Source organism: Anomaloglossus baeobatrachus, chromosome 11 (genome assembly GCF_048569485.1).
Source record: "Anomaloglossus baeobatrachus isolate aAnoBae1 chromosome 11, aAnoBae1.hap1, whole genome shotgun sequence".
Taxonomy (NCBI): domain Eukaryota; kingdom Metazoa; phylum Chordata; class Amphibia; order Anura; family Aromobatidae; genus Anomaloglossus; species Anomaloglossus baeobatrachus.
This window is the reverse complement of record NC_134363.1, coordinates 7,486,364-7,630,542: the sequence shown is the minus strand read 5'-3', so window position 1 is coordinate 7,630,542 and position 144,179 is coordinate 7,486,364. Positions and strand designations below refer to the sequence as shown.

The window sequence follows — 144,179 nt, the reverse complement described above, 5'->3', positions numbered from 1 at the left end:
TCTCAGTGTTCTGTAACATCTCTGTAATTTTCCGTTATCTTAAAGGAAGAGAGAACTGAAATACAGCGGTGTGATCGCCATGCGGTGCGCCTCGCCTCCCTGCGCGCAGCCATTTGTCGTCCTGCCTGTAATGATTTACCTCGCCCGCGCTCTATAAATGTCAGACGCAGGACTCTGGAGATATGGGCCTCGCACTCCGCTTTATGGCTCAGATAATAGCTCACATCGCGGTCTGACCTTTGGAGATGACATTGAGGAGCTCTGCACATCTCTGCTCTCATTGTTTAAAGGGGTTTTCCATCCATTTGTGCTTCAGAGCTTCTTATCTAACTATAAACATGAGAAAAGTTCCATTATCAGCCATTTTGGAGGCTGTGAAGAGCTGTCTTCAGTCACCGAGTCACCCGTCCATCCCTCGCTCCTCCATTCCTCGCTCCTCCATTCCTCGCTCCTCCATTCCTCGCTCCTCCATTCCTCGCTCCTCCATTCCTCGCTCCTCCATTCCTCGGTCCTCCATTCCTCGCTCCTCCATTCCTCGCTCCTCCATGCCTCGCTCCTCCATGCCTCGCTCCTCCATTCCTCGCTCCTCCATTCCTCGCTCCTCCATTCCTCGCTCCTCCATTCCTCGCTCCTCCATTCCTCTCTCGTCCATTCCTCGCTCCTCCATTCCTCGCTCGTCCATTCTTCGCTCGTCCATTCCTCGCTCGTCCATTCCTCGCTCGTCCATTCCTCGCTCGTCCATTCCTCTCTCGTCCATTCCTAGCTCCTCCATTCCTCTCTCGTCCATTCCTCGCTCGTCCATTCCTCGCTCGTCCATTCCTCGCTCATCCATTCCTCTCTCGTCCATTCCTCGCTCGTCCATTCCTCGCTCGTCCATTCCTCGCTCGTCCATTCCTCGCTCGTCCATTCCTTGCCCCTCCATTCCTCGCTCGTCCATTCCTCGCTCGTCCATTCCTCGCTCGTCCATTCCTCTCTCGTCCATTCCTAGCTCCTCCATTCCTCTCTCGTCCATTCCTCGCTCGTCCATTCCTCGCTCGTCCATTCCTCGCTCGTCCATTCCTCGCTCGTCCATTCCTCGCTCGTCCATTCCTCGCTCGTCCATTCCTCTCTCGTCCATTCCTAGCTCCTCCATTCCTCTCTCGTCCATTCCTCGCTCGTCCATTCCTCGCTCATCCATTCCTCGCTCGTCCATTCCTCGCTCGTCCATTCCTCGCTCGTCCATTCCTCGCTCCTCCATTCCTCGCTCCTCCATTCCTCGCTCCTCCATTCCTCGCTCGTCCATTCCTCGCTCGTCCATTCCTCTCTCGTCCATTCCTAGCTCCTCCATTCCTCTCTCGTCCATTCCTCGCTCGTCCATTCCTCGCTCCTCCATGCCTCGCTCCTCCATTCCTCGCTCGTCCATTCCTCGCTCGTTCATTCCTCGCTCGTCCATTCCTCGCTTGTCCATTCCTCGCTCGTCCATTCCTTGCCCCTCCATTCCTCGCTCGTCCATTCCTCGCTCGTCCATTCCTTGCCCCTCCATTCCTCGCTCGTCCATTCCTCGCTCCTCCATTCCTCGCTCGTCCATTCCTCGCTCCTCCATTCCTCGCTCCTCCATTCCTCGCTCCTCCATTCCTCGCTCGTCCATTCCTTGCCCCTCCATTCCTCGCTCGTCCAATCCTTGCCCCTCCATTCCTCGCTCGTCCATTCCTCGCTCGTCCATTCCTTGCTTGTCCATTCCTCGCTCGTCCATTCCTCGCTCGTCCATTCCTCGCTCGTCCATTCCTTGCTCGTCCATTCCTTGCTCGTCCATTCCTTGCTCGTCCATTCCTCGACCATTCCTCGTCCACATACATACGGGAAGTCCATGGCTATATCATATGTCAGACATGGAATTTTAATAAAAGATGTTGGCAGCGCCTCCCGAGAAGACGACCGACAGCCCACGTCCCATCACATCCCTCGGCGCAGCGAGACGACGCTTTCTGATTAATTCACTGATTTTTTTTTTTCTATTCATTATCAGAATATTTCAGGGAAAATACATCAGAGGAATCGTCGGCGAGAGACACGAGACGCTTCCAAAGGCAATTATTTCCAAGTTGTTTTCAAGTCTGTAATTCCCCTGAAGTGTTCTTAGCGGGCGGATCTTCTTGAAAGGATTCATTATGGCGGGATCCTGGGCTCAGGATACGGTAATGATGGCGGCGCAGGTGTATCGTCAACTCGGGACATTGACGACGACCTTGGTGAGATGGAAATGGGTTATGCTACGACTCGGGAGAACTCTGAAGGCTGTGACCCCCAACAAAATATCTGAAGGCCTCTCATCTGGAGCGGAGTGCTGGTGGAGCAGCTCACCTGTGTATGCAGAAATATGTGACCTTGGTGATAGAACGACAGAAGGGGAACCATGGACATGGCACCCAGGAGAATGGATGTGGCCACCAATGCTGAGGGCTTCCCCTTCGATTGCCCAGGAGAACTCTGAAGGCTGTGACCCCCAACAAAATATCTGAAGCCCTCTCATCCGGAGCGGAGAGCCAGTGGAGCAGCTCATCTGTGTATGCAGAAATATGTGACCTTGGTGATAGCACCACAGAAGGGGAACCATAGACATGGCACCCAGGAGAATGGATGTGGCCACCAATGCTGAGGGCTTCCCCTTCGATTGCCCAGGAGAACTCTGAAGGCTGTGACCCCCAACAAAATATCTGAAGCCCTCTCATCCAGAGCGGAGTGCCAGTGGAGCAGCTCATCTGTGTATGCAGAAATATGTGACCTTGGTGATAGCACCACAGAAGGGGAACCATAGACATGGCACCCAGGAGAATGGATGTGGCCACCAATGCTGAGGGCTTCCCCTTCGATTGCCCAGGAGAACTTTGAAGGCTGTGACCCCAACAAAATTTCTGAAGCCCTCTCATCTGGAGTGGCGTGCCAGTGGAGCAGCTCATCTGTGTATGCAGAAATATGTGACGTTGGTGATAGCACCACAGAAGGGGAACCATAGACATGGCACCCAGGAGAATGGATGTGGCCACCAATGCTGAGGGCTTCCCCTTCGATTGCCCAGGAGAACTCTGAAGGCTGTGACCCCCAACAAAATATCTGAAGCCCTCTCATCCGGAGCGGAGAGCCAGTGGAGCAGCTCATCTGTATATGCAGAAATATGTGACCCTGGCGATGGCACCACAGAAGAGACATGGCCACCAGTAGACTGGAGACAATTCTCACCATCGCTATGGATGTGGCCACCAATGCTGAGGGCTCCCCTGCAGACATTGGGTTTTTCGATGACCTGAATTCAGGTGCGTCCGGTCTGTATTTGCTCATCTTGGCTGCCATTGTTGCATGGCCCATCTCATACACGAAACCTACGCCCAGATTGGGAACTACAATGTCAATACCCTTCTGATGCAAGGAGAACAAGGAGTGCACAGTGCAAGCGTTATTTTGAGTACTGTTATTTTGGGTATCTTCGTATAATCATGTCCATAACAGACGGGCCAGGGAGCCCATAGACATCATAGAATGTTTATAGTATCCATTTTATCAAGGGCCCCAAGGTGTTCACTGAAGTGCCCCAAAGGACAAAAGTCAATGTCAATCACAGTTGTCTTTTAAGGTCTTTTGAAGGAGCATTAGCCCTAAAATACAATCTAGTCAGTGCAATTTTTTCTGATACTTTGAAATAAGAAAAATGCTCCAGTCACATTCAGAGCAGCATTCAGAATTCTGCATCTTACTGTCCAATATGTGAGCTGAAAGCAAAGCTTTGATTAAGTCACTTTGATCGGAGCTCCCACTATGCCTCGCTGCCTGATGGAGGGAGGTCAGCACTCTGATTGGAGCTCTCACAATGCCCCGCTGCCTGATGGAGGAGGTCGGCACTCTGATTGGAGCTCTCACAATGCCCCGCTGCCTGATGGAGGAGGTCGGCACTCTGATTGTAGCTCTCACAATGCCCCGCTGCCTGATGGAGGAGGTCGGCACTCTGATTGTAGCTCTCACAATGCCCCGCTGCCTGGTGGAGGAGGTCGGCACTCTGATCGGAGCTTCTACAATGCCCCGCTGCCTGATGGAGGAGGTCGGCACTCTGATCGGAGCTTCTACAATGCCCCGCTGCCTGATGGAAGGAGGTCGGCACTCTGATTGGAGCTCTCACAATGCCCCGTTGCCTGATGGAGGGAGGTCGGCACTCTGATCGGAGCTTCTACAATGCCCCGCTGCCTGATGGAGGGAGGTCGGCACTCTGATTGGAGCTCTCACAATGCCCCCCTGCCTGATGGAAGGAGGTCGGTACTCTGATCGGAGCTTCTACAATGCCCCGTTGCCTGATGGAGGGAGGTCGGCACTCTGATTGGAGCTCTCACAATGCCCCGCTGCCTGATGGAGGAGGTCGGCACTCTGATTGGAGCTCTCACAATGCCCCGCTGCCTGATGGAGGAGGTCGGCACTCTGATTGTAGCTCTCACAATGCCCCGCTGCCTGATGGAGGAGGTCGGCACTCTGATCGGAGCTTCTACAATGCCCCGCTGCCTGATGGAAGGAGGCCGGCACTCTGATCGGAGCTCCCACTATGCCCCGCTGCCTGATGGAGGAGGTCAGCACTCTGATCGGAGCTGCTACAATGCTCCGCTTCCTGATGGAAGGAGGTCAGCACTCTGATCGGAGCTCCTACAATGCCCCGCTGCCTGATGGAAGGAGGTCGGCACTCTGATCGCAGCTCCTACAATGCCCTACTGTCTGATGGAAGGAGGTCGGCACTCTGATCGGAGCTCCTACAATGCCCCGCTGCCTGATGGAGAGAGGTCTGCACTCTGATCGGAGCTCCTACAATGCCCCAATGCCTGATGGAAGGAGGTCAGCACTCTGATCGGAGCTCCTACAATGCCCCCCTGCCTGATGAAAGGAGGTCGGCACTCTGATCGCAGCTCCTACAATGCCCCGCTGCCTGATGGAGGGAGGTCTGCACTCTGATCGGAGCTCCTACAATGCATCCCTGCCTGATGGAAGGTCAGCACTCTGATTGGAGCTCCTACAATGCCCCCCTGCCTGATGGAAGGAGGTCAGCACTCTGATTGGAGCTCCTACAATGCCCCCCTGCCTGATGGAAGGAGGTCGGCACTCTGATCGGAGCTCCTACAATGCCCCGCTGCCTGATGGAAAGAGGTCGGCACTCTGATCGGATCTCCTACAATGCCCCCTGCCTGATGGAAGGAGGTCAGCACTCTGATTGGAGCTCCTACAATGCCCCGCTGCCTGATGGAAGGAGGTCAGCACTCTGATTGGAGCTCCTACAATGCCCCTCTGCCTGATGGATGGAGGTCAGCACTCTGATTGGAGCTCCTACAATGCCCCGCTGCCTGATGGAAGGAGGTCGGCTCTCTGATTGGAGCTCCTACAATGCCCCGCTGCCTGATGGAAGGAGGTCGGCACTCTGATTGGAGCTCCTACAATGCCCCGCTGCCTGATGGAAGGAGGTCAGCACTCTTATTGGAGCTCCTACAATGCCCCCCTGCCTGATGGAAGGAGGTCAGCACTCTGATTGGAGCTCCTACAATGCCCCTCTGCCTGATGGATGGAGGTCAGCACTCTGATTGGAGCTCCTACAATGCCCCGCTGCCTGATGGAAGGAGGTCGGCACTCTGATTGGAGCTCCTACAATGCCCCGCTGCCTGATGGAAGGAGGTCGGCACTCTGATTGGAGCTCCTACAATGCCCCGCTGCCTGATGGAAGGAGGTTGGTACTCTGATTGGAGCTCATACAATGCCCCGCTGCCTGATGGAAGGAGGTCGGCACTCTGATCGGATCTCCTACAATGCCCCCTGCCTGATGGAAGGAGGTCGGCACTCTGATCGCAGCTCCTACAATGCCCCGCTGCCTGATGGAAGGAGGTCGGCACTCTGATCGGAGCTCCCACAATGCCCCACTGCCTGATGGAAGGAGGTCGGCACTCTGATTGGAGCTCCCACAATGCCCTGCTGCCTGATGGAAGGAGGTCAGCACTCTGATCTTTGCTCCTACAATGCCCTGCTGCCTGATGGAAGGAGGTCGGCACTCTGATTGGAGCTCCCACTATGCCCCGCTGCCTGATGGAGGAGGTCAGCACTCTGATCGGAGCTGCTACAATGCCCCGCTTCCTGATGGAAGGAGGTCGGCACTCTGATCGCAGCTCCTACAATGCCCTGCTGCCTGATGGAAGGAGGTCAGCACTCTGATCTTTGCTCCTACAATGCCCTGCTGCCTGATGGAAGGAGGTCGGCACTCTGATCGGAGCTGTTACAATGCCCCGCTGCAGTGTGTCGGGGAGGCTGTGGTCTGCAGGGGGTGCTGTGCACAGATCAGTGTGGCGCGGAGGCTGTGGTCTGCAGGGGGCGCTGTGCACAGATCAGTGTGGCGGGGAGTCTGTGGTCTGCAGGGGGCGCTGTGCACAGATCAGTGTGGCGGGGAGGCTGTGGTCTGTAGGAGGCGCTGTGCACAGATCAGTGTGGCGGGGAGGCTGTAGTCTGCAAGGGGCGCTGTGCACAGATCAGTGTGGCGGGGAGTCAGTGGTCTGCAGGGGGCGCTGTGCACAGCTCAGTGTGGCGGGGAGGCTGTGGTCTGTAGGGGGCGCTGTGCACAGATCAGTGTGGCGGGGAGGCTGTGGTCTGTAGGGGGCGCTGTGCACAGATCAGTGTGTCAGGGAGTCAGTGGTCTGCAGGGGGCGCTGTGCACAGATCAGTGTGGCGGGGAGGCTGGGGTCTGTAGGGGACGCTGTGCACAGATCAGTGTGGCGGGGAGGCTGTAGTCTGCAGGGGGTGCTGTGCACAGATCTGTGTGGCGGGGAGGCTGTAGTCTGCAGGGGGCGCTGTGCACAGATCAGTGTGGCGGGGAGGCTGTAGTCTGCAGGGGGCGCTGTGCACAGATCAGTGTGGCGGGGAGGCTGTAGTCTGCAGGGGGTGCTGTGCACAGATCAGTGTGGCGGGGAGGCTGTAGTCTGCAGGGGGCGCTGTGCACAGATCAGTGTGGCGGGGAGTCTGTGGTCTGCAGGGGGTGCTGTGCACAGATCAGTGTGGCGGGGAGGCTGTGGTCTGCAGGGCGCCTGTGCACAGATCAGTGTGGCGGGGAGGCTGTAGTCTGCAGGGGGCGCTGTGCACAGATCTGTGTGGCGTGGAGGCTGTAGTCTGCAGGGGGCGCTGTGCACAGATCAGTGTGGCGGGGAGGCTGTAGTCTGCAGGGGGCGCTGTGCACAGATCTGTGTGGCGGGGAGGCTGTAGTCTGCAGGGGGCGCTGTGCACAGATCAGTGTGGCGGGGAGGCTGTAGTCTGCAGGGGGCGCTGTGCACAGATCCGTGTGGCGGGGAGGCTGTAGTCTGCAGGGGGCGCTGTGCACAGATCAGTGTGGCGGGGAGGCTGGGGTCTGCAGGGGGCGCTGTGCACAGATCAGTGTTGCGGGGAGGCTGTAGTCTGCAGGGGGCGCTGTGCACAGATCAGTGTGGCGGGGAGGCTGGGGTCTGCAGGGGGCGCTGTGCACAGATCAGTGTGGCGGGGAGGCTGTAGTCTGCAGGGGGCGCTGTGCACAGATCAGTGTGGCGGGGAGGCTGTAGTCTGCAGGGGGTGCTGTGCACAGATCTGTGTGGCGGGGAGGCTGTAGTCTGCAGGGGGCACTGTGCACAGATCAGTGTGGCAGGGAGGCTGGGGTCTGCAGGGGGCGCTGTGCACAGATCAGTGTGGCGGGGAGGCTGGAGTCTGCAGGGGGCGCTGTGCACAGATCAGTGTGGCGGGGAGGCTGTAGTCTGCAGGGGGCGCTGTGCACAGATCAGTGTGGCGGGGAGCCTGTAGTCTGCAGGAGGCGCTGTGCACAGATCCGTGTTGCGGGGAGGCTGTAGTCTGCAGGGGGTGCTGTGCACAGATCAGTGTGGCGGGGAGGCTGTGGTCTGCAGGGCGCCTGTGCACAGATCAGTGTGGCGGGGAGGCTGTAGTCTGCAGGGGGCGCTGTGCACAGATCTGTGTGGCGTGGAGGCTGTAGTCTGCAGGGGGCGCTGTGCACAGATCAGTGTGGCGGGGAGGCTGTAGTCTGCAGGGGGCGCTGTGCACAGATCTGTGTGGCGGGGAGGCTGTAGTCTGCAGGGGGCGCTGTGCACAGATCAGTGTGGCGGGGAGGCTGTAGTCTGCAGGGGGCGCTGTGCACAGATCCGTGTGGCGGGGAGGCTGTAGTCTGCAGGGGGCGCTGTGCACAGATCAGTGTGGCGGGGAGGCTGGGGTCTGCAGGGGGCGCTGTGCACAGATCAGTGTTGCGGGGAGGCTGTAGTCTGCAGGGGGCGCTGTGCACAGATCAGTGTGGCGGGGAGGCTGGGGTCTGCAGGGGGCGCTGTGCACAGATCAGTGTGGCGGGGAGGCTGTAGTCTGCAGGGGGCGCTGTGCACAGATCAGTGTGGCGGGGAGGCTGTAGTCTGCAGGGGGTGCTGTGCACAGATCTGTGTGGCGGGGAGGCTGTAGTCTGCAGGGGGCGCTGTGCACAGATCAGTGTGGCAGGGAGGCTGGGGTCTGCAGGGGGCGCTGTGCACAGATCAGTGTGGCGGGGAGGCTGGAGTCTGCAGGGGGCGCTGTGCACAGATCAGTGTGGCGGGGAGGCTGTAGTCTGCAGGGGGCGCTGTGCACAGATCAGTGTGGCGGGGAGCCTGTAGTCTGCAGGAGGCGCTGTGCACAGATCCGTGTTGCGGGGAGGCTGTAGTCTGCAGGGGGCGCTGTGCACAGATCAGTGTGGCGGGGAGGCTGTAGTCTGCAGGGGGCGCTGTGCACAGATCAGTGTGGCGGGGAGGCTGTAGTCTGCAGGGGGCGCTGTGCACAGATCAGTGTGGCGGGGAGGTTGGGGTCTGCAGGGGGCGCTGTGCACAGATCAGTGTGGCGGGGAGGCTGTAGTCTGCAGGGGGCGCTGTGCACAGATCAGTGTGGCGGGGAGGCTGTAGTCTGCAGGGGGCGCTGTGCACAGATCAGTGTGGCGGGGAGGTTGGGGTCTGCAGGGGGCGCTGTGCACAGATCAGTGTGGCGGGGAGGTGCTGCTGCTTTGTACTCAGTCTTATTTTTACTCTTCCTTTTCCAGAGCTGTAATCAGGCTCCTTGTACTTCACTGGTTGTTCTCAGGGAGCGCAGTTATATGGGGGAATAAAGCTACGCTGTAGGAGCGCGGCGCAGAGCAGCACACAGATCGCAGAATGAAAAGCATCTGCTGCAATTTTCTTGTTTTTCTTTATGAACACCCCCAAATTCTGAGCCAAAAATAGTTCTCCGCGGCCTCAGCTGCCATTCACCGACGCTCCTCACAGAGGAGAACAGAGGGGCTTTGTGATTACTCACGTGTCTCGGGGGCACACGCGGACCAGATTCCAAGGAGGACATTCATAGTATCTGCTGGGGTTTGGGGTGCGGAAGGAAATCAAAGAAAATGGGGAGAACATATTCACTCCATGATGTGTTATTGGTTTAATTTGAACCCAGGAGATAATCACTGAACCGCGGCAGAACTGTACTAAGGCCAGCGAGGGAAAGGGAAGCTGCTCTAGGGCCACCACCAGGGACATCACTACCCTAAAGCCAGCGGGAAAAGGGAAGGAGGGAAAGGGAAGCTGCTCTAGGGCCACCACCAGGGACACCACTACCCTAAAGCCAGCCGGAAAAGGGAAGGAGGGAAAGGGAAGCTGCTCGAGGGCCACCACCAGGGGCGCATCTACACTAAGGTCAGCGGAGAAAGGGAAGGAGGGAAAGGGAAGCTGCTCGAGGGCCACCACCAGGGACACCACTACCCTAAAGCCAGCGGGGAAAGGGAAGGAGGGAAAGGGAAGCTGCTTGAGGGCTACCACCAGGGGCACAACTACACTAAGGCCAGCGAAGAAAGGGAAGGAGGAAAAGGGAAGCTGCCCGAGGGCCACCACCAGGGGCGCAACTACACTAAGGCCAGCGGAGAAAGGGAAGCTGCTCGAGGGCTGCCACCAGGGGTACAACTACACTAAGGAAAGCGGGGAAAGGGAAGCTGCTCGAGGGCCACCACCAGGGGCGCAACTACACTAAGGCCAACGAAGAAAGGGAAGCTGCTTGAGGGCCACCACCAGGGGTACAACTACACTAAGGAAAGCGGGGAAATGGAAGGAAAGACAGGGAAGCTGCCCGAGGGCCACCACTAGGGGAACAAGTACACTAAGGCCAGCGGAAAAAGGGAAGGCGGAAAAGGGAAGCTGCCAGAGGGCCACCACCAGGGGCACAACTACACTAAGGACAGTGGGGAAAGGGAAGGAGGGAAAGGGAAGCCACCTGAGGGCCACCACCAGGGCCGCAACTACACTAAAGCAAGCGGAGAAAGGGAAGCTGCCCGAGGGCCACCACCATGGGCGCAACTACACTAAGGACAGCCGGAAAAAGGAAGGGAAGCCACCCGAGGGCCATCACCAGGGGTGCAACTACACTAAGACCAGCGTAGAAAGGGAAGGAGGAAAAAGGAAGCTGCCAGAGGGCCACCACCAGGGGCGCAACTACACTAAGGACAGCAGGGAAAGGGAAGCTGCTCGAGGGCCACCACCAGGGTCGCAACTACACTAAGTCCAGCGGAGAAAGGGAAGGAGGAAAATGGAAGCTGCCAGAGGGCCACCACCAGGGGCGCAACTACACTAAGGCCAGCGGGGAAAGGGAAGGAGGTAAAAGGAAGCTGCTTGAGGGCCACCACCAGGGGCGCAACTACACTAAAGCCAGCGGGGAAAGGTAAGGAGGGAAAGGGAAGCTACTCGAGGGCCACCACCAGGGGTGCAACTACACTAAGGCCAGCGGAGAAAGGGAAGGAGGAAAATGGAAGCTGTCAGAGGGCCACCCCCAGGGGCGCAACTACACTACGGCTAGCGGGGAAAGGGAAGGAGGGAAAAGGAAGCTGCTCGAGGGCCACCACCAGGGGCACAACTACACTAAAGCCAGCGGGGAAAGGTAAGGAGGGAAAGGGAATCTACTCGAGGGCCACTACCAGGGGCGCAACTACACTAAGGCCAGCGTGGAAAAGGAAGGAGGGAAAGGGAAGCTACTCGAGGGCCACTACCAGGGGCCTAACTACACTAAAGCCAGCTGGGAAAACGAAGGAGGGAAAGGGAAGCTGCGCAAGGGCCACCACCACGGGCCTAACTGCACTAAAGCCAGCGGGTAAAGGGAAGGAGGGAAAGGGAAGCTGCCCGAGGGCTACCACCAGGGGCGCAACTACACTAAAGCCAGCGGAGAAAAGGAAGAAGGGAAAGAGAAGCTGTTGAAGGCCACCACCAGGAGCGCAACTACACTAAGGCCAGCGGGGAGTATTATGAGTATTGTATGGCAGTATTATTTGAGCATTGCATGGCAGTATTATATGGACATTGTATGGCAGTATTATATGGAGATTGTATGGTAGTATTATATGGGCATTGTATGGCAGTATTATATGGGCATTGTATGGCAGTATTACATGGGCATTGTATGACAGTATTATATGAGTATTGCATGTCCTTACTATAGGAGCATTGTATGGCAGTTTTTTATGGCAGTACTATTGTGTGGACACCTTTACGAAAAAAAAAGCAGAAATACACCACGGTCTTTTCGTATATGAGAACATGACCTGACATGTGCAGCTTGTAGTTAGCAGGGTGAAGACATTGGGGCGGTAATTAGGGCTTCAGGCGGCAGTAATGAGCGGCTGCACACCTGGACATCCGCACTGAACAGCTAATGACAGCCTGGCGCGCCCACAGAGCGAGGGGCTGCAGCGCGGAGCCTGAACCCGTGCACAGCGCCGATCACAGTAATTCAGGCTGAACATAAAAGGGGATAATGTGCAGGTTGTTAGTCAAAAAGCCGAGGAGGCGTTCTGCAGCGTGCACCGTGAATTCTACCTTCAACCGTCACATCTCCGAGATACGGCAGTGGGAGGGGGGGTGGGAAGCTGCAGAATTCCCAGAGTCATCCCCACCTGTCAAACTGCCAAATGTTCTTGAGCTCGCACCGCTGCTTCCGTGATTCCCACCAGTCTTTGTTTATTTACTTGGAAAGATATTACACCGTAAATCCATGCGATTGTTGGATCCAATCATGTGCGCCGCAAGTCAGAAGCACAATCACATATGTCCCATCTTGTGGTGCGGCACCGCATCCCGTCCGGAGCGTAAGAGCACGGCAGGGAGCACCGGATATCGGTGCCGGAGTAATGGGCTGCACAAAATTCCACATTCACCGACTTCGGCAGTCTCCGGATTATTCACCCCTCCAAAAAACAATATCCTTAGTATTTAGAAGATCCTCTCTGGCTGTTATAACCTACTGCAGATATCATGCATTGCAAGACACCGGCTTGAGTAATCTGAACCCAGTACTCATGGGCAGGCAAGAAATGGGCTGAGATTCCTTAGGAGTTGCCACAAGCTGATGTCTGCCCATGCATCATGTCTGCAGCAGGTTATAATAGCCAGAGGAGCTCTACTAATTACTAAAGGCGCTGGTCATGAAAGGGTGAATAATGCTGGCACAAAGCACTAATAGGGGGGTGAATACTTCTGATTCCACTCCCTGTAGATTGGAGGGTGCTGCATACTCTGGGCTTGGCCTGGCTGCTTCTTCTGCACCCCCTATGCTTGTCTGGGCTGAGGTTTCTTGCTCCGGGCTCGGCCTGGCTGCTTCTTCTGCTCCCCCTATGCTTGTCTGAGGTCTCTTGCTCTGGGCTCGGCCTGGCTGCTTCTTCTGCACCCCCTATGCTTGTCTGAGGTTTCTTGCTCTGGGCTTGGCCTGGCTGCTTCTTCTGCTCCCCCTATGCTTGTCTGAGGTTTCTTGCTCCGGGCTCGGCCTGGCTGCTTCTTCTGCTCCCCTATGCTTGTCTGAGCTTTCTTGCTCCGGGCTTGGCCTGGCTGCTTCTTCTGCTCCCCCTATGCTTGTCTGAGGTTTCTTGCTCCGGGCTCGGCCTGGCTGCTTCTTCTGCTCCCCCTATGCTTGTCTGAGGTCTCTTCCTCCGGGCTCGGCCTGGCTGCTTCTTCTGCTCCCCCTATGCTTGTCTGAGGTCTCTTCCTCCGGGCTCGGCCTGGCTGCTTCTTCTGCTCCCCCTATGCTTGTCTGAGGTTTCTTGCTCCGGGCTCGGCCTGGCTGCTTCTTCTGCTCCCCCTATGCTTGTCTGAGGTTTCTTGCTCCGGGCTCAGCCTGGCTGCTTCTTCTGCTCCCCCTATGCTTGTCTGAGGTCTCTTGCTCCAGGCTTGGCCTGGCTGCTTCTTCTGCACACCCTATGCTTGTCTGAGGTTTCTTGCTCCGGGCTTGGCCTGGCTGCTTCTTCTGCTCCCCCTATGCTTGTCTGAGGTTTCTTGCTCTGGGTTTGGCCTGGCTGCTTCTTCTGCACCCCCTATCCTTGTCTGAGGTTTCTTGCTCCGGGCTCGGCCTGGCTGCTTCTTCTGCTCCCCCTATGCTTGTCTGAGGTCTCTTGCTCCGGGCTCGGCCTGGCTGTTTCTTCTGCACCCCCTATGCTTGTCTGAGGTTCCTTGCTCGGGCTCGGCCTGGCTGCTTCTTCTGCTCCCCCTATGCTTGTCTGAGGTTTCTTGCTCCGGGCTTGGCCTGGCTGCTTCTTCTGCTCCCCCTATGCTTGTCTGAGGTTTCTTGCTCCGGGCTTGGCCTGGCTGCTTCTTCTGCACCCCCTATGCTTGTCTGAGGTTTCTTGCTCCGGGCTTGGCCTGGCTGCTTCTTCTGCTCCCCCCATGCTTGTCTGAGGTTTCTTGCTCTGGGCTTGGCCTGGCTGCTTCTTCTGCTCCCCCTATGCTTGTCTGAGGTTTCTTGCTCCGGGCTCGGCCTGGCTGCTTCTTCTGCTCCCCCTATGCTTGTCTGAGGTTTCTTGCTCCGGGCTCGGCCTGGCTGCTTCTTCTGCTCCCCCTATGCTTGTCTGAGGTTTCTTGCTCCGGGCTCGGCCTGGCTGCTTCTTCTGCACTCCCTATGCTTGTCTGAGGTTTCTTGCTCCGGGCTTGGCCTGGCTGCTTCTTCTGCTCCCCCTATGCTTGTCTGAGGTCTCTTGCTCCGGGCTTGGCCTGGCTGCTTCTTCTGCTCCCCCTATGCTTGTCTGAGGTCTCTTGCTCCGGGCTTGGCCTGGCTGCTTCTTCTGCTCCCCCTATGCTTGTCTGAGGTTTCTTGCTCCGGGCTTGGCCTGGCTGCTTCTTCTGCACCCCCTATGCGTGTCTGAGGTTTCTTGCTCCGGGCTCGGCCTGGCTGCTTCTTCTGCTCCCCCTATGCTTGTCTGAGGTTTCTTGCTCCGGGCTTGGCCTGGCTGCTTCTTCTGCTCCCCCTATGCTTGTCTGAGGTTTCTTGCTCCGGGCTCGGCCTGGCTGCTTCTTCTGCTCCCCCTATGCTTGTCTGAGGTCTCTTGCTCCGGGCTCGGCCTGGCTGCTTCTTCTGCTCCCCCTATGCTTGTCTGAGGTTTCTTCCTCCGGGCTCGGCCTGGCTGCTTCTTCTGCTCCCCCTATGCTTGTGTGAGGTTTCTTGCTCCGGGCTCGGCCTGGCTGCTTCTTCTGCTCCCCCTATGCTTGTCTGAGGTTTCTTGCTCCGGGCTCGGCCTGGCTGCTTCTTCTGCACCCCCTATGCTTGTCTGAGGTCTCTTGCTCTGGGCTTGGCCTGGCTGCTTCTTCTGCACACCCTATGCTTGTCTGAGGTTTCTTGCTCTGGGCTTGGCCTGGCTGCTTCTTCTGCACACCCTATGCTTGTCTGAGGTTTCTTGCTCTGGGCTTGGCCTGGCTGCTTCTTCTGCACACCCTATGCTTGTCTGAGGTCTCTTGCTCTGGGCTTGGCCTGGCTGCTTCTTCTGCACACCCTATGCTTGTCTGAGGTTTCTTGCTCTGGGCTCGGCCTGGCTGCTTCTTCTGCACCCCCTATGCTTGTCTGAGGTTTCTTGCTCTGGGCTTGGCCGGGCTGCTTCTTCTGCTCCCCCTATGCTTGTCTGAGGTTTCTTGCTCTGGGCTTGGCCTGGTTGCTTCTTCTGCTCCCCCTATGCTTGTCTGAGGTTTCTTGCCCGGGCTCGGCCTGGCTGCTTCTTCTGCACCCCCTATGCTTGTCTGAGGTTTCTTGCTCCGGGCTTGGCCTGGCTGCTTCTTCTGCTCCCCCTATGCTTGTCTGAGGTTTCTTGCTCTGGGTTTGGCCTGGCTGCTTCTTCTGCTCCCCCTATGCTTGTCTGAGGTTTCTTGCTCTGGGTTTGGCCTGGCTGCTTCTTCTGCTCCCCCTATGCTTGTCTGAGGTTTCTTGCTCCGGGCTTGGCCTGGCTGCCTCTTCTGCTCCCCCTATGCTTATCTGAGGTTTCTTGCTCTGGGTTTGGCCTGGCTGCTTCTTCTGCTCCCCCTATGCTTGTCTGAGGTTTCTTGCTCTGGGTTTGGCCTGGCTGCTTCTTCTGCTCCCCCTATGCTTGTCTGAGGTCTCTTGCTCCGGGCTCGGCCTGGCTGCTTCTTCTGCTCCCCCTATGCTTGTCTGAGGTTTCTTGCTCCGGGCTCGGCCTGGCTGCTACTTCTGCTCCCCCTATGCTTGTCTGAGGTCTCTTGCTCCGGGCTTGGCCTGGCTGCTTCTTCTGCTCCCCCTATGCTTGTCTGAGGTTTCTTGCTCCGGGCTCGGCCTGGCTGCTTCTTCTGCACCCCCTATCCCCCTATGCTTTTCCGGGCTGAGGTCTCTTGCTCCGAGCTTGGCCTGGCTGCTTCTTCTGCTCCCCCTATGCTTGTCTGAGGTTTCTTGCTCCGGGCTCGGCCTGGCTGCTTCTTCTGCTCCCCCTATGCTTGTCTGAGGTTTCTTGCTCTGGGCTTGGCCTGGCTGCTTCTTCTGCACCCCCTATGCTTGTCTGAGGTTTCTTACTCGGGCTCGGCCTGGCTGCTTCTTCTGCTCCCCCTATGCTTGTCTGAGGTTTCTTGCCCTGGGCTTGGCCTGGCTGCTTCTTCTGCACCCCCTATGCTTGTCTGAGGTTTCTTGCTCTGGGCTTGGCCTGGCTGCTTCTTCTGCACCCCCTATGCTTGTCTGAGGTTTCTTGCTCCGGGCTCGGCCTGGCTGCTTCTTCTGCTCCCCCTATGCTTGTCTGAGGTCTCTTGCTCCGGGCTCGGCCTGGCTGCTGCTTCTTCTGCTCCCCCTATGCTTGTCTGAGGTCTCTTGCTCCGGGCTCGGCCTGGCTGCTTCTTCTGCTCCCCCTATGCTTGTCTGAGGTTTCTTGCTCTGGGTTTTGCCTGGCTGCTTCTTCTGCTCCCCCCATGCTTGTCTGAGGTTTCTTGCTCTGGGCTTGGCCTGGCTGCTTCTTCTGCTCCCCCTATGCTTGTCTGAGGTTTCTTGCTCCGGGCTCGGCCTGGCTGCTTCTTCTGCTCCCCCTATGCTTGTCTGAGGTTTCTTGCTCCGAGCTCGGCCTGGCTGCTTCTTCTTCTCCCCCTATGCTTGTCTGAGGTTTCTTGCTCCGGGCTCGGCCTGGCTGCTTCTTCTGCACCCCCTATGCTTGTCTGAGGTTTCTTGCTCCGGGCTTGGCCTGGCTGCTTCTTCTGCACCCCCTATGCTTGTCTGAGGTCTCTTGCTCCGGGCTTGGCCTGGCTGCTTCTTCTGCTCCCCCTATGCTTGTCTGAGGTCTCTTGCTCCGGGCTTGGCCTGGCTGCTTCTTCTGCTCCCCCTATGCTTGTCTGAGGTTTCTTGCTCTGGGCTTGGCCTGGCTGCTTCTTCTGCACCCCCTATGCTTGTCTGAGGTTTCTTGCTCCGGGCTCGGCCTGGCTGCTTCTTCTGCTCCCCCTATGCTTGTCTGAGGTCTCTTGCTCCGGGCTCGGCCTGGCTGCTTCTTCTGCTCCCCCTATGCTTGTCTGAGGTTTCTTCCTCCGGGCTCGGCCTGGCTGCTTCTTCTGCTCCCCCTATGCTTGTGTGAGGTTTCTTGCTCCGGGCTCGGCCTGGCTGCTTCTTCTGCTCCCCCTATGCTTGTCTGAGGTTTCTTGCTCCGGGCTCGGCCTGGCTGCTTCTTCTGCTCCCCCTATGCTTGTCTGAGGTTTCTTGCTCCGGGCTCGGCCTGGTTACTTCTTCTGCACCCCCTATGCTTGTCTGAGGTCTCTTGCTCCGGGCTCGGCGTGGCAGCCTCTTCTGCACCCCCTATGCTTGTCTGAGGTTTCTTGCTCTGGGCTCGGCCTGGCTGCTTCTTCTGCACCCCCTATGCTTGTCTGAGGTTCCTTGCTCCGGGCTTGGCCGGGCTGCTTCTTCTGCTCCCCCTATGCTTGTCTGAGGTTTCTTGCTCTGGGCTTGGCCTGGTTGCTTCTTCTGCTCCCCCTATGCTTGTCTGAGGTTTCTTGCTCCGGGCTCGGCCTGGCTGCTTCTTCTGCTCCCCCTATGCTTGTCTGAGGTTTCTTGCTCTGGGTTTGGCCTGGCTGCTTCTTCTGCTCCCCCTATGCTTGTCTGAGGTTTCTTGCTCTGGGTTTGGCCTGGCTGCTTCTTCTGCTCCCCCTATGCTTGTCTGAGGTTTCTTGCTCCGGGCTTGGCCTGGCTGCTTCTTCTGCTCCCCCTATGCTTGTCTGAGGTCTCTTGCTCCGGGCTCGGCCTGGCTGCTTCTTCTGCTCCCCCTATGCTTGTCTGAGGTTTCTTGCTCCGGGCTCGGCCTGGCTGCTTCTTCTGCTCCCCCTATGCATGTCTGAGGTCTCTTGCTCCTGGCTTGGCCTGGCTGCTTCTTCTGCTCCCCCTATGCTTGTCTGAGGTTTCTTGCTCCGGGCTCGGCCTGGCTGCTTCTTCTGCACCCCCTATACCCCTATGCTTTTCCGGGTTGAGGTCTCTTGCTCCGGGCTTGGCCTGGCTGCTTCTTCTGCTCCCCCTATGCTTGTCTGAGGTTTCTTGCTCCGGGCTCGGCCTGGCTGCTTCTTCTGCTCCCCCTATGCTTGTCTGAGGTTTCTTGCTCTGGGCTTGGCCTGGCTGCTTCTTCTGCACCCCCTATGCTTGTCTGAGGTTTCTTGCTCGGGCTCGGCCTGGCTGCTTCTTCTGCTCCCCCTATGCTTGTCTGAGGTTTCTTGCTCTGGGCTTGGCCTGGCTGCTTCTTCTGCACACCCTATGCTTGTCTGAGGTCTCTTCCTCCGGGCTCGGCCTGGCTGCTTCTTCTGCTCCCCCTATGCTTGTCTGAGGTTTCTTGCTCCGGGCTCGGCCTGGCTGCTTCTTCTGCTCCCCCTATGCTTGTCTGAGGTCTCTTGCTCCGGGCTTGGCCTGGCTGCTTCTTCTGCACACCCTATGCTTGTCTGAGGTTTCTTGCTCCGGGCTTGGCCTGGCTGCTTCTTCTGCTCCCCCTATGCTTGTCTGAGGTTTCTTGCTCTGGGTTTGGCCTGGCTGCTTCTTCTGCACCCCCTATCCTTGTCTGAGGTTTCTTGCTCCGGGCTCGGCCTGGCTGCTTCTTCTGCTCCCCCTATGCTTGTCTGAGGTCTCTTGCTCCGGGCTCGGCCTGGCTGCTTCTTCTGCTCCCCCTATGCTTGTCTGAGGTCTCTTACTCCGGGCTTGGCCTGGCTGCTTCTTCTGCTCCCCCCATGCTTGTCTGAGGTTTCTTGCTCTGGGCTTGGCCTGGCTGCTTCTTCTGCTCCCCCTATGCTTGTCTGAGGTTTCTTGCTCCGGGCTCGGCCTGGCTGCTTCTTCTGCTCCCCCTATGCTTGTCTGAGGTTTCTTGCTCCGGGCTCGGCCTGGCTGCTTCTTCTGCTCCCCCTATGCTTGTCTGAGGTTTCTTGCTCCGGGCTCGGCCTGACTGCTTCTTCTGCACTCCCTATGCTTGTCTGAGGTTTCTTGCTCCGGGCTTGGCCTGGCTGCTTCTTCTGCTCCCCCTATGCTTGTCTGATGTCTCTTGCTCCGGGCTTGGCCTGGCTGCTTCTTCTGCTCCCCCTATGCTTGTCTGAGGTCTCTTGCTCCGGGCTTGGCCTGGCTGCTTCTTCTGCTCCCCCTATGCTTGTCTGAGGTTTCTTGCTCCGGGCTTGGCCTGGCTGCTTCTTCTGCACCCCCTATGCGTGTCTGAGGTTTCTTGCTCCGGGCTCGGCCTGGCTGCTTCTTCTGCTCCCCCTATGCTTGTCTGAGGTTTCTTGCTCCGGGCTTGGCCTGGCTGCTTCTTCTGCTCCCCCTATGCTTGTCTGAGGTTTCTTGCTCCGGGCTCGGCCTGGCTGCTTCTTCTGCTCCCCCTATGCTTGTCTGAGGTCTCTTGCTCCGGGCTCAGCCTGGCTGCTTCTTCTGCTCCCCCCATGCTTGTCTGAGGTTTCTTCCTCCGGGCTCGGCCTGGCTGCTTCTTCTGCTCCCCCTATGCTTGTGTGAGGTTTCTTGCTCCGGGCTCGGCCTGGCTGCTTCTTCTGCTCCCACTATGCTTGTCTGAGGTTTCTTGCTCCGGGCTCGGCCTGGCTGCTTCTTCTGCACCCCCTATGCTTGTCTGAGGTCTCTTGCTCTGGGCTTGGCCTGGCTGCTTCTTCTGCACACCCTATGCTTGTCTGAGGTTTCTTGCTCTGGGCTTGGCCTGGCTGCTTCTTCTGCACACCCTATGCTTGTCTGAGGTCTCTTGCTCTGGGCTTGGCCTGGCTGCTTCTTCTGCACCCCCTATGCTTGTCTGAGGTTTCTTGCTCTGGGCTTGGCCTGTCTGCTTCTTCTGCACCCCCTATGCTTGTCTGAGGTTCCTTGCTCCGGGCTTGGCCGGGCTGCTTCTTCTGCTCCCCCTATGCTTGTCTGATCTTGCTCTGGGCTTGGCCTGGTTGCTTCTTCTGCTCTCCCTATGCTTGTCTGAGGTTTCTTGCCCGGGCTCGGCCTGGCTGCTTCTTCTGCACCCCCTATGCTTGTCTGAGGTTTCTTGCTCCGGGCTTGGCCTGGCTGCTTCTTCTGCTTCCCCTATGCTTGTCTGAGGTTTCTTGCTCTGGGTTTGGCCTGGCTGCTTCTTCTGCTCCCCCTATGCTTGTCTGAGGTTTCTTGCTCTGGGTTTGGCCTGGCTGCTTCTTCTGCTCCCCCTATGCTTGTCTGAGGTTTCTTGCTCCGGGCTTGGCCTGGCTGCCTCTTCTGCTCCCCCTATGCTTATCTGAGGTTTCTTGCTCTGGGTTTGGCCTGGCTGCTTCTTCTGCTCCCCCTATGCTTGTCTGAGGTTTCTTGCTCTGGGTTTGGCCTGGCTGCTTCTTCTGCTCCCCCTATGCTTGTCTGAGGTCTCTTGCTCCGGGCTCGGCCTGGCTGCTTCTTCTGCTCCCCCTATGCTTGTCTGAGGTTTCTTGCTCCGGGCTCGGCCTGGCTGCTTCTTCTGCTCCCCCTATGCTTGTCTGAGGTCTCTTGCTCCGGGCTTGGCCTGGCTGCTTCTTCTGCTCCCCCTATGCTTGTCTGAGGTTTCTTGCTCCGGGCTCGGCCTGGCTGCTTCTTCTGCACCCCTTATCCCCCTATGCTTTTCCGGGCTGAGGTCTCTTGCTCCGGGCTTGGCCTGGCTGCTTCTTCTGCACCCCCTATGCTTGTCTGAGGTTTCTTGCTCGGGCTCGGCCTGGCTGCTTCTTCTGCTCCCCCTATGCTTGTCTGAGGTTTCTTGCTCTCGGCTTGGCCTGGCTGCTTCTTCTGCACCCCCTATGCTTGTCTGAGGTTTCTTGCTCTGGGCTTGGCCTGGCTGCTTCTTCTGCACCCCCTATGCTTGTCTGAGGTTTCTTGCTCCGGGCTCGGCCTGGCTGCTTCTTCTGCACCCCCTATGCTTGTCTGAGGTTTCTTGCTCCGGGCTTGGCCTGGCTGCTTCTTCTGCTCCCCCTATGCTTGTCTGAGGTTTCTTGCTCCGGGCTTGGCCTGGCTGCTTCTTCTGCTCCCCCTATGCTTGTCTGAGGTTTTTTGCTCTGGGCTTGGCCTGGCTGCTTCTTCTGCACAACCTATGCTTGTCTGAGGTTTCTTGCTCCGGGCTCGGCCTGGCTGCTTCTTCTGCTCCCCTTATGCTTGTCTGAGGTTTCTTGCTCCGGGCTCGGCCTGGCTGCTTCTTCTGCTCCCCCTATGCTTGTCTGAGGTTTCTTGCTCCGGGCTCGGCCTGGCTGCTTCTTCTGCTCCCCCTATGCTTGTCTGAGGTCTCTTGCTCCGGGCTCGGCCTGGCAGCCTCTTCTGCACCCCCTATGCTTGTCTGAGGTTTCTTGCACTGGGCTCGGCCTGGCTGCTTCTTCTGCACCCCCTATGCTTGTCTGAGGTTTCTTGCTCCGGGCTTGGCCGGGCTGCTTCTTCTGCTCCCCCTATGCTTGTCTGAGGTTTCTTGCTCTGGGCTTGGCCTGGCTGTTTCTTCTGCTCCCCCTATGCTTGTCTGAGGTTTCTTGCCCGGGCTCGGCCTGACTGCTGCTTCTGCTCCCCCTATGCTTGTCTGAGGTTTCTTGCCCGGGCTCGGCCTGGCTGCTTCTTCTGCACCCCCTATGCTTGTCTGAGGTTTCTTGCTCCGGGCTTGGCCTGGCTGCTTCTTCTGCTCCCCCTATGCTTGTCTGAGGTTTCTTGCTCTGGGTTTGGCCTGGCTGCTTCTTCTGCTCCCCCTATGCTTGTCTGAGGTTTCTTGCTCTGGGTTTGGCCTGGCTGCTTCTTCTGCTCCCCCTATGCTTGTCTGAGGTTTCTTGCTCCGGGCTCGGCCTGGCTGCTTCTTCTGCACCCCCTATGCTTTTCCGGGCTGAGGTCTCTTGCTCCGGGCTTGGCCTGGCTGCTTCTTCTGCTCCCCCTATGCTTGTCTGAGGTTTCTTGCTCCGGGCTCGGCCTGGCTGCTTCTTCTGCTCCCCCTATGCTTGTCTGAGGTTTCTTGCTCCGGGCTCGGCCTGGCTGCTTCTTCTGCTCCCCCTATGCTTGTCTGAGGTTTCTTGCTCTGGGCTTGGCCTGGCTGCTTCTTCTGCTCCCCCTATGCTTGTCTGAGGTTTCTTGCTCCGGGCTTGGCCTGGCTGCTTCTTCTGCACACCCTATGCTTGTCTGAGGTTTCTTGCTCGGGCTCGGCCTGGCTGCTTCTTCTGCTCCCCCTATGCTTGTCTGAGGTTTCTTGCTCGGGCTCGGCCTGGCTGCTTCTTCTGCTCCCCCTATGCTTGTCTGAGGTCTCTTGCTCTGGGTTTGGCCTGGCTGCTTCTTCTGCTCCCCCTATGCTTGTCTGACGTTTCTTGCTCCGGGCTTGGCCGGGCTGCTTCTTCTGCTCCCCCTATGCTTGTCTGAGGTTTCTTGCTCTGGGCTTGGCCTGGCTGCTTCTTCTGCACCCCCTATGCTTGTCTGAGGTCTCTTGCTCCGGGCTCGGCCTGGCTGCTTCTTCTGCTCCCCCTATGCTTGTCTGAGGTCTCTTGCTCCGGGCTCGGCCTGGCTGCTTCTTCTGCTCCCCCTATGCTTGTCTGAGGTCTCTTGCTCTGGGCTCGGCCTGGCTGCTTCTTCTGCTCTCCCTATGCTTGTCTGAGGTTTCTTGCTCCGGGCTCGGCCTGGCTGCTTCTTCTGCTCCCCCTATGCTTGTCTGAGGTTTCTTGCTCTGGGCTTGGCCTGGCTGCTTCTTCTGCTCCCCCTATGCTTGTCTGACGTTTCTTGCTTTGGGCTTGGCCGAGCTGCTTCTTCTGCTCCCCCTATGCTTGTCTGAGGTCTCTTTCTCTGGGCTTGGCCTGGCTGCTTCTTCTGCACCCCCTATGCTTGTCTGAGGTCTCTTGCTCCGGGCTCGGCCTGGCTGCTTCTTCTGCTTCCCCTATGCTTGTCTGAGGTCTTTTGCTCCGGGCTCGGCCTGGCTGCTTCTTCTGCTCCCCCTATGCTTGTCTGAGGTCTCTTGCTCTGGGCTTGGCCTGGCTGCTTCTTCTGCTCCCCCTATGCTTGTCTGAGGTTTCTTGCTCAGGGCTCGGCCTGGCTGCTTCTTCTGCTCCCCCTATGCTTGTCTGAGGTTTCTTGCTCTGGGCTTGGCCTGGCTGCTTCTTCTGCTCCCCCTATGCTTGTCTGACGTTTCTTGCTCAGGGCTTGGCCGGGCTGCTTCTTCTGCTCCCCCTATGCTTGTCTGAGGTCTCTTGCTCTGGGCTTGGTCTGGTTGCTTCTTCTGCACCCCCTATGCTTGTCTGAGGTCTCTTGCTCCGGGCTCGGCCTGGCTGCTTCTTCTGCTCCCCCTATGCTTGTCTGAGGTCTCTTGCTCCGGGCTCGGCCTGGCTGCTTCTTCTGCTCCCCCTTATGCTTGTCTGAGGTCTCTTGCTCCGGGCTCGTCCTGGCTGCTTCGTCTGCTCCCCCTATGCTTGTCTGAGGTTTCTTGCTCTGGGCTTGGCCTGGCTGCTTCTTCTGCACTCCCTATGCTTGTCTGAGGTTTCTTGCCCCGGGCTCGGCCTGGCTGCTTCTTCTGCTCCCCCTATGCTTGTCTGAGGTCTCTTGCTCCGGGCTCGGCCTGGCTGCTTCTTCTGCTCCCCCTATGCTTGTCTGAGGTTTCTTGCCCCGGGCTCGGCCTGGCTGCTTCTTCTGCTCCCCCTATGCTTGTCTGAGGTCTCTTGCTCCGGGCTCGGCCTGGCTGCTTCTTCTGGTCCCCCTATGCTTGTCTGAGGTTTCTTGCCCCGGGCTCGGCCTGGCTGCTTCTTCTGCTCCCCCTATGCTTGTCTGAGGTCTCTTGCTCCGGGCTCGGCCTGGCTGCTTCTTCTGCTCCCCCTATGCTTGTCTGAGGTTTCTTGCTCTGGGCTCGGCCTGGCTGCTTCTTCTGCTCCCCCTATGCTTGTCTGAGGTTTCTTTCTCCGGGCTTGGCCTGGCTGCTTCTTCTGCTCCCCCTATGCTTGTCTGAGGTTTCTTGCTCTGGGCTGGGCCTGGCTGCTTCTTCTGCTCCCCCAATGCTTGTCTGACGTCTCTTGTTCCGGGCTCGGCCTGGCTGCTTCTTCTGCTCCCGCTATGCTTGTCTGAGGTTTCTTGCCCCGGGCTCGGCCTGGCTGCTTCTTCTTCTCCCCCTATGCTTTTCTGAGGTCTCTTGCTCCGGGCTCGGCCTGGCTGCTTCTTCTGCTCCCCCTATGCTTGTCTGAGGTTTCTTGCTCTGGGCTCGGCCTGGCTGCTTCTTCTGCTCCCCTATGCTTGTCTGAGGTCTCTTGCTCTGGGCTCGGCCTGGCTGCTTCTTCTGCTCCCCTATGCTTGTCTGAGGTCTCTTGCTCTGGGCTCGGCCTGGCTGCTTCTTCTGCTCCCCTATGCTTGTCTGAGGTCTCTTGCTCTGGGCTCGGCCTGGCTGCTTCTTCTGCTCCCCTTTGCTTGTCTGAGGTCTCTTGCTCTGGGCTCGGCCTGGCTGCTTCTTCTGCTCCCCCTATGCTTGTCTGATGTTTCTTGCTCTGGGCTCGGCCTGGCTGCTTCTTCTGCTCCCCTATGCTTGTCTGAGGCCTCTTGCTCTGGGCTCGACCTGGCTGCTTCTTCTGCACCCCTTATGCTTGTCTGAGGTCTCTTGCTCCGGGCTCGGCCTGGCTGCCTCTTCTGCACCCCCTATGCTTGCCTGAGGTTTATTTCGCGGCGCCTCTTCTGTGTGAGCTCATGATTGACACATCAGGGAGTTTTCCAGCCGCAGATCTCGGGCGCTGGTGACGGATCCGGGAGCCTCAGTTCCGCATGATGGATAGAGAAGGAGACAAGATCAGGCAGAGCGCGGCGCACGGCGGGGAAAGAAGACATGTAAACGGCGACCGCGGGGAATATTATCCATCATCGCTGCGTATTAAAATATGCGAAGGCTTTTTACTCTGCATTTTATATTTTCTGAATTACCCCCTAACACTGGTAGGAAAAAGCCCATAGGGGCTAATAGCAAGAGCTGCAGGGCATGGATATAACACTGATAACGAGTCTATAAGATAATGAACCCTGTGATGATCATCAGTAATGATTTATAGCGGCTCCTGGGTGTGATAGTCTGCAGGGGAAAGCTGCGCCGGTCTGTGCCGGTGTCACCGGAACAATAGACGTGACTCCAGCCGCCCTCCGCTCACACAGACAATTATTCCTTACAGAATAGATGAACGATCCGTTCCCACAGATATTATTCTTAATATTGATCCGTAAATTACCGAGATCTCGGCACCAGACACAAAGGAGCTCATCATCGTCCGCACAATGAGGCTTTATGTCCTTCGTAATCGTCAGCAAATGTCACATCGTCAAAGCTGGAACGGACGGGACGCGACCTACCCGGAATTAGAGAACGAAGATGGACGCAATCCGGACAAGAACATTGGGTCTAATATTCTGGTAACCGAAGACGCAGTGTCGCCTTTATTCTCCACCTAAGATTGTCCGCCCCTGTCCTGAAGAACAGCACAGTCAGTGATGGAGTCTTCTCGATAAGACTAGAAGCAGCGCCGATCCATGTCACCAAGTCTACGCACCAACAACAGATGCCGGGGAGGAGGACGGTGAACCAGTCTACCATCAAGTCAACAAGACGCCAAAACAAGACTTACTCATGGGAGAGTTGAATGCCAAAGTGGCCACGGCAAACATGGAACCGTTCTTGGAAACTTTGGACTTGGTGAACAAAACGAGACCGGATGACGATTCATTGACAACTCAACTGTCCTTCAAAAACACCTTCTTCCAAAACCACAAATGGAGACTTTACACATGGCCATCACCAAATGGGGCCTAGAAGAATCAGATTGACTACATGTGTCTGCCAAAGATGGAGGTCGTCGATCATTACCGTGAAAACAGGGCCAGAAGACGACACTGGAACAGGATCATGAATTTTTGACAACAAAGATTAGAATCAACAAGCAAATAAGGGGTCGTATCCAACTTAAATTTGAACAACATACGTGATGTCATGATTCCTCTGTGTAGAGCATCTTGCCTTTCGAGATGCTCTACTGCGCTTTTCCTGAGTTACTGAGCTAGCAGCTTGATACAGCGCAGGATTCCTTGTTGATGCTGATTACTCAGGTGTTCCACCTTCCTGGTAATTGGTCAGGCTTCTTACTGAGCATGCTTACGCACAACATCGCCAGTTGTATTCTCTGGTTCTGCAGTTGTGCTGTTGGTCTGTATCTTTGTTCTGATCTTTGTTCTCCGACCCCGGATTGTTATTTGACTGGTCTCTGCCCGCTCCCTGTTCATATTGTGACCTCCTGCCTTTTTGACCTCAGACAGTTACCTGACCACGTCTCTGTTTTCTCCCTGAACTTTACATGCTCTCCTGGATGTCTAACCCTTTGATATTTTCCTGAATACGCCTCTGTTTTCTCCTTGTGCTCATTCCTGTCCTGTTATCATACCTTGGCTTTCCTGACTACTCTTCCATCCATACTTGCCGTAAGTAGTGGCTAGCGTCACATCTGACGTATTTTGGAACGGTTTGGACAACCGATTTATATATCTGGAAACGGAGGAAAGAAAACCTGAGGAATCATGGACACATAAGGACTATTGTTACTGAATAAGCTAGAAAGACAATAAACAAAGGCAGAAGAGACCCCCACAAAGCCATGGGTAACATAAGAGATCCTAAAGATCATCAAAGAGCGAAGAATGGCAAAAGGTAACAAGCAGGACGCAGACAACATCAGTAAAAGACCTAAGAGAGTCATTCGAGCATGCAAAGAACTGTAGAGAGCTAGAAAACAAACATCTGAAGAGCAAGAGCAGGAAGGCACCAAAAGATCAAAGCGAGACGACGAACGTTTCAACCAAGAGCGGGAATGTTAAAAGACGCCAACGGGAACAAACTAAGTGATCAAGAACAGATCAAGGAAAGAGATCAAGGAGAATCTCTACAAGAACGACTCAGTGATACGGGAAGAAATGAAGACTGGGAATGATAGAGCCGAATATCCTGACGACAAAGTCATTGCTGCGATAAAGCACAAGAACAAAAGCACAAGAACAAAAGCACCTGGTTGTGACAATATTTCAATAGAGTTGATCAAGTCAGAAGCCTCCGTAGATGTCATCACTCGCCTGTGTCACCAGAAATGGACAACTGGTAAATGGCCCAAGGACAAGATCAGTGTTTATTCCGATTCCAAAGAATTATATGAAGTTTGCTGGTGCCATCTGCTGAAAAACAGCCGCACACCACGATGTTCCCACCTCCACACTTCACTGTTGGCATTTTGGGGGTACTTTACCTTTTGACCTCCAAACATGGTTGTATTTTGGCCTCCAAAGAGTTCAATTTTGATCTCACCTGACCAGACTCTATTCTCCAGTATTTCACAGAGTTGTCTAAATGTTGTCGCTCAAATTTTAAACACTTTTGAACCTTTTTGTTCAGCAGTGGAGTCCTGCATGGTGAGCGTGCATACAGGAGCGTGCATACAGGAGCGTGCATACAGGAGCGTGCATACAGGCCATGGAGGGGGGAGTGCATTACTTATTGTTTTCTGTAATACAATTGGCCCTACTGACTCCAGGTATTTCTGTAGCTCTTCACAGGTTGTTCTTGGCTCTTGGACAACTCTTCTGATAATTCTTTTCACTCCTCTATGTGAAATCACCTGCTCATGGCCGGTTATCGTGAAATGATTACCTTTCCTCTTCGAGATTGTGCCCCCAACAGAGCTCACTGGAACCTTCAGGGGTTTAGATCTTGTTCTGTCACTAATGCCATCAGTATATTCTGCAACAATAAGATTGTGAAGACAGCTCATTGGTTTTACCCATCATTAGATGTTTCTTGTGTGGCACCTTGGTAATGAGACACCTTTTTTATATTCCTTCAATTGAACCAGCTGATATTATTTTTTAATAAGTGGCCAGATTGCCTTCTAATTACTGATAGATTTCAGCTGGTGTCAGGACTTTCCACGGCTTTTTCACCCGTCTTTCTTCATGTGTTCAATACTTTTTCCCTTTGTTATTTCACATTATTACACATAAATTAATTTATAGACACTTGTGGTTTTATTTCTTTAGCTGTGTGGGTTGGATGGGTTGTTACCAACATCTAATGAGAAATTCACGTCAATATCAGCTTTAGAAATATATTTACATAGGAAATTGATGTGTTAAATACTTATTTCACTTGCTGTATATTCTTGTACATAGGGGGCAGTATTATAGTAGTTATATTCTTGTACATAGGGGGCAGTATTATAGCAGTTATATTCTTGTACATAGGGGCAGTATTATAGCAGTTATATTCTTGTACATAGGGGCAGTATTATAGTAGTTATATTCTTGTATATAGGGGCAGTATTATAGTAGTTATATTCTTGTACATAGTGGCAGTATTATAGTAGATATATTCTTGTACATAGGGGCAGTATTATAGTAGTTATACTCCTGTACATAGGGGCAGTATTATAGTAGTTATATTCTTGTACATAGTGGGCAGTATTATAGTAGTTATATTCTTGTATATAGGGGGCAGTATTATAGCAGTTATATTCTTGTACATAGGGGGCAGTATTATAGTAGTTATATTCTTGTACATAGGGGGCAGTATTATAGTAGTTTTATTCTTGTACATAGGGCCAGTATTATAGTAGTTATATTCTTGTATATAGGGGCAGTATTATAGTAGTTATATTCTTGTACATAGGGGGCAGTATTATAGTAGTTATATTCTTGTACATAGGGAGCAGTATTATAGTAGTTATATTCTTGTACATAGGGGCAGTATTATAGTAGTTATATTCTTGTACATAGGGGGCAGTATTATAGTAGTTATATTCTTGTATATAGAGGGCAGTATTATAGCAGTTATATTCTTGTACATAGGGGGCAGTATTATAGTAGTTATATTCTTGTACATAGGGGGCAGTATTATAGTAGTTATATTCTTGTATATAGGGGGCAGTATTATAGCAGTTATATTCTTGTACATAGGGGGCAGTATTATAGTAGTTATATTCTTGTACATAGGGGCAGTATTATAGTAGTTATATTCTTGTATATAGGGGGCAGTATTATAGTAGTTATATTCCTGTACATAGTGGGCAGTATTATAGCAGTTATATTCTTGTATATAGGGGAAGTATTATAGTAGTTATATTCTTGCACATTGGAGCAGTATTATAGTAGTTTTATTCCTGTATACAGGGGCAGTATTATAGCATATTATAGCAGTTGTATTCCTGTATACAGGGGCAGTATTATAGCATATTATAGCAGTTGTATTCCTGTATACAGGGGCGGTATGTGTTGTGTCTTTTCCTGGCAGCGCTCTGTTCTTTGTACTGTTATTACACATTCGCCTTTGTCCTCCTTGTCCTCTTTTCTCTTTCCTCGCTCTCCCCTGTGTTTTATATGATGTAACCTTCCTTCTTCCGCTATTTGCAGGCGGTTTTTATTGTTATGGAGCTAAATGTGGATATCACTTATACCCTGTGTTGTGCTGTTGTTAGATCTCCGGATTCTGCACCTTTCTCCTCGTCTCTGTCTTTATCTATGTACAGTGGGAAATGTCGGGTTTTCTCATCAGCCAATCAGATCCTTTTTAACATTCTGTCCTTTACAGTTGAAAATGAGACCTGGAATGTGATTGGTCCCTCTCAGATCTTATGTTAATGGTGTAAAATTTGGGGTTTTAGACTTTTTAATGAAATGTCATTTCCTTGTGTTTTTCTTGTTAGTATTTATCTGGTGTTGTCTCTTGTCTTACCCTCTGGAGAGTCTTGTCACCCCCGGAGGGAGCGGCCATCGCTTTACTCATTTATACACCACGTTTATTGTTTTTAATATTTTCAAATTTTCTCATCATTTCTCTGGTTGTCAAGAAAGTTAGAAAATCTGGAGAAGTCGCCGAAAGCAAAGAATGCGCTGAAAGCATGAAGCCGGGAAGTGATTGATGGCGGCATCTGCTCCCTTGTTGTTCCCAAGCCAGATTTATAAACCCCTCTCCGTTCTGTGCTGGCCTCTCTGTTCTGTGCTGCCCTCTCCATGCCGCCCTCCCCATTCCGCCCACTACGTGCCGCCCTTTCCATGCCGCCATCTCCGTGCCGCCCTCTCCGTGCCGCCCTCCCCATTTCTCCCTCTCCGTGCCGCCCTCTCCATGCCGCCCTTTCCATGCTGCCCTCTCCGTGCCGCCCTCTCCGTGCTGCCCTCTCCGTGCTGCTCTCTCCATGCCGCCCTCTCCATGCTGCCCTCTCCATGCCGCCCTCTCCATGCCGCCCTCTCTGTGCCGCCCTCTCCGTGCCGCCCTCTCCATGCCGTCCTCTCCGTGCCGCCCTCTCCATGCTGCCCTCTCCATGCTGCCCTCTTCGTGCCACCCTCTCCATGCCGCCCTCTCCGTGCCGCCCTCTCCGTGCTGCCCTATCCATGCCGCTCTCTCCATGCCTGCCCTCTCCATGCTGCCCTCTCCATGCTGCCCTCTCCGTGCCACCCTCTCCATGCCGCCCTCTCCATGCTGCCCTCTCCATGCTGCCCTCTCCGTGCCACCCTCTCCATGCCGCCCTCTCCGTGCCGCCCTCTCCGTGCTGCCCTATCCATGCTGCCCTCTCCGTGCCATCCTCTCCATGCCTGCCCTCTCCATGCTGCCCTCTCCATGCTGCCCTCTCCGTGCCACCCTCTCCATGCCGCCCTCTCCGTGCCGCCCTCTCCGTGCTGCCCTATCCATGCCGCTCTCTCCATGCCTGCCCTCTCCATGCTGACCTCTCCGTGCCGCCCTCTCCGTGCCGCCCTCTCCGTGCCGCCCTCTCCATGCCGCCCTCTCCATATCGCTCTCTCCATACCGCCCTCTCCATACTGCCCTCTCCATGCCGCCCTCTCCATACTGCCCTCTCCATACTGCCCTCTCCGTGCTGCCCTCTCCGTGCCGCCCTCTTCGTGCCGCCCTCTCCATCCTGCCCTCTCCGTGCCGCCCTCTCCATGCCGCCCTCTCCATACTGCCCTCTCTATGCCGCCCTCTCCATACTGCCCTCTCTATGCCGCCCTCTCCATGCCGCCCTCTCCATGCCGCTCTCTCCGTGCCCCTCTCTCTGTGCCGCCCTCTCTGTGCCGCCCTCTCCATGCCGCCCTCTCCATGCCGCCCTCTCCATGCCGCTCTCTCCGTGCCCCTCTCTCTGTGCCGCCCTCTCTGTGCCGCCCTCTCCATGCTGCCCTCTCCATGCCGCCCTCTTCATGCTGTTCTCTCCATGCTGCCCTCTCCGTGCTGCTTTCTCCATGCCGCTCTCTCCGTGCCCCTCTCTCCGTGCCGCCCTCTCCATACTGCCCTCTCTATGCCACCCTCTCCATACTGCCCTCTCTATGCCGCCCTCTCCATGCCGCCCTCTCCATGCCGCCCTCTCCGTGCTGCTTTCTCCATGCCGCTCTCTCCGTGCCCCTCTCTCCGTGCCGCCCTCTTCATGCTGTTCTCTCCATGCCGCTCTCTCCATACTGCCCTCTTCATGCTGTTCTCTCCATGCCGCTCTCTCCGTGCCCCTCTCTCCGTGCCGCCCTCTTCATGCTGTTCTCTCCATGCCGCTCTCTCCATACTGCCCTCTTCATGCTGTTCTCTCCATGCCGCTCTCTCCATACTGCCCTCTCCATGCCACCCTCCTTTCTCTATCTCTCCCACTTGTTGGGCACATAACACTGGTGCAGACCATACAATCTGCTGTATCAGGTATAATGGCGTCGCCCGCTTTTGCATTTTGTACAAGTCGGCAGGAGGAGTGGGGGAAGGGAAGTGACAACTTTTCTGAGCAGATTTGTGGCTCCTAGGTTGTCACAACTCCCACCATGTGCACAGCTGATCAGCGGCAGCCTCCATTGCTCGTGTGTTGGGATCGACGCTCGCTCCTCATGACATTTTCTTTCTTTTCTTCACCAGGTCTGAACCAGGAGCCAAGATGCCGGGGCTGATGAATCGGTTCACGGGCGCCCCCTTACCCCTGACCTCAGCTGAGATAAGCGCCTGCGTCAGTGGCTACGCCCTGGGGATGACGGCCTCGCTCACCTACAGCAACCCCGAGGCCCAGCCTGTGGAAGGTGAATAATGTGTCTGACGTACACTCCAAAAGTCAGTACACCCCTCACATTTCTGCACTGCAGATCTGACCCTGTGATACAATGTGCAGTGTCACGACGTGGCAGATACGCACGGCCCAATGACTGTCTGCCACACGGAAAAATATACAGGGATGGTAAAGGAGAGGGGGCAGTAACGTTAGGGAGTGGGGGATGGGCTACCTCCTGATACTAACTTGTGTCTGGTCCCTATACGAGTCCTTCCCCTCATCGCCATCACGTGCCTGGTCCCCTAATGTCCCTCCACTCACCCTGAATAATGACAAGGATGGTCAAACGTCACCACTACAAGTAACAACACAAACAGGGGGACGTAGACAAAAGGATATACAAATAAACTTCACTGCTGCAGCCAAACACCAAGGCTGCAGCCAACTAGACTCCAAAATGTGGCACTGCAACAGCTACGCTCCAGAAGCAGCAGAACCTCCACGGTGGTCAGAAACAGAATGAGAGTCTATTACCGGCATCAGGTGCTGCATCATGTGACTATTTAAAGGAGATGGCAGTGTCACAGACAGGCTGCACATTGTATACAAGCTGCACACTGACACTGCACATTGTATCACAGGGTCAGGTCTGCTTCCCCATGAAAGGATATAAGCACACAGGTCAGAGAATGCAGCAATCCTGCAGGTGGGAGGTGGTATTACACGGTGGGCCTGGGTAGTATCGGCAGTGACTGTCCTCCATTTCCCCGCAGCTCTCTTCGTGTTTCCCCTCAATGAGCACACGGTGGTCGTCGGTTTCGAGGCCGTTATCTGCAGGAGAATCGTTACCGTCCAGATCAAAGACAAAGCGAAAATGGACGAATCCTACTATGATTACTGCAGCCTGTCCAGCGGGAGACTGCCCGACGGGAACGGTGAGAGCGCCTGCACCACACCGCCATAGTGTGCACCTCATCCCGTGTGTGATACTGTCTGCTGAGCCACGTATCTAATCCTATCCTGTGTGATACTGTCTGCTGAGCCATGTATCTAATCCGCTCCTGTGTGATACTGTCTGCTGAGCCTTGTATCTAATCCTCTCCTGTGTGATACTGTCTGCTGAGCTGTGTATCTAATCCTGTCCTGTGTGATACTGTCTGCTGAGCCATGTATCTAATCCGCTCCTGTGTGATACTGTCTGCTGAGCCGTGTATCTAATTCTCTCCTGTGTGATACTGTCTGCTAAGCTGCATATCTAATCCTCTACTGTGTGATACTGTCTGCTAAGCTGTGTATCTAATCCTCTCCTGTGTGATACTGTCTGCTGAGCCATGTATCTAATCCTCTCCTGTGTGATACTGTCTGCTGAGCTGTGTATCTAATCCTCTCCTGTGTGATACTGTCTGCTGAGCTGTGTATCTAATCCTCTCCTGTGTGATACTGTATGCTGAGCCGTGTATTTAATCCTCTCCTGTGTGATACTGTCTGCTGAGCTGTGTATCTAATCCTATCCTGTGTGATACTGTCTGCTGAGCTGTGTATCTAATCCTCTCCTGTGTGATACTGTGTGCTGAGCCGTGTATCTAATTCTCTCCTGTGTGATACTGTCTGCTGAGCTGTGTATCTAATCCTATCCTGTGTGATACTGTCTGCTGAGCTGTGTATCTAATCCTCTCCTGTGTGATACTGTGTGCTGAGCCGTGTATCTAATTCTCTCCTGTGTGATACTGTCTGCTGAGCTGTATATCTAATCCTCTCCTGTGTGATACTGTCTGCTGAGCCATGTATTTAATCCTCTCCTGTGTGATACTGTCTGCTGAGCTGTGTATCTAATCCTATCCTGTGTGATACTGTCTGCTGAGCTGTGTATCTAATCCTCTCCTGTGTGATACTGTGTGCTGAGCCGTGTATCTAATTCTCTCCTGTGTGATACTGTCTGCTGAGCTGTGTATCTAATCCTATCCTGTGTGATACTGTCTGCTGAGCCATGCATCTAATCCTCTCCTGTGTGATACTGTCTGCTGAGCTGTGTGTCTAATCCTCTCCTGTGTGATACTGTCTGCTGAGCTGTGTATCTAATCCTCTCCTGTGTGATACTTTCTGCTGAGCCATGTATCTAATCCTATCTTGTGTGATACCGTCTACTGAGCTGTGTACCTAATTCTCTCCTGTGTGATACTGTCTGCTGAACCATGTATCTAATCCTATCTTCTGTGATACTGTCTGCTGAGCTGTGTATCTAATCCTCTCCTGTGTGATACTGTCTGCTGAGCTTTGTATCTAATCCTCTCCTGTGTGATACTGTCTTCTGAGCTGTGTATCTAATCCTCTCTTGTGTGATACTGTCTGCTGAGCTTTGTATCTAATCCTCTCCTGTGTGATACTGTCTGCTGAGCTGTGTATCTAATCCTCTCCTGTGTGATACTGTCTGCTGAGGTGTGTATCTAATCCTCTCCTGTGTGATACTGTCTGCTGAGCCGAGTATCTAATCCTCTCCTGTGTGATACTGTCTGCTGAGCCGTGTATCTAATCCTCTCCTGTGTGATACTGTCTGCTGAGCCATGTATCTAATCCTCTCCTGTGTGATACTGTCTGCTGAGCCGTGTATCTAATCCTCTCCTGTGTGATTCTGTCTGCTGAGCTGTGAATCTAATCCTCTCCTGTGTGATACTGTCTGCTGAGCTGTGTATCTAATCCTCTCCTGTGTGATACTGTCTGCTGAGCCGTGTATCTAATCCTCTCCTGTGTGATACTGTCTGCTGAGCCGTGTATCTAATCCTCTCCTGTGTGATACTGTCTGCTGAGCTGTGTATCTAATCCTCTCCTGTGTGATACTGTCTGCTGAGCCGTGTATCTAATACTCTCCTGTGTGATACTGTCTGCTGAGCCGTGTATCTAATCCTCTCCTGTGTGATACTGTCTGCTGAGCTGTGTATCTAATCTTCTCCTGTGTGATACTGTCTGCTGAGCTGTGTATCTAATCCTCTCCTGTGTGATACTGTCTGCTGAGCCGTGTATCTAATCCTCTCCTGTGTGATTCTGTCTGCTGAGCTGTGAATCTAATCCTCTCCTGTGTGATACTGTCTGCTGAGCTGTGTATCTAATCCTCTCCTGTGTGATACTGTCTGCTGAGCCGTGTATCTAATCCTCTCCTGTGTGATACTGTCTGCTGAGCCGTGTATCTAATCCTCTCCTGTGTGATACTGTCTGCTGAGCTGTGTATCTAATCCTCTCCTGTGTGATACTGTCTGCTGAGCCGTGTATCTAATACTCTCCTGTGTGATACTGTCTGCTGAGCCGTGTATCTAATCCTCTCCTGTGTGATACTGTCTGCTGAGCCGTGTATCTAATCCTCTCTGTGTGATACTGTCTGCTGAGCTGTGTATCTAATCCTCTCCTGTGTGATACTGTCTGCAGAGCTGTGTATCTAATCCTCTCCTGTGTGATACTGTCTGCTGAGCTGTGTATCTAATCCTCTCCTGTGTGATACTGTCTGCTGAGCCGTGTATCTAATCCTCTCCTGTGTGATACTGTCTGCTGAGCCGTGTATCTAATCCTCTCCTGTGTGATACTGTCTGCTGAGCTGTGTATCTAATCCTCTCCTGTGTGATACTGTCTGCTGAGCCGTGTATCTAATACTCTCCTGTGTGATACTGTCTGCTGAGCCGTGTATCTAATCCTCTCCTGTGTGATACTGTCTGCTGAGCTGTGTATCTAATCTTCTCCTGTGTGATACTGTCTGCTGAGCTGTGCATCTACTTCACACTCCTTGACATTCCATCACTTATGAAGTAGCACATTGTCATTGTTTTCTGTATATCATCTCCTAGAAGAAGAGGTGAGTGATGGAGACGTCACTGATCTGTAAAGGATGAGAAATGGAGACAAAGTATTTATGTCTGGAGCCTGAGCCTTGTGCAGAAATCCTGGCACCTCCAGCCTCGGCTGCTGTCACTGAGGTGTTTAATGGTCGTCTGAGGAAGGTTCTGCTGTTGAATGTGCAAATCATAAAGATCCTCTGCTGGCAGCTCCTGTGCAATCACCAACCAATGACATCCAGATGTGATTAACGGAGACAAGTCTGGAGATGCTGCAGCCAGGGGATTCAAGTCTGGAGATACTGCAGCCAGGGGAGACAAGTCTGGAGATGCTGCAGCCATGGGAGACAAGTCCGGAGATGCTGCAGCCATGGGAGACGAGTCCGAAGATGCTGCAGCCAGGGGAGACAAGTCTGGAGATGCTGCAGCCATGGGAGACGAGTCTGGAGATGCTGCAGCCAGAGGAGACAAGTCCGGAGATGCTGCAGCCAGGGGAGACAAGTCTGGAGATGCTGCAGCCATGGGAGACAAGTCTGGTGATGCTGCAGCCATGGGAGACAAGTCTGGAGATGCTGCAGCCAGGGGAGACAAGTCCGGAGATGCTGCAGCCAGGGGAGACAAGTCTGGAGATGCTGCAGCCATGGGAGACAAGTCTGGAGATGCTGCAGCCAGGGGAGACGAGTCCGGAGATGCTGCAGCCAGGGGAGACAAGTCCGGAGATGCTGCAGCCAGGGGAGACAAGTCTGGAGATGCTGCAGCCAGGGGAGACAAGTCCGGAGATGTTGCAGCCAGGGGAGACGAGTCCGGAGATGCTGCAGCCAGGGGAGACGAGTCTGGAGATGCGGCAGCCATGGGAGACGAGTCTGGAGATGCTGCAGCCATGAGAGACGAGTCTGGAGATGCTGCAGCCAGGGGAGACAAGTCTGGAGATGCTGCAGCCAGGGGAGACAAGTCTGGAGATGCTGCAGCCAGGGGAGACGAGTCCGGAGACGCTTCAGCCAGGGGAGATGAGTCCGGAGACGCTGCAGCCATTGGGAGACAAGTCCGCAGATGCTGCAGCCAGGGGAGACGAGTCCGCAGATGCTGCAGCCAGGGGAGACGAGTCCGGAGATGCTCCAGCCAGGGGAGACGAGTCTGGAGATGCTCCAGCCAGGGGAGACGAGTCTGGAGATGCTGCAGCCAGGGGAGATGAGTCCGGAGATGCTGCAGCTAGGGGAGACGAGTCCGGAGATGCTGCAGCCAGGGGAGACGAGTCCGGAGATGCTGCAGCCAGGGGAGACGAGTCCGGAGATGCTGCAGCCATAGAAGACAAGTCTGGAGATGCTGCAGCCAGGGGAGACGAGTCTGGGGATGCTCCAGCCAGGGGAGACGAGTCTGGAGATGCTGCAGCCAGGGGAGACGAGTCTGGGGATGCTCCAGCCAGGGGAGACAAGTCTGGAGATGCTGCAGCCAGGGGAGACGAGTCTGGAGATGCTGCAGCCAAGGGAGACGAGTCTGGAAATGCTGCAGCCGCAGGAGACAAGTCTGGAGATGCTGAGGCCACGGAAGACGAGTCTGAAGACGCTGCAGCCACGGGAGACGAGACCGGAGACGCTGCAGCCACAGGAGAGAAGTCTGGAGACACTGCAGCCAGGGGAGGCCACAGCAAATCACTGTAACTCTGAGCTGTCAGTGACCGGGAATGAAGACTGGAGGGATCCGGCTGCCGCAGATCAGACTCCCCACCCTATAATCCCTGCAGTAGGACCAGGGTTGCGTGCTCTCGTGAAGCCTCTTCATGGCGCTGCCCACGTGGTCTCCAGACCAGTCTCCAGTTATCACTGCACTCAAGACAAAAGCCGGACTCCTCACTGAAGAGGACGGGCCTCCATTCCAGCCTCCATCTGAAACCCACGTGAGATAGAAAGAGGCCGCCCCATGGCACATCCCCCGCTCCGGCTCCCAGGACTATGGTGCGGGGCGATGTCCTGCGATCCAGCAGCCTCCTCCGTCCTCACATCCCGGCCTCTACCTGCGAGGTGGTGACTGGATAATCCGCTGCAATTGTGGAAATCGCACCCCCGTGACATGCACATTTTTAACCCCTCGGTGCCCGGCTTTACACTTTTTTCATTGATTCTGGTTAATTTGGGGATTGTGGATACATTTGGAGATCAGACAGCAAGAATGCTGTGGGTGCAGTACCCAGCCATGGCCAGCAGGTGTCAGCAGGGACTGATGTGTGCAGCCGAACAGACCAGCAAGGCAGCGAGCAGGCTGATACCAGAGAGCAGCAGAGTCCTGTCTGTTCACTCAGGATAGGATTAGATACACAGCTCAGCAGACAGGATCACACAGGAGAGGATTAGATACACAGCTCAGCAGTATCACACAGGAGAGGATTAGATACACAGCTCAGCAGACAGGATCACACAGGAGAGGATTAGATACACAGCTCAGCAGACAGGATCACACAGGAGACGATTAGATACACAGCTCAGCAGACAGTATCACACAGGAGACGATTAGATACACAGCTCAGCAGACAGGATCACACAGGAGAGGATTAGGTACACAGCTCAGCAGACAGGATCACACAGGAGAGGATTAGGTACACAGCTCAGCAGACAGTATCACACAGGAGAGGATTAGATACACGGCTCAGCAGACAGTATCACACAGGAGAGGATTAGATACACGGCTCAGCAGACAGGATCACACAGGAGAGGATTAGATACACGGATCAGCAGACGGTATCACACAGGAGAGGATTAGATACACGACTCAGCAGACAGTATCACACAGGAGAGGATTAGATACACGGCTCAGCAGAGAGTATCACACAGGAGAGGATTAGATACACGGCTCAGCAGAGAGTATCACACAGGAGAGGATTAGATACACGGCTCAGCAGACAGTATCATATATGAATGGATTAGACTGTACTTTTCCTGTAGTACCGCAGGTGTGTGATCCCTGACTAAAGGGGGCTTTACACGCTGCGACATCGCTAATGCGGAGTCGTTGGGGTCACGGAATTGGTGACGCACATCCGGCCACATTAGCGATGTTGCTGCGTTTGACACCTATGAGCGATTTTGCATCGTCGCAAAAACGTGCAAAATTGCTCATCGGTGACATGGGGGTCCATTCTCAAAAATCGTTACTGCAGCAGTAACGAAGTTGTTCCTCGTCCCTGCGGCAGCACACATCGCTCCGTGTGACACCGCAGGAACAAGGAAGCTCTCCTTACCTGCCTCCCGGCCACTATGCGGAAGGAAGGAGGTGGGCGGGATGTTACGTACCGCTCAACTCCGCCCCTCCGCTTCTATTGGGCGGCCGCTCAGTGACGTCGCTGTGACGCCGCACGGACCGGTCACAGCGACGTCGCCGGGCAGGTAAGTATGTGTGACGGGTCTGGGCGATGTTGTGCGGCTCGGGCAGCGATTTGCCCGTGTCGCACAACAGATGGGGGCGGGTACCCACGCTAGCGATATCGGGACCGATATCGCAGTGTGTAAAGCAGCCTTTAGATACATATGTCAGTGGATTATTACTGTCCTCTGGGCTGTAGGGGGCGCCGCTGTCCTCTGTGGTCTGGTGCGCTGTGCTGTGTCCGGTGTCGCCCGCTGTTTTCGGTCCTCTTGTCTCCGGCAGTCATTGTCTTCTCTTCTCTGGGCTGTAGGGGGCGCCGCTGTCCTCTGTGGTCTGGTGCGCTGCGCTGTGTCCGGCGTCGTGCACTGTGTCCGGTGTCATGCGCTGTGTTGGGTCCTCTTGTCTCCGGCAGTCATTGTCTTCTCTTTTCTGGGCTGTAGGGGGCGCCGCTGTCCTCTGTGGTCTGGTGCGCTGTGCTGTGTCCGGTGTCGCCCGCTATTTTCGGTCCTCTTGTCTCCGGCAGTCATTGTCTTCTCTTCTCTGGGCTGTAGGGGGCGCCGCTGTCCTTTGTGGTCTGGTGCGCTGCGCTGTGTCCGGCGTCGTGCGCTGTGTCCGGTGTCATGCGCTGTGTTGGGTCCTCTTGTCTCCGGCAGTCATTGTCTTCTCTTTTCTGGGCTGTAGGGGGCGCCGCTGTCCTCTGTGGTCTGGTGCGCTGTGCTGTGTCCGGTGTCGCCCGCTGTTTTCGGTCCTCTTGTCTCTGGCAGTCATTGTCTTCTCTTCTCTGGGCTGTAGGGGGCGCCGCTGTCCTCTGTGGTCTGGTGCGCTTCGCTGTGTCCGGTGTCGTGCGCTGTGTCCGGCGTCGTGCGCTGTGTCCGGTGTCGTGCGCTGTGTTGGGTCCTCTTGTCTCCGGCAGTCATTGTCTTCTCTTCTCTGGGCTGTAGGGGGCGCCGCTGTCCTCTGGGCTGTAGGGGGCGCCGCTGTCCTCTGGGCTGTAGGGGGCGCCGCTGTCCTCTGGGCTGTAGGGGGCACCGCTGTCCTCTGTCCGGTGTCTCCCACTGTTTTCGGTCCTATTGTCTGCGGCAGTCATTTTTCTTCTCTTCTCTGGGCTGTAGGGGGCGCCGCTGTCCTCTGTCTCCCGCTGTTTTCGGGCCTATTGCCTCCGGCAGTAATTGTCTTCTCTTCTCTGGGCTGTAGGGGACGCCGCTGTCCTCTGTCCTCTGTCTCCCGCTGTTTTCGGTCCTATTGCCTCCGGCAGTCATTGTCTTCTCTTCTCTGGGCTGTAGGGGACGCCGCTGTCCTCTGTCCTCTGTCTCCCGCTGTTTTCGGTCCTATTGCCTCCGGCAGTCATTGTCTTCTCTTCTCTGGGCTGTAGGGGGCGCCGCTGTCCTCTGTCCTCTGTCTCCCGCTGTTTTCGGTCCTATTGCCTCCGGCAGTCATTGTCTTCTCTTCTCTGGGCTGTAGGGGGCGCCGCTGTCCTCTGTCTCCCGCTGTTTTCGGTCCTCTTGTCTCCGGCAGTCATTGTCTTCTCTTCTCTGGGTGCAGGGAGGATCCTTCTGGATGAAGATTTAGAGAGGATCATCTTTGTGGCGAATCTCGGGGCGGTGCCGGCCCAGGAGAGTGTGTCCGTGCTGATCAGCACCTCGTCTGAGCTCGCCACGCTCTCCAGCGGAGCCGTCCGTGTCCTTGTCCCACCAGTCTGTGTCCCCCGAGTGTCCCACAGCTCCACGGACAGCGCCGCATCTGCTCTGACCCCCCTAAGGCTGTAAGAACGATAGGATAAGATAGTGTTAAGAAATGCAGCTCGGTCTAGACGGAGCAAAGAGAGACGGAGCCACAGGTAGAGAGAGGCGGAGCCACTGGTAGAGAGAGGCGGAGCCACAGGTAGAGAGAGGCGGAGCCACAGGTAGAGAGAGACGGAGCCGCAGGTAGAGAGAGACGGAGCCGCAGGTAGAGAGGCGGAGCCACAGGTAGAGGGAGACGGAGCCGCAGGTAGAGAGAGACGGAGCCACAGGTAGAGAGAGGCGGAGCTGCAGGTAGAGAGAGACGGAGCCACAGGTAGAGAGGGACGGAGCCGCAGGTAGAGAGAGACGGAGCCACAGGTAGAGAGAGACGGAGCCACAGGTAGAGAGAGACGGAGCCACAGGTAGAGAGAGGCGGAGCTGCAGGTAGAGAGAGACGGAGCCACAGGTAGAGAGGGACGGAGCCGCAGGTAGAGAGAGACTGAGCCTCAGGTAGAGAGAGATGGAGCCTCAGGTAGAGAGAGGCGGAGCCGCAGGTAGAGAGAGACTGAGCCTCAGGTAGAGAGAGACGGAGCCGCAGGTAGAGAGAGACGGAGCCTCAGGTAGAGAGAGACGGAGCCGCAGGTAGAGGGAGACGGAGCCGCAGGTAGAGAGAGACTGAGCCTCAGGTAGAGAGAGACGGAGCCGCAGGTAGAGAGAGACGGAGCCTCAGGTAGAGAGAGATGGAGCCTCAGGTAGAGAGAGGCGGAGCCGCAGGTAGAGAGAGACTGAGCCTCAGGTAGAGAGAGATGGAGCCTCAGGTAGAAAAAGACGGAGCCGCAGGTAGAGAGAGACGGAGCCACAGGTAGAGAGAGACTGAGCCTCAGGTAGAGAGAGATGGAGCCTCAGGTAGAAAAAGACGGAGCCGCAGGTAGAGAGAGACGGAGCCACGGGTAGAGGGAGACGGAGCCGCATGTAGAGGGAGACGGAGCCGCAGGTAGAGGGAGACGGAGCCGCATGTAGAGGGAGACGGAGCCGCATGTAGAGGGAGACGGAGCCGCAGGTAGAGAGAGACGGAGCCGCAGGTAGAGAGAGACGGAGCCGCAGGTAGAGGGAGACGGAGCCGCAGGTAGAGGGAGACGGAGCCGCAGGTAGAGGGAGACGGAGCCGCAGGTAGAGAGAGACGGAGCAGCAGGTAGAGAGAGACGGAGCCGCAGGTAGAGGGAGACGGAGCAGCAGGTAGAGGGAGACGGAGCCACTGGTAGAGGGAGGCGGAGCCAGAGTTAGAGAGAGGCGGAGCCGCAGGTAGAGAGGCAGAGCCACAGATAGAGGGAGACGGAGCCGCAGGTAGAGAGAGACGGAGCCACAGGTAGAGGGAGACGGAGCCACAGGTAGAGAGAGACGGAGCCGCAGGTAGAGAGAGGCGGAGCCACAGGTAGAGAGAGGCGGAGCCGCAGGTAGAGAGAGGCGGAGCCGCAGGTAGAGGGAGACGGAGCCGCAGGTAGAGGGAGACGGAGCCGCAGGTAGAGGGAGGCGGAGCCGCAGGTAGAGAGAGACGGAGCCTTAGAGAGAGATGGAGCCTCAGGTAGAAAAAGACGGAGCCACAGGTAGAGGGAGACGGAGCCGCAGGTAGAGGGAGACAGAGCCGCAGGTAGAGGGAGACGGAGCCGCAGGTAGAGAGAGACGGAGCCGCAGGTAGAGAGGGACGGAGCCGCAGGTAGAGAGGGATGGAGCCACAGGTAGAGGGAGATGGAGCCACAGGTAGAGGGAGACGGAGCCGCAGGTAGAGGGAGACGGAGCCGCAGGTAGAGAGAGACGGAGCCGCAGGTAGAGAGGGACAGAGCCGCAGGTAGAGAGAGACGGAGCCGCAGGTAGAGAGGGATGGAGCCACAGGTAGAGAGACGGAGCCACAGGTAGAGAGAGCGGAGTCGCAGGTAGAGAGAGGCGGGAGTTGCAGGTAGAGAGAGACGGAGCCGCAGGTAGAGAGGGACGGAGCCGCAGGTAGAGAGGGACGGAGCCGCAGGTAGAGAGAGACGGAGCCGCAGGTAGAGAGGGACGGAGCCGCAGGTAGAGAGGGACGGAGCCGCAGGTAGAGGGAGACGGAGCCGCAGGTAGAGGGAGACGGAGCCGCAGGTAGAGAGGGACGGAGCCGCATGTAGAGAGGGATGGAGCCACAGGTAGAGAGACGGAGCCACAGGTAGAGAGAGGCGGAGCCGCAGGTAGAGAGGGATGGAGCCACAGGTAGAGAGACGGAGCCTCAGGTAGAGAGAGACGGAGCCTCAGGTAGAGAGGGACGGAGCCGCAGGTAGAGAGGGATGGAGCCGCAGGTAGAGAGAGACAGAGCCGCAGGTAGAGGGAGACGGAGCCGCAGGTAGAGGGATGGAGCCGCAGATAGAGAGAGGCGGAGCCGCAGGTAGAGAGAGACGGAGCGGCAGGTAAAGAGGGACGGAGCCGCAGGTAGAGAGAGACGGAGCCGCAGGTAGAGGGAGACGGAGCCGCAGGTAGAGGGAGACGGAGCCGCAGGTAGAGGGAGGCGGAGCCGCAGGTAGAAAGAGGCGGAGCCGCAGGTAGAGAGAGACGGAGCCGCAGGTAGAGAGAGACTGAGCCGCAGGTAGAGGAAGACGGAGCCGCAGGTAGAGAGAGACGGAGCCTTAGAGAGAGATGGAGCCTCAGGTAGAAAAAGACGGAGCCACAGGTAGAGGGAGACGGAGCCGCAGGTAGAGGGAGACAGAGCCGCAGGTAGAGGGAGACGGAGCCGCAGGTAGAGAGAGACGGAGCCGCAGGTAGAGAGGGACGGAGCCGCAGGTAGAGAGGGATGGAGCCACAGGTAGAGGGAGATGGAGCCACAGGTAGAGGGAGACGGAGCCGCAGGTAGAGGGAGACGGAGCCGCAGGTAGAGAGAGACGGAGCCGCAGGTAGAGAGGGACAGAGCCGCAGGTAGAGAGAGACGGAGCCGCAGGTAGAGAGGGATGGAGCCACAGGTAGAGAGACGGAGCCACAGGTAGAGAGAGGCGGAGTCGCAGGTAGAGAGAGGCGGAGTTGCAGGTAGAGAGAGACGGAGCCGCAGGTAGAGAGGGACGGAGCCGCAGGTAGAGAGGGACGGAGCCGCAGGTAGAGAGAGACGGAGCCGCAGGTAGAGAGGGACGGAGCCGCAGGTAGAGAGGGACGGAGCCGCAGGTAGAGGGAGACGGAGCCGCAGGTAGAGGGAGACGGAGCCGCAGGTAGAGAGGGACGGAGCCGCATGTAGAGAGGGATGGAGCCACAGGTAGAGAGACGGAGCCACAGGTAGAGAGAGGCGGAGCCGCAGGTAGAGAGGGATGGAGCCACAGGTAGAGAGACGGAGCCTCAGGTAGAGAGAGACGGAGCCTCAGGTAGAGAGGGACGGAGCCGCAGGTAGAGAGGGATGGAGCCGCAGGTAGAGAGAGACAGAGCCGCAGGTAGAGGGAGACGGAGCCGCAGGTAGAGGGATGGAGCCGCAGATAGAGAGAGGCGGAGCCGCAGGTAGAGAGAGACGGAGCGGCAGGTAAAGAGGGACGGAGCCGCAGGTAGAGAGAGACGGAGCCGCAGGTAGAGGGAGACGGAGCCGCAGGTAGAGGGAGACGGAGCCGCAGGTAGAGGGAGGCGGAGCCGCAGGTAGAAAGAGGCGGAGCCGCAGGTAGAGAGAGACGGAGCCGCAGGTAGAGAGAGACTGAGCCGCAGGTAGAGGAAGACGGAGCCGCAGGTAGAGAGAGACGGAGCCTTAGAGAGAGATGGAGCCTCAGGTAGAAAAAGACGGAGCCACAGGTAGAGGAGACGGAGCCGCAGGTAGAGGGAGACAGAGCCGCAGGTAGAGGGAGACGGAGCCGCAGGTAGAGAGAGACGGAGCCGCAGGTAGAGAGGGACGGAGCCGCAGGTAGAGAGGGATGGAGCCACAGGTAGAGGGAGATGGAGCCACAGGTAGAGGGAGACGGAGCCGCAGGTAGAGGGAGACGGAGCCGCAGGTAGAGAGAGACGGAGCCGCAGGTAGAGAGGGACAGAGCCACGGGTAGAGGGAGACGGAGCCGCATGTAGAGGGAGACGGAGCCGCAGGTAGAGGGAGACGGAGCCGCATGTAGAGGGAGACGGAGCCGCATGTAGAGGGAGACGGAGCCGCAGGTAGAGAGAGACGGAGCCGCAGGTAGAGAGAGACGGAGCCGCAGGTAGAGGGAGACGGAGCCGCAGGTAGAGGGAGACGGAGCCGCAGGTAGAGGGAGACGGAGCCGCAGGTAGAGAGAGACGGAGCAGCAGGTAGAGAGAGACGGAGCCGCAGGTAGAGGGAGACGGAGCAGCAGGTAGAGGGAGACGGAGCCACTGGTAGAGGGAGGCGGAGCCAGAGTTAGAGAGAGGCGGAGCCGCAGGTAGAGAGGCAGAGCCACAGATAGAGGGAGACGGAGCCGCAGGTAGAGAGAGACGGAGCCACAGGTAGAGGGAGACGGAGCCACAGGTAGAGAGAGACGGAGCCGCAGGTAGAGAGAGGCGGAGCCACAGGTAGAGAGAGGCGGAGCCGCAGGTAGAGAGAGGCGGAGCCGCAGGTAGAGGGAGACGGAGCCGCAGGTAGAGGGAGACGGAGCCGCAGGTAGAGGGAGGCGGAGCCGCAGGTAGAAAGAGGCGGAGCCGCAGGTAGAGAGAGACGGAGCCGCAGGTAGAGAGAGACTGAGCCGCAGGTAGAGGAAGACGGAGCCGCAGGTAGAGAGAGACGGAGCCTTAGAGAGAGATGGAGCCTCAGGTAGAAAAAGACGGAGCCACAGGTAGAGGGAGACGGAGCCGCAGGTAGAGGGAGACAGAGCCGCAGGTAGAGGGAGACGGAGCCGCAGGTAGAGAGAGACGGAGCCGCAGGTAGAGAGGGACGGAGCCGCAGGTAGAGAGGGATGGAGCCACAGGTAGAGGGAGATGGAGCCACAGGTAGAGGGAGACGGAGCCGCAGGTAGAGGGAGACGGAGCCGCAGGTAGAGAGAGACGGAGCCGCAGGTAGAGAGGGACAGAGCCGCAGGTAGAGAGAGACGGAGCCGCAGGTAGAGAGGGATGGAGCCACAGGTAGAGAGACGGAGCCACAGGTAGAGAGAGGCGGAGTCGCAGGTAGAGAGAGGCGGAGTTGCAGGTAGAGAGAGACGGAGCCGCAGGTAGAGAGGGACGGAGCCGCAGGTAGAGAGGGACGGAGCCGCAGGTAGAGAGAGACGGAGCCGCAGGTAGAGAGGGACGGAGCCGCAGGTAGAGAGGGACGGAGCCGCAGGTAGAGGGAGACGGAGCCGCAGGTAGAGGGAGACGGAGCCGCAGGTAGAGAGGGACGGAGCCGCATGTAGAGAGGGATGGAGCCACAGGTAGAGAGACGGAGCCACAGGTAGAGAGAGGCGGAGCCGCAGGTAGAGAGGGATGGAGCCACAGGTAGAGAGACGGAGCCTCAGGTAGAGAGAGACGGAGCCTCAGGTAGAGAGGGACGGAGCCGCAGGTAGAGAGGGATGGAGCCGCAGGTAGAGAGAGACAGAGCCGCAGGTAGAGGGAGACGGAGCCGCAGGTAGAGGGATGGAGCCGCAGATAGAGAGAGGCGGAGCCGCAGGTAGAGAGAGACGGAGCGGCAGGTAAAGAGGGACGGAGCCGCAGGTAGAGAGAGACGGAGCCGCAGGTAGAGGGAGACGGAGCCGCAGGTAGAGGGAGACGGAGCCGCAGGTAGAGGGAGGCGGAGCCGCAGGTAGAAAGAGGCGGAGCCGCAGGTAGAGAGAGACGGAGCCGCAGGTAGAGAGAGACTGAGCCGCAGGTAGAGGAAGACGGAGCCGCAGGTAGAGAGAGACGGAGCCTCAGGTAGAAAAAGACGGAGCCACAGGTAGAGGGAGACGGAGCCGCAGGTAGAGGAAGACGGAGCCGCAGGTAGAGAGAGATGGAGCCTCAGGTAGAAAAAGACGGAGCCACAGGTAGAGGGAGACGGAGCCGCAGGTAGAGGGAGACAGAGCCGCAGGTAGAGGGAGACGGAGCCGCAGGTAGAGAGAGACGGAGCCGCAGGTAGAGAGGGACGGAGCCGCAGGTAGAGAGGGATGGAGCCACAGGTAGAGGGAGATGGAGCCACAGGTAGAGGGAGACGGAGCCGCAGGTAGAGGGAGACGGAGCCGCAGGTAGAGGGAGACGGAGCCGCAGGTAGAGAGGGACGGAGCCGCATGTAGAGAGGGATGGAGCCACAGGTAGAGAGACGGAGCCACAGGTAGAGAGAGGCGGAGCCGCAGGTAGAGAGGGATGGAGCCACAGGTAGAGAGACGGAGCCTCAGGTAGAGAGAGACGGAGCCTCAGGTAGAGAGGGACGGAGCCGCAGGTAGAGAGGGATGGAGCCGCAGGTAGAGAGAGACAGAGCCGCAGGTAGAGGGAGACGGAGCCGCAGGTAGAGGGATGGAGCCGCAGATAGAGAGAGGCGGAGCCGCAGGTAGAGAGAGACGGAGCGGCAGGTAAAGAGGGACGGAGCCGCAGGTAGAGAGAGACGGAGCCGCAGGTAGAGGGAGACGGAGCCGCAGGTAGAGGGAGACGGAGCCGCAGGTAGAGGGAGGCGGAGCCGCAGGTAGAAAGAGGCGGAGCCGCAGGTAGAGAGAGACGGAGCCGCAGGTAGAGAGAGACTGAGCCGCAGGTAGAGGAAGACGGAGCCGCAGGTAGAGAGAGACGGAGCCTCAGGTAGAAAAAGACGGAGCCACAGGTAGAGGGAGACGGAGCCGCAGGTAGAGGAAGACGGAGCCGCAGGTAGAGAGAGATGGAGCCTCAGGTAGAAAAAGACGGAGCCACAGGTAGAGGGAGACGGAGCCGCAGGTAGAGGGAGACAGAGCCGCAGGTAGAGGGAGACGGAGCCGCAGGTAGAGAGAGACGGAGCCGCAGGTAGAGAGGGACGGAGCCGCAGGTAGAGAGGGATGGAGCCACAGGTAGAGGGAGATGGAGCCACAGGTAGAGGGAGACGGAGCCGCAGGTAGAGGGAGACGGAGCCGCAGGTAGAGAGAGACGGAGCCGCAGGTAGAGAGGGACAGAGCCGCAGGTAGAGAGAGACGGAGCCGCAGGTAGAGAGGGATGGAGCCACAGGTAGAGAGACGGAGCCACAGGTAGAGAGAGGCGGAGTCGCAGGTAGAGAGAGGCGGAGTTGCAGGTAGAGAGAGACGGAGCCGCAGGTAGAGAGGGACGGAGCCGCAGGTAGAGAGGGACGGAGCCGCAGGTAGAGAGAGACGGAGCCGCAGGTAGAGAGGGACGGAGCCGCAGGTAGAGAGGGACGGAGCCGCAGGTAGAGGGAGACGGAGCCGCAGGTAGAGGGAGACGGAGCCGCAGGTAGAGAGGGACGGAGCCGCATGTAGAGAGGGATGGAGCCACAGGTAGAGAGACGGAGCCACAGGTAGAGAGAGGCGGAGCCGCAGGTAGAGAGGGATGGAGCCACAGGTAGAGAGACGGAGCCTCAGGTAGAGAGAGACGGAGCCTCAGGTAGAGAGGGACGGAGCCGCAGGTAGAGAGGGATGGAGCCGCAGGTAGAGAGAGACAGAGCCGCAGGTAGAGGGAGACGGAGCCGCAGGTAGAGGGATGGAGCCGCAGATAGAGAGAGGCGGAGCCGCAGGTAGAGAGAGACGGAGCGGCAGGTAAAGAGGGACGGAGCCGCAGGTAGAGAGAGACGGAGCCGCAGGTAGAGGGAGACGGAGCCGCAGGTAGAGGGAGACGGAGCCGCAGGTAGAGGGAGGCGGAGCCGCAGGTAGAAAGAGGCGGAGCCGCAGGTAGAGAGAGACGGAGCCGCAGGTAGAGAGAGACTGAGCCGCAGGTAGAGGAAGACGGAGCCGCAGGTAGAGAGAGACGGAGCCTTAGAGAGAGATGGAGCCTCAGGTAGAAAAAGACGGAGCCACAGGTAGAGGGAGACGGAGCCGCAGGTAGAGGGAGACAGAGCCGCAGGTAGAGGGAGACGGAGCCGCAGGTAGAGAGAGACGGAGCCGCAGGTAGAGAGGGACGGAGCCGCAGGTAGAGAGGGATGGAGCCACAGGTAGAGGGAGATGGAGCCACAGGTAGAGGGAGACGGAGCCGCAGGTAGAGGGAGACGGAGCCGCAGGTAGAGAGAGACGGAGCCGCAGGTAGAGAGGGACAGAGCCGCAGGTAGAGAGAGACGGAGCCGCAGGTAGAGAGGGATGGAGCCACAGGTAGAGAGACGGAGCCACAGGTAGAGAGAGGCGGAGTCGCAGGTAGAGAGAGGCGGAGTTGCAGGTAGAGAGAGACGGAGCCGCAGGTAGAGAGGGACGGAGCCGCAGGTAGAGAGGGACGGAGCCGCAGGTAGAGAGAGACGGAGCCGCAGGTAGAGAGGGACGGAGCCGCAGGTAGAGAGGGACGGAGCCGCAGGTAGAGGGAGACGGAGCCGCAGGTAGAGGGAGACGGAGCCGCAGGTAGAGAGGGACGGAGCCGCATGTAGAGAGGGATGGAGCCACAGGTAGAGAGACGGAGCCACAGGTAGAGAGAGGCGGAGCCGCAGGTAGAGAGGGATGGAGCCACAGGTAGAGAGACGGAGCCACAGGTAGAGAGAGACGGAGCCTCAGGTAGAGAGGGACGGAGCCGCAGGTAGAGAGGGATGGAGCCGCAGGTAGAGAGAGACAGAGCCGCAGGTAGAGGGAGACGGAGCCGCAGGTAGAGGGATGGAGCCGCAGATAGAGAGAGGCGGAGCCGCAGGTAAAGAGGGACGGAGCTGCAGGTAGAGAGAGACGGAGCCGCAGGTAGAGAGAGACGGAGCGGCAGGTAAAGAGGGACGGAGCCGCAGGTAGAGAGAGACGGAGCCGCATGTAGAGAGAGACAGAGCCGCAGGTAGAGGGAGACGGAGCCGCAGGTAGAGGGATGGAGCCGCAGATAGAGAGAGGCGGAGCCGCAGGTAGAGAGAGACGGAGCGGCAGGTAAAGAGAGACGGAGCCGCAGGTAGAGAGAGATGGAGCCGCAGGTAGAGAGAGACGGAGCGGCAGGTAAAGAGGGACGGAGCCGCAGGTAGAGAGAGACGGAGCCGCAGGTAGAGAGAGACGGAGCGTCAGGTAAAGAGGGACGGAGCCGCAGGTAGAGGGAGACGGAGCCGCAGGTAGAGAGAAACGGAGCCGCAGGTAGAGAGGGTCGGAGCCGCAGGTAGAGAGGGTCGGAGCCGCAGGTAGAGAGAGACAGAGCCGCAGGTAGAGGGAGACGGAGCCGCAGGTAGAGAGAGACAGAGCCACAGGTAGAGAGAGACGGAGCGGCAGGTAAAGAGGGACGGAGCCGCAGGTAGAGAGAGACGGAGCGGCAGGTAAAGAGGGACGGAGCCGCAGGTAGAGAGAGACGGAGCGGCAGGTAGAGAGGGTCGGAGCCGCAGGTAGAGAGGGACGGAGCCGCAGGTAGAGAGAGACAGAGCCGCAGGTAGAGGGAGACGGAGCCGCAGGTAGAGAGAGACAGAGCCGCAGGTAGAGGGATGGAGCCGCAGATAGAGAGAGGCGGAGCCGCAGGTAGAGAGAGACGGAGCGGCAGGTAAAGAGGGACGGAGCCGCAGGTAGAGAGAGACGGAGCCGCAGGTAGAGAGAGACGGAGCCGCAGGTAAAGAGGGACGGAGCCGTAGGTAGAGAGAGACGGAGCCGCAGGTAGAGAGGGACGGAGCCGCAGGTAGAGAGAGACAGAGCCGCAGGTAGAGGGAGACGGAGCCGCAGGTAGAGAGAGACAGAGCCGCAGGTAGAGGGATGGAGCCGCAGATAGAGAGAGGCGGAGCCGCAGGTAGAAAGAGACGGAGCGGCAGGTAAAGAGGGACGGAGCCGTAGGTAGAGAGAGACGGAGCCGCAGGTAGAGAGAGACGGAGCGGCAGGTAAAGAGGGACGGAGCCGCAGGTAGAGAGAGACGGAGCGGCAGGTAAAGAGGGACAGAGCTGCAGGTAGAGAGAGACAGAGCCGCAGGTAGAGAGAGACGGAGCCTCAGGTAAAGAGAGACGGAGCCTCAGGTAAAGAGGGACGGAGCCGCAGGTAGAGAGAGACGGAGCCTCAGGTAGAGAGAGACGGAGCCTCAGGTAGAGAGAGACGGAGCCTCAAGTAAAGAGGGACGGAGCCTCAGGTAGAGAGAGACGGAGCCTCAGGTAGAGAGAGACGGAGCCTCAGGTAGAGAGAGACTGAGCCTCAGGTAGAGAGAGACGGAGCCTCAGGTAGAGAGGGACGGAGCCGCAGGTAGAGAGAGACGGAGCCTCAGGTAGAGAGAGACGGAGCCGCAGGTAGAGAGAGACGGAGCCGCAGGTAGAGAGAGACGGAGCCTCAGGTAAAGAGGGACGGAGCCGCAGGTAGAGAGAGACGGAGCCGCAGGTAGAGAGAGGCGGAGCCACAGGTAGAGAGAGACGGAGCCGCAGGTAGAGAGAGACGGAGCCTCAGGTAGAGAGAGGCGGAGCCTCAGGTAGAGAGAGACGGAGCCGCAGGTAGAGAGAGGCGGAGCCACAGGTAGAGAGAGACGGAGCCGCAGGTAGCGAGAGGCGGAGCCACAGGTAGAGAGAGACGGAGCCGCAGGTAGAGAGAGACGGAGCCACAGGTAGAGAGAGGCGGAGCCACAGGTAGAGAGAGACGGAGCCGCAGGTAGAGAGAGGCGGAGCCACACGTAGAGAGAGACTGAGCCGCAGGTAGAGAGAGACGGAGCCGCAGGTAGAGGGAGACGGAGCCGCAGGTAGAGAGAGACGGAGCCACAGGTAGAGAGAGGCGGAGCCACAGGTAGAGACTGAGCCGCAGGTAGAGAGGGACGGAGCCACAGGTAGAGAGAGACGGAGCCTCAGGTAGAGAGAGACGGAGCCGCAGGTAGAGGGAGACGGAGCCGCAGGTAGAGAGAGACGGAGCCGCAGGTAGAGAGAGACGGAGCCACAGGTAGAGAGAGACGGAGCCGCAGGTAGAGAGAGACGGAGCCGCAGGTAGAGAGAGACGGAGCCGCAGGTAGAGGGAGACGGAGCCGCAGGTAGAGGGAGACGGAGCCGCAGGTAGAGAGGACATTTCCGATCTTGGTTCTGCGTACCTTCTCATGTGTTCTGTTCTCTTAGGAGAGAGGCTGGATTGTGCAGCGGCACCAGAAAGCTCTGCCTGGCCACATTACTGGAGACGGAGGCAGTGAACGCCACCGAGTACGAGCTGACCTTCCACCTGGAGATCCGAGCCCCCTACCTGCTGGCCGGTAAGTGACCCCCACACACATCACCCCAACCGGTAAGTGACCCACACACACACCACCCCCGCCGGTAAGTGACCCCCACACACATCACCCCCGCCGGTAAGTGACCCCCACACACATCACCCCCACCGGTAAGTGACCCCCACACACATCACCCCCGCCGGTAAGTGACCCCCACACACACCACCCCCGCCGGTAAGTGACCCCCACACACATCACCCCCACCGGTAAGTGACCCCCACACACATCACCCCCGCCGGTAAGTGACCCCCACACACACCACCCCCGCCGGTAAGTGACCCCCACACACATCACCCCCACCGGTAAGTGACCCCCACACACATCACCCCCGCCGGTAAGTGACCCCCACACACATCACCCCCGCCGGTAAGTGACCCCCACACACTCCACCCCCGCCGGTAAGTGACCCCCACACACTCCACCTCCGCCGGTAAGTGACCCCCACACACATCACCCCCGCCGGTAAGTGACCCCCACACACATCACCCCCGCCGGTAAGTGACCCCCACACACACCACCCCCGCCGGTAAGTGACCCCCACACACTCCACCCCCGCCGGTAAGTGACCCCCACACACTCCACCCCCGCCGGTAAGTGACCCCCACACACATCACCCCCGCCGGTAAGTGACCCCCACACACATCACCCCCGCCGGTAAGTGACCCCCACACACACCACCCCCACCGGTAAGTGACCCCCACACACTCCACCCCCGCCGGTAAGTGACCCCCACACACATCACCCCCGCCGGTAAGTGACCCCCACACACACCACCTCCGCCGGTAAGTGACCCCTACACACATCACCCCCGCCGGTAAGTGACCCCCACACACATCACCCCCGCCGGTAAGTGACCCCCACAAACTCCACCCCGCCGGTAAGTGACCCCAACAAACATCACCCCCGCCGGTAAGTTACCCCCACACACACCACCCCGCCGGCAACTGACCCCACAAACATCACCCCCGCCGGTAAGTGACCCCCACACACACCACCCCCGCCGGTAAGTGACCCCGACAAACCTCACCCCCGCCGGTAAGTGATCCCCACACACACCACCCCCGCCGGTAAGTGACCCCCACACACACCACCCCCGCCGGTAAGTGATCCCCACACACCACCCCTGCCGGTAAGTGACCCCCTCAAACATCACCCCCGCCGGTAAGTGACCCCAACAAACATCACCCCCGCCGGTAAGTGACCCCCACACACACCACCCCCGCCGGTAAGTGACCCCCACACACACCACCCCTCCGGTAAGTGACCCCCACACACACCACCCCCGCCGGTAAGTGACCCCCACACACTCCACCCCCGCCGGTAAGTGACCCCCACAAACATCACCCCCACCGGTATGTGACCCCCACACACATCACCCCCGCTGGTAAGTGACCCCCACACACCACCCCCGCCGGTAAGTGACCCCCACACACATCACCCACGCCGGTAAGTGACCCCCACACACACCACCCCCGCCGGTAAGTGACCCCCACACACACCACCCCCGCCGGTAAGTGATCCCCACACACCACCCCTGCCGGTAAGTGACCCCCACAAACATCACCCCCGCCGGTAAGTGACCCCAACAAACATCACCCCCGCCGGTAAGTGACCCCCACACACACCACCCCCGCCGGTAAGTGACCCCCACACACACCACCCCTCCGGTAAGTGACCCCCACACACACCACCCCGCCGGTAAGTGACCCCCACACACTCCACCCCCGCCGGTAAGTGACCCCCACAAACATCACCCCCACCGGTATGTGACCCCCACACACATCACCCCCGCTGGTAAGTGACCCCCACACACCACCCCCGCCGGTAAGTGACCCCCACACACATCACCCACGCCGGTAAGTGACCCCCACACACATCACCCCCGCCGGTAAGTGACCCCCACACACATCACCCCCGCCGGTAAGTGACCCCCACACACATCACCCCCGCCAGTAAGTGACCCCCACACACATCACCCCCGCCGGTAAGTGACCCCCACAAACATCACCCACACCGGTAAGTGACCCCCACACACACCACCCCCGCCGGTAAGTGACCCCCACACACATCACCCCCGCCGGTAAGTGACCCCCACAAACATCACCCACACCGGTAAGTGACATCCACAAACATCACCCCCACCCCTAAGTCACAGGACGGACTCTGCAGGAAGGCTGCCAGCGTTACAGTGGATTGGTAAAAAAGTTCTGCACTGGTGACCAGGGAGGGGGCACAAGGTGGGACCACCAGTAAGCGGAAAGGGAACAAACTGCAAATACTCCTGACTTGTGTTTCCAGCTACCATGCGGACCTAGTCCTGCACTCCTCATCTTAGAAGATAAGACTACAGAGGGTTTGTTTATATATTGTATCCATGGCGATACATCAGCCTGCATAAGAGCTGTATACTTGAAGCCATATAGGAGATTATAAAGAGAAAGTCCAATGTATCCTAAGCCACGTGGACCTCGTCTGTGTTTCAGGTGTGGAGAGTCCCACCCATGAGATCCGAGCGGACGCTGACCCCTCAGCTCCTTCTGCCAAGAGCATCATGATTACGCTGGCCAACAAGCACACGTATGACCGTCCTGTGGAGATCCTCATCCACCCCAGCGGTAAGGACCTTCTGTCTGCTAAATTCAGGGACTAAGGAACCTAGAGGGTGTGCGAGGAACCGGGAACATAGGGACCTCCCCAGCCATGAGGAAGCGGGAAAAAGGGACCTCCCCAGCCATGAGCAAGCAGGAAAAAAGCAACCTCCTCAGTGATGAGGAAGCTGGAATAAAGGGATCTCCCCAGCCATGAAAAAGCAGGAATATAGGGACTTCACCAGTTATAAGGAATCGGGAATAAAAGGACCTCCCCAGCCATGAGGAAGCAGGAAAAAGGGACCTCCCCAGCCATGAGCAAGCAGGAAAAAAGGAACCTCCTCAGTTTTGAGGAAGCTGGAATAAAGGGATCTCCCCAGCCATGAGGAAGCGGGAATAAAGGGACCTCCCCAGCCATGAGGAAGCGGGAATAATGGGACCTCCCCAGCCATGAGAAATCGGGAATAAAGGGACCTCCCCAGCCATGAGCAAGCAGGAAAAAAGGAACCTCCTCAGTGATGAGGAAGCTGGAATAAAGGGACCTCCCCAGCCATGAGGAAGCGGGAATATAGGGACCTCACCAATGATGAGGAAGCGGGAAAAAAGGGACCTCACCAGTGATGAGGAAGCGGGACTATAGGGACCTCCTCAGCCATGAGGAAGCGAGAATATAGGGACCTCCCCAGCCATGAGGAAGTGGGAATAAAGGGACCTCACCAGTGATGAGGAAGCGTAAATAAAGGGACCTCCCCAGTGATGAGGAAGCAGGGAAAAGGGGACCTCCCCAGCCATGAGGAAGCTGGAATAATGGGACCTCCCCAGCCATGAGAAATTTGGAATAAAGGGACCTCCCCAGCCATGAAAAAGGGGACCTCCCCAGCCATGAGGAAGCGGGAATATAGGGACCTCACCAATGATGAGGAAGCGGGAAAAAAGGGACCTCACCAGTGATGAGGAAGCGGGAATATAGGGACCTCCTCAGCCATGAGGAAGCGAGAATATAGGGACCTCCCCAGCCATGAGGAAGTGGGAATAAAGGGACCTCACCAGTGATGAGGAAGCGTAAATAAAGGGACCTCCCCAGTGATGAGGAAGCAGGGAAAAGGGGACCTCCCAAGCCATGATGAAGCGGGAATAATGGGACCTCCCCAGCCATGAGAAATCTGGAATAAAGGGACCTCCCCAGCCATGAGGAAGCGGGAATAAAGGGACCTCCCCAGCCATGAGGAAGCGGGAACAAAGGGACCTCCCCAGCCAAGAGGAAGCGGGGAAAAAGGGATCTCCCCAGCCATGAGAAAGCGGGAATAAAGGGACCTCCCCAGCCATGAGAAAGCGGGAAAAAGGGGACCTCCCCAGCCATGAGGAAGCGGGAATATAGGGACCTCACCAATGATGAGGAAGTGGGAATAAAGGGACCTCACCAGTGATGAGGAAGCGGGAATATAGGGATCTCCCCAGCCATGAGGAAGCGAGAATATAGGGACCTCCCCAGCCATGAGGAAGTGGGAATAAAGGGACCTCACCAGTGATGAGGAAGCGGGAATAAAGAGACCTCCCCAGTGATGAGGAAGCAGGGAAAAGGGGACCTCCCCAGCCATGAGGAAGCGGGAATAATGGGACCTTCCCAGCCATGAGAAATCTGGAATAAAGGGACCTCCCCAGCCATGAGGAAGCGGGAATAAAGGGACCTCCCCAGCCATGAGGAAGCGGGAACAAAGGGACCTCCCCAGCCAAGAGGAAGCGGGGAAAAAGGGATCTCCCCAGCCATGAGAAAGCGGGAATAAAGGGACCTCCCCAGCCATGAGAAAGCGGGAAAAAGGGGACCTCCCCAGCCATGAGGAAGTGGGAACAAAGGGACCTCCCCAGCCAAGAGGAAGCGGGGAAAAAGGGACGTCCCCAGGGATGAGGAAGCTGTAATAAAGGGACCTCCCCAGCCATGAGAAAGTGGGAATAAAGGGACCTCCCCAGCCATGAGAAAGCGGGAATAAAGGGACCTCCCCAGCCATGAGAAAGCGGGAATAAAGGGACCTCCCCAGCCATGAGAAAGTGGGAATAAAGGGACCTGCCCAGCCATGAGGAAGCTGTAATAAAGGGACCTCCCCAGCCATGAGAAAGCGGGAATAAAGGGACCTCCCCAGCCATGAGAAAGCGGGAATAATGGGACCTCCCCAGCCATGAGGAAGCTGTAATAAAGGGACCTCCCCAGCCATGAGAAAGTGGGAATAAAGGGACCTCCCCAGCCATGAGGAAGCGGGGAAAAAGGGACCTCCCCAGTGATGAGGAATCTGTAATAAAGGGACCTCCCCAGCCATGAGAAAATGGGAATAAAGGGACCTCCCCAGCCATGAGAAAGCGGGAATAAAGGGACCTCCCCAGCCATGAGAAAGCGGGAATAATGGGACCTCCCCAGCCATGAGAAAGCGGGAAAAAGGGGACCTCCCCAGCCATGAGGAAGTGGGAACAAAGGGACCTCCCCAGCCAAGAGGAAGCGGGGAAAAAGGGACCTCCCCAGGGATGAGGAAGCTGTAATAAAGGGACCTCCCCAGCCATGAGAAAGTGGGAATAAAGGGACCTCCCCAGCCATGAGAAAGCGGGAATAAAGGGACCTCCCCAGCCATGAGAAAGCGGGAATAAAGGGACCTCCCCAGCCATGAGAAAGTGGGAATAAAGGGACCTGCCCAGCCATGAGGAAGCTGTAATAAAGGGACCTCCCCAGCCATGAGAAACCGGGAATAAAGGGACCTCCCCAGCCATGAGAAAGCGGGAATAATGGGACCTCCCCAGCCATGAGGAAGCTGTAATAAAGGGACCTCCCCAGCCATGAGAAAGTGGGAATAAAGGGACCTCCCCAGCCATGAGGAAGCGGGGAAAAAGGGACCTCCCCAGTGATGAGGAATCTGTAATAAAGGGACCTCCCCAGCCATGAGAAAATGGGAATAAAGGGACCTCCCCAGCCATGAGAAAGCGGGAATAAAGGGACCTCCCCAGCCATGAGAAAGCGGGAATAATGGGACCTCCCCAGCCATGAGAAAGCGGGAATAAAAGGACCTCCCCAGTCATGAGAAAGTGGGAATAAAGGGACCTCCTCAGCCATGAAGAGCTGTAATAAAGGGACCTCCCCAGCCATGAGAAAGCGGGAATAAAGGGACCTCCCCAGACATGAGAAAGTGGGAATAAAGGGACCTGCCCAGCCATGAGGAAGCTGTAATAAAGGGACCTCCCCAGCCATGAGAAAGTGGGAATAAAGGGACCTCCCCAGCCATGAGGAAGCTGTAATAAAGGGACCTCCCCAGCCATGAGAAAGCGGGAATAAAGGGACCTCCCCAGCCATGAGAAAGCAGGAATATAGGGACCTCCCCAGCCATGAGAAAGTGGGAATAAAGGGACCTGCCCAGCCATGAGGAAGCTGTAATAAAGGGACCTCCCCAGCCATGAGAAAGTGGGAATAAAGGGACCTCCCCAGCCATGAGGAAGCTGTAATAAAGGGACCTTCCCAGCCATGAGAAAGCGGGAATAATGGGACCTCCCCAGCCATGAGAAAGCGGGAATAAAGGGACCTCCCCAGCCAAGAGGAAGTGGGGAAAAAGGGACCTCTCCAGTGATGAGGAAGCTGTAACAAAGGGACCTCCCCAGCCATGAGGAAGCGGGAATAAAGGGACCTTCCCAGCCATGAGAAAGCGGGAATAAAGGGACCTCCCCAGCCATGAGGAAGCGGGAATAAAGGGACCTCCCCAGCCATGAGGAAGCGGGAATAAAGGGACCTCCCCAGCCATGAGGAAGCGGGAATAAAGGGACCTCCCCAGCCATGAGGAAGCGGGAATAAAGGGACCTCCCCAGCCATGAGGAAGCGGGAATAAAGGGACCTCCCCAGCCATGAGGAAGCGGGAATAAAGGGACCTCCCCAGCCATGAGGAAGTGGGAATATAGGGACCTCCCCAGCCATGAGGAAGCGGGAATAAAGGGACCTCCCCAGCCATGAGGAAGCGGGAATAAAGGGACCTCCCCAGCCATGAGGAAGCGGGAATATAGGGACCTCCCCAGCCATGAGGAAGCGGGAATATAGGGACCTCCCCAGCCATGAGGAAGCGGGAATAAAGGGACCTCCCCAGTCATGAGGAAGCGGGAATAAAGGGACCTCCTCAACTGTGAGGAAGCCGGAATAATGGGACCTCCCCAGCCATGAGGAAGCGGTAATATAGGGACCTCCCCAGGCATGAGAAAGCAGGAATATAGGGACTTCCCCAGCCATGAGGAAGCCGGAATAAAGGGACTTCACCAGTTATGAGGAATCGGGAATAATGGGACCTCATCAGCCAGGAGGAAGCGGGAATATAGGGACCTCCCCAGCCATGAGAAAGCGGGAATAAAGGGACCTCCCCAGCCATGAGAAAGCGGGAATAATGGGACCTCCCCAGCCATGAGAAAGTGGGAATAAAGGGACCTCCCCAGCCATGAGGAATCTGTAATAAAGGGACCTCCCCAGCCATGAGAAAGCGGGAATAAAGGGACCTCCCCAGCCATGAGAAAGCGGGAATAATGAGACCTCCCCAGCCATGAGAAAGCGGGAATAAAGGGACCTCCCCAGCCATGAGAAAGTGGGAATAAAGGGACCTCCCCAGCCATGAGGAAGCTGTAATAGGGACCTCCCCAGCCATGAGAAAGTGGGAATAAAGGGACCTCCCCAGCCATGAGGAAGCTGTAATAAAGGGTCCTCCCCAGCCATGAGAAAGCGGGAATAAAGGGACCTCCCCAGCCATGAGAAAGTGGGAATAAAGGGACCTCCCCAGCCATGAGGAAGCTGTAATAGGGACCTCCCCAGCCATGAGAAAGTGGGAATAAAGGGACCTCCCCAGCCATGAGGAAGCTGTAATAAAGGGTCCTCCCCAGCCATGAGAAAGCGGGAATAATGGGACCTCCCCAGCCATGAGAAAGCGGGAATAAAGGGACCTCCCCAGCCAAGAGGAAGCGGGGAAAAAGGGACCACTCCAGTGATGAGGAAGCTGTAATAAAGGGACCTCCCCAGCCATGAGGAAGCGGGAATAAAGGGACCTTCCCAGCCATGAGAAAGCGGGAATAAAGGGACCTCCCCAGCCATTAGGAAGCAGGAATAAAGGGACCTCCCCAGCCATAAGGAAGCGGGAATAAAGGGACCTCCCCAGCCATGAGGAAGCGGGAATATAGGGACCTCCCCAGCCATGAGGAAGCGGGAATATAGGGACCTCCCCAGCCATGAGGAAGCGGGAATAAAGGGACCTCCCCAGCCATGAGGAAGCGGGAATATAGGGACCTCCCCAGCCATGAGGAAGCGGTAATATAGGGACCTCCCCAGCCATGAGGAAGCGGGAATAAAGGGACCTCCCCAGCCATGAGGAAGCAGGAATAAAGGGACCTCCCCAGCCATGAGGAAGCGGTAATATAGGGACCTCCCCAGCCATGAGAAAGCAGGAATATAGGGACTTCCCCAGCCATGAGGAAGCCGGAATAAAGGGACTTCACCAGTTATGAGGAATCGGGAATAATGGGACCTCATCAGCCAGGAGGAAGCGGGAATATAGGGACCTCCCCAGCCATGAGAAAGCGGGAATAAAGGGACCTCCCCAGCCATGAGAAAGCGGGAATAATGGGACCTCCCCAGCCATGAGAAAGTGGGAATAAAGGGACCTCCCCAGCCATGAGGAATCTGTAATAAAGGGACCTCCCCAGCCATGAGAAAGCGGGAATAAAGGGACCTCCCCAGCCATGAGAAAGCGGGAATAATGAGACCTCCCCAGCCATGAGAAAGCGGGAATAAAGGGACCTCCCCAGCCATGAGAAAGTGGGAATAAAGGGACCTCCCCAGCCATGAGGAAGCTGTAATAGGGACCTCCCCAGCCATGAGAAAGTGGGAATAAAGGGACCTCCCCAGCCATGAGGAAGCTGTAATAAAGGGTCCTCCCCAGCCATGAGAAAGCGGGAATAAAGGGACCTCCCCAGCCATGAGAAAGTGGGAATAAAGGGACCTCCCCAGCCATGAGGAAGCTGTAATAGGGACCTCCCCAGCCATGAGAAAGTGGGAATAAAGGGACCTCCCCAGCCATGAGGAAGCTGTAATAAAGGGTCCTCCCCAGCCATGAGAAAGCGGGAATAATGGGACCTCCCCAGCCATGAGAAAGCGGGAATAAAGGGACCTCCCCAGCCAAGAGGAAGCGGGGAAAAAGGGACCACTCCAGTGATGAGGAAGCTGTAATAAAGGGACCTCCCCAGCCATGAGGAAGCGGGAATAAAGGGACCTTCCCAGCCATGAGAAAGCGGGAATAAAGGGACCTCCCCAGCCATTAGGAAGCAGGAATAAAGGGACCTCCCCAGCCATAAGGAAGCGGGAATAAAGGGACCTCCCCAGCCATGAGGAAGCGGGAATATAGGGACCTCCCCAGCCATGAGGAAGCGGGAATATAGGGACCTCCCCAGCCATGAGGAAGCGGGAATAAAGGGACCTCCCCAGCCATGAGGAAGCGGGAATATAGGGACCTCCCCAGCCATGAGGAAGCGGTAATATAGGGACCTCCCCAGCCATGAGGAAGCGGGAATAAAGGGACCTCCCCAGCCATGAGGAAGCAGGAATAAAGGGACCTCCCCAGCCATGAGGAAGCGGTAATATAGGGACCTCCCCAGCCATGAGAAAGCAGGAATATAGGGACTTCCCCAGCCATGAGGAAGCCGGAATAAAGGGACTTCACCAGTTATGAGGAATCGGGAATAATGGGACCTCATCAGCCAGGAGGAAGCGGGAATATAGGGACCTCCCCAGCCATGAGGAAGCGGGAATAAAGGGACCTCCCCAGGCATGAAGTGTGAGGAGGATGCGGCAGATGGTTCATTAAATCTTCAGACTCAGTGATGACATAAGATTTATGGTTGATTAATCAGATTTTCAGCCGCCAGATTGTCTTGTCTCCCATATTATCATCGGCGGGATGTTATAAGATATACCACGATTAATGACAGTTCTGTATCCGAGACAAGTTGTGTTTTGCCGTGATGGAATATTTTTTATTGCACCCGTAGCCTTTTAATCTGGACTAATAAATTGGTGACTTTTATTATCCAACCGTTGGATACCTTTTGTATCCTATGTTATAAGACCTCGTTACAGTGTGTCAGTGCATCTGTGGCGGGAGGACGGGTGTGTACATTTATAGGGATTACGTCAAACATCATCCCCTGTGTTTCCTTCCCTCTACATTTCTTCTTGCACAGAGCCCCATCTCCCACACATCCTCATGGAGGACGGCGACATGACCCCGTACGAGTATGAACAGTTCTTAAGAGGAAAGAGCGACTTTATCCGAGGGACTAAGAAAGACCCCAGCCCTGAGAAAAAGGTGAGAGGAAGCCATGTGAGGTCCCAGACCCATCATACGAGGTCCCAGATGCATCATACAAGGTTCCTGACCCATCCTACAAGGTCCATCATACGAGGACCCAGACCCATCATATGAGGTCCCAGATCCATCATACGAGGTCCCATCATATGAGGTCCCAGACCCATTATACAAGGTCTCAGACCTATCATACGAGGTCCTTGACCCATCATACAAAAAGCCATCATAGAAGGTTCAGACCCATCATACAAGGTTCCTGACTCATCATACATAGTCCCTGACTCATCATACGAGGTCCCAGATGCATCATACAAGGTTCCTGACCCATCCTACAAGGTCCATCATACGAGGACCCAGACCCAACATATGAGGACCCAGATCCATCATACGAGGTCCCTGACCCACCATGCGAGGTCCCAGATCCTCCATACAAAGTCCCAGACCCATCATACGAGGTCCCTGATCCATCAACGAGGTCCCATCATATGAGGTCCCAGACCCATTATACAAGGTCTCAGACATTATCATACGAGGTCCTTGACCCATCATACAAAGATCCATTATACAAGGTCCAGACCCATCATACAAGGTCCTTGACCCATCATACGAGGACCCACCATATAAGGTCCCAGACCCATCATACCAAGTCCCAGACCCAACATAGGAGGTCTCAGACCCATCATAAGAGGTCCCAGACCCATCATAAGAGGTCCCAACCCATAATATGAGGCCCCTGACCTGTCATACGAGGTGCCATGTTCATCATACGAGGTCCCTGATCCATCATACAAGGTGCCAGGGCCATCATATGAGGTTCCACAGGCATCATACAAGGTCCCATCATACGAGGTCCCAGAGGCATCATACAAAGTCCCAAACCTATTATACGAGGTCCCAGACCTATCATATGAGGCTCCTGGCCCATCATACGATGTCCTTTACCCAACATATGAGGTCTTTGACTCATCATACGAGGTCCCAGAACCAGATTGGGGTTTTGGCCTCTAAAGTCAGGACAAATGTTTCCATTCAGTGACAGCAAGCAGCGGTTGTGTGCCTGATATTATAGTGACGCCGGCTGTGCGCGCAGAGGTCGGGGCGGGAGTCAGGGATGATAAGAGACGGCAGCAGAGACGCCGTAATTAATCGCCTCTCGGGGGGGTAATTACTTTTCACGCCTCTCAACACATTTTCTTCCTTATTAATAGACGGAAATAATCCGCAAGCGGCTGATTAAGGACATTTGTCATAACCCGGTGGTGATGCTGAACTTCTGCCCGGACCTGAAGACGCCTCACACCGACCTCAGCAAGACGCAAGGAGAATTCATCTTCCTCATCGACCGCAGCGGGAGCATGAGCGGAGTGAACATCACCCGAGTGCGGGTAATGTGGGGGCGGCAGAGTCCGGAGCCCCCCAATGACCCCGAGCCCCCATATCAGGAGGGTGTCAGCCCCCAATATGAGAGATCATACCCAAGACCCCCCATACCAGGAGGTGTCCGCCCCCAATGTGAGAAATCATACCCCGGACCCTCCATACCAAGAGGGTGTCAGCCCCCCCAATGTGTGAAATTATACCCCGGACCACCCCCCAAATCAGGAGGGTGTCATCCCCCAATGTGAGAGATCATAGCCAGGACCCCTCATACCAGGAGGTGTGAGCCCCCAATGTGAGAGATCATAGCCAGGACCCCCCATACCAGGAGGTGTCAGCCCCCAATGTGAGAGATCATACCCCGGACCCCGCATACCAGGAGGTGTGTCAGCCCCCCATGTGAGAGATCATACCCCGGACCCCGCATACCAGGAGGTGTCAGCCCCCAATGTGAGAGATCATACCCCGGACCCCCCATACTAGGAGGTGTCAGCCCCCAATGTGAGAAATCATACCCCGGACCCTCCATACCAAGAGGTGTCAGCCCCCCAATGTGAGAAATCATACCCCGGACCCCCCATACCAGGAGGGTGACAGTCCCCAATGTGAGATATCATACCCAGGACCCCCATACCAAAAGTGTGTCAGCCCCCCATGTGTGAAATTATACCAAGGACTCCCCATACCAGGAGGGTGTCAGCCCCCCAATGTGCGAAATTATACCCAAGACCCATATCAGAAGGTGTCAGCCCCCAATGTGCGAAACCATACCAAATACCCCCCATACCAGGAGGTGTCAGCCCCCCAATGTGAGAAATCATACCTCAGACCCCTCATACCAGGAGGTGTCAGCCCTCCAATGTGAGAAATCATACCCCGGACCCCCATACCAGGATTTGTCAGCCCCCCAATGTGAGAGATCATACCCTGGAACCCCCATATCAGGGCGTCCTCCGCGCCCGCTCTTCCTCCGCTTCATTCGCGTCCTCCGCGTCCCCTCTTGTCCTCCGCGTCCCCTCTTGTCCTCCTCGCCCCCTTGTCCTCCTCGCCCCCTTGTCCTCCTCGCCCCCTCGTCCTCCTCGCCCCCTCGTCCTCCGCCCTTCCTCGTCCTCCTCGTCCCCATCGTCCTCTGCGCCCCCTCGTCCTCCATGCCTTCTCGTGCTCCACGCCCCCTCGTCCCCCGTGCTCCCTTGTCCTCCGCACCTCCTCGTCCCCCACATCGTCTGCGCTTCTTCATCCTCTGTGCCCCCTCATCCTTTGCACTCCCTCGTCCTTTCCACCCTCTTGCCCTCTGCACCACCTCATCCTCCGCACCCCCTCATCCTCCGCACCCCCTCATCCTCCGCGCCCCCTCATCCTCTGCGCCCCCTTATCCTCTGCGCCCCCTCGTCCTCTGCACCCACTCGTCCTCTGCGCCCCCTCATCCTCCGCGCCCCCTCGTCCTTTGCACCCCCTCGTCCTCTGCGCCCCCTTGTCCTCCATCTCCCCTCATCCTGCGTGCCCCCTCGTCCCCTGCGCCCCCTCGTCCCCTGCACCCCCTCGTCCCCTGCACCCCCTCGTCCTCTGCACCCCCTCGTCCTCTGCACCCCCCTTGTCCTCCATGCCCCCTCGTCCTCTGCACCCCCACATCCTCTGCACCCACTCGTCCTCTGCGCCCCCTCGTCCTCCGTGCCCCCTCATCCTCCGCGCCCCCTCGTCCTTTGCACCCCCTCGTCCTCTGCGCCCCCTCATCCTCCATCTCCCCTCATCCTGCGTGCCCCCTCGTCCTCTGCACCCCCTTGTCCCCTGCACCCCCTCGTCCTCTGTGCCCCCTCGTTCTCCGCACCTCCTGTGCCCCCTCGTCCTCTGCACCCCCTCGTCCTCTACACCCCCTTCTCCTCCGTGCCCCCTCGTCCTCTGCACCCCCACGTCCTCTGCACCCCCACGTCCTCTGCACCCCCTCGTCCTCCGTGCCCCCTCGTCCTCCGTGCCCCCTCATCCTCTGCACCCCCTCGTATTCCGCACCCAGCCTTTATTATACAGGCAATAACAAAATGTATAATTATACCCATCGCCTGGAATATAATTATCGCGCTGCGTCTCCTCCTCTATAAAGGCCGCGGCGTCTCCAGAATCCGGGAATCATATAATGAGGAAATAGAAGGGTAGAAACGTCTCTGGAAACAGAACGCGGACCCCTACAGCGAGCAACCGTAACCCTCACTGGGTATAAAGGAGAGAGCGGCCCCTCTACTAATAGTGAGGCCCCCGTACCTGCGCTGGACACTTAGTATTAGTAATGTTCCCTCTCTAAAGGGAAAGATCAAAGCAAAGGTGTGCGCCCCATAGGGGCAGATAAGGCAGCGATCTCAGGGCCCAGGAAGAAAGGGGCAGACAAGATAGGGCCCAGGAAGAAAGGGGCAGACAAGGCAGCAACTTCAGGGCCCAGGAAGAAAGGGGCAGACAAGGAAGCAGCCTCAGGACCCAGGAAGAAAGGGGCAGACAAGATAGTGCCCAGGAAGAAAGGGGCAGACAAGGCAGAGGCCTCAGGGCCCAGGAAGAAAGGGGCAGACAAGATAGTGCCAAGGAAGAAAGGGGCAGGCAAGATAAGGCCCAGGAAGAAAGGGGCAGACGAGATAGGACCCAGGAAGAAAGGGGCAGACGAGATAGGACCCAGGAAGAAAGGGGCAGACAAGATAGGGCTCAGGAAGAAAGGGGCAGACAAGATAGGGCCCAGGAAGAAAGGGGCAGACAAGGCAGCGGTCTCAGGGCCCAGGAAGAAAGGGGCAGACAAGGCAGCAGCGTCAGGGCCCAGGAAGAAAGGGGCAGACAAGATAGGGCCCAGGAAGAAAGGGGCAGACAAGGCAGCAGGCTCAGGACCCAGGAAGAAAGGGGCAGACAAGGCAGCGGTCTCAGGGCCCAGGAAGAAAGGGGCAGAGAAGATAGGGCCCAGGAAGAAAGGGGCAGACAAGACCGCAACCTCAGGGCCCAGGAAGAAAGGGGCAGACAAGGCAGCAGCCTCAAGGCCCAGGAAGAAAGGGGCAGACAAGGCAGCAGCCTCAAGGCTCAGGAAGAAAGGGGCAGACAAGGCAGCAGCCTCAAGGCCCAGGAAGAAAGGGGCAGACAAGACAGCGGCCTCAGGGCCCAGAAAGAAAGGGGCAGAGAAGGCAATGGCTTTGGGGCCTAAGAAGAAAGGGACTGACATGGCAGCGGCCTCAGGGCCCAGGAAGAAAGGGGCAGAGAAGGCAGCGGCCTCAGGGCCCAGGAAGAAAGGGGCAGAGAAGGCAGCAACCTCAGGGCCCAGGAAGAAGGCCTCAGGGCCCAGGAAGAAAGGGGCGGAGAAGGCAGCGGCCTCAGGGCCCAGGAAGAAAGGGGCAGAGAAGGCAGCAGCCTCAAGGCCCAGGAAGAAAGGGGCAGAGAAGGCAGCAGCCTCAAGGCCCAGGAAGAAAGGGGCAGACAAGGCAGCAGCCTCAAGGCCCAGGAAGAAAGGGGCAGACAAGGCAGCAGCCTCAAGGCCCAGGAAGAAAGGGGCAGACAAGGCAGCAGCCTCAAGGCCCAGGAAGAAAGGGGCAGACAAGGCAGCAGCCTCAAGGCCCAGGAAGAAAGGGGCAGACAAGGTAGCAGCCTCAAGGCCCAGGAAGAAAGGGGCAGACAAGGCAGCAGCCTCAAGGCTCAGGAAGAAAGGGGCAGACAAGGCAGCAGCCTCAAGGCTCAGGAAGAAAGGGGCAGAGAAGGCAACGGCTTCGGGGCCTAAGAAGAAAGGGACTGACATGGCAGCGGCCTCAGGGCCCAGGAAGAAAGGGGCAGAGAAGGCAGCGGCCTCAGGGCCCAGGAAGAAAGGGGCAGAGAAGGCAGCGGCCTCAGGGCCCAGGAGCAAAGGGGTCATGTGTGATTGCCCTTTCCACATTAGGAAATGTGAGAAGAGGAAAGCAGCTGAAAACCCCAAAGTGTCCCCCTTGCTGATGAGTCGGGAGGACCGACAAGCCTCCAACATGGCTAGACTAGATGAGGCCAAGCTGAGAGAGGCCTCCGACCTCCACGGGCCTCACCGGACTCATTATCTTCTGGCTGTGTTAACACTTTCTCTTTTTAATTGCTTTGTTAAGAGGAACTTTCAATCCATCAGTTCTCATTCATTTCCATATAATTAAAGATTCCCCCCTCACTGCGGGCGAGGAACAGCAACTATGTCTGACCAAGGGGAAATAACTCAGACGCAAATTGTCCTAATATTCCTCCAGAGCTGCACTCACTATTCTGCTGGTGCAGTCACTGTGTACATACATTACATTACTGATCCTGAGTTACCTCCTGTATTATACTCCAGAGCTGCACTCACTATTCTGCTGGTGCAGTCACTGTGTACATACATTACATTACTGATCCTGAGTTCCCTCCTGTATTATACTCCAGAGCTGCACTCACTATTCTGCTGGTGCAGTCACTGTGTACATACATTACATTACTGATCCTGAGTTACCTCCTGTATTATACTCCAGAGCTGCACTCACTATTCTGCTGGTGCAGTCACTGTGTACATACATTACATTACTAATCCGGAGTTACCTCCTGTATTATACCCCAGAGCTGCACTCACTATTCTGCTGTTTTTCTCTGCCCGCAGGATGCGATGCTCGTCATATTGAAGAGCCTGATGCCGGCGACTCTCTTCAATATCATCGGCTTCGGATCCACCTACAAGTCCTTGTTTCCCTGCAGTCAGAGCTATAATGAGGTGAGCCCATTGTTTCCTCTCCGATCGCTGCTTTTTTTCTTTCTAAACCTTCACAGCCAAAAATAAATAGAAATAAAAATATATATATTTATATAAAATAAAGCCTAAGGGGGAAAGATCATTGGTGCAGCTGCAGGGGCCCCGGGGTCCGGGGGCCACATTCAACTCCAGAGCAGGAGGGATTGTGCATTACGATGAGTTATTGGACTGTAAGGGCCCGTATACTACTCCTGCCCTATATACTGCTCCTGCCCTATATACTCCTCCTACCCAGGGGCCCGTATACTGCTCCTGCCCTATATACTACTCCTGCCCTATATACTGCTCCTGCCCTATATACTCCTCCTGCCCAGGGGCCCGTATACTGCTCCTGCCCTATATACTGCTCCTGCCCAGGGGCCCGTATACTGCTCCTGCCCTATATACTACTCCTGCCCTATATACTACTCCTGCCCTATATACTCCTCCTGCCCAGGGGCCCGTATACTGCTCCTGCCCTATATACTGCTCCTGCCCTATATACTGCTCCTGCCCTATATACTGCTCCTCCCCAGGGGCCCGTATACTGCTCCTGCCCTATATACTAATCCAGCCCTATACACTGCTCCTGCCCTATATACTAATCCAGCCCTATATACTGCTCCTGCCCTATATACTGATCCTGCACAGGGGCCCGTATACTGCTCCTGCACAGGGGCCCGTATACTGCTCCTGCCCTATATACTGCTCCTGCCCTATATACTGCTCCTGCCCAGGGGCCCGTATACTGCTTCTGCCCTATATACTGCTCCTGCCCTATATACTGCTCCTGCCCAGGGGCCCGTATACTGCTTCTGCCCTATATACTAATCCAGCCCTATATACTGCTCCTGCCCTATATACTGATCCTGCACAGGGGCCCGTATACTGCTCCTGCCCTATATACTAATCTAGCCCTATATACTACTCCTGCCCTATATACTGCTCCTGCACAGGGGCCCGTATACTGCTCCTGCCCTATATAATGCTCCTGCCCTATATTCTGCTCCTGCACAGGGGCCCTCCTGTCTGTGTCCTCAGTATATAATCTGATTGGTCGGTACTGGCGGCTCTGTGAGTGATCGCTGCGGGATGTTTTCCTGGCTGATATCATTTTCTGGTGCAGGAATCAGTTTACTTTCCGGCTCCTGAGATTCTATACATCCCCTCTATTCTATACATCCCATCTATTCTATACATCCCATCTATTCTATACATCACCTCTATTCTATACGTCACCTCTATTCTATACATCCCATATATTCTATACATCCCATCTATTCTATACATCTCATCTATTCTATACATCCCATATATTCTATACATCCCATCTATTCTATACATCCCATCTATTCTATACATCACCTCTATTCTATACATCCCCTCTATTCTATAAATCACCTCTATTCTATACATCACCTCTATTCTATACATCCCATCTATTCTATACATCACCTCTATTCTATACATCACCTCTATTCTATACATCACCTCTATTCTATACATCCCATCTATTCTATACATCACCTCTATTCTATACATCCCATCTATTCTATACATCCCATCTATTCTATACATCACCTCTATTCTATACATCCCATCTATTCTATACATCACCTCTATTCTATACATCACCTCTATTCTATACATCACCTCTATTCTATACATTCCATCTATTCTATACATCACCTCTATTCTATACATCACCTCTATTCTATACATTCCATCTATTCTATACATCCCATCTATTCTATACATCACCTCTATTCTATACATCACCTCTATTCTATACATCCCCTCTATTCTATACATCCCATCTATTCTATACATCACCTCTATTCTATACATAACCTCTATTCTATACATCACCTCTATTCTATACATCCCATCTATTCTGTACATCACCTCTATTCTATACATCACCTCTATTCTATACCTTCCATCTATTCTATACATCCCATCTATTCTATACATCACCTCTATTCTATACATCACCTCTATTCTATACATCCCATCTATTCTATACATCACCTCTATTCTATACATCACCTCTATTCTATACATCCCATCTATTCTATACATCCCATCTATTCTATACATCACCTCTATTCTATACATCCCATCTATTCTATACATCACCTCTATTCTATACATCACCTCTATTCTATACATCACCTCTATTCTATACATTCCATCTATTCTATACATCCCATCTATTCTATACATCACCTCTATTCTATACATCACCTCTATTCTATACATCCCCTCTATTCTATACATCACATCTATTCTATACATCACCTCTATTCTATACATAACCTCTATTCTATACATCACCTCTATTCTATACATCCCATCTATTCTGTACATCACCTTTATTCTATACATCACCTCTATTCTATACCTTCCATCTATTCTATACATCCCATCTTTTCTATACATCACCTCTATTCTATACATCATCTCTATTCTATACATCCCATCTATTCTATACATCACCTCTATTCTATACATCCCATCTATTCTATACATCACCTCTATTCTATACATCACCTCTATTCTATACATCACCTCTATTCTATACATTCCATCTATTCTATACATCCCATCTATTCTATACATCACCTCTATTCTATACATCACCTCTATTCTATACATCCCCTCTATTCTATACATCACATCTATTCTATACATCACCTCTATTCTATACATAACCTCTATTCTATACATCACCTCTATTCTATACATCCCATCTATTCTGTACATCACCTTTATTCTATACATCACCTCTATTCTATACCTTCCATCTATTCTATACATCCCATCTTTTCTATACATCACCTCTATTCTATACATCATATCTATTCTATACATCCCATCTATTCTATACATCACCTCTATTCTATACATCACCTCTATTCTATACATCCCATCTATTCTATACATCCCATCTATTCTATACATCACCTCTATTCTATACATCCCATCTATTCTATACATCACCTCTATTCTATACATCCCATCTATTCTATACATCACCTCTATTCTATACATCACCTCTATTCTATACATCACATCTATTCTATACATCCCCTCTATTCTATACATCACCTCTATTCTATACATCACATCTATTCTATACATCCCCTATATTCTATACATCACCTATATTCTATACATCACCTCTATTCTATACATCCCATCTATTCTATACATCCCATCTATTCTATACATCACCTCTATTCTATACATCACCTCTATTCTATACATCACCTCTATTCTATACATCCCATCTATTCTATACATCACCTCTATTCTATACATCACCTCTATTCTATACATCACCTCTATTCTATACATCCCATCTATTCTATACATCACCTCTATTCTATACATCACCTCTATTCTATACATCACCTCTATTCTATACATCCCATCTATTCTGTACATCACCTCTATTCTGTACATCACCTCTATTCTGTACATCCCCTCTATTCTATACATCCCATCTATTCTATACATCACCTCTATTCTATACATCCCATCTATTCTATACATCACCTCTATTCTATACATCACCTCTATTCTATACATCCCATCTATTCTATACATCCCTTCTATTCTATACATCACCTCTATTCTATACATCACCTCTAGTCTATACATCCCATCTATTCTATACATCACCTCTATTCTATACATCCCATCTATTCTATACATCACCTCTATTCTATACATCCCCTCTATTCTATACATCACCTCTATTCTATACATACCATCTATTCTATACATCACCTCTATTCTATACATCACCTCTATTCTATACATCCCATCTATTCTATACATCACCTCTATTCTATACATCACCTCTAGTCTATACATCCCATCTATTCTATACATCACCTCTATTCTATACATCCCATCTATTCTATACATCCCCTCTATTCTATACATCACCTCTATTCTATACATCCCATCTATTCTATACATCCCATCTATTCTATACATCACCTCTATTCTATACATCACCTCTATTCTATACATCTCATCTATTCTATACATCCCATCTATTCTATACATCCCATCTATTCTATACATCCCCTCTATTCTATACATCCCATCTATTCTATACATCCCATCTATTCAATACATCCCATCTATTCTATACATCCCCTCTATTCTATACATCCCCTCTATTCTATACATCACCTCTATTCTATACATCCCATCTATTCTATACATCCCATCTATTCTATACATCCCCTCTATTCTATACATCCCATCTATTCTATACATCACCTCTATTCTATACATCCTATCTATTCTATACATCACCTCTATTCTATACATCACCTCTATTCTATACATCCCATCTATTCTATACATCCCATATATTCTATACATCCCATCTATTCTATACATCCCATCTATTCTATACATCACCTCTATTCTATACATCCCAGCTATTCAATACATCCCATCTATTCTATACATTACCTCTATTCTATACATCACCTCTATTCTATACATCCCATCTATTCTATACATCACCTCTATTCTATACATCACCTCTATTCTATACATCCCCTCTATTCTATACATCACCTCTATTCTATACATCACCTCTATTCTATACATCCCATCTATTCTATACATCACCTCTATTCTATACATCACCTCTATTCTATACATCACCTCTATTCTATACATCCCATCTATTCTATACATCACCTCTATTCTATACATCCCATCTATTCTATACATCCCATCTATTCTATACATCACCTCTATTCTATACATCCCATCTATTCTATACATCACCTCTATTCTATACATCACCTCTATTCTATACATCACCTCTATTCTATACATTCCATCTATTCTATACATCACCTCTATTCTATACATCACCTCTATTCTATACATTCCATCTATTCTATACATCCCATCTATTCTATACATCACCTCTATTCTATACATCACCTCTATTCTATACATCACCTCTATTCTATACATCCCATCTATTCTATACATCACCTCTATTCTATACATAACCTCTATTCTATACATCACCTCTATTCTATACATCCCATCTATTCTGTACATCACCTCTATTCTATACATCACCTCTATTCTATACCTTCCATCTATTCTATACATCCCATCTATTCTATACATCACCTCTATTCTATACATCACCTCTATTCTATACATCCCATCTATTCTATACATCACCTCTATTCTATACATCACCTCTATTCTATACATCCCATCTATTCTATACATCCCATCTATTCTATACATCACCTCTATTCTATACATCCCATCTATTCTATACATCACCTCTATTCTATACATCACCTCTATTCTATACATCACCTCTATTCTATACATTCCATCTATTCTATACATCCCATCTATTCTATACATCACCTCTATTCTATACATCACCTCTATTCTATACATCACCTCTATTCTATACATCCCCTCTATTCTATACATCACATCTATTCTATACATCACCTCTATTCTATACATAACCTCTATTCTATACATCACCTCTATTCTATACATCCCATCTATTCTGTACATCACCTTTATTCTATACATCACCTCTATTCTATACCTTCCATCTATTCTATACATCCCATATTTTCTATACATCACCTCTATTCTATACATCATCTCTATTCTATACATCCCATCTATTCTATACATCACCTCTATTCTATACATCACCTCTATTCTATACATCCCATCTATTCTATACATCCCATCTATTCTATACATCACCTCTATTCTATACATCCCATCTATTCTATACATCACCTCTATTCTATACATCCCATCTATTCTATACATCACCTCTATTCTATACATCCCTTCTATTCTATACATCACCTCTATTCTATACATCACATCTATTCTATACATCCCCTATATTCTATACATCACCTATATTCTATACATCACCTCTATTCTATACATCCCATCTATTCTATACATCCCATCTATTCTATACATCACCTCTATTCTATACATCACCTCTATTCTATACATCACCTCTATTCTATACATCCCATCTATTCTATACATCACCTCTATTCTATACATCACCTCTATTCTATACATCACCTCTATTCTATACATCCCATCTATTCTATACATCACCTCTATTCTATACATCACCTCTATTCTATACATCACCTCTATTCTATACATCCCATCTATTCTGTACATCACCTCTATTCTGTACATCACCTCTATTCTGTACATCCCCTCTATTCTATACATCCCATCTATTCTATACATCACCTCTATTCTATACATCCCATCTATTCTATACATCACCTCTATTCTATACATCACCTCTATTCTATACATCCCATCTATTCTATACATCCCTTCTATTCTATACATCACCTCTATTCTATACATCACCTCTAGTCTATACATCCCATCTATTCTATACATCACCTCTATTCTATACATCCCATCTATTCTATACATCACCTCTATTCTATACATCCCCTCTATTCTATACATCACCTCTATTCTATACATACCATCTATTCTATACATCACCTCTATTCTATACATCACCTCTATTCTATACATCCCATCTATTCTATACATCACCTCTATTCTATACATCACCTCTAGTCTATACATCCCATCTATTCTATACATCACCTCTATTCTATACATCCCATCTATTCTATACATCCCCTCTATTCTATACATCACCTCTATTCTATACATCCCATCTATTCTATACATCACCTCTATTCTATACATAACCTCTATTCTATACATCACCTCTATTCTATACATCCCATCTATTCTGTACATCACCTCTATTCTATACATCACCTCTATTCTATACCTTCCATCTATTCTATACATCCCATCTATTCTATACATCACCTCTATTCTATACATCACCTCTATTCTATACATCCCATCTATTCTATACATCACCTCTATTCTATACATCACCTCTATTCTATACATCCCATCTATTCTATACATCCCATCTATTCTATACATCACCTCTATTCTATACATCCCATCTATTCTATACATCACCTCTATTCTATACATCACCTCTATTCTATACATTCCATCTATTCTATACATCCCATCTATTCTATACATCACCTCTATTCTATACATCACCTCTATTCTATACATCCCCTCTATTCTATACATCACATCTATTCTATACATCACCTCTATTCTATACATAACCTCTATTCTATACATCACCTCTATTCTATACATCCCATCTATTCTGTACATCACCTTTATTCTATACATCACCTCTATTCTATACCTTCCATCTATTCTATACATCCCATATTTTCTATACATCACCTCTATTCTATACATCATCTCTATTCTATACATCCCATCTATTCTATACATCACCTCTATTCTATACATCACCTCTATTCTATACATCCCATCTATTCTATACATCCCATCTATTCTATACATCACCTCTATTCTTTACATCCCATCTATTCTATACATCACCTCTATTCTATACATCCCATCTATTCTATACATCACCTCTATTCTATACATCCCTTCTATTCTATACATCACCTCTATTCTATACATCACATCTATTCTATACATCCCCTATATTCTATACATCACCTATATTCTATACATCACCTCTATTCTATACATCCCATCTATTCTATACATCCCATCTATTCTATACATCACCTCTATTCTATACATCACCTCTATTCTATACATCACCTCTATTCTATACATCCCATCTATTCTATACATCACCTCTATTCTATACATCACCTCTATTCTATACATCACCTCTATTCTATACATCCCATCTATTCTGTACATCACCTCTATTCTGTACATCACCTCTATTCTGTACATCCCCTCTATTCTATACATCCCATCTATTCTATACATCACCTCTATTCTATACATCCCATCTATTCTATACATCACCTCTATTCTATACATCACCTCTATTCTATACATCCCATCTATTCTATACATCCCTTCTATTCTATACATCACCTCTATTCTATACATCACCTCTAGTCTATACATCCCATCTATTCTATACATCACCTCTATTCTATACATCCCATCTATTCTATACATCACCTCTATTCTATACATCCCCTCTATTCTATACATCACCTCTATTCTATACATACCATCTATTCTATACATCACCTCTATTCTATACATCACCTCTATTCTATACATCCCATCTATTCTATACATCACCTCTATTCTATACATCACCTCTAGTCTATACATCCCATCTATTCTATACATCACCTCTATTCTATACATCCCATCTATTCTATACATCCCCTCTATTCTATACATCACCTCTATTCTATACATCCCATCTATTCTATACATCCCATCTATTCTATACATCACCTCTATTCTATACATCACCTCTATTCTATACATCTCATCTATTCTATACATCCCATCTATTCTATACATCCCATCTATTCTATACATCACCTCTATTCTATACATCCCATCTATTCTATACATCCCATCTATTCAATACATCCCATCTATTCTATACATCCCCTCTATTCTATACATCCCCTCTATTCTATACATCACCTCTATTCTATACATCCCATCTATTCTATACATCCCATCTATTCTATACATCCCCTCTATTCTATACATCCCATCTATTCTATACATCACCTCTATTCTATACATCCTATCTATTCTATACATCACCTCTATTCTATACATCACCTCTATTCTATACATCCCATCTATTCTATACATCACCTCTATTCTATACATCCCATCTATTCTATACATCCCATCTATTCTATACATCACCTCTATTCTATACATCCCCTCTATTCTATACATCACCTCTATTCTATACATCCCATCTATTCTATACATCCCATCTATTCTATACATCACCTCTATTCTATACATCACCTCTATTCTATACATCCCATCTATTCTATACATCACCTCTATTCTATACATCACCTCTAGTCTATACATCCCATCTATTCTATACATCACCTCTATTCTATACATCCCATCTATTCTATACATCACCTCTATTCTATACATCCTATCTATTCTATCCATCACCTCTATTCTATACATCACCTCTATTCTATACATCCCATCTATTCTATACATCACCTCTATTCTATACATCCCATCTATTCTATACATCCCATCTATTCTATACATCACCTCTATTCTATACATCACCTCTATTCTATACATCCCATCTATTCTATACATCACCTCTATTCTATACATCCCATCTATTCTATACATCCCCTCTATTCTATACATCACCTCTATTCTAAACATCCCATCTATTCTATACATCCCATCTATTCTATACATCACCTCTATTCTATACATCCCATCTATTCTATACATCCCATCTATTCTATACATCCCATCTATTCTATACATCACCTCTATTCTATACATCCTATCTATTCTATTCATCACCTTTATTCTATACATCCCATCAATTCTATACATCCCATCTATTCTATACATCCCATCTATTCTATGCATCCCATCTATTCTATACATCACCTCTATTCTATACATCCCATCTATTCTATACATCCCCTCTATTCTATACAGTGTATCAGTGACGGGTGTGAGCTGTCAGTGATTGCTGATGACGGTGATCGCCCCCTGCTGGTCACAGTTGGTCACACATCGCTGGCACATGTGCAGTGCCCGTACAGTGGCGGCAGGATTTGGTTCCTGTCTCTATGGGCGGCATTATACTGACTGTCCGGTGAAGCAGGAGAGCACACAACCCTTACAGCTCTGCCCTCCCTGAGACTGAAGGGGCAAAAAACATTTACAAGTTACTTACACAATACCGCCATACACTGCACATACAATGCCGCCACACAGTGCCCACATAATACTGCCGTACACTGCACATACAATGCTGCCACACAGTGCCTACATAGTATTGCTGTACACTGCACATACAATGCCGCCACACAGTGCCTACATAGTACTGCCATACAGTGGAGAAATACCATCTTACAGTGCCTACCTAGTACTGCCGTACAGTGCACATATAATACTGCCACACAGTGCCTACCTAGTACTGCCGTACACTGCACATACAATGCCGCCACACAGTGCCTACATAGTACTGCCATACAGTGGAGAAATACCATCTTACAGTGCCTACCTAGTACTGCCATACAGTGCACATATAATACTGCCACACAGTGCCTACCTAGTACTGCCGTACACTGCACATACAATGCCGCCACACAGTGCCTACATAGTACTGCCATACAGTGGAGAAATACCATCTTACAGTGCCTACCTAGTACTGCCGTACAGTGCACATATAATACTGCCACACAGTGCCTACATAGTACTGCCGTACACTGCACATACAATGCCGCCACACAGTGCCTACCTAGTACTGCCGTACACTGCACATACAATGCCGCCACAAGTGCCTACATAGTACTGCCATACAGTGGAGAAATACCATCTTACAGTGCCTACCTAGTACTGCCATACAGTGCACATATAATACTGCCACACAGTGCCTACATAGTACTGCCATACGGTGTAGAAATCATACTGCCACACAGTGCTAAAATAGTACTGCTATACGGCGTAAAAATCATATTGCAACACAATGCCTTCATAATACAGCCATGTGGTGAAGATATGCAACACAGTGCTGAAATAATACCGTCTCACAGTGCCTAGTTACTACTGCCATACAGGACAGAATTAATAAAACCACACAGTGCATAAGCCATACAGTGCAGATATACTAATCTCCATACAGTGAATACATAATATGGCCATCAAGTTCAGAAATAATACCACCACACAGTGCCTCTATGATAAGGCCATACAGGGCAGAAATAATATCACCACGCAGTGCACAAAAATACCATCTCAGTGCCTATACCACCACAAAATGCCTACATAATACAGCCATACAGTGCAGATATAATAATGCTTTATAGTACTGCTACACAGTGCAGAAATAATACTGCTGCACAATGCCTACATTATGCAGCTCTAAAGTGCAAATATATCAACCCCCATACGGTGCATACATAATACTGAAGTCCAGTGGAGAAATAATACCGCCACACAGTACCTATATAATCAGACCATACAGGGCAGAAATAATACCGCTACACAGCACCTATATAACCAGACCATACAGGGCAGAAATAATACCGCCACACAATACCTATATTTGCAGACCATACAGGGCAGAAATAATACTGCTACACATCACCAATATAACCAGACCATACAGGGCAGAAATAATACCGCTACACAGTACCTTCGGTATATAAATAGACCATACAGGGCAGAAATAATACCGCCACACATTACCTATATAACCAGACCATACAGGGCAGAAATAATACCGCCACACAGTATGTATATAACCAGACCATACAGGGCAGAAATAATACCGCCACACAGTACCTATATAACCAGACCATACAGGGCAGAAATAATACCGCCACACAGTACCTATATAACCAGACCATACAGGGCAGAAATAATACCGCCACACAGTACCTATATAACCAGACCATACAGGGCAGAAATAATACCTCCCCACATTACTTATATAACCAGACCATACAGGGCAGAAATAATACCTCCCCACATTACTTATATAACCAGACCATACAGGGCAGAAATAATACCGCCACACAGTACCTATATAACCAGACCATACAGGGCAGAAATAATACCGCCATACAGTACCTATATAACCAGACCATACAGGGCAGAAATAATACCGCTACACAGTACCTGCATAATACTGATCTACAAAATAAACATAATACCGCCATATAGTTCACACAGAGTAGCATCATACAGTGGAGAATATAAGGTAAATTCAGTGTTGATAGCAGCTACGTTTTTAAACCCAGGCTATATTGTGTCCGGACCGCCGGCTGCGGAGCATGCTGGGAGTTGTAGTTGGAGGTGACTGCACTGGGGTTGTCAGCGTCCTGGAGTCGGGGGACAGTGACTATATAATGGTCATATACTGTCAATATATTGTGCTGCCAGATACCCTACTGCAGTGAAGACTGACGCGGCCAGGGCAGCAGGGGCCAGTCCTGTGCCGCTCAGGGTCTGTGCACAGCTGGGTGAAGCCCCCATACGCGCTGTGTGGCCCTCCAGAGGTCAGCTCTGTGGGTGAGATGATATTGTATGATCTGAGCTCGTCACTTCCGGTCACCCCCGGACCTCGGAATATGAAGGAGCGCTGCGCTGGGCTATTCCAGGCCGGATTTAATCCCTTTATTATCCGTATAGTGCGGATTATGGGAAGGGAATTCCTGCAATAATTAGGCTGCAATCTGCTGCGCCGCTGCCTGCCCGCTGCACCCGGCCTCCTGCCACGCAGCCTCCTGCTACCCGACCTCCTGCCACCCGGCCTCCTGCCACCCGGCCCCCTGCCACCCAGCCTCCTGCTACCCAGCCTCCTGCCACCCGACCTCCTGCCACCCGGCCTCCTGCCACCCAGCCTCCTGCTACCCGACCTCCTGCCACCCGGCCTCCTGCCACCCGGCCTCCTGCCACCCGGCCCCCCTGCCACCCAGCCTCCTGCTACCCAGCCTCCTGCCACCCGACCTCCTGCCACCCGGCCTCCTGTCACCCGGCCCTCCTGCTACCCGACCTCCTGCCACCCAGCCTCCTGCCACCAGGCCTCCTGTCACCCAGCCTCCTGCCACCCGGCCCCCTGCCACCCGGCCCCCTGCCACCCAGCCTCCTGCCACCCGGCCTCCTGCCACCCCGGCCTCCTGCCACCCGGCCCCCTGCCACCCGGCCTCCTGCTACCTGTCTCCTGACACCCAGCCTCCTACCACCCGGCCTCCTGCCACCCGGCCTCCTACCACCCGGCCTCCTGCCACAAGGCCTCCTGCCACCCAGCCTCCTGCTACCCGGCCTTCTGCCACCCAGCCTCCTGCCACCCGGCCTCCTACCATCCAGCTGCCTCCTGCCACCCGGCCTCCTGCCACCCGGGGAGCAGAGGAATTGCTGGTCAGGAGCCCGGGAAAGCTGCATGACACCACATAGGGGAGCAGAGGAGTTGCCATTCAGGAGCCCAGGAAAGCTGAGTAAATCCTCCATACTGGATGTCTCGGCTTTTCCAGCAGTAAGTCCCCCGTCCTGTCCTTGTCTTGCAGGAAAGCCTCGCCCATCGCCTGTGAGAGCATCAAGAAGCTTCGAGCCGACATGGGCGGCACCAACATCTTATCGCCCCTGAACTGGATCATCCGGCAGCCGGTGTGCCGCGGCTACCCGCGCCTCCTCTTCCTGCTGACGGACGGAGCTGTCGGCAACACCGGAAAAGTGATCGAGCTGATCCGTCACCACTCCTCGTTCACTCGGTAAAGTCGCTAGAGCTGCGCTCATTACTTCCATTTTTTATACCCGATGTCACCACTAGATGGCGCTGCTCCATTACAGTGTATGGACGTATCAGGCCGATCACTCATGTTATTTGCCGCTGTATGTCGCGCAGATGTTACAGCTTCGGCATCGGTCAGAACGCCTGCCGCCGGCTGGTGCAGGGGGGTGGCCAGCGTGTCCAAGGGCAGCGCCGAATTCCTCATTGAAGGAGAAAGACTGCAACCCAAGGTGAGTCCGCCAAGAGCGGAGGTGGTCTGGGGTCTTGGCCATCTCACACCGCTCCTTCCAGGCCTGGCTGTCCTCGTGGCTGATAACTGAGGACAATAGCACCAACATGTAATATGTCATCTCGCCCCTCTGCAGATGCTGCACTCTCTGAAGAAGTCGATGGCCCCGGTCCTCAGTGACGTAACGGTGGAGTGGGTCTTCCCGGAGAGCACCGAGGTCCTGATCTCCCCCATCAGCTCCAGCTTCCTCTTCCCCGGGGATCGCCTGGTGGGATACGGCGTGGTGTGCAGCTCGGCACGCTTCCTCTCTAGCCTCCGTACAGTGAGCGCAAAAACCCTTATCATACTCACACAGCTGAAGATCTGCTGCAATTGCATCCAGTCTACACAATCCACATATCATCTGCACAGATACATTGTAACGAGATATAACTGTAACAGACCCTCAGCTGTCGATCTGTATTCGATATTATCATCATATCACGATTCCACTTTATGTATCCTGTTGCTGTTCTGGGGCTTAATGGCAGCTCTGAGCTGTCATTAACCCCTTTGTATGTTCTCCCCAAGTTTGAAACCTGACGTGCTGTCAATTGGATGCAGTTTACTGCTCTCTGTTTTCAGCCATGTCAGGTTGGGAAAAGGCTGGTTGCAGCAGCTATGGCCTGTCAGCAGAAAGATGTCCACGATTGCATAACGTCAAAGGAGTCAATAGTCAGAGCAAGCAATTTTTATTTTCATTATTTGCTATTATGAATCCTGTCCAAGGATTTTTTTGTCTAAAGGATATAATATAAGGGGGCTGGCGTGGGAATGTAGCCGTCACTGGAAGCACTAATACGTGATGCTAAAGTCTAGAATCCATAGTGTAGTAGAGGGTGCAGGAAGCCCAGGACCTTGTAGCAGTGGCTGCAGGAAGCTCAGGACCTTGTAGCAGTGGCTGCAGGAAGCACAGGACCTTGTAGCAGTGGCTGCAGGAAGCTCAGGACCTTGTAGCAGTGGCTGCAGAAAGCACAGGACCTTGTAGCAGTGGCTGCAGGAAGCACAGGACCTTGTAGCAGTGGCTGCAGGAAGCTCAGGACCTTGTAGCAGTGGCTGCAGGAAGCACAGGACCTTGTAGCAGCGGCTGCAGGAAGCACAGGACCTTGTTGCAGAGGCTGTGGGAAGCACAGGACCTTGTAGCAGTGGCTGCAGGAAGCACAGGACCATGTCGCAGTGGCTGCAGGAAGCACAGGACCATGTCGCAGTGGCTGCAGGAAGCACAGGACCATGTCGCAGTGGCTGCAGGAAGCACAGGACCTTGTAGCAGCAGCTGCAGGAAGCACAGGACCTTGTAGCAGTGGCTGCAGGAAGCACAGGACCTTGTAGCAGTGGCTGCAGGAAGCACAGGACCTTGCAGCAGCGGCTGCAGGAAGCACAGGACCTTGTAGCAGTGGCTGCAGGAAGCACAGGACCTTGCAGCAGTGGCTGCAGGAAGCACAGGACCTTGTAGCAGTGGCTGCAGGAAGCACAGAACCTTGTAGCAGCGGCTGCAGGAAACACAGGACCTTGTAGCAGAGGCTGCAGGAAGCACAGGACCTTGTAGCGGAGGCCGCAGGAAGCACAGGACCTTGTAGCAGAGGCTGCAGGAAGCACAGAGCCTTGTAGCAGAGGCTGCAGGAAGCACAGGACCTTGTAGCGGTGGCTGCAGGAAGCACAGGACCTTGTAGCAGAGGCTGCAGGAAGCACAGGACCTTGTAGCGGTGGCTGCAGGAAGCACAGGATCTTGTAGCTGTGGCTGCAGGAAGCACAGGACCTTGTAGCAGTGGCTGCAGGAAGCACAGGACCTTGTAGCAGTGGCTGCAGGAAGCACAGAGCCTTGTAGCAGTGGCTGCAGGAAGCACAGGACCTTGTAGCGATGGCTGCAGGAAGCACAGGACCTTGTTGCAGTGGCTGCAGGAAGCACAGGACCTAGTAGCAGTGGCTGCAGGAAGCACAGGACCTAGTAGCAGTGGCTGCAGGAAGCACAGGACCTAGTAGCAGTGGCTGCAGGAAGCACAGGACCTTGTAGCGGTGGCTGCAGGAAGCACAGGACCTTGTAGCAGTGGCTGCAGGAAGCACAGGACCTTGTAGCAGTGGCTGCAGGAAGCACAGGACCTTGTAGCGGTGGCTGCAGGAAGCACAGGACCTAGTAGCAGTGGCTGCAGGAAGCACAGGACCTTGTAGCGGTGGCTGCAGGAACCACAGGACCTTGTAGCGGTGGCTGCAGGAAGCACAGGACCTTGTAGCGGTGGCTGCAGGAAGCACAGGACCTTGTAGCAGTGGCTGCAGGAAGCACAGAACCTTGTAGCAGAGGCTGCAGGAAGCACAGGACCTTGTAGCGGAGGCTGCAGGAAGCACAGGACCTTGTAGCAGTGGCTGCAGGTAGCACAGGACCTTGTAGCGGTGGCTGCAGGAAGCACAGGACCTTGTAGCGGTGGCTGCAGGAAGCACAGGACCTTGTAGCAGTGGCTGCAGGAAGCACAGGACCTTGTAGCAGTGGCTGCAGGAAGCACAGGACCTTGTAGCGGTGGCTGCAGGAAGCACAGGACCTTGTAGCGGAGGCTGCAGGAAGCACAGGACCTTGTAGCAGTGGCTGCAGGAAGCACAGGACCTTGTAGCGGTAGCTGCAGGAAGCACGGGACCTAGTAGCAGTGGCTGCAGGAAGCACAGGACCTTGTAGCGGTGGCTCAGGAAGCACAGGACCTTGTAGCGGTGGCTCAGGAAGCACAGGACCTTGTAGCGGTGGCTGCAGGAAGCACAGGACCTTGTAGCAGTGGCTGCAGGAAGCACAGGACCTTGTAGCGGTGGCTGCAGGAAGCACAGGACCTTGTAGCGGTGGCTGCAGGAAGCACAGGACCTTGTAGCGGAGGCTGCAGGAAGTACAGGACCTTGTAGCAGTGGCTGCAGGAAGCACAGGACCTTGTAGCGGTGGCTGCAGGAAGCACAGGACCTTGTAGCGGAGGCTGCATGAAGCACAGGACCTTGTAGCAGTGGCTGCAGGAAGCACAGGACCTTGTAGCGGTGGCTGCAGGAAGCACAGGACCTTGTAGCAGTGGCTGCAGGAAGCACAGGACCTTGTAGCGGTGGCTCAGGAAGCACAGGACCTTGTAGCGGTGGCTGCAGGAAGCACAGGACCTTGTAGCAGTGGCTGCAGGAAGCACAGGACCTTGTAGCAGTGGCTGCAGGAAGCACAGGACCTTGTAGCGGTGGCTGCAGGAAGCACAGGACCTTGTAGCAGTGGCTGCAGGAAGCACAGGACCTTGTAGCAGTGGCTGCAGGAAGCACAGGACCTTGTAGCGGTGGCTGCAGGAAGCACAGGACCTTGTAGCAGTGGCTGCAGGAAGCACAGGACCTTGTAGCGGTGGCTGCAGGAAGCACAGGACCTAGTAGCAGAGGCTGCAGGAAGCACAGGACCTTGTAGCGGTGGCTGCAGGAAGCACAGGACCTTGTAGCGGTGGCTGCAGGAAGCACAGGACCTTCCATTGGGCTTATCTATCCCTCATCCCTTTCTTTGGTTAATGTCCCTTTCTGTCTCTGACCTAATTGACTTGAATTGTGTTTTTTCTCCTCCGTTGGAGCGGACCGTCGCTGCAGCTGATCCCACATCAATATTGAGCCTCTCCGACTTCCTGCACATGTCGCTGACGCTCCGGTCTCAGAAGCGCAGATTTCGGCTTTTTATAAACAAACAGCTATAAAAAGTAGTGCGCCCCGGGGAAACCAGACGCTCCTCGAAATCCTCCACTCATGAAATACTCACGCCCCGTGAAGTGTATAATATTTATCAGATATTTGTCTATTGCAGTCGGTGGGATTGTATACATAGACGGCAGCGACTAGAGTCTATTTACAAATACCGGAAAGTTGTTATTGATACATTGTAGCATTTATCGGCTGATTTTAACATGTTGCTATCTCTTACAAGAGCCCTAGATTTCCCTTTTCAGGCAATGACGTGGTTAATTTTCCTTGCGCCGCTCTCCGCTCACAGCGAGGCTTCACATATTCAGTTCTCCATAGACGCAGTTCAGCTTTTTTGGCTTTCACCATGGAAACGGAATAAGTCGTAACGAGGCAGGAATCGGAACCTTCATTTCTGGAGATTCTTTTTAAGTCGACCTATAAACTTCTGATCAAGCGCTGCGGCGTCTGCGAAACATTAAATCGTACGGCGCCATCTAAACAAGCGGCGGAAAAATAAGCAATTATTACTGATCCGTTACAAAGGGAGAATAAATAATCTCCGCAACCAATGGTCATTTGTAGAAATACACACACACCCGGAGCCCCGGAGTCTCTGCTGCCTGCAGCTGGGTCCTGCCTGGTTGCTATCGATACATTGTAACAACATTTTGAATGAGTTGCCAGGCAGCAGCAGTTCCCTAGCAACCTGTCTGATCCTAATCAAAGGGCAGAGAATAGGCAAGAAGGTTCCACAGGGTATCGCTACGACCAATCTGTAATAGTTAGGAGATGGAGAACCCCTTTAAATGTCACCCTAAGTTTTGGCACCTTCTCTCCTTACAGGACAAGAGGCGGAGATACAGTATGATGCGCTCTCAGGAGTCGGGAAGTTCCGTATTTTTCCAGTCGCAAGACTCCTCTGGAAGCGGAGGGTCGAAGGGTCAACAAGACCCCGGTCTCCCCTCCGAGCAGAGCACCGAGTTCCTAAACGGCAAAGAGGATCTGGCTGGAGAGCAGGCGTCCGGTAAGGTTCCCTGGCACCGGTGAATTTAACGGCGGCGGGTATAGTCATGTGATCAAAATCCAGAATCCGTGTTTGTGCTTTCAGCAGCTGATCCCGGCTTCCAGCGCAGAGCCTACAGCACCAGTCAGATTGCCGACCACCAGCCCTTACCGAGGTCCCACACGGCCAGTGACCCCAGCACGGCCCAGGAGAAGAGCCCCCTCTGCAGGATCCAAATCCAGGAACTTCAGGGTACAGATGACACGAGCGCTGACGGTCATGAGTCTCAGGTACCAGGTGACACCGTGCAGAAGAAAAGTGCAAAGAGGAAATTCTGAGAATTATAGAACATTAGTTATCATCCAATCACAGACTAGCCTGCTACATAAACTGTGACATCACTATGACCTCACCATCCAATCACAGACTAGCCTGCTACATAAACTGTGACCTCACTGTGACATCATCATCTGATCTCACAGACCTGCTACATAAACTGTGACCTCACTGTGACATCATCATCTGATCTCACAGACCTGCTACATAAACTGTGACATCACTGTGACGTCACCATCCAATCACAGACTAGCCTGCTACATAAACTGTGACCTCACTGTGACATCATCTGATCACACTGACCTGCTACATAAACTGTGACCTCACTGTGACATCATCATCTGATCACACTGACCTGCTACATAAACTGTGACATCACTGTGACCTCACCATCCAATCACAGACTGACCTGCTACATAAACTGCTACCTCACTATGAGATAATCATCCAATCACAGACTAGCCTGCTTCATATACTGTGTGACATCACCATTTCCAGTTCATGACATCACAATGATAGACTGACCCTTTACACTTCACTGCCCTGACTCACTAACCAGACTTGTACATAGACTGTGACCTCACTGCACGCTCCCTGTCTTCTCACTTTGACATCACCCTCACCCTGTGACTTCACTGCCCTCACCCTGTGACCTCACCGCCCTCGCCCTGTGACCTCACTGGCCTCGCTCTATGACTTCACTGCCCTCACCCTGTGACCTCAGTGCTCCCACCCTGTGACCTCAGTTCTCTCACCCTGTGACCTCACTGGCCTCACCCTGTTACCTCCCTACCCTCACCCTGTGACCTCACTGGCCTCACCCTGTGACCTCACTGGCCTCACCTGGGACCTCACCCCTGTCACCCTGTGACCTCACTGCCCTCACCCTGTGACCTCATTGGCCTCACCCTGGGACCTCACCCCTGTCACCCTGTGACCTCACTGGCCTCACCCTGTGACCTCACTGGCCTCGCCCTGTGACCTCACTGGCCTCGCCCTGTGACCTCACTGCCCTCGCCCTGTGACCTCACTGGCCTCGCTCTGTGACTTCACTGCCCTCACCCTGTGACCTCAGTGCTCTCACCCTGTGACCTCAGTTCTATCACCCTGTGACCTCAGTTCTCTCACCCTGTGACCTCACTGGCCTCACCCTGTGACCTCCCTACCCTCACCCTGTGACCTCAGTGGTCTCACCCTGTGACCTCAGTCCTCTCACCCTGTGACCTCAATGCTCTCACCCTGTGACCTCAGTGCTCTCACCCTGTGACCTCCCTACCCTCACCCTGTGACCTCAGTGCTCTCACCCTGTGACCTCAGTGCTCTCACCCTGTGACCTCAGTGCCCTCACTCTGTGACCTCACCGCCCTCACTCTGTGACCTTAGTGCTCTCACCTTGTGACCTCAGTGCTCTCACCCTGTGACCTCAGTGCTCTCACCCTGTGACCTCAGTGCTCTCACCCTGTGACCTCAGTGCTCTCACCCTGTGACCTCAGTGCTCTCACCCTGTGACCTCAGTGCCCTCACCGTGTGACCTCACCGCCCTCACCCTGTGACCTTAGTGCTCTCAACTTGTGACCTCAGTGCTCTCACCCTGTGACCTCAGTGCTCTCACCCTGTGACCTCAGTGCTCTCACCCTGTGACCTCAGTGCTCTCACCCTGTGACCTCAGTGCCCTCACCGTGTGACCTCACCGCCCTCACCCTGTGACCTTAGTGCTCTCAACTTGTGACCTCAATGCTCTCACCCTGTGACCTCTGCTCTCACCCTGTGACCTCAGTGCTCTCACCCTGTGACCTCACCGCCCTCACTCTGTGACCTTAGTGCTCTCACCTTGTGACCTCAGTGCTCTCACCCTGTGACCTCTGCTCTCACCCTGTAACCTCAGTGCTCTCACCCTGTGACCTCAGTGCCCTCACCCTGTGACCTCAGTGCCCTCACCGTGTGACCTCACCGCCCTCACCCTGTGACCTTAGTGCTCTCAACTTGTGACCTCAGTGCTCTCACCCTGTGACCTCTGCTCTCACCCTGTGACCTCAGTGCTCTCACCCTGTGACCTCACCGCCCTCACTCTGTGACCTTAGTGCTCTCACCTTGTGACCTCAGTGCTCTCACCCTGTGACCTCTGCTCTCACCCTGTAACCTCAGTGCTCTCACCCTGTGACCTCAGTGCCCTCACCGTGTGACCTCACCGCCCTCACCCTGTGTGTGACCTTAGTGCTCTCAACTTGTGACCTCAGTGCTCTCACCCTGGGACCTCACTGGCCTCACCCTGGGACCTCACTGGCCTCACCCTGGGACCTCACCCCTATCACCCTGAGACCTGACTGCCCTCACCCTGGGACCTCACCATTCCTGTGAGTTATTAACCTGCAATGCCCTTTATCATGGGTCAGTGGAGGCTGCAGAGCTTACAATCGAATAGTAAGGAGTGTGGACCTTCTCTTGGACCCCGACGTTCCACGTTCCTGCACTCAGCTTATGAGAAAAACACTTTTTCAATAAAATCTCTCTCTTGCCGGTAAATACTTCAAATGTAATAATGCGGCGTCCCCGCTGAGGACTCTGCCCGGACAATGGCGTCACTGCTACATATAACCCTTCATTCACTGGCATCGGCAGCATCGTATCTTATCTGTACGCACCTGTAGCACACCGGCAGCAAAAGGGTAAAAGAATGAGCCTGTGAGAAGTATGGAGCCCGGCGGGAGGCGCAGTGCCCCCTACAAACAGCCATTAATGTCCATCACCTCCCAGGAGAGAGCAGAGGTCGGGGTGACGCCAGTACATTAATTGGCCGCCTCTCCGATCCTGACCGCCTCGTCTCTAGACGCCTCTTTGCTGTTGTCTTAGTGTATTATGTTCCCTGCAAGTTGCTCGGAAACAGGGCCAACATATAAGCCGACTTCTCACGAGTTGCCATGGAAACAAGGCCCAGGTCAAAGACTTCCATCCATCTCATTTGCAATTTTCAGACCCAACCAAGAAAAAAGCAATAATGCCCAAACCACACCGAGGGCACAAGAACCAGAACCAAAAATGGAGCCTAGTGGCCAAACCACACTGAGGGCACAAGAACCAGGACCGAAAATGGAGCCTGGTGGCCAAACCACACCAAGGGCACAAGTCCCAGAATCAAAAATGGAGCTTGGTGGCCAAAACACGTAAGGGGTATGTGTCCCAGAACTAAGAATGGAGCTTGGTGGCCAAACCACGCCAGGGGCAAGTGTCCCAGAACGAAGAATAGAGCTTGATGGCCAAACCACACCAAGGGCACAAATCCCAGAACCGAGGAAGGATCCTGGTGCCCAAACCACGCCAGAGGCATGTGTCCAGAACCAACAATGGAGCCTGGTGCCCAGACCATGCCAAGGGCATGTGTCCCAGAACCAAGAAAGGAGCCTGGTCGCCAAACTACACCAAGGGCACAAGTCCCAAAAACGAGGAAGGAGCCTGGTAGCCAAACCATGCCAAGGCATGAGTACTAGAACAAAGCAGGAGCCCAGTGCCCAAACCACACCAGCGGCATGTGTCCAAAACCAAGAATGGAGCCTGGTGCCCAAACCACACTGGAGGCAGTAGTCCCAGAACCAAGAAAGGAGCTTTGTTCCCAAACCATGCCAGGGGCATATGGCCCAGAACTGAGAAAGGAGCCTTGTGCCCAAACTACATCCAATGTATGTGACCCAGAGCTGAGAAAGGAGCCTGGTGACCAAATCACACCAGAGGCATGTGTCCCAGAACCAAGAATGGAGTCTGGTGTCCCAGAAGCAACCAGGGGCACGTGTCCCAGAACCAAGATAGAAGCTTGGATCACAAACCACACCAGAGCCATGTGTCCCAGAACAAAGAAAGGAGCTTGGTGCCCAAACCAAAACCACACCAAAGGCACGAATCTCAGAACCAAGGAGGAGTCCAGTGCCAAAACTACACCAAGGTCACAAATCCCAGAACTGAGACAGCAGCCCTGCGACCAAACCAAAACCATGCCAAGGGTACGAGTCCCAGAACCTAGAGCCTTGAGCCAAAGCAAAACCATACCAAGGGCTCGAGTCTCAGAACCAAGAAAGGAGCCCTTTGCACAAACAAAAACCACACCAGGAGCATGTGTCCCAGAACCAAGAAAGGAGCCCCTGACAAAACCAAAATTGCACCAAGGGGTCGAGTCCCAAAACCGAGAAATGAGTCCCTGGGCCAAACCAAAACCACACCAAGGGCTCGAGTCCCAAAACCGAGAAATGAGCCCCTGGGCCAAACCAAAATCACACCAAGGGCTCGAGTCCCAAAACCGAGAAATGAGCCCCTGGGCCAAACCAAAACCACACCAAGGGCTCGAGTCCCAAAACCGAGAAAAGAGCACCTGGGCCAAACCACAACCACACCAAGGGCACGAGTCCCAGAACCAAGAAAGGAGCCCTTTGCCCAAACCAAAACCAGACCAGGAGCACGAGTCCCAGAGCCAAGAAAGGAGCCCCTGGCCAAACCAAAACCACACCAGGAGCATGAGTCCCAGAACGAAGAAAGGAGACCCTGGCCATACCAAAACCACACCAAGGGCTCGAGTCCCAGAAACGAGAAATTAGCCCTGGGCCATACCAAACCCATGCAAAGGGCTCGAGTCCCAGAACCAAGAAGGAGCCCAGTGCTAAACCAAAACCACACCAGGTGCACAAATCCATAACTGAGAAAGGAGAAGTAAAATTTGGAGCCATCTCCTTGGGTTTCCTTCCCATCATGCCTGCCAGGGGCCGCTGATTCTCATGCATCTTCATGGTGGTGTATAATATAAAAAGAATGCAATATCAGCAATGGTAACACCAGGGCCTGCTGGGAGATGTAGTTCCCAACATCCAGTTTATTTGGTGGTGAGAGGGTTGGCCATAGTATACACTGCCATGTGTATGAATAGTAGTTAGGGCTATAATTTAGTAAGTTAAATACTTGGATTTACACTAAGATTAGAGACCTGTCACCTGATATATAGTATGTCGTAGAGTTTCTTGATGGTTCCTCCATTTCTGCAAGTCGTTTCTTACGTAAGAATCACTCGCAGTACCGCTTTTCACCACCAAACACTTTCCATAAGAATTTATGCAACAGCGCCCCCACCCCCGCCCTAATGTTTCTGGTTTTTGGGAAAATGTTTGAAATATAAAAACATTGGAAGGAATTGTCCTAAAGAACCGGCGGACATCCCACAATCACTACGGGGAGGAGCACTGCAGACGTCCATTACACCAAAGGTGGGTGTTACATCCCCTCTAAGGGCATTATTTTACCTTTTATGTGTTTTTGTAGTTGTCAGACTTTCGATACTTCGTGCAATGTGTTTCCATGAAGCTGACGATGTCTCATTGTGACGTAATATCAGTAGAGTTTATAACATTGACACTGATCATGTGACTGCCTGGCACAACATAGAGAAATAATGACAAGAATCAGGGGGAACGATGGATATTTTTTTCTGCCAAGGTCTCTTTATGGCAAAAGAAAAAAAATCCACCTTTTTTCCCGATTTTTTTCATTATTTTTATAATTACTGGTGCAGGGTATCTCCACCATACATTACTGTAAGGCCCAGTGCGCACACAGCCTTACATAGGTTACACCGGAGGTCAGGCTTCCAAGAACCGCAACCCAGTAATTACCACATCTGCGGAAATATCCTCATATCTAGTGGTCTCCAACCTGTGGCCTCCTCCACTATGATTCCAAACATGCCCTCACATGCTTGAGGTGGAGTTTTACAGTAACTGGAGAGCCACAAGTCGGAGAAAGTAGGTTTTCTAGAAGTTGTAACCAATTTTCCCAAATTTCTTCAGACCCCATTCAGTTCACTAGATCACCAGCAGCCCATAGTGGCATGAAATATGGACATCATTAGTGGTCATCTTGATTGGGATAAGATAACAATGACTCTCTAAGCCACAGCAACCGATGATCTATGGTTTATGGAGAAGTCAACATAACCTTTTCTACTTCTATACAGATCTGTAATCACCTTTGAGAGAGAAAACTAACAGTAAAGAACCTCCTATGTACAATATCCTGACCTCATCCAAACCAATAACCCTAGTAATAAGACACATGTGAGCCCATGTAATCCAACCACCAACCCAGGTATTGTTGTAGCCATGTCTAAACCAACCACCAACCAGAATATTGTAGTAACCATCTCCAATCTGAATAACAACCTTGACTTGACCTAAAGCAACCACTAACGCAGACCTTGTAATATCCATATCTAAATCTACAATCAGTCAAACCTTGTAGTGACCATCCCCAAAGATCAATGAAAACAGGCCTTCTATAAGCCATCCACCAACCCAGAATTTTAGTGACTATCTATAAATCATTCACTAACCCAGATTTTGTAGTAACCAAACATACACCATCCACTGACCCAAATCTTGTAGTGACTAAACATTAGCCATCCACTAACCTTGTAGTGACCATCTGTAAACCATCCACCAAACCAGACATAGTAGCGACCATCTATAGTTCATTCACTAACCCAGATCTTGTTGTGACAATCTTTAAACCATCCACCAAACCAGACCTCGTGACCATCTGTAAACCATCCAACAACACAAATCTTGTAGCTTCTATCTGTAATCCATCCACGAACCTGGACCGTGTAGTGACCATCTATAAGCCATCCACCAACCCAGTCTATCTCTTTATCAACAACAAATGCAAACCTTTTAATGATCATTTTTATACCAGCCTCCAACCCAAACCCATATCTAACCCATCCACCAACCCAGATTTTGTAGTGAGCATCTGAAAGCCATCATCCAACCAGACCTTGCAGTCACCGTCTATAAGCTATCCACCAACATAGACCTTGTAGTCACCGTCCATAAGCCATCCTCCAACCAGAGCTTGTCACCGTCCATAAGCTATTCACCAACATAGACTTTGTAGTCACCGTTCATAAGCCATCCTCCAACCTAAACCTTGTAGACACCGTCCATAAGCCATCCTCCAATACAGACCTTGTAATCACTGTCCATAAGCCATCCTCCAACCTAAACCTTGTAGACACCGTCCATAAGCCATCCTCCAATACAGACCTTGTAATCACTGTCCATAAGCCATCCTCCAATCCAAACCTTGTAGTCACCGTCCATAAGATATCCTCCAACCCAGACCTAGTAGTCACCATCTATAAGCCATCCTCCAACCCAAACCTTGTAGTCACCGTCCATAAGCCATCCTCCAACCTAAACCTTGTAGTCACCGTCCATAAGCCATCCTCCAACCTAAACCTTGTAGTCACCATCCATAAGCCAACCTCCAACCCAAACCTTGTAGACACTGTCCATAAGCCCTCCTCCAACACAGACCTTGTAATCACTGTCCATAAGCCATCCTCCAATCCAAACCTTGTAGTAACCGTCCATAAGATATCCTCCAACCCAGACCTAGTAGTCACCATCTATAAGCCCTCCACTAACCCAGACCTTGTAGTCACCATCTATAAGCCATCCTCCAACCCAGACCTAGTAGTCACCGTCCATAAGACATCCTCCAACCCAAACCTTGTAGTCACCATCTATTAGCCATGCACCAAACCAGACCATCTCTAAATCAACAACCAACACAGACCCTTATAATAATCTCCTATAAACCAGCCTTAAACCCATATCTAAACCGTCCATCAACGCAAATATTGTCATGGCCTTCTCTAAACCATCCAGCAACCCAGATATTGTAGTGGCCATCTCTAACGAACCAGCAAATGACCTAGATCTTCTAAGGATCATGTGTTAAGCATTCGCCAATCCATCTTATCTACTGACTGACCCTACACCAACCACTAACTGGGACTTTGTAAGGACCATCTCTAAACTGACCACCAACCCAAGCCTTGTTCTTACCCTTTGTAACGAGGCTAGTTATGACCACCAGAAGGTTTTGACCTTTTTCAGATGCTCGGTCATGAGTTTGCTCAGGAGGATATTTGTCAGGTGTGGTAGATACTCCGGTAATTTAATGGCCGACACACAACCCTACATGAGGTAGACAGCAAAACCAGGAACCTTGTTCTGTTTGGAATGCAGTGATTACAGAAGTTCACCAGTAATTATAAGATAGTAATGCTCCGCCATCTTTTCTCTCCCCCATATCCATTGTCTGGATTCCATCAGTCATCAATATCCATCAGCCCATTTGTCAGCACCACAAAAATTAGGGGAGCTGGCGCCAGGCGGCCATCTCTTCTTCAGCAGAGCTGCCTCTCGTTCTGCCATGACTGGGAATCCCCACTGACACATGAGGGTCCGCAAGCGTCAAACACTGGAAGTCCCTCCACCCAACCGGAGACCTGTCTCTCTCTGAAATCCTCCTCGGACAGTCAGCCTTTCAGCAGCCCGGGAGATCTGGGTGAGGCTATCCTCGATAGTCCATGTACACGTGTGTGAGCGAAGGCGAGACGTCCTACATGGCGTAAAGCAAGACGTGTTACGTGGCGTGAAGCAAGACGCGCTACATGGCGTAAAGCAAGACACGCTACATGGCGTAAAGCAAGACGCGCTACATGGCGTACTGCGACCAAACACCCAATACAATTACACTTATCTAATAGTAAAGACCAAGCTGCTATAACCTGGGTATAATCTGTATATAATTATATATGTACAGCCGGTATAACCTGGGCATCTCCTGTATATAATTATATATGTACAGCCGGTATAACCTGGGCATCTCCTGTATATAATTATATATGTACAGCCGGTATAACTTGGGCATCTCCTGTATATAATTATATATGTACAGCTGGTATAACCTGGGCATCTCCTGTATATAATTATACATGTACAGCCGGTATAACCTGGGCATCTCCTGTATATAATTATATACGTACAGCCGGTATAACCTGGGCATCTCCTGTATATAATTATATATGTACAGCCGGTATAACTTGGGCATCTCCTGTATATAATTATATATGTACAGCCGGTATAACTTGGGCATCTCCTGTATATAATTATATATGTACAGCTGGTATAACCTGGGCATCTCCTGTATATAATTATATATGTACAGCCGGTATAACCCAGGCATCTCCTGTATATAATTATATATGTACAGCCGGTATAACCTGGGCATCTCCTGTATATAATTATATATGTACAGCCGGTATAACCCGGGCATCTCCTGTATATAATTATATATGTACAGCCGGTATAACCTGGACATCTCCTGTATATAATTATATATGTACAGCTGGTATAACCCGGGTATCTCCTGTATATAATTATATATGTACAGCCGGTATAACCTGGGCACCTCCTGTATATATTTATATATATACAGCTGGTATAACCTGGACATCTCCTGTATATAATTATATATGTACAGCCAGTATAACCCGGGCATCTCCTGTATATAATTATATATGTACAGCCGGTATAACCCGGGCATCTCCTGTATATAATTATATATGTACAGCCGGTATAACCCGGGCATCTCCTGTATATAATTATATATGTACAGCCGGTATAACCTGGGCACCTCCTGTATATAATTATATATGTACAGCTGGTATAACCTGGACATCTCCTGTATATAATTATATATGTACAGCCAGTATAACCTGGACATCTCCTGTATATAATTATATATGTACAGCCGGTATAACCCAGGCATCTCCTGTATATAATTATATATGTACAGCCGGTATAACCTGGACATCTCCTGTATATAATTATACAGTTAGGTCCAGAAATATTTGGACAGTGACACAAGTTTTGTTATTTTAGCTGTTTACAAAAACATGTTCAGAAATACAATTATATATATAATATGAGCTGAAAGTGCACACTCCCAGCTGCAATATGAGAGTTTTCACATCCAAATCGGAGAAAGGGTTTAGGAATCATAGCTCTGTAATGCATAGCCTCCTCTTTTTCAAGGGACCAAAAGTAATTGGACAAGGGACTCTAAGGGCTGCAATTAACTATGAAGGCGTCTCCCTCGTTAACCTGTAATCAATGAAGTAGTTAAAAGGTCTGGGGTTGATTACAGGTGTGTGGTTTTGCATTTGGAAGCTGTTGCTGTGACCAGACAACATGCGGTCTAAGGAACTCTCAATTGAGGTGAAGCAGAACATCCTGAGGCTGAAAAAAAAGAAAAAATCCATCAGAGAGATAGCAGACATGCTTGGAGTAGCAAAATCAACAGTCGGGTACATTCTGAGAAAAAAGGAATTGACTGGTGAGCTTGGGAACTCAAAAAGGCATGGGCGTCCACGGATGACAACAGTGGTGGATGATCGCTGCATACTTTCTTTGGTGAAGAAGAACCCGTTCACAACATCAACTGAAGTCCAGAACACTCTCAGTGAAGTAGGTGTATCTGTCTCTAAGTCACCAGTAAAGAGAAGACTCCATGAAAGTAAATACAAAGGGTTCACATCTAGATGCAAACCATTCATCAATTCCAAAAATAGACAGGCCAGAGTTACATTTGCTGAAAAACACCTCATGAAGCCAGCTCAGTTCTGGAAAAGTATTCTATGGACAGATGAGACCAAGATCAACCTGTACCAGAATGATGGGAAGAAAAAAGTTTGGAGAAGAAAGGGAACGGCACATGATCCAAGGCACACCACATCCTCTGTAAAACATGGTGGAGGCAGCGTGATGGCATGGGCATGCATGGCTTTCAATGGCACTGGGTCACTTGTGTTTATTGATGACATAACAGCAGACAAGAGTAGCCGGATGAATTCTGAAGTGTACCGGGATATACTTTCAGCCCAGATTCAGCCAAATGCCGCAAAGTTGATCGGACGGCGCTTCATAGTACAGATGGACAATGACCCCAAGCATACAGCCAAAGCTACCCAGGAGTTCATGAGTGCAAAAAAGTGGAACATTCTGCAATGGCCAAGTCAATCACCAGATCTTAACCCAATTGAGCATGCATTTCACTTGCTCAAATCCAGACTTAAGACGGAAAGACCCACAAACAAGCAAGACCTGAAGGCTGCAGCTGTAAAGGCCTGGCAAAGCATTAAGAAGGAGGAAACCCAGCGTTTGGTGATGTCCATGGGTTCCAGACTTAAGGCAGTGATTGCCTCCAAAGGATTCGCAACAAAATATTGAAAATAAAAATATTTTGTTTGGGTTTGGTTTATTTGTCCAATTACTTTTGACCTCCTAAAATGTGGAGTGTTTGTAAAGAAATGTGACAATTCCTACAATTTCTATCAGATATTTCTGTTCAAACCTTCAAATTAAACGTTACAATCTGCACTTGAATTCTGTTGTAGAGGTTTCATTTCAAATCCAATGTGGTGGCTGCAGAGCCCGACTCGCCAAAATTGTGTCACTGTCCACAGATTTCTGGACCTAACTGTATATGTACAGCTGGTATAACCCGGGTATCTCCTGTATATAATTATATATGTACAGCTGGTATAACCCGGGTATCTCCTGTATATAATTATATATGTACAGCCGGTATAACCTGGGTATCTCCTGTATATAATTATATATGTACAGCCGGTATAACCTGGGCATCTCCTGTATATAATTATATATGTACAGCCGGTATAACCTGGGCATCTCCTGTATATAATTATATATGTACAGCCGGTATAACCTGGGCATCTCCTGTATATAATTATATATGTACAGCCGGTATAACCTGGGCATCTCCTGTATATAATTATATATGTACAGCCGGTATAACCCGGGCATCTCCTGTATATAATTATATATGTACAGCCGGTATAACCTGGGCATCTCCTGTATATAATTATATATGTACAGCTGGTATAACCTGGGCATCTCCTGTATATAATTATATATGTACAGCCGGTATAACCTGGATATCTCCTGTATATAATTATATATGTACAGCTGGTATAACCTGGATATCTCCTGTATATAATTATATATGTACAGCCGGTATAACCTGGGCATCTCCTGTATATAATTATATATGTACAGCCGGTATAACCTGGGCATCTCCTGTATATAATTATATATGTACAGCCGGTATAACCTGGGCACCTCCTGTATATAATTATATATGTACAGCTGGTATAACCCGGGCACCTCCTGTATATAATTATATATGTACAGCTGGTATAACCCGGGCATCTCCTGTATATAATTATATATATACAGCCGGTATAACCTGGGTATCTCCTGTATATAATAATATATGTACAGCCGGTATAACCTGGGCACCTCCTGTATATAATTATATATGTACAGCCAGTATAACCTGGGCATCTCCTGTATATAATTATATATGTACAGCCGGTATAACCTGGGCACCTCCTGTATATAATTATATATGTACAGCCGGTATAACCTGGGCACCTCCTGTATATAATTATATATGTACAGCTGGTATAACCCGGGCATCTCCTGTATATAATAATATATGTACAGCCGGTATAACCTGGGCATGTCTTATATGTAATGCTATGGATCGTTCTGGTATAACCTGGGCTTTTCTTGCTTGTCTGGGATCAGTCTTGCTCAGGCCAGTAATATTCTTCAGTATTTGCACATTTCCCGGTGAATAATGCAGGACGTGAATCACGGTGTACAGCGATCCCTGCTGAAAGGCGGCCATTCATTATTTAGTGCGGGATTGTATGAATGAGCCGAGCTCCTCGGGGGATTCATTCATAGACTTTATGAAACAAGCAGCGTAACTCTCCCCCCGCAGCTGTAATAATACAGAATGTGATAATTATAATAATTCAGCTATAATTCTCGGGGCCGCTGCATAAATACCCAGGTTGTTGCTTTACTTTCCATTGTCTTCTTCTCTGAGTGTGTGGAAAATGCCAGAGATACAATGACTTGCTGGAATTGATCTGTTCTGCTGTAGCCGAGTCGCTCTGTGCCATGATGCTCCCTCGCCCCTCCGCCGCCTAACAAATCCACCAAGAAATGAGAGTTTTCTGAGTAAATATACTGCAGCATTGAATATATGGTAATCTGCGGGGGCGTGCACGGTGGAGGGAGGGTCCCATAGCAAAATACAAGTGACCCTTCCCATGCTTGACACTCTTAATGACCTTCCCTATGAGAGCCAGGACCACTTTACTCCCAGGGTGCATGAAAAGCCAGGAGCTTGTAATCCCTACGCCCCCTTTATTGCTGCTATAATCATTGTGGGAGGTCTTAGATTAAAAAGGACCCACCCCTGAGAAGCAATGTAGGAATCACAGTGGGAGGTCCTAGGTTAAAAAGAACTCGCCCCTGTGGAGCAATGTAGGAATCATATTGGGAGGTCTATATCAAAAAGGACCCACCCCTGAGAAGTAATGTAGGAATCAGTGGGGGGTCCTAGGTCAAAAGGAACTCACCCCTCTGGAGCAATGTAGGAATCACATTGGGAGGTCTAGATCAAAAAGGACCCGCCCCTGAGAAGAAATGTAGGAATCAGTGGGAGGTCCTAGGTCAAAAAGAACCCGACCCTGTGAAGCAATGAAGGAATCACAGTGGGAGGTCTTAGGTCAAAAAGGACTCACCCCTGAGAAGCAATGTAGGATACACAGTGGGAGGTCCTAGGTAAAAAAGAGACTGCCTCTGAGGAACAATGTAGGAGTTAGTGGAAGGTCTTAGGTCAAAAAGGACCCTGAGGAGCAATGTAGGAATCACAGTGGGAGGTCACAGGTCAAAAAGGACCCGCCCCTGAGGAGCAATGTAGGAGTAAATGGGAGGTCTTAGGACAAAAATGACCCGCCCCTGAAGAGCAATGTAGGAATCACAGTGGGTGGTTTTAGGTCAAGTAGGACCTGCCCCTGAGGAGCAATGTAGGAATTACAATAGAAGGTCCAAGGTAGAAAAAAAAACCCTGCCCCTTCGGATCAATGTAGGAATCACAGTAGGAGGTCCCAGGTCAAAAAATGACCCACCCCTGTGGAGCAATGTAGGGCACAATTTATGTTAATACAGCCCCGATCCATCAAAAGGAGCATCTTTGATTTTGCAGCAAAGTATAATGCAAGACAAAAAAGAGAAAAGTCACTAAAAATCAAAAGTCTGGGCCTGTTTCTCTCTGGTATAGTTTCCCCTTTGCTGGTGGTAGGTGGGGGTCAGTGGACACCCCCTTTAATATCAGCAGGGGCTGCGACTGTGTATCAGGATGTGGACACTCGGAGTCATGATCCTTTGGTCTTCTCTCGTAGATTGTCATCACCCGTGTTTCACCTTCGAAACCGAGGCAGCTTCAGTGGAGTTCCCTCAAGAACAGATCTCCGGGGTCAAGAGTCCGTCTTCTCAGCCCACCGCCATGTGCAAGGCTGTGGTCAGGGGTCTGAAGGGCAATCATCCCGTGCAGTGGGAAATCGCATTCGACATCCAGAAGCTGTTCAGGGAACGGGAGAATAGAGACGACGATGAGAGCGACCTGTGGAACGAGACGTTTCATCATCTGGCGGCCAAGTCCATCATTCGGGACTTTGAGCAGCTGGCGGAGAGAGAAAGTGAGATCGAGCATGGTAATGAGAAGTGCAGAACCTCATAATAAGGCCCCAAAGCCCACTTCACCCGCATTCACTGCAGGACCAAGCTCGGCACTGATAGCGGGTGGAAACATTTTATTTTTACAGCTTCCAAAAAAAACCAAACTGTTCTCTATATGAGCAGGCTCCGCGGCAGAAATTGTGTTAGTATTATGTATCCGCAATTACATAGTCTATTCAAAGTGCGGGGCTCCAGAGGTGGAGCAGTGATGGCCAGGACTCTAGAGGTGGAGCAGTGATGGCCAGGACTCTAGAGGTGGAGCAGTGATGGCCAGGACTCCAGAGGTGGAGCAGTGATGGCCAGGGCTCCAGAGGTGGAGCAGTGATGGCCAGAGGTGGAGTAGTGATGGCCAGGACTCCAGAGGAGGAGCAGTGATGGCCAGAACTCCAGAGGTGGAACAGTGATGGCTAGGACTCCAGAGGTGGAGCAGTGATGGCTAGGACTCCAGAGGTGGAGTAGTGATGGCCAGGGCTCCAGGGGTGGAGTAGTGATGGCCAGGACTCCAGAGGAGGAGCAGTGATGGCCAGAACTCCAGAGGTGGAACAGTGATGGCCAGGGCTCCAGAGGTGGAGCAGTGATGACCAGGACTCCAGAGGTGGAGCAGTGATGGCCAGGACTCCAGAGGTGGAGCAGTGATGGCCAGGACTAGAGAGGTGGAGCAGTGATGGCCAGGACTCCAGAGGTAGAGAAGTGATGGCCAGGACTCCAGAGGTGGAGCAGTGATGGCCAGGACTCCAGAGGTGGAGCAGTGATGGCCAGGACTCCAGAGGTGGAGCAGTGGTGGCCAGGACTCCCAGTGAAGGAGCAGTGATGGTCAGGACTCCAGAGGAGGAGCACTGATGGCCAGGACTCCAGAGGAGGAGCACTGATGGCCAGGACTCCAGAGGTGGAGTAGTGATGGCCAGAACTCCAGAGGTGGAGTAGTGATGGCAGGTGCTCCAGAGGTGGAGCAGTGATGGCCAGGGCTCCAGAGGTGGAGTTGTGATGGCCAGGACTCCAGAGGTGGACCAGTGGTGGCCAGGACTCCAGACGTGGACCAGTGGTGGCTGGTTACCCAGAAGTTGAGCAGTAATGGGCAGGACTCCAGAGGTGGACCAGTGATGGTCAGGATTCCAGAGATGGACCAGTGGTGGCCAGAACTCCAGAAGTGGAGCAGTGATGGCCAGAACTCCAGAAGTGGAGCAGTGATGGCCAGAACTCCAGAGGTGGAGCAGTGATGGCCAGAACTCCAGAGGTGGAGCAGTGATGGCCAGGACTCCAGAGGTGGAGCACTGATGGCCAGGACTCCAGAGGTGGAGCAGTGATGGCCAGGACTCCAGAGGTGGAGCAGTGGTGGCCAGGACTCCAGAGATGGAGCAGTGATGGCCGAGGCTCAAGAGATAAAGCAGTGATGGCCAGGGCTCCAGACGTGGAGCAGTGGTGTCAGTGGAAACGTGGTGCCCCCGGTGTTGTCCTCTCTGCAGATCATTAATATTTCATGCAGCGTTTTCTCATTTTCGTTGTTCTCAGATTTCAGAGTTGAGATATCGGAGGTTCAGCACACAGAGGTCACTGTGGTTGTAGTTTTGGGGTCACTGTGGCTGTAGTTTTGGGGTCACTGTGGCTGTAGTTTGGGGTCACTGTGGCTGTAGTTTGGGGTCACTGTGGCTGTAGTTTTGGGGTCACTGTGGCTGTAGTTTGGGGTCACTGTGGCTGTAGTTTTGGGGTCACTGTGTCTGTAGTTTTGAGGTCACTGCGTATGTAGTTTTGGGGTCACTGTGGCTGTAGTTTGGGGTCACTGTGGCTGTAGTTTGGGGTCACTGTGGCTGTAGTTTTGGGGTCACTGTGGCTGTAGTTTGGGGTCACTGTGGCTGTAGTTTTGGGGTCACTGTCTGTAGTTTTGAGGTCACTGCGTATGTAGTTTTGGGGTCACTGTGGCATTATATCTGCTCTATCTTGCTGACAACCAGTCCAGTTTCCATTACAGCTCGCACTGGGTTGTCGCCCACATCTCCCGGGGTCCTCAGTGGCGGAGCGGCATCTAGGCAAATCTGCCGAGTGTTCCTCACATGTCACTGTCCCCCTCACATCGGGTCACATATTCGCGGGTCATCATCACCGTCCTCCTTGTGCTTCTCTTGTAGGTGTTGGACGCCGCTTCCAGCTCAACGCCATTAACGCCAGCAAGGCCTGTAATGTCATCAGCAAGTACACGGCGTTCGTTCCTGTAGACCTCAGCAGCAACTCGTACCTGCCGAGTGTGGTGGAGTACGCCAACACAGGTAACAGCGCAACGCTCTGCAGGGACATCCGCGCCACCTGCTGCTCCTCACACTGCTCCCTGCAGGATAGCTCAGTCCTTCCTCTTGGCTTTATCTGTCCCAGTTCTCACAACTTCCACTTTCACGTTCCACGTCTCCCAACCATCACCTCTCCCACCCTCCATATCTCCCACCCTCCATATCTCCTACCCTCCATATCTCCCACCCTCCATATCTCCCACCCTCCACGTCTCTCTCACTCCACGTCTCTCTCACTCCACGTCTCTCTCACTCCACGTTTCCTACCCTCCACCTCTTCCACCCTCCACGTTCCCCCCATGTCTCTCTCCCTCCATGTCTCTCCTTCCACGTCTCCCACCCTCCACCTCTCTCACCTTCCACCTCCACGTCTCCCTCCCTCCACCTCTCTCACCCTCCACCTCTCTCACCCTCCACCTCTCTCACCCTCCACCTCTCTCACCCTCCACCTCTCTCACCCTCCACCTTTCTCACCCTCCACGTCTCTTCCTCCACCTCTCCCTCCACATCTCCCCATGTCTCCCACCCTCCACATCTCTCACCTTCCACATTTCACGTCTCCCTCTCTCCACATTCCCTCCACGTCTCCCTCCCCCCATGTCTCCCACCCTCCACGTCCCCCCATGTCTCCCGCCACCCGTCTGTCCGCGTGTGTTAACTGTGAGTCTCTCGTCTGGCCCTCTCTCCTTCTGTCTTGGTCCGGAGGCCTCTCGCACTGACTGAGGAGGATGCCCTCATTCCCCGCTAGGTGCTGCTCTCAAGCAGGGCTCTCAGCGCAGCTTAAGTTCTGGAAGTCGCCGCCTGCGCGGATTCTCCATCGGACTGGGCCGATCGCAGTCAACATGCGTGTCCGAATCTTCCGATGAACGATTTTACAGTAAGAACTCGTTGCGGTGTCATTTTACCCTATTTTACTCCTGGGGGGCTGTTTGTTTCTCATTGCAAAGATCAAGCCGGTAACAAGAAATGTAATGTGGGCTAATTCTGCAAAATAGTTCTCCCCCGGAAGGAAAAGCTCCGGCCTCTGAAGCCCCCTGAGTCTATAGCTGCCGTGTACGAGCTATGAGGGGCTCAGATTATACACACATGATAGAATTCTGGCCACCAGCTGCGACCACTAGAGGGAGCTCAATGCACCGAGTTTATAGCGGGTAGATAAATGCCGGCTGGTAACGCGGTGATTCCCCTTTAGATGCTGACGAGTGCGCAATATCGCCCTGCACCACGCCGGTGTCCTCGGGATGGGAGCGCTGCAGCTTTCCACAAGGTGAGAACTCACGGCAGAGACCCGGACGACCGTGTCTGCGACTTTCCTCCTCATAGGAAGCGACTTGCATTGTGCTGTGACCGCTGTTTCCTGCGCCGGCCCTTTAAGTGACTGCGCCGTGTGTCTTGTTTTTCAGCCGCCCCCCGCAGTCCGTCCGTCTCCTCGGCCCATTCTCAGAGGTCCATAGAGAGTCTGTTTGCCGCCAGGTAATCCTCGCTCTGACGCAGACCCCGCGGTTATCCGGCGGGACCCTGATTTGTCGTCTTGTCATAGGTTGAGCCTCAATAAGACGAGACTTCTGACCCGAGCCGCCAAAGGATTCATGATCAAATCTCCCGGAAAAGGCAGCGAGGAAAGCGACAGCGAGAAGAACATCGACTACCTGCCCCTGGTGAGTGCCGGGTCCTCGGGGGATGGCTCCCAGACCCCGGAGCTGCAGACTTAAAGGGGTCTATGCAAATAAACTCTAAAGAGCAAGTATGAAATTAGACTATCCCCTCTGTGTGCAGCTCCCTCTCCCCTCCACCAGCCTCATTCCCAGCAAGAGATCAGCTGCAGCCGCAGCTCCCCCCTCCACAGATTTATGCTTCAGTGGATGTACTTGTAACTAGTGATGAGCGGGCACTACCATGCTCTGGTGCTCAGTACTGGTAACTAGTGATGAGCGGGCACTACCATGCTCAGGTGCTCAGTACTGGTAACTAGTGATGAGCGGGCACTACCATGCTCGGGTGCTCAGTACTGGTAACTAGTGATGAGCGGGCACTACCATGCTCGGGTGCTCTGTACTTGTAACTAGTGATGAGCGGGCACTACCATGCTCGGGTGCTCAGTACTGGTAACTAGTGATGAGCGGGCACTACCATGCTCGGGTGCTCAGTACTGGTAACTAGTGATGAGCGGGCACTACCATGCTCAGGTGCTCAGTACTGGTAACTAGTGATGAGCGGGCACTACCATGCTCTGGTGCTCAGTACTGGTAACTAGTGATGAGCGGGCACTACCATGCTCAGGTGCTCAGTACTGGTAACTAGTGATGAGCGGGCACTACCATGCTCAGGTGTTCAGTACTGGTAACTAGTGATGAGCGGGCACTACCATGCTCAGGTGCTCAGTACTGGAACTAGTGATGAGCGGGCACTACCATGCTCTAGTGCTCAGTACTGGTAACTAGTGATGAGCGGGCACTACCATGCTCAGGTGCTCAGTACTGGTAACTAGTGATGAGCGGGTACTACCATACTCGGGTGCTCAGTACTGGTAACTAGTGATGAGCGGGCACTACCATGCTCGGGTGCTCAGTACTGGTAACTAGTGATGAGCGGGCACTACCATGCTCGGGTGCTCAGTACTGGTAACTAGTGATGAGCGGGCACTACCATGCTCAGGTGCTCAGTACTGGTAACTAGTGATGAGCGGGCACTACCATGCTCGGGTACTCAGTACTGGTAACTAGTGATGAGCGGGCACTACCATTCTCGGGTGCTCTGTACTGGTAACTAGTGATGAGCGGGCACTACCATGCTCAGGTGCTCAGTACTGGTAACTAGTGATGAGTGGGCACTATCATGCTCAGGTGTTCAGTACTGGTAACTAGTGATGAGCGGGCACTATCATGCTCGGGTGCTCAGTACTGGTAACTAGTGATGAGCGGGCACTACCATGCTCAGGTGCTCAGTACTGGTAACTAGTGATGAGCGGGCACTACCATGCTCGGGTGCTCAGTACTGGTAACTAGTGATGAGCGGGCACTGCCATGCTCGGGTGCTCAGTACTGGTAACTAGTGATGAGCGGGCACTACCATGCTCGGGTGCTCAGTACTGGTAACTAGTGATGAGCGGGCACTACCATGCTCAGATGCTCAGTACTGGTAACTAGTGATGAGCGGGCACTACCATGCTCGGGTGCTCAGTACTGGTAACTAGTGATGAGCGGGCACTACCATGCTCGGGTGCTCTGTACTGGTAACTAGTGATGAGTGGGCACTATCATGCTCAGGTGTTCAGTACTGGTAACTAGTGATGAGCGGGCACTATCATGCTCGGGTGCTCAGTACTGGTAACTAGTGATGAGCGGGCACTACCATGCTCAGGTGCTCAGTACTGGTAACTAGTGATGAGCGGGCACTGCCATGCTCGGGTGCTCAGTACTGGTAACTAGTGATGAGCGGGCACTGCCATGCTCGGGTGCTCAGTACTGGTAACTAGTGATGAGCGGGCACTACCATGCTCGGGTGCTCTGTACCGGTAAATAGTGATGAGTGGGCACTACCATGCTCGGGTGCTCTGTACTGGTAACTAGTGATGAGCGGGCACTACCATGCTCGGGTGCTCAGTACTGGTAACTAGTGATGAGCGGGCACTGCCATGCTCGGGTGCTCAGTACTGGTAACTAGTGATGAGCGGGCACTGCCATGCTCGGGTGCTCAGTACTGGTAACTAGTGATGAGCGGGCACTACCATGCTCAGGTGCTCAGTACTGGTAACTAGTGATGAGCGGGCACTACCATGCTCGGGTGCTCAGTACTGGTAACTAGTGATGAGCGGGCACTACCATGCTCGGGTGCTCAGTACTGGTAACTAGTGATGAGCGGGCACTACCATGCTCGGGTGCTCAGTACTGGTAACTAGTGATGAGCGGGCACTACCATGCTCGGGTGCTCTGTACTGGTAACTAGTGATGAGTGGGCACTATCATGCTCAGGTGTTCAGTACTGGTAACTAGTGATGAGCGGGCACTATCATGCTCGGGTGCTCAGTACTGGTAACTAGTGATGAGCGGGCACTACCATGCTCAGGTGCTCAGTACTGGTAACTAGTGATGAGCGGGCACTGCCATGCTCGGGTGCTCAGTACTGGTAACTAGTGATGAGCGGGCACTGCCATGCTCGGGTGCTCAGTACTGGTAACTAGTGATGAGCGGGCACTACCATGCTCGGGTGCTCTGTACCGGTAAATAGTGATGAGTGGGCACTACCATGCTCGGGTGCTCTGTACTGGTAACTAGTGATGAGCGGGCACTACCATGCTCGGGTGCTCAGTACTGGTAACTAGTGATGAGCGGGCACTGCCATGCTCGGGTGCTCAGTACTGGTAACTAGTGATGAGCGGGCACTGCCATGCTCGGGTGCTCAGTACTGGTAACTAGTGATGAGCGGGCACTACCATGCTCAGGTGCTCAGTACTGGTAACTAGTGATGAGCGGGCACTACCATGCTCGGGTGCTCAGTACTGGTAACTAGTGATGAGCGGGCACTACCATGCTCGGGTGCTCAGTACTGGTAACTAGTGATGAGCGGGCACTACCATGCTCGGGTGCTCAGTACTGGTAACTAGTGATGAGCGGGCACTACCATGCTCGGGTGCTCAGTACTGGTAACTAGTGATGAGTGGGCACTACCATGCTCGGGTGCTCAGTACTGGTAACTAGTGATGAGCGGGCACTACCATGCTCGGGTGCTCAGTACTGGTAACTAGTGATGAGCGGGCACTACCATGCTTGGGTGCTCAGTACTGGTAACTAGTGATGAGCGGGCACTACCATGCTCGGGTGCTCTGTACTGGTAACTAGTGATGAGCGGGCACTACCATGCTCGGGTGCTCAGTACTGGTAACTAGTGATGAGCGGGCACTACCATGCTCAGGTGTTCAGTACTGGTAACTAGTGATGAGCGGGCACTGCCATGCTCAGGTGCTCAGTACTGGTAACTAGTGATGAGCGGGCACTACCATGCTCAGGTGTTCAGTACTGGTAGCTAGTGATGAGCGGGCACTACCATGCTCGGATGCTCAGTACTGGTAACTAGTGATGAGCGGGCACTACCATGCTCGGGTGCTCAGTACTGGTAACTAGTGATGAGCGGGCACTACCATGCTCAGGTGCTCAGTACTGGTAACTAGTGATGAGCGGGCACTACCATGCTCGGGTGCTCAATACTAGTAACTAGTGATGAGTGGGCACTACCATGCTCGGGGGCTCAGTACTGGTAACTAGTGATGAGCGGGCACTACCATGCTCGGGTGCTCAGTACTGGTAGCTAGTGATGAGCGGGCACTACCATGCTCGGGGTGCTCAGTACTGGTAACTAGTGATGAGCGGGCACTACCATGCTCGGGTGCTCAGTACTGGTAACTAGTGATGAGCGGGCACTACCATGCTCAGGTGCTCAGTACTGGTAACTAGTGATGAGCGGGCACTACCATGCTCGGGTGCTCAATACTGGTAACTAGTGATGAGTGGGCACTACCATGCTCGGGGGCTCAGTACTGGTAACTAGTGATGAGCGGGCACTGCCATGCTCGGGTGCTCGGTACTCTGATGGGTTGACCTCCCCACCCTACGCTGACCGCTTGTGAGCTGACGCCTGGTTTTGGTTTCGCCCCTCCTGTAGGTGACGCTGCAGTTGGCTTGTGGCGCTTTCCTATTGACCCAAGCCTTTGCCGATGCGGCCAACATCCCGATGGACAAGCTGAAGTGGACGTCTCCGTTCACCAGTCACCGATCTGCCCTCAGCCCCATGTCTCACAGCTCCTCTTCTTCGCGTAAGGACCCTGGACCTTCTGCGGTGAGTACGGGACAGTTCCTCGCCCCAGATGACGACCACCAAACCACACTGAACGGGTTTGGAGAAGACGTGTGCCAGCAGCCGCCGCGGACCCGCCACCTCTCCAGCAGCGCCTTGGACAGTCCCTCCCGGTCCACAAAGTCTGAGAATGAACTGACGCTCCCCGTCCTGCCGGTGCGACGCTTCTCATCCCCCGACAGCGCTCAAGACTCGGCCTCTAGTCACACAGACAGTGGATTGGGGTCCGAGTCTGATGGCACCGAGGTCCAGTCATGGATGGAGAGCATTGAGGAGCAGCGCAGGTCACACCCAGAAAGCATGATCTGGGCCACCGCCGTCGCCTTGGCCTGGCTCGAGAACAACTCCGCCGCTTACTTCATTGAGTGGGAGCTCCTGGCGGCCAAGGCTGACCGGTGGCTGTGCCGGCAGAAGATCCCCGAGGGACGCACCCTGGCCACCGTCAAGTCCGCCGCCCAGCAGCTCTTCGTGTTGCTCCGACATTGGGACGAAAACTTGCAGTTCAACGTCTTGTGTTACAACCCGAGCAGCGTGTAGCAGACGGGACGGCGGTGTGGGGGCGTCCCGGACCCCCGGTCTGTGTGTGTTGTGGTATGGCTGTGTCGTGAAACGTTGTATCAGTGCTACTAGTAGGGCGGGTACCGGGAGAGGAAGGTGACCTCCTGCCGAGCTGCCACCACCACGTGAGGGTCGGACACACGTGCCACCAGGAGCTATGGAAGCCACCAGTAGTCGGGGCCCGTTTGCATGTTAGTCCCGTGGTGGGGGGACGCCGGGCACTGAACCCGTTCGTCTGTGTACTTCTACGTGTGCTCCTCAATCCTCGCATGGTCCTTTACCCCTCCGTGCTCATGGTGGTCTGTCCCACCGTTTCTGGTGACGTACCCGTCATCCCCGGTTATATGGGGGTCTTCCAGCTTTGTAGGCGTGAGTGTGAGCTGTGGGGTCTGTCCTGTCCGTGGGTGGAGGTGGCCTGTTCCCGTCTTCTTCGTGAGAACGTCCTGAATGTAGACAGCCACGTGATATTCTGTATACCGCGGGGTCCTTATTGGGGGGGGAGGGGATATACCTTGCAGGAATGTGGGGTCAGCTCTATGCATGGGGGGGTCCGGGCTTTCCTTGTGTTTGAGGTTGACTCGTTGTTTGTGCATTTCTTTTTTTCGGGGGGGGGGGTATTTTCTGCATTGGACCTCAACTGCGTCTATTAAGCGGCACATCAGGTGACTTTCTTCTTATCTCTCGCACGTTGCGATCTGCGCGCATTCACCCCAACGTGTTTCACGACTTTCTCGACCCTTAAACAAACCGTCTTCCTGTATCACACGCCGAGGGCGGATCTGGAGTGTGGAACATCCTCCTGTTCCCATAGGAGGGTCCTTAAGGACCTTTGTGGCACCGCCCACTTGACACTTTCTGAGTCAGGACTAGGAGAGTCATGTGACAGGTAATGGCATATTGTTCCGTGGGGGACATCGTATCCTCCAATTCAGTATTAGTGAAGCGCCAGGTCATGGACTTATGGGGGGAATTTGAGGACGACCACCTCCATCTTTCTCCCAGTGAAGCGACCATTGACTAAGAACAGTGGGTATAATGGGTACCGCGGAGCCATTCTATACAAAGACCAACACCAATATTACCGCCATATGGTGACCATATAGTAGTAGATACCAGTCCTGCAGAACATATGAGATTATGGGGCAAATACAGTATACATAGGGACTTACTGATGTTTTTTGTGATGGGGTCGTTCACTGTTCCCGGCCCAGACCGTCACAACGACTTCTCCAGCCACGAGACCCTCACAACGATTTCTCCAGCCACCAGACCGTTACGCTGACTTCTCCGGCCACCAGACCGTCACGACGACTTCTCCAGCCACCATACCATCACAACGACTTCTCCAGCTATCAGACCTTCACAACGACTTCTCCAGCCACCAGACCCTCACAACAACTTCTCCAGCCACCAGACCCTTACAACAACTTCTCCAGCCACCAGACCATCACAACGACTTCTCCAGCCACGAGACCCTCACAACTTCTCCAGCCATCAGACCGTCACAATGACTTCTCCAGCCACCAGACCGTCACAACGACTTCTCCAGCCACGAGACCCTCACAACAACTTCTTCAGCCATCAGACCGTCACAACGACTTCTCCAGCCACCAGACCGTCACAACGACTTCTCCAGCCACGAGACCCTCACAATGACTTCTCCAGCCACCAGACCGTTACACTGACTTCTCCAGCCACCAGATCGTCACGACGACTTCTCCAGCCACCAGACCGTCACAACGACTTCTCCAGCCACCTGACCGTCACAACGACCTCTCCAGCCACCAGACCGTCACAACGACTTCTCCAGCCACCAGACCGTCACAACGACTTCTCCAGCCACCAGACCGTCACAACGACTTCTCCAGCCACCAGACCATTACGCTGACTTCTCCGGCTACCAGACCGTCACAACGACTTCTCCAGCTATGATTTCCATCTGCACGTGTGTGTAATACATTTCTAGGGTTTTCAAACACTTTGTCACAATCTCTGCTTTCTGTCACAGTGTGAAAAGTTAGCGGAAAAGGATGAAAACTGGGCTTGTAACAGCTGAGGGTTCGTCACAATCTCCTGTGAGCTAAATAGCCTAGACTCCAGACTGATACATTGTAACAAACTATCAGAACTCCACAGATTTCTGCTGCTGTATTCAGCTCACAGAGGATAGTCCAGACTGGATACGATTGTAACAAACCCTCAGCTGTTCTGTCTGGATATACAGACAAGGATGTTTCTGGTTTTGGAGAGCAAGCGGAGATGTTGAAAATGGTGGAAAGTAGCAACATAAAGTCTATTAGAAAGTGGCAGCTCCTTATAGAAGGATTACGCTTCATTTCTACAAACTAGAAAATGCTGCAGCAGGGACCCCCTGAATGTGCGTCCGACGATGCTGCGCCCCGGGGCACCCCCTGTGTGCGCTGCTGACGGACCCCGTCGTGCACATCTGTGATGTCCTCCTGGACTCGTGTTAGTTGATCCATCTGTTGCTGCGCTGCCGTCCAGCCGCACCCTCATGCTGCACCATTGTGCCACACCCTCATGCTGCACCATTGTGCCACACCCTCATGCTGCACCATTGTGCCACACCCTCATGCTGCACCATTGTGCCGCACCCTCATGCTGCACCATTGTGCCGCACCCTCATGCTGCACCATTGTGCCGCACCCTCATGCTGCACCATTCTGCCGCACCCTCATGCTGCACCATTGTGCCACACCCTCATGCTGCACCATTGTGCCACACCCTCATGCTGCACCATTGTGCCGCACCCTCATGCTGCACCATTGTGCACACCCTAGTGCCGCACCCTCATGTGCACCCTCGTGCCGCACCCTCATGTGCACCCTCGTGCCGCACCCTCATGTGCACCCTCGTGCCGCACCCTCATGCTGCACCATTGTGCCGCACCCTCATGCTGCACCATTGTGCACACCCTAGTGCCACACCCTCATGTGCACCCTCGTGCCGCACCCTCATGTGCACCCTCGTGCCGCACCCTCATGTGCACCCTCGTGCCGCACCCTCATGCCGCACCCTCATGCTGCACCATTGTGCACACCCTAGTGCCGCACCCTCATGCGCACCCTCGTGCCGCACCCTCATGCGCACCCTCGTGTCGCACCCTCATGCGCACCCTCGTGCCGCACCCTCATGCTGCACCATTGTGCACACCCTAGTGCCGCACCCTCATGCGCACCCTCGTGCCGCACCCTCATGCGCACCCTTGTGTCGCACCCTCATGCGCACCCTCATGCTGCACCATTGTGCACACCCTAGTGCCGCACCCTCATGCGCACCCTCGTGCCGCACCCTCATGCGCACCCTCGTGTCGCACCCTCATGCGCACCCTCGTGCCGCACCCTCATGCGCACCCTCGTGTCGCACCCTCATGCGCACCCTCGTGCCGCACCCTCATGCTGCACCATTGTGCACACCCTAGTGCCGCACCCTCATGCGCTCCCTCGTGCCGCACCCTCATGCGCACCCTCGTGTCGCACCCTCATGCGCACCCTCGTGCCACACCCTCATGCGCACCCTCGTGACGCATCCTTATGTGCACCCTTGTGCCGCATCCTCGTGACACACCGCTGTCCGGCTGCACCCTCGTGTTGCACCCTCATGTGCACATCCTCGTGTTGCACCGTCGTGACGCATCCTCGTGCTGCATCCTTGTGCCACACCCTCATGCGCACTCTCGTGAGGCACCCTCATTTGCATCCTCATGTGCACCTCTGTGATGTATCCTCATTTGCATCCTCATGCACACCCTTGTGCCGCATCCTCATGCACACCCTTGTGCTGCATACTTGTGCACACCCTCGTGCCGCACCCCTATGCCACACCCTAATGCCGCATCCGCGTGCCACACCCTCATGCGCACCCTCGTGTTGCACCCTCGTGCCGCACCCTCATGTGCACATCCTCGTGTTGCACCGTCGTGACGCATCTTTGTGCACATCCTCGTGTTGCACCGTCGTGACGCACCCTCGTGCCGCACCCTCGTGCCTTCTGCTCATTCAGCTTGGCTCTTTGGCTGGGAGAAGATTCGGCATCAGGAATTATATCTTATTAGTATTATTCTATTTTGTCTGCATCAAAAAAGATTCTGGATCTTGTATCATCAGATTTGTGGTCAGTAAAGTGATATTTTGTGATTAACCCGAGGACGCCTCATTTATGGGACAGAACATTCATGTGATACATGTTTTCCTTCGTGCAGTCGTTGTGCCCCCCACATCCACCTCCGGGGGCTTCTCCATTAATATGGAGTCGTCCTCTGCAGATATTACGGCTCCGATCTTCTGGGTTTTCTATAAGATTTCGGAGGCGTCTGTGGGAATTTTTGTACATTCATCCAGAAGAGCATTTGTGGGGTCACAGACTGATGTTGGGGGCTGGGGTCCGGGCTCTGTGCGTCGTCATGTTCTCCCCTCCATGCGTGTATGGAGCTCGTGCACTGGGCTTAGTCATGGGGAACAGAGAAGGGTCTTCTCCAAACTGTTCCCACAAAGCTGAGGCTACAATTGTCCACAATGTCTTGAGCTGAAGAATACGATTTCCCATCACTGAGACTAAAAGGCCGCAGCCGCCCCTGATCACAGCCCGGAGCATCATCCTCCACCATCTGTACAGCGGGCACAATGCAGTCAGGGGGTAACGTCCTCCATCACCAAATCCAGACTCCTCCATCAAACGGAGATAGAGCAGTGCGATCCATCCCTGCACAGAACACGTCTCCCAGAGTCCAGTGGTAGCAGCTACTCCATTCAACACTCAGCATTGTGCTTGGTGATGTACGGCTCGGCATTGTGCTTGGTGATGTACGGCTCGGCATTGTGCTTGGTGATGTACGGCTCGGCATTGTGCTTGGTGATGTACGGCTCGGCATTGTGCTTGGTGATGTACGGCTCGGCATTGTGCTTGGTGATGTACGGCTCGGTATTGTGCTTGGTGATGTAGGGCTCGGCATTGTGCTTGGTGATGTACGGCTCGGCATTGTGCTTGGTGATGTACGGCTCGGCATTGTGCTTGGTGATGTACGGCTCGGCATTGTGCTTGGTGATGTACGGCTCGGCATTGTGCTTGGTGATGTACGGCTCGGCATTGTGCTTGGTGATGTACGGCTCGGCATTGTGCTTGGTGATGTACGGCTCGGCATTGTGCTTGGTGATGTACGGCTCGGCATTGTGCTTGGTGATGTACGGCTCGGCATTGTGCTTGGTGATGTACGGCTCGGCATTGTGCTTGGTGATGTACGGCTCGGCATTGTGCTTGGTGATGTACGGCTCGGCATTGTGCTTGGTGATGTACGGCTCGGCATTGTGCTTGGTGATGTACGGCTCGGCATTGTGCTTGGTGATGTACGGCTCGGCATTGTGCTTGGTGATGTACGGCTCGGCATTGTGCTTGGTGATGTACGGCTCGGCATTGTGCTCGGTGATGTACGGCTCGGCATTGTGCTCGGTGATGTACGGCTCGGCATTGTGCTCGGTGATGTACGGCTCGGCATTGTGCTCGGTGATGTACGGCTCGGCATTGTGCTCGGTGATGTACGGCTCGGCATTGTGCTCGGTGATGTACGGCTCGGCATTGTGCTCGGTGATGTACGGCTCGGCATTGTGCTCGGTGATGTACGGCTCGGCATTGTGCTCGGTGATGTACGGCTCGGCATTGTGCTCGGTGATGTACGGCTCGGCATTGTGCTTGGTGATGTATGGCTCGGCATTGTGCTTGGTGATGTACGGCTCGGCATTGTGCTTGGTGATGTATGGCTCGGCATTGTGCTCGGTGATGTACGGCTCGGCATTGTGCTCGGTGATGTACGGCTCGGCATTGTGCTCGGTGATGTACGGCTCGGCATTGTGCTCGGTGATGTACGGCTCGGCATTGTGCTCGGTGATGTACGGCTCGGCATTGTGCTCGGTGATGTACGGCTCGGCATTGTGCTCGGTGATGTACGGCTCGGCATTGTGCTCGGTGATGTACGGCTCGGCATTGTGCTCGGTGATGTACGGCTCGGCATTGTGCTCGGTGATGTACGGCTCGGCATTGTGCTCGGTGATGTACGGCTCGGCATTGTGCTTGGTGATGTACGGCTCGGCATTGTGCTCGGTGATGAACGGCTCGGCATTGTGCTCGGTGATGAACGGCTCGGCATTGTGCTCGGTGATGTACGGCTCGGCATTGTGCTCGGTGATGTACGGCTCGGCATTGTGCTTGGTGATGTACGGCTCGGCATTGTGCTTGGTGATGTACGGCTCGGCATTGTGCTTGGTGATGTACGGCTCGGCATTGTGCTTGGTGATGTATGGCTGTAGCTGTTTGGCCATGAAGCCCCCGGTGAGCGCAGTGTTTGTGCTGATGTTACCAGAGGAGGTCTGCACTCTGCAGTTATGGGGTCAGTATCCAGTCTATAATTCTGTGGCCTCATTTCTCGCTGTATTGCCGCGCAGTGACTAGTTTTGCATTGGAGGCTGTGTTTTTCCGCTCGTGCGTCGGCCTCCAGCCTCAGCGCCTCTATCCTCTCATCTCTGCTGGACCCGCACAATGTGTGGATTCCTCAGATCTCGGGATCCGCTGATGAAGGCGCCGGCCGCTGCGTGCGGCTATTTTTACTCTCGCGCTCTTTTGCCTGACTCATCCCGGCTGTTGCGGCTTTTTGCCGCCGTCGCACTGTACTATTGTTATAGACGCACAAGATGGCACAGAGCAGGCAGCAGGAAGACCCCGGCGTCTGCGCCCCCCGCTGCACCGCAGCTGTCACTCACCTGACGGGCGAGGGGGCGGCCGCACAAAATGTTCAGCTCCGCTTTATTTAGAAACCGAGAAAAGAAAAAAGGTGCAAATAACTAAATTATAAGGAAACTGTAAAGAAAACCTGGCAGCGGAGGCGGCTCCATCAGTGCAGCATGTGTGCATCACCACTGAGCACAGGACTCAAAACAGGCCCCAAACTGACCCCCAACGTCACGAACAGGAAGAAGAAGGCACCGTCAGTGCATCATGTGTGCATCACCACTGAGCACAGGACTCAAAACAGGCCCCAAACTGACCCCCAAAGTCACGGAGAGGAGGACGAAGGCACCGTCAGTGCAGCATGTGTGCATCAACACTGAGCACAGGACTCAAAACAGGCCCCAAACTGACCCCCAAAGTCACGGAGAGGAGGACGAAGGCACCGTCAGTGCAGCATGTGTGCATCACCACTGAGCACAGGACTCAAAACAGGCCCCAAACTGACCCCCAAAGTCACAGAGAGGAAGAAGAAGGCACCGTAAGTGCAGCATGTGTGCATCACCACTGAGCACAGGACTCAAAACAGGCCCCAAACTGACCCCCAACGTCACGGAGAGGAGGAAGAAGGCACCGTAAGTGCAGCATGTGTGCATCACCACTGAGCACAGGACTCAAAACAGGCCCCAAACTGATCCCAAAGTCACGGAGAGGAGGACGAAGGCACCGTCAGTGCAGCATGTGTGCATCACCACTGAGCACAGGAATCAAAACAGGCCCCAAACTGACCCCCAAAGTCACGGAGAAGAGGACGAAGGCACCATCAGTGCAGCATGTGTGCATCACCACTGAGCACAGGATTCAAAACAGGCCCCAAACTGACCCCCAAAGTCACGGAGAGGAGGACGAAGGCACCGTCAGTGCAGCATGTGTGCATCACCACTGAGCACAGGACTCAAAACAGGCCCCAAACTGATCCCCAAAGTCACGGAGAGGAGGACGAAGGCACCGTCAGTGCAGCATGTGTGCATCACCACTGAGCACAGGACTCAAAACAGGCCCCAAACTGACCCCCAAAGTCACGGAGAAGAGGACGAAGGCACCGTCAGTGCAGCATGTGTGCATCACCACTGAGCACAGGACTCAAAACAGGCCCCAAACTGACCCCCAAAGTCACGGAGAGGAGGACGAAGGCACCGTCAGTGCAGCATGTGTGCATCACCACTGAGCACAGGACTCAAAACAGGCCCCAAACTGACCCCCAACGTCACGAACAGGAAGAAGAAGGCACCGTCAGTGCAGCATGTGTGCATCACCACTGAGCACAGGACTCAAAACAGGCCCCAAACTGACCCCCAAAGTCACGGAGAGGAGGACGAAGGCACCGTCAGTGCAGCATGTGTGCATCACCACTGAGCACAGGACTCAAAACAGGCCCCAAACTGACCCCCAAAGTCACGGAGAGGAGGACGAAGGCACCGTCAGTGCAGCATGTGTGCATCACCACTGAGCACAGGACTCAAAACAGGCCCCAAACTGACCCCCAAAGTCACAGAGAGGAAGAAGAAGGCACCGTAAGTGCAGCATGTGTGCATCACCACTGAGCACAGGACTCAAAACAGGCCCCAAACTGACCCCCAAAGTCACAGAGAGGAAGAAGAAGGCACCGTAAGTGCAGCATGTGTGCATCACCACTGAGCACAGGACTCAAAACAGGCCCCAAACTGACCCCCAACGTCACGGAGAGGAGGAAGAAGGCACCGTAAGTGCAGCATGTGTGCATCACCACTGAGCACAGGACTCAAAACAGGCCCCAAACTGATCCCAAAGTCACGGAGAGGAGGACGAAGGCACCGTCAGTGCAGCATGTGTGCATCACCACTGAGCACAGGAATCAAAACAGGCCCCAAACTGACCCCCAAAGTCACGGAGAAGAGGACGAAGGCACCATCAGTGCAGCATGTGTGCATCACCACTGAGCACAGGACTCAAAACAGGCCCCAAACTGACCCCCAAAGTCACGGAGAGGAGGACGAAGGCACCGTCAGTGCAGCATGTGTGCATCACCACTGAGCACAGGACTCAAAACAGGCCCCAAACTGATCCCCAAAGTCACGGAGAGGAGGACGAAGGCACCGTCAGTGCAGCATGTGTGCATCACCACTGAGCACAGGACTCAAAACAGGCCCCAAACTGACCCCCAAAGTCACGGAGAAGAGGACGAAGGCACCGTCAGTGCAGCATGTGTGCATCACCACTGAGCACAGGACTCAAAACAGGCCCCAAACTGACCCCCAAAGTCACGGAGAGGAGGACGAAGGCACCGTCAGTGCAGCATGTGTGCATCACCACTGAGCACAGGACTCAAAACAGGCCCCAAACTGACCCCCAAAGTCACAGAGAGGAAGAAGGCGGCACCGTAAGTGCAGCATGTGTGCATCACCACTGAGCACAGGACTCAAAACAGGCCCCAAACTGATCCCCAAAGTCACGGAGAGGAGGACGAAGGCACCGTCAGTGCAGCATGTGTGCATCACCACTGAGCACAGGACTCAAAACAGGCCCCAAACTGACCCCCAAAGTCACGGAGAAGAGGACGAAGGCACCGTCAGTGCAGCATGTGTGCATCACCACTGAGCACAGGACTCAAAACATGACTCAAAACATGCCCCCAACTGACCCCCAAAGTCACGGAGAGGAGGAAGATGGCACAGCGCCCCAAGACGCAGAGGAATCAAAGTTCGTCCTGTCCAAGGTGCAGGCGTTCTGTGCCCCCTTCTAAGCTGAGAGGCCGGGGGCTCCCACATCCGAGACAGTAACATGGGTGCTCCACTTTATAAGGTGAAATCTCCAAGTCTGAGACCCCCAATCCTGACAATAAGGGGGAATGCTCAGCACACGCTGCTCCCCACATGAAAAGACCTCTCCCCATGATCCCCCATATACAGACTGCTCCCCATGTTCCCCCATATACAGACTGCTCCCCATGTTCCCCCATATACAGACTGCTCCCCATGTTCCCCCATATACAGACTGCTCCCCATGATCCTCCATATACAGACTGCTCCCCATGATCCCCCATATACAGACTGCTCCCCATGATCCCCCATATACAGACTGCTCCCCATGATCCCCATATACAGACTGCTCCCCATGTTCCCCCATATACAGACTGCTCCCCATGATCCCATACAGACTGCTCCCCATGATCCTCCATATACAGACTGCTCCCCATGATCCCCCATATACAGACTGCTCCCCATGATACCCCATATACAGACTGCTCCCCATGATCCCCCATATACAGACTGCTCCCCATGATCCTCCATATACAGACTGCTCCCCATGATCCCCCATATACAGACTGCTCCCCATGATCCCCATATACAGGATGCTCCCCATGATCCTCCATATACAGACTGCTCCCCATGATCCCCCATATACAGACTGCTCCCCATGATCCCCCATATACAGACTGCTCCCCATGATCCCCCATATACAGACTGCTCCCCATGATCCCCATATACAGACTGCTCCCCATGATCCTCCATATACAGACTGCTCCCCATGATCCCCATATACAGACTGCTCTCTATGATCCCCCCATATACAGACTGCTCCCCATGATCCCCCCATATACAGATTGCTCCCCATGATCCCCATATACAGACTCCTCCCCATGATCCCCCATATACAGACTGTTCCCCATGATCCCCATATACAGACTCCTCCCCATGATCCCCATATACAGACTGCTCCCCATGATCCCCCATATACAGACTGATCCCCATATACAGACTGCTCCCCATGATCCCCCATATACAGACTGCTCCCCATGATCCCCATATACAGACTGCTCCCCATGATCCCCCATATACAGACTGATCCCCATGATACCCCATATACAGACTGCTCCCCATGTTCCCTCATATACAGACTGCTCCCCATGATACCCATATACAGACTGCTCCCCATGATCCCCATATACAGACTGCTCCCCATGATCCCCATATACAGACTCCTCCCCATGATCCCCATATACAGACTGCTCCCCATGATCCCCCATATACAGACTGATCCCCATATACAGACTGCTCCCCATGATCCTCCATATACAGACTGCTCCCCATGATCCCCATATACAGACTGCTCCCCATGATCCCCATATACAGACTGCTCCCCATGATCCCCATATACAGACTGCTCCCCATGATCCCCATATACAGACTGCTCCCCATGTCCCCCCATATACAGACTGCTCCCCATGTCCCCCCATATACAGACTGCTCCCCATGATCCCCATATACAGACTGCTCCCCATGATCCTCCATATACAGACTGCACCCCATGATCCCCATATACAGACTGCTCCCCATGATCCTCCATATACAGACTGCTCCCCATGATACCCCATATACAGACTGCTCCCCATGATCCCCCATATAGACTGCTCCCCATGATCCCCCATATACAGACTGCTCCCCATGATCCCCCATATACAGACTGCTCCCCATGTCCCCCCATATACAGACTGCTCCCCATGATCCTCCATATACAGACTGCTCCCCATGATCCCCATACACAGACTGCTCCCCATGATCCCCATATACAGACTGCTCCCCATGATCCTCCATATAAAGACTGCTCCCCATGATCCCCATATACAGACTGCTCCCCATGATCCCCATATACAGACTGCTCCCCATGATCCCCATATACAGACTGCTCCCCATGATCCCCATATACAGACTGCTCCCCATGATCCCCATATACAGACTGCTCCCCAAGAGCCCCCATATACAGACTGCTCCCCATGATCCCCCATATACAGACTGCTCCCCATGTCCCCCCATATACAGACTGCTCCCCATGATCCTCCATATACAGACTGCTCCCCATGATCCCCATATACAGACTGCTCCCCATGATCCCCATATACAGACTGCTCCCCATGATCCCCCATATACAGACTGCTCCCCATGATCCCCATATACAGACTGCTCCCCATGATCCCCCATATACAGACTGCTCCCCATGATCCCCCATATACAGACTGATCCCCCATATACAGACTCCTCCCCATGATCCCCATATACAGACTGCTCCCCATGATCCCCCATATACAGACTGCTCCCCATGATTCTCCATATACAGACTGCTCCCCATGATCCCCCATATACAGACTGCTCCCCATGATCCTCCATATATAGACTGCTCCCCATGATCCCCCATATACAGACTGCTCCCCATGATCCTCCATATACAGACTGCTCCCCATGATCCTCCATATACAGACTGCTCCCCATGATCCCCCATATACAGACTGCTCCCCATGATCCCCATATACAGACTGCTCCCCATGATCCCCATATACAGACTGTTCCCCATGATCCCCCTTATACAGATTGCTCCCCATGATCCCCATATACAGACTGCTCCCCATGTTCCCCATATACAGACTGCTCCCCATGATCCCCATATACAGACTCCTCCCCATGATCCCCATATACAGACTGCTCCCCATGATCTCCATATACAGACTGCTCCCCATGATCCCCATATTCAGACTGCACCCCATGATCCTCCATATACAGACTGCTCCCCATGATCCCCATATACAGACTGCTCCCCATGATCCCCATATACAGACTGCTCCCCATGATCCCCATATACAGACTGCACCCCATGATCCCCCATATACAGACTGCTCACCATGATCCCCATATACAGACTGCTCCCCATGATCCCCATATACAGACTGCTCTCTATGATCCCCCCATATACAGACTGCTTCCTATGATCCCCCCATATACAGACTGCTCCCCATGATCCCCCATATACAGACTGCTCCCCATGATCCCCCATATACAGACTGCTCCCCATGATCCCCATATACAGACTGCTCCCCATGATCCTCCATATACAGACTGCTCCCCATGATCCCCATATACAGACTGCTCCCCATGATCCCCATATACAGACTCCTCCCCATGATCCCCATATACAGACTGCTCCCCATGATCCCCCATATACAAACTGATCCCCATGATCCCCCATATACAGACTGCTCCCCATGATCCTCATATACAGACTGCTCCCCATGATCCCCCATATACAAACTGATCCCCATGATCCCCCATATACAGACTCCTCCCCATGATCCCCATATACAGACTCCCCCCCATGATCCCCATATACAGACTGCTCCCCATGATCCCCCATATACAGACTGATCCCCATATACAGACTGCTCCCCATGATCCTCCATATACAGACTGCTCCCCATGATCCCCATATACAGACTGCTCCCCATGATCCCCATATACAGACTGCTCCCCATGATCCCCATATACAGACTGCTCCCCATGATCCTCCATATACAGACTGCTCCCCATGATCCCCATATACAGACTGCTCCCCATGATCCCCATATACAGACTGCTCCCCATGATCCCCCATATACAGACTGCTCCCCATGATCCCCATATACAGGATGCTCCCCATGATCCTCCATATACAGACTGCTCCCCATGATCCCCCATATACAGACTGCTCCCCATGATCCCCCATATACAGACTGCTCCCCATGATCCCCCATATACAGACTGCTCCCCATGATCCCCATATACAGACTGCTCCCCATGATCCTCCATATACAGACTGCTCCCCATGATCCCCATATACAGACTGCTCTCTATGATCCCCCCATATACAGACTGCTCCCCATGATCCCCCCATATACAGATTGCTCCCCATGATCCCCATATACAGACTCCTCCCCATGATCCCCCATATACAGACTGTTCCCCATGATCCCCATATACAGACTCCTCCCCATGATCCCCATATACAGACTGCTCCCCATGATCCCCCATATACAGACTGATCCCCATATACAGACTGCTCCCCATGATCCCCCATATACAGACTGCTCCCCATGATCCCCATATACAGACTGCTCCCCATGATCCCCCATATACAGACTGATCCCCATGATACCCCATATACAGACTGCTCCCCATGTTCCCTCATATACAGACTGCTCCCCATGATACCCATATACAGACTGCTCCCCATGATCCCCATATACAGACTGCTCCCCATGATCCCCATATACAGACTCCTCCCCATGATCCCCATATACAGACTGCTCCCCATGATCCCCCATATACAGACTGATCCCCATATACAGACTGCTCCCCATGATCCTCCATATACAGACTGCTCCCCATGATCCCCATATACAGACTGCTCCCCATGATCCCCATATACAGACTGCTCCCCATGATCCCCATATACAGACTGCTCCCCATGATCCCCATATACAGACTGCTCCCCATGTCCCCCCATATACAGACTGCTCCCCATGTCCCCCCATATACAGACTGCTCCCCATGATCCTCCATATACAGACTGCTCCCCATGATCCCCATATACAGACTGCTCCCCATGATCCTCCATATACAGACTGCTCCCCATGATACCCCATATACAGACTGCTCCCCATGATCCCCCATATAGACTGCTCCCCATGATCCCCCATATACAGACTGCTCCCCATGATCCCCCATATACAGACTGCTCCCCATGTCCCCCCATATACAGACTGCTCCCCATGATCCTCCATATACAGACTGCTCCCCATGATCCCCATATACAGACTGCTCCCCATGATCCCCATATACAGACTGCTCCCCATGATCCTCCATATAAAGACTGCTCCCCATGATCCCCATATACAGACTGCTCCCCATGATCCCCATATACAGACTGCTCCCCATGATCCCCATATACAGACTGCTCCCCATGATCCCCATATACAGACTGCTCCCCATGATCCCCATATACAGACTGCTCCCCATGATCCCCCATATACAGACTGCTCCCCATGATCCCCCATATACAGACTGCTCCCCATGTCCCCCCATATACAGACTGCTCCCCATGATCCTCCATATACAGACTGCTCCCCATGATCCCCATATACAGACTGCTCCCCATGATCCCCATATACAGACTGCTCCCCATGATCCCCCATATACAGACTGCTCCCCATGATCCCCATATACAGACTGCTCCCCATGATCCCCCATATACAGACTGCTCCCCATGATCCCCCATATACAGACTGATCCCCCATATACAGACTCCTCCCCATGATCCCCATATACAGACTGCTCCCCATGATCCCCCATATACAGACTGCTCCCCATGATTCTCCATATACAGACTGCTCCCCATGATCCCCCATATACAGACTGCTCCCCATGATCCTCCATATATAGACTGCTCCCCATGATCCCCCATATACAGACTGCTCCCCATGATCCTCCATATACAGACTGCTCCCCATGATCCTCCATATACAGACTGCTCCCCATGATCCCCCATATACAGACTGCTCCCCATGATCCCCATATACAGACTGCTCCCCATGATCCCCATATACAGACTGTTCCCCATGATCCCCCTTATACAGATTGCTCCCCATGATCCCCATATACAGACTGCTCCCCATGTTCCCCATATACAGACTGCTCCCCATGATCCCCATATACAGACTCCTCCCCATGATCCCCATATACAGACTGCTCCCCATGATCTCCATATACAGACTGCTCCCCATGATCCCCATATTCAGACTGCACCCCATGATCCTCCATATACAGACTGCTCCCCATGATCCCCATATACAGACTGCTCCCCATGATCCCCATATACAGACTGCTCCCCATGATCCCCATATACAGACTGCACCCCATGATCCCCCATATACAGACTGCTCACCATGATCCCCATATACAGACTGCTCCCCATGATCCCCATATACAGACTGCTCTCTATGATCCCCCCATATACAGACTGCTTCCTATGATCCCCCCATATACAGACTGCTCCCCATGATCCCCCATATACAGACTGCTCCCCATGATCCCCCATATACAGACTGCTCCCCATGATCCCCATATACAGACTGCTCCCCATGATCCTCCATATACAGACTGCTCCCCATGATCCCCATATACAGACTGCTCCCCATGATCCCCATATACAGACTCCTCCCCATGATCCCCATATACAGACTGCTCCCCATGATCCCCCATATACAAACTGATCCCCATGATCCCCCATATACAGTCTGCTCCCCATGATCCTCATATACAGACTGCTCCCCATGATCCCCCATATACAAACTGATCCCCATGATCCCCCATATACAGACTCCTCCCCATGATCCCCATATACAGACTCCCCCCCATGATCCCCATATACAGACTGCTCCCCATGATCCCCCATATACAGACTGATCCCCATATACAGACTGCTCCCCATGATCCTCCATATACAGACTGCTCCCCATGATCCCCATATACAGACTGCTCCCCATGATCCCCATATACAGACTGCTCCCCATGATCCCCATATACAGACTGCTCCCCATGATCCTCCATATACAGACTGCTCCCCATGATCCCCATATACAGACTGCTCCCCATGATCCCCATATACAGACTGCTCCCCATGATCCCCATATACAGACTGCTCCCCATGATCCTCCATATACAGACTGCTCCCCATGATACCCCATATACAGACTGCTCCCCATGATCCCCCATATAGACTGCTCCCCATGATCCCCCATATACAGACTGCTCCCCATGATCCCCCATATACAGACTGCTCCCCATGTCCCCCCATATACAGACTGCTCCCCATGATCCTCCATATACAGACTGCTCCCCATGATCCCCATATACAGACTGCTCCCCATGATCCCCATATACAGACTGCTCCCCATGATCCTCCATATACAGACTGCTCCCCATGATCCCCATATACAGACTGCTCCCCATGATCCTCCATATACAGACTGCTCCCCATGATCCCCATATACAGACTGCTCCCCATGATCCCCATATACAGACTGCTCCCCATGATCCCCATATACAGACTGCTCCCCATGATCCCCATATACAGACTGCTCCCCATGATCCCCATATACAGACTGCTCCCCATGATCCCCCATATACAGACTGCTCCCCATGATCCCCATATACAGACTGCTCCCCATGATCCCCATATACAGACTGCTCCCCATGATCCCCATATACAGACTGCTCCCCATGATCCCCATATACAGACTGCTCCCCATGATCCCCATATACAGACTGCTCCCCATGATCCCCATATACAGACTGCTCCCCATGATCCCCCATATACAGACTGCTCCCCATGATCCCCATATACAGACTGCTCCCCATGATCCTCCATATACAGACTGCTCCCCATGATCCCCCATATACAGACTGCTCCCCATGATCCCCATATACAGACTGCTCCCCATGATCCCCATATACAGACTGTTCCCCATGATCCCCCTTATACAGATTGCTCCCCATGATCCCCATATACAGACTGCTCCCCATGTTCCCCATATACAGACTCCTCCCCATGATCCCCATATACAGACTGCTCCCCATGATCCCCATATACAGACTGCTCCCCATGATCCCCCATATACAGACTGCTCCCCATGATCCCCCATATACAGACTGCTCCCCATGATCCCCATATACAGACTGCTCCCCATGATCCCCATATACAGACTGCTCCCCATGATCCCCATATACAGACTGCTCCCCATGATCCTCCATATACAGACTGCTCCCCATGATCCCCCATATACAGACTGCTCCCCATGATCCCCATATACAGACTGCTCCCCATGATCCCCATATACAGACTGCTCCCCATGATCCCCATATACAGACTGTTCCCCATGATCCACCTTATACAGATTGCTCCCCATGATCCCCATATACAGACTGCTCCCCATGTTCCCCATATACAGACTCCTCCCCATGATCCCCATATACAGACTGCTCCCCATGATCCCCATATACAGACTGCTCCCCATGATCTCCATATACAGACTGCTCCCCATGATCCCCCATATACAGACTGCTCCCCATGATTCCCATATACAGACTGCTCCCCATGATCCCCCATATACAGACTGCTCCCCATGATCCCCATATACAGACTGCTCCCCATGATCCTCCATATACAGACTGCTCCCCATGATCCTCCATATACAGACTGCTCCCCATGATCCCACATATACAGACTGCTCCCCATGATCCCCATATACAGACTGCTCCCCATGATCCCCATATACAGACTGCTCCCCATGATCCCCATATACAGACTGTTCCCCATGATCCACCTTATACAGATTGCTCCCCATGATCCCCATATACAGACTGCTCCCCATGTTCCCCATATACAGACTCCTCCCCATGATCCCAATATACAGACTGCTCCCTATGATCCCCATATACAGACTGCTCCCCATGATCCCCATATACAGACTGCACCCCATGATCCTCCATATACAGACTGCTCCCCATGATCCCCCATATACAGACTGCTCCCCATGATCCCCATATACAGACTGTTCCCCATGATCCACCTTATACAGATTGCTCCCCATGATCCCCATATACAGACTGCTCCCCATGTTCCCCATATACAGACTCCTCCCCATGATCCCCATATACAGACTGCTCCCCATGATCCCCATATACAGACTGCTCCCCATGATCCCCATATACAGACTGCTCCCCATGATCCTCCATATACAGACTGCTCCCCATGATCCCCCATATACAGACTGCTCCCCATGATCCCCATATACAGACTGCTCCCCATGATCCCCATATACAGACTGCTCCCCATGATCTCCATATACAGACTGCTCCCCATGATCCCCCATATACAGACTGCTCCCCATGATCCCCATATACAGACTGCTCCCCATGATCCTCCATATACAGACTGCTCCCCATGATCCCCCATATACAGACTGCTCCCCATGATCCCCATATACAGACTGCTCCCCATGATCCCCATATACAGACTGCTCCCCATGATCCCCATATACAGACTGTTCCCCATGATCCACCTTATACAGATTGCTCCCCATGATCCCCATATACAGACTGCTCCCCATGTTCCCCATATACAGACTCCTCCCCATGATCCCCATATACAGACTGCTCCCCATGATCCCCATATACAGACTGCTCCCCATGATCCCCATATACAGACTTCACCCCATGATCCTCCATATACAGACTGCTCCCCATGATCCCCATATACAGACTGCTCCCCATGATCCCCATATACAGACTGCTCTCTATGATCCCCCCATATAGAGACTGCTCTCTATGATCCCCCCATATACAGACTGCTTCCCATGATCCCCCCATATACAGACTGCTCCCCATGATCCCCCATATACAGACTGCTCCCCATGATCCCCATATACAGACTGTTCCCCATGATCCCCTATATACAGACTGTTCCCCATGTCCCCCCATATACAGACTGCTCCCCATGTCCCCCCATATACAGACTGCTCCCCATGATCCCCATATACAGACTCCTCCCCATGATCCCCATATACAGACTGCTCCCCATGATCCCCATATACAGACTCCTCCCCATGATCCCCATATACAGACTGCTCCCCATGTCCCCCCATATACAGACTGCTCCCCATGATCCCCATATACAGACTGCTCCCCATGATCCCCCATATACAGACTGCTCCCCATGATCCTCCATATACAGACTGCTCCCCATGATCCCCATATACAGACTCCTCCCCATGATCCCCATATACAGACTCCTCCCCATGATCCCCATATACAGACTGCTCTCCATGATCCCCATATACAGACTGCTCCCCATGATCCCCCATATACAGACTCCTCCCCATGTCCCCCCATATACAGACTGCTCCCCATGATCCCCATATACAGACTCCTCCCCATGATCCCCATATACAGACTCCTCCCCATGTCCCCCCATATACAGACTGCTCCCCATGATCCCCATATACAGACTCCTCCCCATGATCCCCATATACAGACTCCTCCCCATGATCCTCCATATACAGACTCCTCCCCATGATCCCCATATACAGACTGCTCCCCATGATCCCCCATATACAGACTCCTCCCCATGATCCTCCATATACAGACTGCTACCCATGATACCCCATATACAAACTGCTCCCCATGATCCCCCATATACAGACTGATCCCCATGATCCTCCATATACAAACTGCTCCCCATGATCCCCCATATACAGACTGCTCCCCATGATCCTCCATATACAGACTGTTCCCCATGATCCCCTATATACAGACTGCTCCCCATGATCCCCCATATACAGACTCCTCCCCATGATCCTCCATATACAGACTGCTCCCCATGATCCCCATATACAGACTGCTCCCCATGATCCTCCATATACAGACTGCTCCCCATGATCCCCATATGCAGACTGCTCCCCATGATCCCCATATACAGACTGCTCCCCATGATCCCCCATATACAGACTGATCCCCATGTTCCCCCATACACAGACTGCTCCCCATGATCCCCATATACAGACTGCTCCCCATGATCCCCCATATACAGACTGATCCCCTTATACAGACTGCTCCCCATGATCCCCATATACAGACTGCTCCCCATGATCCCCATATACAGACTGCACCCCATGATCCCCATATACAGACTGCTCCCCATGATCCTCCATATACAGACTGCTCCCCATGATACCCCATATACAGACTACTCCCCATGATCCCCATATACAGACTGCTCCCCATGATCCTCCATATACAGACTGCTCCCCATGATCCTCCATATACAGACTGCTCCCCATGATCCCCATATACAGACTGCTCCCCATGATCCCCATATACAGACTGCTCCCCATGATCCCCATATAAAGACTGCTCCCCATGATCCTCCATATACAGACTGCTCCCCATGATCCCCCATATACAGACTGCTCCCCATGATCCCCATATACAGACTGCTCCCCATGATCCCCCATATACAGACTGCTCCCCATGATCCCCATATACAGACTGCTCCCCATGATCCCCCATATACAGACTGCTCCCCATGATCCTCCATATACAGACTGCTCCCCATGATCCTCCATATACAGACTGCTCCCCATGATCCCCCATATACAGACTGCTCCCCATGATCCCCATAGACAGACTGCTCCCCATGATCCCCATATACAGACTGCTCCCCATGATCCCCCATATACAGACTGCTCCCCATGATCCTCCATATACAGACTGCTCCCCATGATCCCCATATACAGACTGCTCCCCATGATCCTCCATATACAGACTGCTCCCCATGTCCCCCCATATACAGACTGCTCCCCATGATCCCCATATACAGACTGTTCCCCATGATCCCCTATATACAGACTGCTCCCCATGATCCCCATATACAGACTGCTCCCCATGATCCCCATATACAGACTGCTCCCCATGATCCCCCATATACAGACTGCTCCCCATGATCCCCATATACAGACTGCTCCCCATGATCCCCATATACAGACTGCTCCCCATGATCCCCCATATACAGACTGCTCCCCATGATCCTCCATATACAGACTGCTCCCCATGATCCTCCATATACAGACTGCTCCCCATGATCCTCCATATACAGACTGCTCCCCATGATCCCCATATACAGACTGCTCCCCATGATCCCCCATATACAGACTGCTCCCCATGATCCCTATATACAGACTGCTCCCCATGATCCTCCATATACAGACTGCTCCCCATGATCCCCATATACAGACTGCTCCCCATGATCCCCATATACAGACTGCTCCCCATGATCCTCCATATACAGACTGCTCCCCATGATCCTCCATATACAGACTGCTCCCCATGATCCTCCATATACAGACTGCTCCCCATGATACCCCATATACAGACTGCTCCCCATGATCCCCCATATACAGACTGCTTCCCATGATCCTCCATATACAGACTGCTCCCCATGATCCTCCATATACAGACTGCTCCCCATGTCCCCCCATATACAGACTGCTCCCCATGTCCCCCCATATACAGACTGCTCCCCATGATCCTCCATATACAGACTGCTCACCATGATCCCCATATACAGACTGCTCCCCATGATCGTCCATATACAGACTGCTCCCCATGATCCTCCATATACAGACTGCTCCCCATGATCCTCCATATACAGACTGCTCCCCATGTCCCCCCATATACAGACTGCTCCCCATGATCCCCATATACAGACTGTTCCCCATGATCCCCTATATACAGAATGCTCCCCATGATCCCCATATACAGACTGCTCCCCATGTCCCCCCATATACAGACTGCTCCCCATGTCCCCCATATACAGACTGCTCCCCATGATCCCCATATACAGACTGTTCCCCATGATCCCCTATATACAGACTGCTCCCCATGATCCCCATATACAGACTCCTCCCCATGATCCTCCATATACAGACTGCTCCCCATGTCCCCCCATATACAGACTGGTCCCCATGGCCCCCCATATACAGACTGCTCCCCATGATCCTCCATATACAGACTGCTCCCCATGATCCCCATATACAGACTGCTCCCCATGATCCTCCATATACAGACTGCTCCCCATGATCCTCCATATACAGACTGCTCCCCATGATCCTCCATATACAGACTGCTCCCCATGATCCCCATATACAGACTGCTCCCCATGATCCCCATATACAGACTGCTCCCCATGATCCTCCATATACAGACTGCTTCCCATGATCCTCCATATACAGACTGCTCCCCATGTCCCCCCATATACAGACTGCTCCCCATGATCCCCATATACAGACTGATCCCCATGATCCTCCATATACAGACTGCTCCCCATGATCCCCATATACAGACTGCTCCCCATGTCCCCCATATACAGACTGCTCCCCATGATCCCCATATACAGACTGCTCCCCATGTCCCCCCATATACAGACTGCTCCCCATGATCCCCATATACAGACTGCTCCCCATGATCTCCATATACAGACTCCTCCCCATGATCCTTCATATACAGACTGCTCCCCATGTCCCCCCATATACAGACTGCTCCCCATGATACCCATATACAGACTGCTCCCCATGATCCCCATATACAGACTGCTCCCCATGATCCCCATATACAGACTCCTCCCCATGATCCCCATATACAGACTGCTCCCCATGATCCCCATATACAGACTGCTCCCCATGATCCCCATATACAGACTGCTCCCCATGTCCCCCATATACAGACTGCTCCCCATGATCCCCATATACAGACTGCTCCCCATGTCCTCCATATACAGACTGCTCCCCATGATCCCCATATACAGACTGCTCCCCATGATCCTCCATATACAGACTGCTCCCCATGATCCCCATATGCAGACTGCTCCCCATGATCCCCATATACAGACTGCTCCCCATGATCCCCCATATACAGACTGATCCCCATGTTCCCCCATACACAGACTGCTCCCCATGATCCCCATATACAGACTGCTCCCCATGATCCCCCATATACAGACTGATCCCCATATACAGACTGCTCCCCATGATCCCCATATACAGACTGCTCCCCATGATCCCCATATACAGACTGCTGCCCATGATCCCCATATACAGACTGCTCCCCATGATCCCCATATACAGACTGCTCCCCATGATCCTCCATATACAGACTGCTCCCCATGATACCCCATATACAGACTACTCCCCATGATCCCCATATACAGACTGCTCCCCATGATCCTCCATATACAGACTGCTCCCCATGATCCCCCATATACAGACTGCTCCCCATGATCCCCATATACAGACTGCTCCCATGATCCCCCATATACAGACTGCTCCCCATGATCCCCATATACAGACTGCTCCCCATGATCCTCCATATACAGACTGCTCCCCATGATCCTCCATATACAGACTGCTCCCCATGATCCTCCATATACAGACTGCTCCCCATGATCCCCCATATACAGACTGCTCCCCATGATCCCCATATACAGACTGCTCCCCATGATCCCCATATACAGACTACTCCCCATGATCCCCCATATACAGACTGCTCCCCATGATCCTCCATATACAGACTGCTCCCCATGATCCCCATATACAGACTGCTCCCCATGATCCTCCATATACAGACTGCTCCCCATGTCCCCCCATATACAGACTGCTCCCCATGATCCCCATATACAGACTGTTCCCCATGATCCCCTATATACAGACTGCTCCCCATGATCCCCATATACAGACTGCTCCCCATGATCCCCATATACAGACTGCTCCCCATGATCCCCCATATACAGACTGCTCCCCATGATCCCCATATACAGACTGCTCCCCATGATCCCCATATACAGACTGCTCCCCATGATCCCCCATATACAGACTGCTCCCCATGATCCTCCATATACAGACTGCTCCCCATGATCCTCCATATACAGACTGCTCCCCATGATCCTCCATATACAGTCTGCTCCCCATGTCCCTCCATATACAGACTGCTCCCCATGATCCTCCATATACAGTCTGCTCCCCATGTCCCCCCATATACAGACTGCTCCCCATGATCCCCATATACAGACTGCTCCCCATGATCCCCCATATACAGACTGCTCCCCATGATCCCTATATACAGACTGCTCCCCATGATCCTCCATATACAGACTGCTCCCCATGATCCCCATATACAGACTGCTCCCCATGATCCTCCATATACAGACTGCTTCCCATGATCCTCCATATACAGACTGCTCCCCATGATACCCCATATACAGACTGCTCCCCATGTCCCCCCATATACAGACTGCTCCCCATGTCCCCCCATATACAGACTGCTCCCCATGATCCTCCATATACAGACTGCTCACCATGATCCCCATATACAGACTGCTCCCCATGATCGTCCATATACAGACTGCTCCCCATGATCCTCCATATACAGACTGCTCCCCATGATCCTCCATATACAGACTGCTCCCCATGTCCCCCCATATACAGACTGCTCCCCATGATCCCCATATACAGACTGTTCCCCATGATCCCCTATATACAGACTGCTCCCCATGATCCCCATATACAGACTCCTCCCCATGATCCTCCATATACAGACTGCTCCCCATGTCCCCCCATATACAGACTGCTCCCCATGGCCCCCCATATACAGACTGCTCCCCATGATCCTCCATATACAGACTGCTCCCCATGATCCCCATATACAGACTGCTCCCCATGATCCTCCATATACAGACTGCTCCCCATGATCCTCCATATACAGACTGCTCCCCATGATCCTCCATATACAGACTGCTCCCCATGATCCCCATATACAGACTGCTCCCCATGATCCCCATATACAGACTGCTCCCCATGATCCTCCATATACAGACTGCTTCCCATGATCCTCCATATACAGACTGCTCCCCATGTCCCCCCATATACAGACTGCTCCCCATGATCCCCATATACAGACTGATCCCCATGATCCTCCATATACAGACTGCTCCCCATGATCCCCATATACAGACTGATCCCCATGATCCTCCATATACAAACTGCTCCCCATGATCCCCATATACAGACTGCTCCCCATGTCCCCCATATACAGACTGCTCCCCATGATCCCCATATACAGACCGCTCCCCATGTCCCCCCATATACAGACTGCTCCCCATGATCCCCATATACAGACTGCTCCCCATGATCTCCATATACAGACTGCTCCCCATGATCCCCATATACAGACTGCTCCCCATGTCCCCCATATACAGACTGCTCCCCATGATCCCCATATACAGACTGCTCCCCATGATCCCCATATACAGACTGCTCCCCATGATCCCCATATACAGACTGCTCCCCATGATCCTCCATATACAGACTGCTCCCCATGATCCTCCATATACAGACTGCTCCCCATGATCCCCCATATACAGACTGCTCCCCATGATCCCCATATACAGACTGCTCCCCATGATCCCCCATATACAGACTGCTCCCCATGATCCTCCATATACAGACTGCTCCCCATGATCCCATATATACAGACTGCTCCCCATGATCCCCCATATACAGACTGCTCCCCATGTCCCCCATATACAGACTGCTCCCCATGTCCCCCATATACAGACTGCTCCCCATGATCCCCATATACAGACTGCTCCCCATGATCCCCATATACAGACTGCTCCCCATGTCCCCCATATACAGACTGCTCCCCATGATCCCCATATACAGACTGCTCCCCATGATCCTCCATATACAGACTGCTCCCCATGATCCCCCATATACAGACTGCTCCCCATGATCCCCATATACAGACTGCTCCCATGATCCCCCATATACAGACTGCTCCCCATGATCCCCATATACAGACTGCTCCCCATGATCCTCCATATACAGACTGCTCCCCATGATCCTCCATATACAGACTGCTCCCCATGATCCTCCATATACAGACTGCTCCCCATGATCCCCCATATACAGACTGCTCCCCATGATCCCCATATACAGACTGCTCCCCATGATCCCCATATACAGACTACTCCCCATGATCCCCCATATACAGACTGCTCCCCATGATCCTCCATATACAGACTGCTCCCCATGATCCCCATATACAGACTGCTCCCCATGATCCTCCATATACAGACTGCTCCCCATGTCCCCCCATATACAGACTGCTCCCCATGATCCCCATATACAGACTGTTCCCCATGATCCCCTATATACAGACTGCTCCCCATGATCCCCATATACAGACTGCTCCCCATGATCCCCATATACAGACTGCTCCCCATGATCCCCCATATACAGACTGCTCCCCATGATCCCCATATACAGACTGCTCCCCATGATCCCCATATACAGACTGCTCCCCATGATCCCCCATATACAGACTGCTCCCCATGATCCTCCATATACAGACTGCTCCCCATGATCCTCCATATACAGACTGCTCCCCATGATCCTCCATATACAGTCTGCTCCCCATGTCCCCCCATATACAGACTGCTCCCCATGATCCCCATATACAGACTGCTCCCCATGATCCCCCATATACAGACTGCTCCCCATGATCCCTATATACAGACTGCTCCCCATGATCCTCCATATACAGACTGCTCCCCATGATCCCCATATACAGACTGCTCCCCATGATCCTCCATATACAGACTGCTTCCCATGATCCTCCATATACAGACTGCTCCCCATGATACCCCATATACAGACTGCTCCCCATGTCCCCCCATATACAGACTGCTCCCCATGTCCCCCCATATACAGACTGCTCCCCATGATCCTCCATATACAGACTGCTCACCATGATCCCCATATACAGACTGCTCCCCATGATCGTCCATATACAGACTGCTCCCCATGATCCTCCATATACAGACTGCTCCCCATGATCCTCCATATACAGACTGCTCCCCATGTCCCCCCATATACAGACTGCTCCCCATGATCCCCATATACAGACTGTTCCCCATGATCCCCTATATACAGACTGCTCCCCATGATCCCCATATACAGACTCCTCCCCATGATCCTCCATATACAGACTGCTCCCCATGTCCCCCCATATACAGACTGCTCCCCATGGCCCCCCATATACAGACTGCTCCCCATGATCCTCCATATACAGACTGCTCCCCATGATCCCCATATACAGACTGCTCCCCATGATCCTCCATATACAGACTGCTCCCCATGATCCTCCATATACAGACTGCTCCCCATGATCCTCCATATACAGACTGCTCCCCATGATCCCCATATACAGACTGCTCCCCATGATCCCCATATACAGACTGCTCCCCATGATCCTCCATATACAGACTGCTTCCCATGATCCTCCATATACAGACTGCTCCCCATGTCCCCCCATATACAGACTGCTCCCCATGATCCCCATATACAGACTGATCCCCATGATCCTCCATATACAGACTGCTCCCCATGATCCCCATATACAGACTGATCCCCATGATCCTCCATATACAGACTGCTCCCCATGATCCCCATATACAGACTGCTCCCCATGATCCCCCATATACAGACTGCTCCCCATGTCCCCCATATACAGACTGCTCCCCATGATCCCCATATACAGACTGCTCCCCATGTCCCCCCATATACAGACTGCTCCCCATGATCCCCATATACAGACTGCTCCCCATGATCTCCATATACAGACTGCTCCCCATGATCCCCATATACAGACTGCTCCCCATGTCCCCCATATACAGACTGCTCCCCATGATCCCCATATACAGACTGCTCCCCATGATCCCCATATACAGACTGCTCCCCATGATCCCCATATACAGACTGCTCCCCATGATCCTCCATATACAGACTGCTCCCCATGTCCCCCATATACAGACTGCTCCCCATGATCCCCATATACAGACTGCTCCCCATGATCCTCCATATACAGACTGCTCCCCATGATCCCCATATACAGACTGCTCCCCATGATCCTCCATATACAGACTGCTCCCCATGATCCTCCATATACAGACTGCTCCCCATGATCCTCCATATACAGACTGCTCCCCATGATCCCCATATACAGACTGCTCCCCATGATCCCCATATACAGACTGCTCCCCATGATCCTCCATATACAGACTGCTTCCCATGATCCTCCATATACAGACTGCTCCCCATGTCCCCCCATATACAGACTGCTCCCCATGATCCCCATATACAGACTGATCCCCATGATCCTCCATATACAGACTGCTCCCCATGATCCCCATATACAGACTGATCCCCATGATCCTCCATATACAGACTGCTCCCCATGATCCCCATATACAGACTGCTCCCCATGATCCCCCATATACAGACTGCTCCCCATGTCCCCCATATACAGACTGCTCCCCATGATCCCCATATACAGACTGCTCCCCATGTCCCCCCATATACAGACTGCTCCCCATGATCCCCATATACAGACTGCTCCCCATGATCTCCATATACAGACTGCTCCCCATGATCCCCATATACAGACTGCTCCCCATGTCCCCCATATACAGACTGCTCCCCATGATCCCCATATACAGACTGCTCCCCATGATCCCCATATACAGACTGCTCCCCATGATCCCCATATACAGACTGCTCCCCATGATCCTCCATATACAGACTGCTCCCCATGTCCCCCATATACAGACTGCTCCCCATGATCCCCATATACAGACTGCTCCCCATGATCCTCCATATACAGACTGCTCCCCATGATCCTCCATATACAGACTGCTCCCCATGATCCTCCATATACAGACTGCTCCCCATGATCCCCCATATACAGACTGCTCCCCATGATCCCCATATACAGACTGCTCCCCATGATCCCCATATACAGACTACTCCCCATGATCCCCCATATACAGACTGCTCCCCATGATCCTCCATATACAGACTGCTCCCCATGATCCCCATATACAGACTGCTCCCCATGATCCTCCATATACAGACTGCTCCCCATGTCCCCCCATATACAGACTGCTCCCCATGATCCCCATATACAGACTGTTCCCCATGATCCCCTATATACAGACTGCTCCCCATGATCCCCATATACAGACTGCTCCCCATGATCCCCATATACAGACTGCTCCCCATGATCCCCCATATACAGACTGCTCCCCATGATCCCCATATACAGACTGCTCCCCATGATCCCCATATACAGACTGCTCCCCATGATCCCCCATATACAGACTGCTCCCCATGATCCTCCATATACAGACTGCTCCCCATGATCCTCCATATACAGACTGCTCCCCATGATCCTCCATATACAGTCTGCTCCCCATGTCCCCCCATATACAGACTGCTCCCCATGATCCCCATATACAGACTGCTCCCCATGATCCCCCATATACAGACTGCTCCCCATGATCCCTATATACAGACTGCTCCCCATGATCCTCCATATACAGACTGCTCCCCATGATCCCCATATACAGACTGCTCCCCATGATCCTCCATATACAGACTGCTTCCCATGATCCTCCATATACAGACTGCTCCCCATGATACCCCATATACAGACTGCTCCCCATGTCCCCCCATATACAGACTGCTCCCCATGTCCCCCCATATACAGACTGCTCCCCATGATCCTCCATATACAGACTGCTCACCATGATCCCCATATACAGACTGCTCCCCATGATCGTCCATATACAGACTGCTCCCCATGATCCTCCATATACAGACTGCTCCCCATGATCCTCCATATACAGACTGCTCCCCATGTCCCCCCATATACAGACTGCTCCCCATGATCCCCATATACAGACTGTTCCCCATGATCCCCTATATACAGACTGCTCCCCATGATCCCCATATACAGACTCCTCCCCATGATCCTCCATATACAGACTGCTCCCCATGTCCCCCCATATACAGACTGCTCCCCATGGCCCCCCATATACAGACTGCTCCCCATGATCCTCCATATACAGACTGCTCCCCATGATCCCCATATACAGACTGCTCCCCATGATCCTCCATATACAGACTGCTCCCCATGATCCTCCATATACAGACTGCTCCCCATGATCCTCCATATACAGACTGCTCCCCATGATCCCCATATACAGACTGCTCCCCATGATCCCCATATACAGACTGCTCCCCATGATCCTCCATATACAGACTGCTTCCCATGATCCTCCATATACAGACTGCTCCCCATGTCCCCCCATATACAGACTGCTCCCCATGATCCCCATATACAGACTGATCCCCATGATCCTCCATATACAGACTGCTCCCCATGATCCCCATATACAGACTGATCCCCATGATCCTCCATATACAGACTGCTCCCCATGATCCCCATATACAGACTGCTCCCCATGATCCCCCATATACAGACTGCTCCCCATGTCCCCCATATACAGACTGCTCCCCATGATTCCCATATACAGACTGCTCCCCATGTCCCCCCATATACAGACTGCTCCCCATGATCCCCATATACAGACTGCTCCCCATGATCTCCATATACAGACTGCTCCCCATGATCCCCATATACAGACTGCTCCCCATGTCCCCCATATACAGACTGCTCCCCATGATCCCCATATACAGACTGCTCCCCATGATCCCCATATACAGACTGCTCCCCATGATCCCCATATACAGACTGCTCCCCATGATCCCCATATACAGACTGCTCCCCATGATCCTCCATATACAGACTGCTCCCCATGTCCCCCATATACAGACTGCTCCCCATGATCCCCATATACAGACTGCTCCCCATGATCCTCCATATACAGACTGCTCCCCATGTTCCCCCATATACAGACTGCTCCCCATGATCCCCCCATATACAGACTGCTCCCCATGATCCTCCATATACAGACTGCTCCCCATGATCCCCCATATACATGGTCCTCTGGGGACACAGACAGGAGGGGCCCTGGGCAGGAGCACTACATGGGTCCTTTTCAGTTCAATAACTCATCATAATGCCCAATCCCTCCTGCTGTGGAGGTGGATGTGGCCCCTGACCCCGGGCCCCTGCATTGCAGTTCTGACACTTGCATTTTACAGGCTTCTCTGGCAATGAAAGAGTTAAATGTGTTCAGAAAACAAATGCTGCTCTGGAGCTGTGCGGCAGTGATGGGCGGCAGCGGTGCCCGGTACACACGGGGTTAAGAGCGCGGGCAGAGGATGAGGCCGCACAGGTAGCTCCAGCCTCAGATTACAGCCGCCGGTCGGTGGGATAATCCCGGCAGGTTTCCATAGTAACGAGCTGATCGGTGCCAGCTGCCTCCGGAATACCTGAGCCGGGATCATGGAGGAGACATGAGAGAAGATGAGCGCTGAGCTCACAGCCGCCATTATCAGGGCCGGAGACCCCCAAAGATGGCCACGACCCCGAGCACCAGGAAGAGAGGGACCAGTGTCTATTACTGGAGGGCTAGGGAAGAGAAGGGGTTAATGCTGCACAACCGGTGCCAAGAGGGTCCCATCCTCCAGACACTGCACCGCCATAGCAGGGACTGTCCCAACATGACTGCTCCCCCCCATAGAGACTGCTCCCCCCATAGAGACTGCTCCCCCCATACTGACTGCTCCCCCCATACAGACTGCTCCCCCCCATACAGACTGCTCCCCCCCATACAGACTGCTCCCCCCATACTGACTGCTCCCCCCCATACTGACTGCTCCCCCCATACAGACTGCTCCCCCCCATACAGACTGCTCCCCCCCATACAGACTGCTCCCCCCCATACAGACTGCTCCCCCCATACAGACTGCTCCCCCCCATACAGACTGCTCCCCCCCATACTGACTGCTCCCCCCATACAGACTGCTCCCCCCCATACAGACTGCTCCCTCTCATACAGACTGCTCCACCCATACAGACTGCTCCCCCCCATAGAGACTGCTCCCCCCATACTGACTGCTCTCCCCCATACAGACTGCTCCCCCCATACAGACTGCTCCCCCCCATACAGACTGCTCCCTCTCATACAGACTGCTCCCCCCATACAGACTGCTCCCCCTCATACAGACTGCTCCCCCCCATACAGACTGCTCCCCCCATACAGACTGCTCCCCCCCATACTGACTGCTCCCCCCATACTGACTGCTCCCCCCATACTGACTGCTCCCCCCCATACAGACTGCTCCACCCATACAGACTGCTCCCCCCCATAGACACTGCTCCCCCCATAGAGACTGCTCCCCCCATACTGACTGCTCCCCCCCATACAGACTGCTCCCCCCCATACAGACTGCTCCCCCCCATAGAGACTGCTCCCCCCATACTGACTGCTCCCCCCATACAGACTGCTCCCCCCCATACAGACTGCTCCCCCCCATACAGACTGCTCCCCCCCATACAGACTGCTCCCCCCATACAGACTGCTCCCCCCCATACAGACTGCTCCCCCCCATACTGACTGCTCCCCCCATACAGACTGCTCCCCCCCATACAGACTGCTCCCCCCATACTGACTGCTCCCCCCCATACAGACTGCTCCCCCCCATACAGACTGCTCCCCCCCATACTGACTGCTCCCCCCATACAGACTGCTCCCCCCCATACAGACTGCTCCCCCCCATACAGACTGCTCCCTCTCATACAGACTGCTCCCCCCATACAGACTGCTCCCCCCCATACAGACTGCTCCCCCCCACACAGACTGCTCCCCCCCATACAGACTGTTCCCCCCCATACAGACTGCTCCCCCCATACTGACTGCTCCCCCCCATACTGACTGCTCCCCCATACAGACTGCTCCCCCCATACTGACTGCTCCCCCCCATACAGACTGCTCCCCCCCATACAGACTGCTCCCCCCCATACAGACTGCTCCCCCCATACAGACTGCTCCCCCCATACTGACTGCTCCCCCCCATACTGACTGCTCTCCCCCATACAGACTGCTCCCCCCATACAGACTGCTCCCCCCATACTGACTGCTCCCCCCCATACAGACTGCTCCCCCCATACAGACTGCTCCCCCCATACAGACTGCTCCCCCCATACAGACTGCTCCCCCCATACTGACTGCTCCCCCCCATACTGACTGCTCTCCCCCATACTGACTGCTCTCCCCCATACAGACTGCTCCCCCCATACAGACTGCTCCCCCCATACAGACTGCTCCCCCCCACACAGACTGCTCCCCCCATACAACTGAATAGGATAACTGAAGTGAGCACTAATATATATATATATATATGAGTGCAAGCCAAAAATACATACTATATATAAGAATAAGGCTGCACATCAAACTTAGATAATGGTATAATGCCTCAAGCATATGGAAAAATGTTGGAATATACAGTGAAAAATGCTACTTGCTAATTTGAACATGTGAATAATGAATTGCATACCTGCCATGAATATTAGGAAAAAGGAGATATTTAGCAATCGCATTGATCAATGTAACTGAGCCCCAAAACCTCGTCAAGGTACATCTCTATATTGGGGTCCCGAGCTCTGTGACCCTAACTGTGTGTCATCTCATTGCAATTGCTCCCCCCATACAGACTGCTCCCCCCATTCAGACTGCTCCCCCATACAGACTGCTCCCCCCCATACAAACTGCTCCCCCCATACAGACTGCTCCCCCATACAGACTGCTCCCCCCCATACAGACTGCTCCCCCCATACTGACTGCTCCCCCCCATACTGACTGCTCCCCCATACAGACTGCTCCCCCCATACTGACTGCTCCCCCCCATACAGACTGCTCCCCCCCATACAGACTGCTCCCCCCCATACAGACTGCTCCCCCCATACAGACTGCTCCCCCCATACTGACTGCTCCCCCCCATACTGACTGCTCTCCCCCATACAGACTGCTCCCCCCATACAGACTGCTCCCCCCATACTGACTGCTCCCCCCCATACAGACTGCTCCCCCCATACAGACTGCTCCCCCCATACAGACTGCTCCCCCCATACAGACTGCTCCCCCCATACTGACTGCTCCCCCCCATACTGACTGCTCTCCCCCATACTGACTGCTCTCCCCCATACAGACTGCTCCCCCCATACAGACTGCTCCCCCCATACAGACTGCTCCCCCCCACACAGACTGCTCCCCCCATACAACTGAATAGGATAACTGAAGTGAGCACTAATATATATATATATATATGAGTGCAAGCCAAAAATACATACTATATATAAGAATAAGGCTGCACATCAAACTTAGATAATGGTATAATGCCTCAAGCATATGGAAAAATGTTGGAATAT

General features: G+C 53.2%; 1 protein-coding gene across 1 annotated transcript; it reads left to right on the top strand.

The window, feature by feature from the left end:
* The first annotated feature begins 31,605 nt into the window (after positions 1-31,605).
* VWA5B1 (von Willebrand factor A domain containing 5B1) lies at positions 31,606-110,233 on the top strand. Its single transcript, XM_075329451.1, is given in 22 exon segments — positions 31,606-31,758; positions 32,501-32,662; positions 40,442-40,661; positions 51,626-51,756; positions 54,258-54,389; positions 61,599-61,723; positions 62,932-63,108; positions 67,704-67,818; positions 81,076-81,274; positions 81,409-81,457; positions 81,459-81,524; positions 81,660-81,845; positions 86,072-86,252; positions 86,340-86,521; positions 94,718-94,952; positions 100,732-101,043; positions 103,192-103,329; positions 104,096-104,224; positions 104,540-104,614; positions 104,751-104,820; positions 104,888-105,005; positions 109,006-110,233. Coding segments are annotated over 22 exon segments (3,870 nt in total). The 5' UTR covers positions 31,606-31,619; the 3' UTR covers positions 109,735-110,233.
* The last annotated feature ends 33,946 nt before the right edge of the window (positions 110,234-144,179 follow it).